The sequence below is a fragment of the Harmonia axyridis genome, chromosome 7 (genome assembly GCF_914767665.1).
Source record: "Harmonia axyridis chromosome 7, icHarAxyr1.1, whole genome shotgun sequence".
Lineage (NCBI taxonomy): Eukaryota > Metazoa > Arthropoda > Insecta > Coleoptera > Coccinellidae > Harmonia > Harmonia axyridis.
This window is the reverse complement of record NC_059507.1, coordinates 27,641,587-27,766,202: the sequence shown is the minus strand read 5'-3', so window position 1 is coordinate 27,766,202 and position 124,616 is coordinate 27,641,587. Positions and strand designations below refer to the sequence as shown.

The following is a 124,616-nucleotide window of genomic DNA, read 5'->3' as shown; positions in this document are numbered from 1 at the left end:
ATACCATAATAAAACAAATTCGGAATTTGTAGTGGAGGGGACACAAATACAAAACATTATAGAGGTCCAGCAATTAGAAATATCAAGGTGATAGAGAGAAAGTCACTTATTATACAAGATTCGGGCATCTCAACTACATTCTACATAACCCGTCAAATCAGATGCTGTATTGAACAAGTGATGAACTGACTCAAACTAGATTCAATGGTCTCAATAGCAAGTTCTTTAATAAACTTGAAGAACTAAATGACATAACTGACCTCTATCACAATGAAGAAAACTATTCAACATCTAGATAATCAAGGTGTATAGATAAGATCGTGAACATCTAATCTATAGATCTTGTCCAATGGCGATAAGGATAACGGATGACGCGTTACCCCTACTCTTTAACCTATGTTACGAGTTACGAGACAGATTGTGTAATCTATAGACCTAGCTAGAAAATATCCTACACATACGCTATTTAACTCTAGATCACGGGACATTCATATAATTTACGATGGATTATATTCGTAGTAATTTTTCGTTGATTTCCAGATATCGTATTAGGATGAGATTTTAAGAATAGTTATTCAAAGTCGAAATGTTGAGGTTATGCAAAGGTTGTCTAAGTTTTCAGCAATTCATTAGGAGCCAGAATAGTTATTGCCTAAGCCTAATAGTATTCTTAAATGAACCTTGGCATCATAGCGAATCGTATAGCTTTTTATCGTCAGTCAATACTTTTTGGGTTCAATAATAGTCTACCAGCTTTCTGATAATGCCACTTGCTACTTTCCCAACGGTGGTATCATTTTGTGGCAGCTTCTCATAAAGCTCCACATAGCAACAATAAACACAGCACTCGGTGGCCTAGAGGTTAAGACTCACTTGTAGACTCACTCACCTAGATGCGACAAGGTGCCGGGTTCGAGTCCCGGCGGCTCCCGATAATAATAAATTCCCCAAACGTCTGTGACACGGCACACACAAATATACCAAAGTCACACCGATGAGTCCGGTGTGTGTGCCAGGGACGAAACGCATAAGTAGGCATATGTGAAATCCTACAATTTCTTGTGCTGATTCGCTTAGAGCCAGGAAATAGTGTGTTAAGCAGTACTCTAGGATTCCCTATTTCAAATAGCATACCCAGTATATTATTTCATCATTAGAAAGCTTTTTTGATGATTATTTCAGCAATATGCCATACTTTGGGAAAAACACAACGGTTCATGAGTTAATGGGATTTTTATCACGTACAGGCTCACGCCTCCGTGAATTGTTTATATCTGTAGATGTTTCTTCACAGACTAAACTATATTATTATTATCATGAAAAAAATAGTGGCGACGAAGACACACATTTTTTTGAATACGTGGTATTATAAGACTGTTTGCGGTTTGGACCACATATGTAAAGAGTGTTCATCAGAAGATCATGAACTTGTAGTATAGGATCCCGATATAAAACGACCTTCACCGAGATGCTTATTCGATAAAACGTATTTTATATTCAATTTAACATGTCAATGAATATATCACATATGGGTTGCCTAACAGATTTTAGTCCAGAGTAGGTTTAATTAATAATTAAAAAAAAATTTTTTTTAAAACATTTCACCGGTTTGATTATTAGATAAATTCTATACCAATCGAAAGTATGAAGCCCATAGAATGTGCAAACGTTAGGTTGCCTATTTTTTTCCGGTCACAACTCTCGGGTAGCCAGGTATAAACAGGTAAATCTATACTAGCATTTTGCAACGGTCTGATTATTGAATCGAAATCAATAAAATTAAAGATTTATTATTATGAACACGGTGGTATAGGGTTGCCTGCGAAAAATCAGTCCCGAATCCCGGTTGTAATTAATCTTATATTTGATAACCTGCGCATTCGCCAATTTGATATATCGTATAATATGAATATATATATAATAAGAATTTAAGCAGATTCAAAGAATACTAGATGCATACATGAATTTCGTCTTGATTTAAAAAGCATTCTACATTATTTCAACTCATATCACAAAAAGTAGGTGTTTTAAAAGGTAGACTAATTTCGAAAGTTAAAATGAAGTTGGTGTCATCTATTTCTCATTCATTTAATTTACATAGGCGTACAACTTTGCTTCCACCGTTTTTTCCGAAATTCGAGGCTTTTTTGCAAAAAGCTGGATATACATTTATGATTCAAAGTATTGTCCATCGCTATTCACTACTTTCTCTCATCTTACGGGCAGCGTTCAAACCCCGTGTTGAAAAAACTGGTCATCTTTTGGTTTTGAAGCGATCAAATTTTTTACTTCATAAGATCGGAAGTGCTGGTCAGCCAGGTCGTGTGCCATTGATCGAACCAAGTAATAGTCCGAGGGAGCGACTTGTGGAGAATACGGGGGGTGGGGAAGGACTTCCCATTCCAACGTTTCCAAGAATGTGTATTGTCATACTGTAAAATCACTTTATCATGTCTCTTATTTAATTGCAGCCGTTTGTCTTTCAATGCTCGGCTCGAACGCATTAATTGCGTTCAATAACGATAACCTGTGAATGTTTCAGTCGGTTTTAACATAATACACTACGCCGAGCTGGTCCTATCAAATACTGAGCATGACCTTGGAACCGTGAATATTCGGTTTGGCCGTTGACGTGGAAGCATGACCGAGATATCCGAGATTTTCTGTGGTTGGGATTATTGTATTAACCCATTTTTCGTCTACAGTCACAATGAGATGAGGAAATCCATTCCGTCTTTGACTTGCAGGCAGATGTTCACAATCAAACAAACGCTGTTCAACATCTCTCGGCTTCAACTCGTACGGCACCCAATTTCCTTGTTTCTGAATCATTCCCATGACTTTCATGCTTATTGCGTCACTCCCAATGATCCTGATAATTCTTGTTGCGTTTGACATAAGTCTTGATCAAGTAATGCCTCCAATTCTGCATTTTCGAGAACCTTTTGTCTTCCACCGCCATGCTGGTCTTTGAAGCCAACCACTCATGTAACACCTTGTATATAATATCAATTTAACGCTTCCTGCAAAATCCTGTTTGATCGTATTCTGGAAGATTAGGAAATTCCAGCAGAATATTGAACAAACCTGATATTTCAGTGACAACAGATCTCATCGAGTTGAAATTTTGCGTGTGAAATAACAATTTCAGAGCAAAATCAATGTTGAACAATATCAAATTGAAGTAGAATGACAACAAATCTGACTAGATTAAAATCTAGTTTTCAGAGAATAATAATCATTCAAATAGTTCCCAAGAATTTCATAGAATTGCAGAATGAGAAGCCCCTCATATGTAGATAAACTAACCGACAACAATGGCATAATAATTCACATCTCATCATACTGCTCCTCACGCCAGTCAGTGTTTTTCTTGAATGTTATGAGTCCATCTGATATCTGTTAACCCGCGCATTCGCCAATTTGTTACATTGTATTATAAAGGGCTATTTAGGTAATTTATTTACATAATTAGAGCAGTTTCAAGAGAGAACTACATGTATGTATGATTTTTTTCTTGATTTGAAAGCATTCTATATTATTTCAACTCATATCAGGAAAATTATACACTTCGCCAATAAATTAACGCACCACTAAAAGTTAGGCAGAAGTTTAAAATACATTTTACTCAAAACTACTTGTTCGATTTGGACATTTTTTTTTGATGACAGGTTATTCTCTCCCGAACGTTATCGTTTAAACCGTATGCGCATTTAAACATCAATTTCACAAATACCGGGTACCTATCGTAAGTAATTGCACAAGTGCATCAAAATTACCGATAATTTTGCATGACAGCGTGTTGTCATAAATACTGCATGAGTTCATTTTCATTTTCTCTAATAACGAAAATGACCGAATGCAGTTTTTCAAAGAAAACTCGCTGGAATGCGAAATTATCCGGTAATTTTGATGCACGGGTGTAATTCGGGGGAATTTTTCCCGAATAAACTGTTACATCACTTGTCAAACTGATTTTTTTTTTATGTGCCAGGCCACCTTTGGCCATCCACACAGTGAACATTTCATAATCTCTAAGACTTTATCAAATTTTTATTATCCACCACCAGACATGCACAACATCCATGACCTAGCCGGGATTCGAACCCGGTACCGTAGAATGGAATTGCCATAGATTCGAACTGTGTAAGATGGATAGCAACCTACAATGCAATTATCGCTGTAATTTTCGATAATTGTTCTCCATATACATAGAATTTTTGACAGGAGGGAAATATTCGCTGTAATTTTCGATAATTGTTCTCCATATACATAGAATTTTTGACCGGAGGGAAATATTCGTAAGTAATTGCACAAGTGCATCAAAATTACCGATAATTTTGCATGACAGCGTGTTGTCATAAAAACTGCATGAGTTCATTTTCATTTTTGGAGAAAGAGCCCGACACCGAAGGTGGAGGGCTCTTTCTCCAAAAATGAAAATGACCGAATGCAGTTTTTCAAGGAAAACACGCTGGAATGCAAAATTATCCGGTAATTTTGATGCACGAGTGTAATTCGGGGGAATATTTCCCGAATAAACTGTTACATCACTTGTCAAACTGATGTAGAATGGAATTGCCATAGATTCGAACTGTGTAAGATGCATAGAAACTATGCATCTATGAACAGAACAATTATCGCAGTGCAGTTTCGCTTCCTACAATGCAATTATCGCTGTAATTTTCGATAATTGTTCTCCAGATACATAGAATTTTTGACAGGAGGGAAATATTCGCTGTAATTTTCGATAATTGTTCTCTATATACATAGAATTTTTGACAGGAGGGAAATATTCGCTGTAATTTTCGATAATTGTTCTCTATATACATAGAATTTTTGACAGGAGGGAAATATTCGCTGTAATTTTCGATAATTGTTCTCTATATACATAGAATTTTTGACAGGAGGGAAATATTCGCTGTAATTTTCTATAATTGTTTTCCATATACATAGAATCTTTGACAAGAGGGAAATATTCGCAATTATAGCCCGTTTCGCCACGCGAAGAATGGGTGCTATGTGCTCAAAACAATAATATTGTTTGAGGATGGTAGGAGTTACCGGAAAATTGGTGAAAGATTTCATGTTAGTCACACAACCTTTTCATTTCTTTGACTAGTCGCACGGAACTTATGGTATGGCCAGCTGGGAACAAGGATTTAAATCCCATAGAGAATCTCTGCGATATTTTTGGAAGAAGATTATAAGAAGAACATAACTTGAATAATTTAAAAGACGTACGGCTAGACTGATTGCAATTTGGGAAAACCTCTGGACCTAAAAGACATAGTCTCTTATTTTAGGTATGGATCGTCGTTGCCAGAAAGTTTTTCGTGATGGAAATACTCGCTACTGACACTATCGTTGGTTTTGTTCCATTCAACTTGTTTCTTTTTTTCGTTGTTAAATTTGGATCTTCATTTTCCATAAAATCATGTTATGCTAAAAAATTGAGTTTCTCGAGTAATGAAAAAGATAATGAAGTCAATCAAAAATGAAAATGTTGAGAAAAGATAAAGCTGAAGTGTAAGTTCAATTGCAACTTGATAATATAACTGTTACATTCTACAGAATATTGAAAAAACCTGATATTTCAGTGACAACAGATCCCACCAATTCTGCTTGTGTATTAACAATTTTAAAGCAAAATCAATGTTGAATAATCAAAAGTTGAAGCAGAATGACAACAAATCTGACTAGATTAAAATCTAGTTTGTTAAAGAATATATAATAATTACTCAAATAGTTCCGAAGAATTTCAGGAGGATTGCAGAATCAGAAGCCCCTCATCTGTAGATAAACTAACCAACAACAATGACATAATTCGCGTCTCATCACTCTGCTCCTAACGCCTGGTCAGTGTTTGTCTTTTTAGTTCATCTTTTCATACATAATTAAAGCATATTCGAAGAATACTAGATGTATACATGAATTTATTCTTGATTTAAAAGCATTCCAAAGCATTCAACTCATATCAGAAAAAGTATATGTTGGAAAAGGTAGACTAATATTTTAAACTTAAATCTACAGTATTATAGAGTCTATTTATGTAATATTCTGAATAAACTCTCTTATTATTATTATTATTTATAATGTTATGCTTTAAAATGGAGTTTCTCGAGTAATAAAAAAGATATTAAAGTGACTCAAAAATGAAAATGTTCACAAAACATACGGCTAAAGTGTAAGTTTAATTCCAACTTGATAATGTAACTGTTACATTCTACAGAGTGTTACAAATTTTATGAAAAAACAGGCGGAATTTATAAAATAAAGATTCTTATGATCATACGGTTTACACACATACGCTCAGAAAAAAATGACCGGCCATTCAAAAAAAAAACGTCCAAATCGGACGAAAATGTATCTTAAATTTTTGCCTAATTCTTAGTGGTGCGTTATTTTATAGGCGAAGTGTATATTGGAAAAGGTATATTGATTTCGAAAGTTTGAATGAAGTTGGTGTTGCGTATTTCTCATACATCTAATTTATTGAGAAGAATGTGTAAATCATTTAGTAATTTTTACAGTTATTTTGAAAATGTTACTGAAAGGAACTTACATTATTCAACACTATGCTTATTTTCGGACCTAACCTTACACCAAACACCATTTGTCTCGGGTCCTGAATCATTTATTTATTTAAAAAAAATTGTTTTTTTTGGAAAAGACAATTTACCTACCCTGCAGATCACTTGAGGACCGGAGAGCCCTTTACTATCTGAACATTCCTTTGAGTTGCCCCTGGCGACAAGAACTTCCTCAAGAGGATCTAGTACCGCTTCAAGTCCCAAGTGGCGTGAATAAAATCGCCTTCAGAGGCGATATCTCCATCTTCCTCCGAAATTCGATGGTTATGACGGAGAACAAGAATCGTTGCGCTGCTTGATCCAACGCCAAGCGACGCCACAAGAGACACAACGGCGCTGTAGTCGTAATGACGATAGAACAGGCCTGTAACTTTTCTTCCCTAAAAGTTGAGTTTATCATATAAATGAGAAATTGAATATTAGGTAAGCGATATCGTCAAGCTGATAGACGTGTTGATGGAAATGGGTATTTCCAATTTTCTTTCATCGTTCATCGGAAAAAATAAGGCATTCATTTTTGAGCCCTCGTTTCCTGAACGTTTCGGCACAATGCCTGTAATTCAGTAATTTTGAATCGAAAATTGAAATTGAATTGAAACGATGAAGTTTTACTTACTGATAACGAAGACGAACCCGTCCTCACATTCGATTCTGTCCGTCCGGCAGTAAAAATTATAATACTAGGAGAGCTTAAAAATTACAATTTTCAAAATAGGATCGGATCTCAAATTGCGCGGTAAAGTTCGTTATTGGGCATTATCTGGCTAGGGGTTCCGTAAATATGACCATTCGAAATTTCGTTTTCCTGTTGTTTTCTGAACGATGTAGATTTGCCCTAGATGAGAATTTGCAATTGGATGTAAAAGAACAATTTCAAGCTTCGTGCAAAATTTCATGTTGGCTGCTTTAACAGAAGCAAAGGAAATACAAGAAGAATAACAAAAAAAATTCCCAATATTTTATTGATCACAAAACGGAGTTAAGATTTTGGGTGATGATATAAAATAACTATTTTCTACGGAATACAAAAATTTAAGCTGTTCACATTATCAGAATCATATAAAACCCACTTGTTAAAAGCGTGTATATTTTGAAAAATAATTTCGAGATTAATGCAAAATATCGTGTTGATAGCGTCATGGGAACCTTAAAAAATTGAATCAGAATACAGAAAAAATTAGGAGGACTTGCGAGTTTTTGAGCGTTCGTTCATTTATGCATCAATTGTCCCCATAACTCTTTAGAGGTATAATTATTTTGACCATGAATTTTAAAATCTAATTATTCATATTTCAGTATATTTTACTGAAATAAAAAGATCCAGTTTGTCTAATATATTTTCATTTTAAAACTTTAGATATGAGAAGATGATTGTAAGGTAGGGGAGATTTGAAAAATGTGAAATGGCTTTGGAAGATTGTGGAATTTGAGATAGAGTCGAGTTGAAATAGTGTTCGATCTCAAAACTTTTTTCTGAGAAAAGTAAATATAATGCAATTGTATAGAAAGCTAAAAACCAATGATTGAATTGTATATTGTGAATAACGAATATAATTGCATCGAGAAAGGAGGAATTCGAAAGATTATGAGGATTTGAGACTGGATAGAGAAAATTTAATACATAACTGAAAGTGAAAGTAGTGAGAACGCTGGAATCAAAAACTCAAATATAAGATAGGTAATTTTAATTTATTAATATATCATTCAATAAACTATTACTATTTTAGTTAAACTAAAAATTAACCAATATAGTTTTTAGGTATAACGTTAGTTAGGTTCTTTATTGCTTGAAAAATGAAATATTTGTTATTTGAAATCAACTGAGATGAGTTTGATTTTTTTGAAGAAAATTCAATTTGAAAATAATTATATTGTCATTTAATCAACTTATAGGAATTGAAAGAAAGAATTCAAAATTGCAATAATATTTTTTCATAACAATATGTTACTATTGTTCAAAAGCGCATTTCACAATTGTTTCATCGAGCCAACATAAAATTATGCTTGCCCACTAATGTATGAAATATCGTTTATGAACGAGAATAATTTTCGAAGCTAATTTCAAAACTGAATAGAAATATGTTAATTGAAAGGAATCGAATTAAGAAATACAATAGATCTACATGTCTTAGTGAACAATAAACCTTGAAATGTATTTATAATATAGTGATAATATTTACATAATATCAATTCATATTTTGAATATCTATAACACTTTCTTGATGTTGATATCGATTTCCCCGATCTGTAAAAACATCGAAAGTATTATTTAGGTGAAATAGTGGGGAGATTCACAGTTGCAGAATCCTTAAAATTTCCAACTGACATCCTGAGTGTATCCTGCAGACCCATCCAGAGTTCCCCTCAGATATCACGTGGTTCATACACCAACTGGAACAATGTGTTTTAAGTGGGACAGAAAAAAAAGGTTACAATGAACCCTATGCGTATGTAGCCTATTATGGCAACACGAGAAAAGTGCCTCGGAATTGAGAAAATGTTCGAGTACTGTGTTGGTTTTTCGAACGGTTTCAGGACTGCCACGATATCAACATGCAAAAAAAATTGAAGTTTCTCGATTTTGGTTAAAAATGTGCGTGCTACATTTATCGTGTACTCGTATTATTTTTGTGATATGGTAGCTGATAAGAGATGACGAACATCCTACTGTAATCTCAGGATCCCTTCAACATGGCAGGGGGGAGGAGGGGGCTAGTTGCCCCACAAAATACATTCTTGGAGAATATAATACGAAGATCTAATTCCCAACGTAAGTTTATTTATTTCAAAAAATTTACTGTGAAATCTAACGTTGGTGGAAAATATTATAATTTCTTTGAAAGAAAATAATAAAAGAAGTTGGTAATTGATTGGAAAATCTAGCCGGGGAATTCCTGAACTATAACTATTGAGGTAAATCGCTAGAACGAAATTTTGTGGTGATCGATATTTTTCCACTTTATTTGGATTACATCAATTATTTACAATGGATATTGTTATTTTCGTTGAATGAAATACACTATGGTTAGTCGATTGATTCACTTCATCATCTATAGAAAAATAAATTATTTATTTATTCGTATTTCTTTTCACTATCATCAGAACAAATAAGGTTATCGAACTAAACAGAATTTATGTTATATCTTACAACCAAACAGGGATCTTGAAATTGGAATTGAAATTAAAAACAAATGAACAACAACCCGGCAATTGAAAAATAATATGAAATAATATTTGTGTTTTTTGAGCGCTCTTTCCACAAGCAGAGCGCTATATTATTTTATCGCGATGTAACTACTTTTCGAATTTTGAACACGGATTGGTCTCAAACGATAAGGTTCAATTAACTGATGATGAGTTCTTGGAAAAATTCAACTATGTACGGCCGTCCGTACGCCAACACGATAACTCTTGAACAAAAACACATAGAAACTTGAAATATTTTGGGGTAGGTTAAGTTCGAAAATGGGCAAATCTGACAAGGTTTTCCATAAATAAGTCCATTCGAATTCGATGGTGCTTCATGAAAATTTTATGTTGGTAGTGTCACCAGGATAAAATAAATTCATGGAAAAAATATCGTAAAAAAACTGAATATTTCACCGAGTTGAGATTTTGCGTAAGTCATCATCGTCATTATAAAGCCTCACACGTCCATTGTGTATATACTTATGAACAATAATAATTCGGAGCTTCATGCAAAATTTCGTGTTGAATACGTTATCAAAATCAAAGAAAATTCAAGCAGAATATAGAAAAATTACCCAATATTTCTGCAACAACATATTTTATTAGGTTCAAATTTTATACATATATGTAAAATAATCACGCGAATGTTCATGCTGAATTTTAGGATGATCCTATCAACAGAACCTCTCATCTAGATAAACTAATTTGCAAGAATGACGTCATAGTAAATCACATCTCATATACAGGGTGGCCTACCGATCAAAAATAGTGTAGGAGATTTTTTCAATAAATGTTTCTCGACCAACATTCACCATAACATAACAGCCTTCAAGGAACTACCACATTTCATTTTCTCCAGAACTAACTCAGAAAAATATTAATATTTCTTTCGAGTCTTATTACCTACTTAGGAACTCTTACTACTGTCAGAGTTGTTTGGAAATGAATCCTTGAAGCACCTGATTGGAATTTTCATAATATGTTCACAGTAGCAGTTGAAGCAGTTATAGTAGTAGATGAATTTCAAAATAACAAACAACACTGACACGTTTTCCGAATATTTGAAGATGTAGGGAATTCTTAATTCTAATTGGATTTAAACTGTTTGTGAAGGAAACATATTTTCGTTCTTCGTTTTGACTTTCAGCCTTATTTATGCATTTCTTTCTAACACATCAATGTCACCACCCCAAGATATCGTCGTGCCAGTACTGTCTTCAAAATGTTATATAACCACTCTTTTATTCATTTGTAGCTTTCCTAAGGAATACTTTGAAATTTCATGATAGTGTAAAATCGGTGATTTTGATTTCCTATTTAATTTCCTATAAGAGATTTCATTTTGATATTCAAAAAAACGAGTTTATTTTAAGAGAAATCAATATGAATCTTTGTTTCATAGTGGAAGGTTGTGTCATTAGCGATGGATAATGATATTAGCCAAATGGTCGCCATAGCTACGCTTGTCCTCTTCAAGAATTTCGTCTTTAAGGCCTTGAATCGATTAAGGAGCAATGGCAAAGACCATATCTTTCACATGGTCCCAAAGAAAAAAGCCTGAAAGTGTAAAACGGTGGCCAATTGTGATCACCTCTTCGAGAAATAACATGACCTGAAAACCTTTTTTGGCAAAATAGCCATTGTTTCGTTGCTTGAGTGGCACGTAGCGCCGTCTTGTTGAAAATAAACGTCGTTAACAGCAATATCGACCATAAAAAATAATCAATAATAGCTCGGTAGCGCGATTCATTCACGGTAACAGTAACAGTACCACCAAAAATGCCCAAAAAATGGCACCAAACACACGATTCCGATTCTTTACTCACATTCTTCATCATTAACATGTTCTAAAAGCTCGAATTTTTCCACCAGTTTTGCTGTTGCCGGCTGAGAAAGTGCTTCCCGACGACCCAAAAGTGATTTAGTTTTGCGAACTGTGACAGCAAAATTTTCATAATTTTTGTAGTGAATTTTAACCATTTGGATGCGTTGTTGAAGCGTTTATCATTCAATTTTTAGTTATGGCGTAGTTTTTACTTGTCAAATGTCAAAATATGGCAGCTTCAAAAGTAACAGCTGCCCATAAAGCGGTATTCAAAATAACACCTCTTATTGAAAAACTCTTTATTTCAATGTTCTTAGATTTTCAAAATTATACGATAAATTCAGATAGAAAACCTGTCAAAGAATATTTGTTTTCATTTGCTGGTTCAGTAGATGGATTACCTATATTTTTCAAAATACAGGGTGTCCAGGAAAATGTGAAAAATCTCTTGGATTAAGATAAAACATAAAAAAATAAGATGACAAATTCCCATCATTCCCCTACGGAGATACGGCCTCCTAAATGACGTCACTGGAAATCCATTTCAGTGGAATAAATTTCAAACTACTTAATATAATTTGAAGAAAATTTGATATGATGAACAGTAGTAAGGACCTCTCAAAATGCTACCCTTAAATTTAAATTAGCTCTTTTAGTTTACCAGGGGCGGATGAGAAGTAGAAAAAACAAATTTGGATAGCTTGAAGATTAGGCTTAAAAAAAGGTACTCTTGTTTATCGTCGATAAAATGAACCGTTTTCGAAAAACAAAATAACAAATGAATTGATTTTTTTATTTCTATTAAAAAAAACCATGAATTCTATTTTTTTTTTTCGGCAACAAAGTGTGATATGAAAATTATTCAAGGAACAAAAAAGTTCTAGTTTATGTTATTGAATCCGACAAAATTACAAAGATTCTTAACTATGCAGTTTTGGCACAGAAAGACACGTTATAGTTTATTAAGGGGCTACTAAGGGAACTTATTTAAATTTAAGAGCAGTATTTTAAGAGGTCCTTACTACAATTTTCTTCAAATTATATTAAGTAGTTTGAAATTTATTCCAGTAAAATGAATTTCCAGTGAAGTCATTTAGGATGCCGTATTTTCTAGGGACGTCCGCTAGAAACAAAAATTATGGGAACTTATTGTCATTTTATTTTTTCATGTTTTATCTTAATTCGAGAGATTTCCCACATTTTCTCGGACACCCTGTATAATATTAGGTATGTGTTTGCACACTCTACACAAGCGCTATATAATCATTAAATGACGAAAATGTTTTTTTCGGCAACTGTCCGGGAAGTGCTCACTTCCCGGACGCTTTTTCTCTGAGAAAGAAGCATTTCCCGGCCTAGTCCGGAAAGTACGTACTTCCCGGACTAGGCCGGAAAAGAATCATAGAATCCATAGCAACCGAGATAACGGCTGACAGATCATATGAAATTAGTTGTCAAAAATTTGCATGTTCTTTGATCGCAATCGCAATAAAATATGGAAAGCAGCAGCGATAGTGTTATTCTACATGGTTGCCGAAAAAATATTGTACGCAACACGCCCGAAAATGGTTTTTTTGGACTCACAGACTTCCAGGACTCGCTTACGCTCGTCCTGGAATTTTGTCTATTCGTCCAAAAAAAACCCTCTTTTCCGGACTTGTTACGTAAATTACTATTTTACTATGATTCAAAAAACTGATCTGATGTGAAATCACATGAATCCGTTCGTATATTCATAGCTCGTCTTTATAGATTTGCAACAGGCATGGTCGGCGTCTTTTGTTCGGAAATTGTTGGTCCTTGAAGGCAAGGCGACAGGAAATTGAAGTAGGGAACTTGAGGGTACTAAAGTGGATTTTTAGAAGGCTGTCGATAATGAAGCATGCACAAGTATTACTCAGAAAGTGAAATAAAATTTCCACTTGAATTGAAAAACAAAAACACCGTAAATTTTATACTCCTCCTCATGGAATATTTTAACCCATTGAAAGAACCTGTGGATAACCATCATTCCGTTAAATTTGAACGTAATTTTTAATGGAATAATAAAAATCACATACGAAAAAATTATTTTCTAGTCTATGCTTTGTATTTGTAGGATTGTTTAACATTCTTCTATGAAAAAAAAACAGCCATTCGAGATAAAAGAACGTTAAATATAAATTTAAAATTATCCATCTCTTATGAATATCAAAATTTATGACGAATACCCCAATAGAAAAAAAAAAAAGATCTTATAAATTTATTTCCCTTAGAAGAAGAGTCTTCAAACAAATGTTGATTAATATCAGACCGTTTACTGTGAATGAGTTTTATAATAGGTTCGTTTGTAATGTTTGTCATTATCAGTAGCATATTGCGATCAAAAAGTTCTATTGAGTTTAAGCCCACCAAAATACGTCTTCAATTACAAGTGTTTTTATTTCAATTTTTTTCTGCGGAATGATTTTTATTTGTCTGTCTAATTTTTAGATTTTGAAATATGTATAAGTACGTATTTACCTACTAGAATTTTTAGTTCTATCACTTATTTATTTATTTAGTTTTGATTAGTCTTTCGGCGCAAAAGGAATCACTTTATTATGTCTAAGCGCCCACGAGATTGCAGAAATATATGCCGTGTGCGACGCGTGCATATCAAGCTCAAGTAATGTCAAGTAGCTTAATATTAAGTCAAGCAATAAATATCTAGAATCAAGTCAAGTTCAAGCATGTAATTTTTCACGAAGTTGATTTTCAAGTCAAGTAGTTGGTTAAAATGTCAAGCTTCTTGGCTTGATGAATCACTATACGTGCATTCATTTGCCAATTCCGCCCTTGGAGATCACATAAAATTAGTCAAAAGCTTCTGACTTCAACTCAGTGCTATCCCATTTTCTTTATGTATTACCAATGATTTCAATTATGAGAGCCAATTAAAATTGTCGGATCCCTTGCTTTCAAATCAGGGGATCAACTAATAAAAAATCAATAATTCACAAAAGATACCTTAGTAAATAGATGATAGAATATTTTACCTCAATTCCGATTCATCATGGTTTTCGAATAATGAAACTATGAATATTTGCTTGATTTTGAATATATGGATTCACATAATCAATTTTCCATTTCAAATAGTTTATCCCTAAGCGTAGGATATCTAACTAACTATTTTTATTTTATTGTTAAATTCTGCACCACCTAAACTAGAATATGTAAATTTTTCTGTTGGGTCAAGTCAGACAAATAGTGGCATTATTGAAACTAGCAAAAGAGGAAAGTAAATATTTAGAAACGATGACTGAAAAGTCTTCGAAGCGTTAGACCATGTGGATCAATGCTGGCAACCTCTATATGAACTGGCAAAGTGCCATAATCTTTAACTTGGAGTGTCAAGGTTTCAGTTAATTAGCATAGATACCACAGATAGGCTAAATATATCGTATGAATGACCCTATACGAGCGATAGAAGCGTAGGTTTTAATTGTTGAGAGGTCTTCGCAACTTGGACTGAAATATCGCCCTTCAGGTAGGGTTAATGGATGGTCTGTTATTTTCAATGAAACTAGAAATTAGAGGTCAAGGTTTCCAATGCTTCGCATGTTGCGGAAGGAATCTAATTCGAAAGACAATTGAATCCAAGTTAGCAGATAATAATAGATGGTTAATATGATAACCAGTTTGCCCAAGATGGAAAACGATAAAAAAAACGGGTTCGGATAGAATATTGGAAATTCGGTGCACACCAGTGGCGTACCCAGACATAAGACAAAAAATTTTCAAATTTTCCTTCTTTTGAAGAAGTTTCCAAAGAAGTTTGCTTACTCATAATAAGATAGTGATAAATAAGGTTGTTAAATATAATGGATATTCCTCCTGGGGGAGATATATCCCTCTTATCCCCCCTTGGATACGCCACTGGTGCACACTTGTAATCATAATAGAAAATTTCAAAATTTCCGATAGTTGCGAGTAAAGCTCAACATTATATCGTATATTTAATTATAATATAAATCGATGGTCTCTAGCGTAAAATTTAGCGTACTAACTTACCTCACGGCTGAAACGGTATAGACCTCTCTTAACTCCAAACTCGTTAACTCGTAATTTTCGATAACTAGAATTATTACGAATATTTACGGTTACATTCCTCTATTTTCACCTCTACGAGTTGAAGATTCCCAAATAGTCTAAGATCCCGATATAAAACGACCTTCACCGAGATGCTTATTTGATAAAACGTATTTTATATTTAATTTAACATGTCAATAAATATATCACATATGGGTTGCCTAACAAATTTTAGTCCAGATTAGGTTTAATTAATAATTGAAAAAAAATTTTTTTTTAACATTTCACCGGTTTGATTATTAGATAAATTCTATACCAATCGAAAGTATGAAGCCCATAGAATGTGCAAACGTTAGGTTGCCTTTTTTTTTCCGGTCACAACTCTCGGGTAGCCAGGTATAAACAGGTTAATCTATACTAGCATTTTGCAACGGTCTGATTATTGAATCAAAATCAATAAAATTAAAGATTATTTTATTATGAATACGGTGGGATAGGGTTGCTTGCGAAAAATCAGTCCCGAATCCCGGTTGTCGAATTTTAAAAAGTTAAATATTGCTGCGAGTGAATGTGTGCGACTGAGAGGTCCCAATCAACCATCTCATGCGATAGAAGAGAACACAGCATAGCAGCTGTTTGAAGTCCGTCCAGTGAAAGAAAGAGAGTGCGCGTGTTATTTGTTCTTGGAAATGAAATAGGCTACCCGATAGTTGTGACCGGAAAAAAATAGGCAACCTAACGTTTGCACATTCTATGGGCTTCATTCTTTCGATTGGTATAGAATTTATCTAATAATCAAACCGGTGAAATGTTTAAAAAAAAAATTTGTTTTAATTATCAATTAAACCTACTCTGGACTTAAATTTGTTAGGCAACCCATATGTGATATATTTATTGACATGTTGAATTAAATATGAAATACGTTTCATCAAATAAGCATCTCGGTGAAGGTCGTTTTATATCGGGATCCTATACTAAAAAACAAATGAGTTATACAGAAAAAAAGAAAATCTCGATTTTTAGTTTTTTCGGAATATCTCGGTAACCATTCGAGATATTTTAGATTTGTCAACACCAATACACTAATCTCTAAATAACGCAACTTTTATGTAATTTAAGCCACCCAGTATTTCTAACGGTTTTCGATATCCCTGTAGTGCCCCTCTAAATAGTTCTAACCCTGTTTAAGTTATCCCAACAAAAGAAAACTCAATATCTTTGGAACGTATGACATTTTTGTACAACCGATAACAGGATGCTTTCGACAAATCTGTCGCTAAAAAACTGCACTGAAAAATATGGGGAGTCCCATTTAAGAAACACCAAATTTTCTCTGAAACGGTTATTAATTTCTATTATCTGTTATCAAGATATCTATGATCTGCTTCCTGATACCTCATTATTTCGGAAAAAAGGGTTCAGGGGGAGCAGTGATATATGCAAGAAATGGTTGATAGGTCAAAATATTCAGATTCCTATGAAATCTCCCCACTAAGAAAAGTCCGAAATGTGTAGGATTAGCGATTAAACTTTGAATTTCGCTCATGGTCCTTTAAGTTTATGAAATTCCTAACGAGTAAAGTTTTGAAAACATGAAACAGTTTTTTCGAGACATTTTTCTCTAAGACGGTAATTAAATTCCTAAATGGAAAGCCAAAGTTTTACAACTTTTAAAATTATACATGACTTGAGAACCAAGATGTTGATAATGACAAAACTCTATGAGGATGAGCTTTAGGAACTTGAATGTTCACTTCACGAGAAAAATTTTAATATGTCTAGAAATTGTTTCTATTCATTCGATAAAGTTGAAAATCAATAATATGAATTTGATGGTTTTATAGAAAAAAATCAAACAATCGACAACTCCAACTTTTTTTCTACTAGCAAAGAAGTCTTCAACAATCTTTTTCATCATAATGTATGAGTCATCAACATCACGTTTGTCCAGGGTCAGTGAAGGAGTTTCCAATAAAACTTTTTTACTTTGTTGGTAAATATTGCTTTATTACGGCCACGTATAATTTCCTGAATTCAGATTAGATTTTTGAAATTATATAATCAATAAATGTGTGATGGAATAAATAATTTAATAAGTTTTTTGCTTCTATGAGGAATACGACAAATAAAACTATGATAGAAAAATTAACTTCATTGTAAAAGTATCAATCGATGATTTATCCCTAATTCACTACTAAAATTGAAGGGAAATTACAATTGAAAAATTCGTTTGTTCATATTGAATTAGTGAATTTTCCGTCAAAGTAAAAGAGAAATAAAGCAAAATATAAATATAAAAAGAACAACAATTTTAATTCAATACCTCAATTTTTGATATATTTTGGAGTTGTTCCTCTTTGTGTTTTTGAATTTTATATTCAGTTTTATTGAAACCACGCATCCAAAACTTTTGGGAAATGTGATCTTCGAACAATAGCTTAGAATCAAATGAAACTTTCACATCTCTCATAACTTTGTACCCACGGAGAAATAAAAGGTAAGCAATCTGAATATCTTTTTAATTGAAATTTGTTCGAAATCGACCACTTGATGCTTTTCACCCGTCACTTCGAGTGAGAATTTTACACTGATTTGATCGCCAAACAATTTTTTCAGCATATTCAAAATATAATTGCAAACCTTTTTGAAAATTGTCGCACACGAGTCACTTAAGATTTTTGGCAGGGTTGTCTCTCCGCTTAAGAGTATGATCGAATTTTTCCATAAAATGAACCAATAATAATTTTACTTTTATTCGAAATCCACACGGTAGTAAAAAATCTGACCCTTTTACGGGTTATGAGTTTATTATCGTTTTTAAGATGACTTTTATTGCACTACGAGCACGTCAATGTCCGAGATTTATTATTTCCCTTAATCTAACCGTTTTGTCGGCGTCGCCCCTTGTTTTGTCACATGTGATTTTTGCATTCGTCATCAGTATACACCTACCCGTTTGATTTCGGTTCGAACTTCGTTATCAAATCTCTGTTTCTCACAATATAAAGGGTGTTTTTTTAGAGTTATAGAACTTTAAATTGCAATAAAACAACGATGGATTATTCGATTGATATGAATTTTACTTATCCGCAATATAATATTGCGGCATTACATTTTAAATATGATTTTTGGCATATGACTGTCACAGCTGGCTCGGATGTATTCCAATCTGGACGTTCAATTTTCGATGACTTTTTCCAACATTTGTGGCCGTATATCGACAATAACACCGCGAATGTTGTCTTCCAAATGGTCAAGGGTTTGTGGCTTATGCGCATAGACCAATGACTTTACATAGCCCCACAGAAAGTAGTCTAGCGGTGTTAAATCACAAGATCTTGGAGGCCAATTCACAGGTCCAAAACGTGAAATTAGGCGGTCACCAAACGTGTCTTTCAATAAATCGATTGTAGCACGAGCTGTGTGACATGTTGCGCCGTCTTGTTGGAACCACAGCTCCTGGACATCATGGTTGTTTAATTCAGGAATGAAAAAGTTAGTAATCATGGCTCTATACCGATCACCATTGACTGTAACGTTCTGGCCATCATCATTTTTGAAGAAGTACGGACCAATGATTTCACCAGCCCATAAAGCGCACCAAACAGTCATTTTTTCTGGATGAAACGATGTTTCGACTTACACTTGAGGATTAGCTTTACTCCAAATGCAGCAGTTTTGTTTGTTGACGTAGCCATTCAACCAGAAGTGCGCTTCATCGCTAATGGACGTAGTGCGCGATACCTATTCCGCATAGAACCATTATTTTCGAAATGAAATTGCAGTATTTGCAAGCGTTGTTCAAGCGTGAGTCTATTCATAATGAATTGCCAAACGAAACTGGCAATAAATCACTTGACAGCGGTTGAATCGGTCGCCATCTTGAACAGTAATGCCAACTTAAAGTTATATACCCCGAAAAAAAAACACCCTATAGATACGAGTAAAGGTTGTCGTCAAAATTTTTTTTTCGGTGACCCTACCCAAGAAAAATTGAAAATTTCTTCAATTTTTCAAAAGATTTTCTGATAATTCACCATACATAATCTGCTTGCGCAGTCCAATTAATATTAGTCCCAATAGCGTCGTTCAAACTCGATTCTCTCTAGATCAAAAACATAAAAATTTCAGGATAAATTTCGAGCCTGAAATGAGCGCAATAGCTACTACCTTCACGCTACTGCCGCAAACACGGCAATTACTTTTGAATTAATTATTTCGAGATTTTTCGTGAATTTGAACGATTTACAAAAGCGGAAATGAACGAAGATTCCTCCACCGCAAAACTCTTTTGAAATCTCCTCATTCTGAGTCTGTGAAAATATGAAATACCTATCAGCACAGAGGTTTAAATAATATTATCCTCCTTTGACGTCGGTACATGAAAGCAAATTACTGGATATTATAAATTCCATCAACATTGGCGGTGTCATCCGTGCACCAACCCCGCACGATTTACCTGACCTGAAATTCCCCCCACCCTATCAAGCGCAGTATGGCAAAACTGGAACATTATCTAAAAATAACAGAGGCGTTCCGTCTTCGCTAAGGCCGAATAGGTCCGACAATATACGATTGAGGTCATTCACAGGTGTGTTTCTCAAAATAGACGTCTGACAGAGTTGAAGCAATTGAAATGCTTGAATGCATTTTTATGGAATATAAGTAATGGATAATGTTTCTCTAATGGAAAAACTAGGACAACTACGATATTTTTTGTTTGTTTCAGTTCAACTTCATTATGAGCATTTATTGTTTTACGTTAGTTTAACAAGTCGAAAATCTGAAAAGTATTTTTGAGGTAGCCTTAACATTTTATGATCTGAATGATTTTTTTTTTAATAAAATTAATAGTATATCATTAGCTTTTCATGATTCAAACTATGAAGATTTTAAAATTCAAGCGAATCTTATTGTTTTTCTATCTAATATTCTAATGTTTAACGGCATGCTTACCGAGACGCATTCGCCATTTTGCATCATCGTCAATTTTTTTAATAGTTTTCATCAGTGTTGAACTTGCTATTTGAGTGAATTCATGATTTTCTCGGAATATAATGAATACATTGAATGTCTCCAAAATAATAAAGTTATAAAATTAACATCATTGTAAAGGTATCAATCGATGATTTATCCCTAATTCACTAAAATTGAAAAATTCATTTGTTCATATTGAATTAGTAAACCTGTCAGTTTGAATTTTTTTCCGTCAAAGTGGAAGAGAAATAAGACAAAATATAAATATAGAAAGAACAACAATTTTCATTTAATATCTCAACTTTTGATATCTTTTGGAGTTGTTTTTCTATGTGTTTTTGAATTTTATAATAAATTTATTAATCATAAATTTCTCACAAACGGCAGTTCCAGAGACTTGCCAATGGATAAGCTCTAGGCAAAGAGATTTTTCTAATATGATTTTTTTCTAATCTAATGGCGCATTCGCCATTTTGCATCATGGTTAATTTGTTATTGTTTTCATTAGTGTTGAACTTGCTATTTAAGTGAATTTACGATTTTCTCGGATATAATGAATACATTGAATGTCTCCAAAATGATACAGTTATAAAATAAGACAATACTTTGTTAACAATTCAAGACGCATCGAAATGTGAACAGGTTCTGGTTCTTGAATTTGTCTATAACATAGATGTACATACACTGTGTCCGTAAACCATAGAAAAAATTCATTTTCAGCTAAACAGACCATTTTAAGAAAAAATCCTGAAACACGTCGATTTTTGATTTTAATTTATCGTATTTTAAAATAATCTAATATACATGACGTCACCGTAATTTTTTTAAATGGAATAACTCCATTTTGTCTAAATTTTCCGATTACTCTATCTGAGATGATTCCAAAAATGTATCACATGTTGATTCCAATTGGTACAGGGTGGACAAAAATACAATAGTTTTGTGTGTGCTCATAAATTAACGCGTAACATTCTTTATTAGTTAAATTAACAATATTATCGAAAATACTTATTGTCTAGCGGCAATAAACAAATAATGACATTTTACAAAAAACTAAACGACTATGTTTTTTTAAATTGATAAGAAATAATTTCTTTCATATTCTGTCTGCTAGACCACAAGTACCAAACTTGTTTGGAAACAGCTCATTTTTATTAATCTAAAAATGTAACAAACTACAGGGTGTTACATTCAGACCAATTGCCGCTAGACAATGAGTATTTTTGATAATATTGTTAATTTAACTAAAGAAGAATGTTACGCGTTACTTTATGAGCATACACAGAAGTATTGTATATTTGTCCACCCTGTACCAATTGGAATCAACATGTGATACATTTTTGGAATCAGCTCAACTAGAGTAATCGGAAAATTGAGACAAAATGTTCCATTAAAAAAAAATGACGGTGACGTCATTATTCGAAAGTAATTCACCCTGTATATTAGATTATTTTAAAATACGGTAAATTAAAATAGAAAATCGAAGTGTTTCAGGATTATTTCTTAAAATGGTATGTTTAGCTAAAATGAATTTATTCCATACTTTATGGACACAGTGTATGTACATCTTAGTTATAGACAAATTCAAGAACCAAAACCTCTTCACATTTCGATGCGTCTTGAATTGTTAACAATGATTGATATACATAATAAGTATTGTATTATTTTATAACTGTATTATTTTAAAGATATTCAATGTATTCATTATATTCCGAGAAAATCATAAATTCACTTGAATAGCAAGCTCAAAACTAATGAAAACGTAGAAAATTTAACGCTGGTACAAAATGGCGAATGCGCCTCATCAAGCATACCGTTAGACATTAGAATAATAGATAGAAGAACAATAAGAATCGCTTGATTTTCGACTTGTTAAACTAACGTTAAAGTAAATCAATAAATGCTGAACTATAATGACTAAATCCACTACTTTACGATTAGAAGCAATATCTATATGTATATAATCAATATATTCGAATGGCTAAGCCATTTCGAAGCTGGAAGCAGGGCTATGAAATTTTATATGTGCTATGATTAAGCTGCCGTATCTTCAGTGAAATTATGTTGTCAATCATTACCAGTGGCGACGCCAGCTTTCAAGAATAGGGGGGCCAGGATTTTTTAAGAAAGGGTCAAGTTTTTTGAGAGAATTGAAAGAATTGAATGATTATATGTACTCATGAATATTTCCTGAAAGAAAATATAGTGCTGGTATCAAAAAAAAATTATTCATTTATTCTTTGAACATATAAAACCAGAAAAAAAAACTTTTTATGAAATACGAAATATATTCGAAAACAAAACACAAAAATTAAACAATATCATATAATATAAATGAAGAAATAAATTCATTCAATAAAACGGATAATGATAAAAAATATAGCTATTCATGAATCATGAAATACAATAACAATATCAGAAGGAAAAAATCATAGTTGTCATCAGAAAAATCAATGATAATGCAAAGAAAATAATAGTTATTATAATTTTTTGCCAATTCAGTCACTACATTATATAAATTAATATTTTTGCTCTTTTCTTTTTGAAACTGGGGCATCAGAGTGCTGAAAAAGTGGAAACTCTGATATGTTTTTTTATAGAATTGGTACATATTTTCCTCAACTTCTTTCACTAGTTTGCATGCCTACACATATTATACGAAAAATTGAGATCAAATACACCAGGAATATTTTAACGTTTTTGCCAGTCTATGAAATTTAAGTCACAAGTTGGTTGTGATAACAAAATGTGACATCCATCTTTCAGATTTCTACGATTTCATTTACGCCATTTTTCAACAGTAATTTCAAGGAAAAATTATTATTTTTTTTTAATTTTTGGAAGCGTGCCTAAAAAACACCTCATTTATTACTTGCAAAATTTATACTCCATCGGAATTGTAATCAGATTTATATTGGGTATTTTTTTCAATATTGTTCTTGTTAATTACCTACGTGGCAATGGCTTCAATGGAACTATCCGTATAATAAGAATACATTGTTATTTTACAACAGTTTAGTTACAATAAGAATTCTCTCGTTTTTCTTTAGAAGGTCAAAAGTTCAGACAATAAACCTAGATACTTAGAACCGCTAATAATGTAATTATCTTTAAGAAAACTACATCGAGCTGAAAACAAATGAAACTTCCACAATGTAGTGTAATAGTACTTATAAGTTTTAGAGCTGATACGAGAAATTTCCTATTTTCTTTATTATCGGGCTTTAGTTTAGAGTTCGTTTGTACTTTGAAATTGATAGAGCCATTTAAATTATTATACGCTGCCTCAGTTTAATTTAAATGGATATAATCCTGAATCCGAGCAACGTGTTTGCTTCAAGCAGCGCCTGTAGAGTTGAATCTAGTAAATTGATATGTTAGACGCTATAGTGACAGACACAGAGGCTGCAGAGGCGGCTCGTCGGTTTTAAATTCTGATGAGGCAACATTTTTTAGTAGTAATCATTTCCAATTGACGTCTGTATTCTTAAAATTTAGATCCGAAAATGGTCTAACATGATAAAGTTCGACTCACTGATCACGAATCTTTGGTTAAAATTAAATAATGTCCGTAAACACGATAATTCTCAAACTTACAATTCGAGAGAAACCGATAAAACTCAAATTTAGAAGGTAGATTAGCATCTCGAATGCTTTCCAAGAAAATCACTAAATTGCGTAACGAGATACTCACCGCACGTTCATGTATCTAACTATTGCACCCTTCGAGACCACGTAATTCGATAAAGGCATATATGAAATGTGATTCCTTATGATGTCAATGTTGTCCGTTAGTTTATCCTGGGGGTTATAGGTATACGATCCTCTTGAAATTTGGCATAAACTTTCAGGGGATATTGTTTTACTAAAATGAACTAAGTTTTAACCTAGTTGTGCCTATTGTTCTCGAAAAATTGAATCTATTGTCAATGAAATATTGAGTACCTATATTCTCATATTCTTCTTAATTCGCTGTGAAGTAATCAACACAAAGTTTGCAATCATATTTCAAATCTAAATGTAACTTTTCATAACGATCGAACATTCACAGTTCGATTTTGTCCAAAATTTAACGCGGAATTTGAGATCCGAATCTACTCCGAAAATTTCAAATTTCTCTCGAACGTCAAGATCAGTGGACCTTCCCAGAGACGAAATGATAAAGAAAAACTAGCATCGAGAAAATTTTTACTAAGTGGAATATGTATTTTTGGGTCGTCGTTCATTCATACGCCAATTGCGCTCTTGTAGACCACTGAACTGTATGTAGGTATATGTGGACTCCAAGAGTGCGATTGACGTATAAATAAACGACCGTTCGAATGCACCTGATGTTAAGTCAGTGTTGATAAAATATTTCGTAAGTGTTTTTATGCCAAATTGATTTGAAAACTCGTATGATTATAGAATCTGAACTAACATAAAGTATCAGCCTTCAGGGTTTGCTCCAAATATAGGTTTTAAATATATCGTAAATATTGATTTAAATTCAATTAGGTTTTCAAATTCTTTACGGCATATTTTTCTATAGGAACCCTTAAATCTGTGTGAAATCCTATGGAAACAACAAAATGTTATTATATTTCACCTTCTCCTCTTTCCTGAAGAAATAATTTTCAAAAAGAACATTACTCTTCCACTTTGTGTTGAAGGTCCTTCCCAAACAATGAATGATAGTCTTTCTTCAACGTTTATTAACTTGAGAGCGTTATTTATGAAACATCAACGATGTCGACATCCATAACCTACGCATTTCTATAACTCATCCAGTGATATTTCTTGCAGACTTGAGTTTTTTTTCCAATATCGCTGACGTCTTGATAACAAAAGTTATACAGCATTTTCCTTTCAGTATGAGATTTTAATTTATATAGAAGATGATATGAAAGAGAGTCAGTGGATTCTTTGTTAAATGGGTGTGACATTAACCCTGGTAATGTTAGCTCTCTGCCGGCCAGCTCCACGGGAACAATTCATTCCACCACGGTCAAACACACTTTCTTCATATTCGATTTTTTGATTTGATTTCTGGATGCGCGAACGTAATGAAATTAGGTTCATCTTCAGCAAGGAGCATTTTTTGTTCACATAGGCTACATCTAGATGTAGCTCTATAAGATAGAATTGGGACTTAGGTCCCAATTCTAAGATGGAATTGAAAAATTTCATGCTGGCCAAAGAGATTTTTGGGATTTTCATATTTCATAGTGGAAGATGAAGACTGAAAAAATTATGAATCTATCGTACACATTGGTTATTTCTGAGGGCCCAGTTCCAAGATCCGAATTGTATGATCTCATATCGGCTGAATAGTTATTCCTGATTTTCATGCTTTTGAATAAGCGACCAAGGATGAAATTGAGTCCATATTATAGAAGATTGAAATAACCATACCTAAGTCATGTAATTATTATTATCTTCATACTCCCCAACACAACTTGGCGTTGATGCAATAAGATGGTCTATTTTTTCTTGAGGGATACTATCCCAAGCTACCTGTACTTCATGTCTCAGAGCCGCCAAAGACCGTGGGGGCTGGAGTAAATTTCTAAGCCTTCTACCCATGATGTCCCAAACATGCTTTATGGGCGAAAAATCGGGGGATTTGGGCGGCCATGGTAAAAGATTCACATGGGTTGCTTCAAACAAGTTTTAACTAACTCTGGCAACATGAGGAAGGGCATCATCTTGCTGAAATATTGAATTCTCGAGCCGGTTATGGTAGGGGAGAATATATGGCTCCAATATTTCTTGAAGGTAACCTCGAATAAAGACTAAAGGTGACCTACTTGCATGTGCAATAGTATCCCATACCATAACGCCTACTGTCCGGTGTACGGTGACGCTCAACATCAAACTGAGGTTCACGTCTTTCCTCCGACGTCGTCTAACCCTTCTTCGGCCATCATGTGCACCCAAGGAGTATCAAGAATCATCAGAAAAGACGACCTTATGCCATTTCACATTCCAATGTTGACGTTCTCTGTACCACTGTAATCATTGCCGGCGATGCTTAACCATCAGAGGTAACACAAGATGGGGTCGATAATGCTGCAGCCCAAAAGACCTTATCCGGCGGTAAACCGTTTGGACAGTTACAGGAAGGCCTTGTTCTCCTAACAACTCATCAGCCAAAGATCGAGTTGTCGCAATTCGGTCTCTAATGGCCATAGGTCTTAGACGTTGATCTTGAACTTCATTTGTGCCCCCGGTGTCTACTCTTCTTCGATTTTGGGCATTATCACACCACGCTTGACAACATCTCATAACAGTTGTGGAATTTCTGTTCGTACGGTTAGCGATTTCTCGAAATGACAACCCCTCCTCCCGTAGACCAATAATTCGACCTACTTCAAATTCACTTAACTGGCGATAAATTCCGCGTACACGTGCTCTAGGCATTTCAACAACAACCAAACATCGACTTTGGATGTTCTTTAACAGCTGGTTTGTTGTAAAATTTAAAAAACTGTCAAAAAACGCCTACAATATTTAAGTAACAAAAATTGTTTACATGAAAAAACCTTCACGATTTTTTGGACAAATTACTTTTGTCATTTACTCCTTGCTATACTATCTATTGTCTACCAAAAAAAAAAAAATTAATTTAAACAGCTCCTTCTAGGTGTTGCAGTTTCTTTGTCAGTTAGTATATTTATTATATTGATGTTGTTTCCTTTCCTTTCCTTTTACTAATCACATTCTCAAAAACATGAAATCTCTATTGGATAAATCGTGACATTTTTAAATATACACTGTATCCGTAAAGTATGGAACAATTCATTTTTAGCTAAGAAGACCATTTTAAGATATAATCCTGAAACACGTCGATATTTTATTTTAATTTACCGTATTTTAAAATAATAATCTAATATACAGGGTGAATTACTTTCGAGTAATGACGTCACCGTCATTTTCTTGAATGGAACACTCCCATTTTGTCTCAATTTTCCGATTACTCTATCTGAGCAGATTCCAAAAATGTATCACATGTTGATTCCAATTGGTATAGGGTGGACAAAAATACAATAGTTTTGTGTGTGCCCATAAATTAACGCGTAACATTCTTTATTAGTTGAATTAAAACTATTATCAAAAATACTTATTGTCTAGCGGAAATAAAGGAATAATGACATTTCACAAAAAACTAGACGACTATGTTTTTTTTTAATTGATAAGAAATAATTTCTTTCATTTTCTGTCTGCTAGACCACAAGTACCAAACATGTTTGGAAACAGCTCATTTTTATTAATCTGAAAATGTAATAAACTACAGGGTGTTAAATTCAAACCAATTGCCGCTAGACAATAAGTATTTTTGATAATATTGTTAATTTAACTAATGAAGAATGTTACGCGTAACTTTATGAGCACACTCAAAAGTATTGTATTTTTGCCCACCCTGTACCAATTGGAATCAACATGTGATATATTTTTGGAATCAGCTCAGCTAGAGTAATCGTTGAATTGAGACAAAATGGGGATGTTCCATTTAAAAAAAAAGACGGTGTCGTCATTACTCGAAAGTAATTCACCCTGTATATTAGATTATTATTTTAAAATACGGTAAATTAAAATAAAAAATCGACGTGTTTCAGGATTATTTTTTAAAATGGTTTGTTTAGCTGAAAATGAATTTGTTCCATACTTTACGGACAAGGTGTATTCCTAGTTCATCTTTATTGTTGTGCTGTATACTTCATGCCATTCATGACCGCAACAGTGGCAGTTTTCACCCTTGACCCTTGTTATATATCAACGTCACGGAATCGGGAGTATTATCCGGATTATTACCTACGAATTGCAGAACGAGAAGGCAAAGAGTCTAGTCGATATTTCACAAGGCATATTGGAATAGGAATAAACGTTAAACAACTTGAAGATAGTGCCTTCACCAGTCTGATTTTCTCCCCCATTCCGATAGGCTACAAAGGTCAAGGGTAACTTTCAACGTTTTGGAATAAGGTGAGGCGATTTAGCGCCAGTAATGGATTACAGATTAACTGAGGTTCATGATACTTGGCACATGATACTCAAATTCTCGCTTTCGTCGGTTTTGTGATCGTGGAAATACTGGGTAAAATTTTCGATATTCTTTTCGAATTTTCCCTGATTCTGATGATGCGATCAACATGGAATTTACACGACGATTGAAATTTTTATTTCACATCTCAGTGCAATATTTATTTCCTTTCATCTTCAAATTATCGTCCTATATCTGTTTTGAACACTTGATATTCAATAGAATGTTGGATTCTTTGAATGAGTTCATTACTGAAAGCCAGCATGGCTTCTGACTCAATCGATCGACCAATAAAGGTGCTTGTGACTTACTTAGTTTCGTTTACGATTGGCTAAATGACGGATCCTATGTTGCAGGCTTCTTTTTGGATCGAATCAAGAGCATTCAACTGCGTTAATTTCTATTTTCTACATTCATGCAAAAAGCAAAACTTTATTGAACTATATTTAGTGAAAAAAGAAGTTCTTTATTGTACTAGTGCAATAAAGTATTCATTGCTGTGCTGTCACCAATTGCTCATTCACTTTCAACATTGAGGGTAAAAATGAAGTTTGAGTTAAATTGTTCGTAACGTATTAGTTCCTGTTTCAATGCAAATCGATATTAATAATAAAGTATTCAAGTTGCGCTTTTCATTTTCCTACACCTAGTGCCGCACCTCAATAAATCATTTTTTGCTTTTTGCATGAACGTAGAAAAAATGTTGTATGCAACTCGTGCAAAAATTGTTTATTGCACTTGTTGCATAAATAACTATTTATTTCGAGTTATATAGCCTTGGATTTAGGGGTGTTTTTCTCTAGTGGATCAAGAATACATATAATAAGTACTTAATAACCACCAACAGGAATCTTCCTGATATCCAGTTGATGGGGGTCTCGCAGGGTTCTGTTTTTGGACCTCTGTTATTAATTCTGTTCGTCAATGATCTTTCTCTTCATGTTATCATGTATTCATTTATATTTGCCTATATTAAGATAGTTTTGTTTGCTGACGATACATCTTTTATTATTTCCGCAATCAGTCTCTTATGGAACTCACCACTTGATGTGGTCCGGTGTTTCATTGATGTTTCTAAATGTCAATAAAATTGATCTTTCGCATCTTGTACAGTCGCAGGCTTTGGGTCTCCAGTTGAAGTGCTCTGATTGTGTTAAGTTTTTTGAACTGCCCGTTGACGGAATTCTGAGTTGAAATAACTCAGTATTTTTGAGGTTGAGTAGTACATTTTCCGCCATTAGACGTCTCCATCAAATTCTAACATACCAAAATATTCTCTGATTTGCGTCCATTATTCCTTGGTCTAGTCTCACCTGGATTTCAACATAGGACTCCAATGGAGTCCTTCTTCATCAGACTGCATAGATTGTTAAGTTTTTCCTGCGTTTTTATACCGAATTGTTCATGGTATATCAACAGGAACTCAAAATTACTTTGAAAATTGATTGATTGATTACCATGATCACAATACAAGGCAAGAATATATGCTCTTTATTCCAAAACATAGAACAACTAAATTTCAGCACAAACCAACGTACTACGATATTAAATTGTTCATTCATCTTCTGGAGAGACTGAGATTTTTGGGGTACAAAAGATTTAAAAAAGAGATTGAGGGGTTGTTACTCATAAATTGTTTTTATAGTGTTGGTGAATACTTGAATTGCTTTTCTGTTTGAGGAATCTGAAACTTTTGTTGTTCTCTGTTTGAATTAGTAATTTGCTTCACTTTTTATTATATTTTCTCGATGCTTTCCATACAGTATATTTGTAATGTTACAATTGCTTATGAGACTCTAAAGATTGACTTCTAAGGGTGGTTTGGCTTATTTGGCAACCTACGTAGGTTTTTACAAATTTAATACAATTAAAATATACTAAGATCGATCCTCTTCACTCTAAACAAATAATATTGAAATAAAAACTTAATAAATCAGTTTTTAATGAATTACTGTGCTATTAGAGGATGGTACCTCTTCTGTGAATTATTTTCTGTCTTCTAAACACCAGATCTTAGCAGGAAGCTATAGTACTCCAATTCCCATTCAGCGAAGTTGATGTAATAACGCCAGGTATTACGAAGGTGTTCTCTCAGTTTCAGGAACGAAAGTGGTTCAACGTACGAACCATTCCAACATATATGTCTCAAGGAATTACTTCTAGATATTTTTCAATCCCAAGAGAGGTTTCTATTGTTCCAATCCCACGGGGGATTGCTTTGGGAGAATGAACAACGATATTAGAATTTACAACTCCTTCTCGTATTTCTTACCAAGAAATTATAAAGAAATTTATCATTACATTTATCATAAAATAAACCTGAGAAGAAGTTTTGTTGAAATTGTTTGACACAAAAATAATTCTACCAAACCTGAAAAACGTTTTTACAAGACGGATGACTCTAAAAAAAAACAACTGTTTCCAATTTAATCAATTCGTCCTGGTGAGATTATTACTTGTTGAATGCAAGTCAACACTTACCGAGAATCCTGACACAATTCTCGCCGATAAATTGAATTCCAAATCTCAAATTAAACTAATAATGGCTGAAATCTAAAACAAGGTACGTATCCTTCCTGAAGTCTCGATAACTATTGAAAATCTTTCAGAAAATTCTCTCTGTTTCTTTCTCCAGATACGCGCATCCGCATCCCGACCAATAGCATACGATGAATTGATAAATTACCGCGTCTTTGACAATTCCAGTAGCGTAACATGATAACAATTGAAGCGTGCAAAATCGTTGCATATTCTTTAAAAAAAGAATACTAATAATTATTATCAATATTATCATCGAATCTGTAGTTTTGAAATTATCAGGAGAACCATTTTTTTGTTAATTTTGTTGACCTACGTCATATTTTAATAATCCGACCTTTCACCCATATATTTCAGCTGACAGCAGTTTTCTTTTGGCCAACGCACAAATTGTAGACTTCCCCATTGTTTACTGCAACGAGTCCTTCTGCAAGATTTCTGGCTACAACAGGGCGGAAGTTATGCAGAAGTCCTGTAGATGCACTTTCATGTACGGGGAACTGACGGATAAAGAAACAATCAACAGGATAGACCAGGTTTTGGAGCACCAACTATACGACCAGTTCGAGATACTTTTATACAAAAAAAATAGTGAGTAATAAAGTTTTGTGTGCATTCAATTTTTTTAATAATCAAATTGAGTTCAAACGGCTGTTATACATTTTGTTGATGAATATGAATGGAGTGGACACATGTGACCACTGAATAAGAGATAATGAACAAAATATAGAAATCCCAATTTGGGATAGTAATAAAAGTAAATTTACTTTACGAACTACCATAACGTATTAATAGGAAACTGCTTATAAAATGGTGGTCGGAATATTCTTCAGTGATTTGAGGAAGTTTGAAACGCCATATATTTTCTGTTTAAGTAACACATATAAGCATGATTCGCGAAATACAAGCTAATATATGCTTCAGTTCATTGAGGAAATTCATATGATTATCTTTTGCGCAACAGAAGTATTGAATTTGAAGGGGGAGATAAGGAACATTCAGGACTACTGAAAAATATTGAGGACACAAATTTTAAGTTATTACAGGTAGTGATTGTGGTATTCGATTCAATTTTAAATGAATATTGATTAATTTTTGGGTGAAATGAATATGATCAAAGGAGCTTTCGATATTTTTATATGAATTCAAAGATCCTTCCACATCGATTTCACCTGAATAGTAGAGGTAAAGGAAAATTCATCTTCATTAAATTTGAAAATATGAAGAAAAATTACTATAATTTTGCATTATGAAGATTTTTATCTTTACGTGACACAATAGTATATCTCTTAATAGTAGTATAAAATATTTTGATTTCTTTTCAGCTATAAAAAGTGGTTTCTACTTCATAATTTTAAAATCAAAATATTCTGAGAACGGTATATTCTATATCGAGAGAACCTTTTTGAATGATGTTTAAGTTCACTTGAAAATCGGATTGCTAAATCAAACCTTAAAAAAGTTATGATAAATACTATGGTATGAACCGAATCGCCTTCTATGAGAGTCAAATATAAAAAAAATCATGAAATGTATCAGCTTCCAAATTATATTCGTATAAAATTTCATCACAAAGTTGCCCGTAGTTTCGACAAAATCGTAAAAAAATGTGCAAAATTTTTTGTTCATCAAATTGAATAAGTATTGCTTCACAAAAATTTTTTATTAGGCAAACCCCAATTATTTTTCAGTTTTCTACCTATCCTAGAGACGGGATCACCTTTTTTTGAAACATCCTGTACAAAATGTACCATCATCAAAGACTTTACTTCTTGTCATTCAGGTGAAAATCCAGGGTTTTTTAATAAGAGGTTTCCTTTTGAAAAGCCAACTATCTGGGAAGCTGTCGTTTTTGAAACTGTCATTTCAGATATTTGATAACTGAAGATTACGTAATTAATGAGAATGGAAAAATACACGCTTCAATAACGCATTGAAATATTCAACATTCACTATTAAAATGGTGAAAATTTTTCATCACAATTCGCGAAATTGAAGCATTTTTGGGTGGACTTTTATTCACAAGACGGCGCTACGTGCCACACAGAAAATAAAACAATTGCAATTTTGCAAGAAAAGTTTCCTGGGCTTGTTATTTTACGATTGATCACAGTTGGTCACCGAGATCTTGTGATTCAACACCTTCAGACTTTTTTTGAAGGCTATGTGAAAGATAATGTTTATTCTAATGTTCCACATCGATTCAAAATCTAAAAAAGGAATTTGTGGAGTTATCGCGGTCATGAAAAATCTCATGAGAAGAATATGGTGCTGCAATCGTAGCCGTGGCAACCATTTGGCTGAAATAATTTTTTAACCTATCTATATTTCAAAGGAACGTGGTAATCTCTGGATTTTGACCTTATCATTAGATTATACCTGACTGTTTAAAATTAACATCACATGGAGGCCTAATTTCATTGGGGTATATACCTCCGAGAACATATAACAGATTAAACTTATTAATGAACTCAACCGAGATATCTGAACCCTGAAAGTTTCTAGCATATTCCGTTCATTGTGTAAACTTGCAGAATTCATTGCGACCACTAATTCATCATCAGTGTGCGAAGGCCACTTACGTATTAAAATTGAAAATTGCTGAAATATCGGTAAAACCACAGCCCGCTGTTCCCTGCTCAAAAAGGAGGAAATTAGTTGTTAAACGATCTGGTTTATTGCCAAAAAGGGAGGGTTTTTCCGCAACTGATTCCGATCCAAATTAAAACTTTCTATTACGATATATCATGGTGAAATATCGGAAGGTGCCTGAGCATGCATCAACATCGACGGCTTAGCCAATTATCTATGGTTCAGGTATTTGAGAAGAGATTACGTGATATATCATTTTCTCTTGAAACTACATCAAAACGATCACGACTAAAACTGAACATCGAGCAAAAGCAAATTTTATCCGTATTTGTCGTATCTTACATTCTTGTTATGTAAATAATGGGTCTTCCAATAAGAGTTTTTATTTTGAATAGGCCGCTATTTGAGCGTACTTTTGAAGCTGTCGTATTTTGCCACCTGACAAGTAAAACTACTTTATTACTGAAAATGGACAAATACATGTAGGCTTGGTTAATCGATCGTCTAGATGTATGATTCGATTACCTGGCCTTTCGTCTTTTTCTCCGTGACTTTGTTGGATTTGTAATAATTAAACTCTTTTGAATTATTTACATCTATTTACAAAGCCACAATTATACAGTACAAACTCAGTATTGAGAAGATCCTAATAACGTCCTAATTACAAGTTTCTCAATACGGTACTGAATTTCGTCTTTAACTCTAGTTTTAATTACTCGAAACGTCTTCGATTATCACGTCTTTGTCGTACTTTAAGTTTTCGGTCGTCTCGTCTTTGATTTGTTCGCGACTCTTCTTAATCTAATCCGCAAACTGTCTTTTCGTCTTACGTCTTAAGTTTCAACCGACAGAACTTACTCTTACTTCGACTTAGACCGAACTTTACTCGTCTTCGTCTTAACTTGAACTGTACCCGTCTTCGGCTTAATTTTTGAACTGTATCTCTCTGCCGATTGGAACTTCCCTGTCTCGAATATCGACCTCCCTTCTTTCGGCTTGACCACACCCTTAGGGAAAGTACCATCACCTAGTCCAATAAGAGCTTTGCCGTACCTCCCACAAAGATCTTCGCGGATTCCTGGGAATCGAATATTCTCGAAGGACTAGAACCTGATACACAGATGTGACACATCTGGTATGACTGTATTGTCTTCGAACTTTCACAACCCCCCAGTAAATCTCTTCAAGATTTACAACTCCATGACATATCTTCGACACCTCGAAGAATAACACATCCTTTTTACATTATATGTACAATAACAATTCGTTCCCTGTAAATTCAGTGAAATTGTCATGCCCTCGACACTTGAAGAAAACTGATAGGTCTCCAAGCATCCGGTTGACCATCTCAATTATTTACAGGGAACAATAACTGGATCCTACATACATGTTTCACCAATGCATTGAAATTTTGAAAATTATTTTGCAATCATAATTCGCAAAACTATAGCATTTCAGGTTGTAGTGAATTACTTTTTCAGCCGGCAATAGAAAAACTTATGCTAAAATTTGAGTTGTTGGGATGTGAAGAATCGAAACCGTGTCCTTCGCTCACGAACAACTAAAAATATTGCTGCTGTAGCCCGTAGTGTTGACGAAAACTCAGGTTTGTCGATTCGTTGTCGATCTTGAGAATCAGACATTCCACAAACGACATTACACCGTAATTTGTACACAGAATTAGATCTCAATTTGTTCGATCAACAGTAAAGTAGTATATTCGCTGATTGAAATGAAATCCTTGAAATGCATCAAAAAATCTTCAGTTACGAGGACCATTTTCACCTCGGAGGCTACGTTAATAAGCACATAGCATTCGGGGCACACAAAATCCAAGAATGATAGATGGAATACCTCTCCATTGTCAGTTGTCACTGTTTGATGTGGTTTTTGGGCTGGTGGTGTGATTGGAACTTACTTCCTATAAAATGAGGCTGGAGCAACTGTTATGTTGAATGGTTTGAAAGATATTGATGTGGACGACGTTTGTTTTCAACAACCCGACACTACGTGCCACACATCCAACGAAACAATCGCAAATTTGCAAGACAAGTTTCAATAGTTCCATGGCTATATCATTTCTCGAAAAGATGATCGAAATTAGCCATCGAGATCTTGTGATTTAAGACCTTTAGACTTATTTCTTAGCGGCCACGTGAAATATAAGATCTATGCCTATGCTCCACAATCGATTCAAGACCTTCAGGATGGAATTCGTCAAGTCATCGAGAACATACCCACAAATTTACGAATTGTTCATTGGAAAATCCAGGGAAAGGATATAGTGCTGCAACCGTAGCCAGAACAGTCATTTGGATGATATCGTTTTCCATCGTTGATGGGATGAACTTCCATCGATTCTTTCAAAAATGTTTTTGAATATCAAAATTTCACATTCCCTGGGAAACCAAGCCTGTTAATGTGTTGGGAGCTTTTCTGTCTCAAGTAAAAAGTGGATTTCGTCGAAACCAAATTCATTTATAGCAGATATAATTGATCAGATTGAGTATATAGACTCTGATCCCTGATGATAAAATCATTTTTGTTTTCGCTCTTTTTCATGTAATTATGGAACCCCCTCAAATCTAAATCTGTATCCAATCTAAATGTAATTATGTAATTGTAATATTTTGGCCCTGAAATACATATTTAATTTCATAAGGCCAAGCCTAGATTTTCTTCGTCTCTTGGCTGTTTTTTGGTATATTTGAACCATCGAAATTATTATCAAATTTTTTTCCTTTTCAGTATTTTTCGTTTTTAGCTGATTATTTGATGGTCAGAGATGAATGAAGGAGATGCTCATTATTATTATTAAAACCATATTATTGGCAAACCATATACCTAAATAAATAACCTTTTAAGAACAAATGGTTGCAAATTGGCGAATGCGCAAGTGAATATTATCAAATGGATTCAAAATATTACACTGATATGACCCAGCGTCAAGAGATTTTGAGAAATTGTTCATTAATATGCTTATTGCGCCTTTGAAGAACATAGAACTATTTTTAGATATTATTATTCACTGAATCGGGGTCGTTGAGGCTCTGTTAGCCTTCCGGGAACTGCGACCAATTGGATCTTTTGTTCTTAATCATATCTATTCATGCAAACCCAGGGATGCCGTCGATACGGTTAACGAAACCAACGACATCCTTAGGAACCTTGGCTATTACTTCGTGAGTATCCAGAATTGACTTTCCTATGTGAGTGGTTCTTAGCTTAGGCTGACGCCTTGGACATTTGCACGCTGTTTCTGGTTCCTTTCCACAGAGCCTCAAGATCTCATCTGCTGACTTACCCATGCGGTACAGAAGGTATTTGGACCGACAGTATCCTGCCAGCAGTCCCACCATTACCTGAAGCTCAGCTCGTGGTAGCTTCAGAAGCTTCCTGGTATTGGTCGGTGAAAGCACCACAAATTTCTTTGCCTGAGCAAGAACTGGAGTGTTTCTCCAGAGGATTTTTCTCCCATTGTTGGAACACTGTCTTATATTAGTCTTTTCCAAGCCCACAGAAGAGCTCAGGACATACAGGTGTAAACCTTAATGCTCTGTCTGCAAGTTGATCAGTTTTTGTGTTTCCTTCAATGCCCCGGTACCCATAGTAGAGTTACTTAATTTCCTTTGGGCAGTTGCTTAATGGCATTACGGTACTCCCATGTCAGTAGAGAGCCCTGGCTCTTACCCTGGCTGTATGATTTCAGGGATCTCAGCGTGGCTTGGCTATCTGTAGTGATGTAAATAGACGCATACGCGCCCCTTTGAGGTTTTCTTTTGAGACACTCTTGGGCGCAATCGTGCATGTATAGACAGCTAGTGTCTTGGTTGCCAAGATAGAGGACTCACTTTCCAAGGAAGTAGAGATCGTCCTTTTAGGCCATATACCCCAATACCTGTGCCTCTTTTTGATTTTGATCCATCGGTATACCATATGGAAAACTATTTGTCCAAGCGAGGCTGCACGGAGTTGTTTTGTTTTTATTTTTAAGGTATACTCAGAAACCAATGCGTTTATTTCAGCTACAAACAAAAAATATTAAAATGAAACGTAAAAAAAGCTTGTACAATTATCTATTGTTTTCATTTGGTATGTTGGTACAATAGTATGATATTTTGACAATAGCTCGGATAAAAAATGACTATCGATTATTGCGACCTATTTTTTGTCAATTTGTTGCGTACGATGATGAAGCGATGATAAATTCTACAGGAGGTGTGACTATTTTCCCAAGTAGGATCAAACAATGTTTAGATCTACTAACACTCCAGCCAAACAATTACCCGGATGACCTTGTGTGAAACGTGATACAGACAATTCCATTTCAATTTCACGTTCAGCTCAATATACGTCATTTGAACTATCCGATTACGACATATGTTCAACGAAAACATACCTAATGCTGACAGAAAATCGATCACCTGTCTGCAAGCTTTGATTCTGTCTCAATTCATTAAACCGGGAAAAGCTCACTTATTGAAAGAAGGCGTGAGCCCAGGGACATAGATATTACTCCTTTGTTTGTCTTTCTTGTGTTGCAGCTGTTTATTCAGCAATCTGATTAGAAATCCGAGAAATTCTGTTTCAGAACGCTGAAGGGTGAATTTTTTCTTGTAATGGTAGGAAAAAAATTGTAAGGGGTGAATCACCGAGATGGCCTATTAGGCGTTCATGGAAAACTAATCATAATTTTGTACTGAAAATTTGCATGTTGGGGTTTGAGACAATCATCTTACTCCCCAAAATATTTCCGGATCTCTAAACTTCCAGTTAAACCGGAAACATATTACTTCCTAATTTCAAATGGCACACCCAGTATATTATTGCATCGTTAGATAGCTTTTTTGATGACAATTTCAGCAATATTTATACGATTCTACATTGGAAAATTGTTGTCATTTTATGAGAAATATTGAGTTATCTCCTAAAATTCTTATTCCAGGTTTTATAATAAAAATTTTTTTGATTTTTCCACAATCTTCACTATGTGCGATAAGACATAGGTGCTTCACGACAATCTAATAGTGATTTAATTTTGCGAACTGGGACTGAAGAATTTTCACCATTTTTGTAGTGAATATTAACAATTTCTATGCGTTGTTGAAACATGTATCGTTTCATTTTTAGTAATTACGTAGTTTTTAATTGTCAGTTGTTAAAAGATGACAGCTTCAAAAGTGACAGAGAACTAAGGAAAATTCAAGTAGCATAACAACCGAGTTAAGATTTTTTTTTGTATAGAGAGTATCCCAAGTTCCAATGCCTATTAGACGTTTTTGGAACCTATACGAACCCTGAAAATTGGTCTTAAAATTTTTATTTTTGTACATAATTAAGTATTTTATTCATAAAAACTTGCTATTTCAACTGTTGGATAAGTCCGAATAGTTAATTATTGAAAAAAAACCTTAAAAAATTGAAATGTTATCATAGTGAGTATTTTGTTCATTAGACATATTCTCAATATCCTAAGAGCATATCTTCTTCATATTTTCGACATAGAAAAATGTGAGATGTGAATTGTTATGCGAATTGTTACTGTGAAATTATCACCATATTTGTAGTGAATTTTTCAATTTCAGTGCATTGTCGAAGCGTGTATATTTTCATTTTTAGTATTGGAGTAGTTTTACTTACCAAGTGTCCAAAAATGACAGCTGCCCCGATAGCGAGCTATTTAAAATGAAACCTTTCATTGGAAGACCTCTTACACAGGGTGTTTCTAAATTAGAAGTGAATTTTGGAGGACGTGTTAGTATGACTCATTTGCTGTCGTTTGAACCATATTTAGTGAAAATCAAGAATCAACAGTTAAAGAGATATTTGGGTTCTTGTAATGTTTAAAAGATTTCTCACCTTACTTCGTCAATTTTTTCTACGTTGATCAAAGATGATAATATTTTCATGGCCAGTGAAAAGTCCGGATCTAACACCGTTAGAATAGACGAAGATGCGAGAAGATTGAGAGTGAATTTCAGGCGGAAAGTAACAACTGAAGAAATGAGATAGAGGGTACATGCTTGTTTAAGGAATGGTGGAGGTCATTTTAAACATAATTTATGAATACATTCTCTATTGAAAATTTGAGTTTAATTGCAATAAAAAAATATTCAATTCGTAACTTTCATTTCTTCGCTTCTTTCCTCTCTCAAATCAAAATCTGCTGAAACAAAACTTGTGTCTGCATTCTAAAGAAAACTTTTTTAAGAAATAAAAAAGGAATTTTGCAAGCTTTTAAAATAATCTTGTCATACATAAATTGTGGAATTCAAAAGTTACAGGCAAATTTATATTAGAAATTTAGTATTCTTTTCTTCATTTTCTTTATTTTTCAAATCACACTAATTGTTATTCAACATCTAATACAGCATATAGTTTTGGTTTTTTCATACATATCATATTCTTTTCTGATGAAAATAATCCAAAATTCAAATCAAACTTGGTCAACGTAGAAAAAATTGATGGAAAATGAAGTAAGGTGAGGAATTTTACAAAAAACACAAGAACTCAAATATCTCGGAAACTGTTGATTTTCGGTTATCAATAAATATGGCTCAATCGACAGCAAATGAGTGATACTAACACCTCCTTCAAGCTGCACGTCTAACCCTGTATACAGGGTGGCCACTTTTTCAATGGGATTGTAATGGTTACTTTTAAACCATATGAGTTAGAAGTTCGGTCAAATAGAGAAAAAGTTGCATGCATAGAAGCATTATCAAGCAGTTCAAACAAATCGAGATTATCAGGGCCGGTTATTGAAATATCATAAGAGAAGTAAATTCCGTCATTTTGATTTTTCTTTTTTCCCACTTTATTTCAAATATTATCAAAAAATGTTACAGGAATTTTTTATTCGACAGTAAATTGTTCTCAATTTGACGTAATCAGATTTCGTATCCAACGTTTCGTGCTTTCTGGGCCACCCTCAACCTCAGTTTTTTCAATACGGACCTGTTTATTTCATGACACTTTCCGAAATAACTTTTAACGCTGAATTCAACGATATATTATACAATGTCATTCAAAGTTGATTTTCAGGTGATTTTGACCCTTATCCAAATTTCTTTGGGTCGGATCTGTATTACATTTAGTTTAATTAACAACTTGCAATACATTTCGATGAGAGAATCAACTTACTCATCTTGAACTAAATGGAACACATCAGAATCAAATTAAGAAATAAGTAATAATTATTTACATATTTCAATTCATAATAATTAAACGAATTATCATTTAATGAAAGAAAAATCGAATGATTATTCGAAAGTAAATGAAAATGAATGAAGTAATTGTTCGAAATGTCCACTATTTTGTAAAATGCACTTAACGGTTCTGGAACCCATACTTCTTATACATTTGTTTATTTCTTCTTCTTGAATACCTTCCAATACATTCTCAATTTTCTCGCGAGAAATCACTATTGTTGGATTTGTCATTTGTTCCGTTGAAACAAATTACAGAATCGAACTTGATTTTGATATCATTATGATATAATGCTTGCAAGGCTTGGTATTCAAATTTAAAATAATTGTATTCGCGTCTCTTGACTATTTTATTAACAGCAGTTTTTGATAAATTGCATTCACTACAGATCCGACCCAAAGAAAATTGGATAAGGGTCAAAATCATCTAGAAATAAACTTTGAATGACATTGTTTGATATATCGTTGAATTCAGCGTTAAAAGTTATTTCGAAAAGTGTCATAAAATATACAGGTCCGTTTTGAAAAAAATGAGGTTGAGGGTGGCCCAGAGAGCACGAAACGTTGGATACGAAATCTGATTACGTTAAATTGAGAACAATTTACTGTCGAATAAAAAATTCCTGTAACATTTTTTGATAATATTTGAAATAAAGTGGGAAAAAAAGAAAAATCAAAATGACGGAATTTACTTCTCTTATGATATCTCAATAACCGGCCCTGATAATCTCGATTTGTTTGAACTGCTTGATAATGCTTCTATGCATGCAACTTTTTCTCTATTTGACCGACCTTCTAACTCATATGGTTTAAAAGTTACCAATACAATCCCATTGAAAAAGTGGCCACCCTGTATAAAAACAATGAGAGTTTTCTGAAGGTATTTCATATATTGTTAGAAATTTTTTACTGACTAAGTGAGTTTTTTCACCATTTTCCCTATCTACCTCAAGTTTCCAACTATCCGAAAATAATACGACATGTGAGATCCTGAAACATGAAAGATAGAAGGCGCCAATACGTCTTAAGCGGCTGCCAGAGAACATAAAGGAAGCGTTCCCAAATTTCTCCAGTAAAAAGGAATGATAGCGCAGGATCCTATTCAGATTTCATTGCCGGATAGATATTTATTGCCGATATTTCAGCCCCCGCATGAAATTTGTGTGGATGAGAGAGAGCAATCGGGTCAGCTCGTGGTTTTTTCATGTATTACAAAGGGTCTTCGGGAATTGTCATGAATTTTCCACATTTTCATCCGACGTATCGTGATAAAACAAGTTAATTTACATTTTGATCCGGTTTCACTTCAATTCTTAATATTTCGTTTCCGCCCAGCTTAATCAACAGACTATCAAGGGCGTAGAAATGGGGGGGTACTGGGGGTGATAACCTCCCCAAGAATTTCAAAATATGAAAATTCTGTAATCTCGCAAAGACGAAGAACGAAAATTTCTCCATTAAACGAACCAATAATAATCATTTTACTTCAATTTGAAATCGACACGTCCGTAAAAAATCGGTGCCCTTTACGATTTTTGAGTTTAATATCGCTTTCAAGATGAGTACTTTTATTACACTACTAGCTCGTCTTTGTCTGAGGTTTATTATTTCCCTTATCTATCCTCTTTCTCGGCATCGCTATTTGTAATTTTTGTATTCGTCATCGGTATACACTTACCTGTTGTTTTCGGTTTTTGCATCATTCTCGTCACAAAATTTCAATACTGTAGTAAAGAAACTAAAGAACTGAACTGAGCAATTCGTGTAGAAAAATTGTCTGGGCTGTGTTGTACAATGTATTGTGTTTCATTCAAATTCAAATTTATTTGTGAAGAAATCCGTTTTGAATTGACAGGTGTTCCTAAATTTTAAGAAAAATAGTCCTATAACATGAGTCCGCAAACCCTTTTTTTCGAGATACAGGTGTTGAAGTTCAAGTTTTTCTTTAATAGCTCTTTCCCTTCACAAGATATTTGACTTGAATTGGCATAGATATATTCCAATTTAAAGTTTTCATCATGTGATATCCTAATTTTGAATGCAAATCTACAGGGTGAATTTTTTCAGGAAGGGTGTCCGCTCCTTTTCTCCAGAATTATTTTTTCGTGAACCACTGGTAGTTTAGAAAAATTTGAAAAGAAACTCTGGTTCAGTACTACACTTTTTGGTTTGTTGAAGTTTTGTCGTATCTGCAATCGATTTCGAGAAAAAAATTCAAACAGCTCTCTAGTAATCCTCAGGAAAATCCAAATTATTTTAAAGATCCAGCTAGTAAGCTGCAATGAATGAATTAATTATAAGTTTTGTTACTTATTTACCCACTATGTAGCGAAGATTAATAAAGATTTGAGAAACTGATATAAGCATCGCTTAAAAGTACGACACACTAGAAACACCCTGTATCTCGAAAACAAAGAGTTTGCGGACTCATATTCATAGGAATTTTTATCCCTAATATTATCCAAGGAATCTCTCATTTTCCTCCGTTACTCTAATTTAGGAACATCCAGTATAAGGTGAGCACAACCGAATTGGTAATAAAAAAATTACATCGAGTAATTTCGTTCAAACTTCGTTATCACCTTTTTTTCTCACATTACAAATATGAGTAAACGTTGTCTTAAAAAAATTTCTTCGATTACCCCCCCAAGAAAAGAAAAAATCTACGCCCTTGCAGACTATTAAGTATGCTCTTCTGCGTTTTCGATGTTCTATTCGAAATGAAGCACAGTTATTAAAGATTAACAAAAGGCGAAGCTCTTTCATTTCCCATTTTTAGTAGCTGCATCTAGACGTAACTGAAGAAGTCGAGACTACAATCAAGTTTATTAGATTCACCATAATTGGACCATTTCAAATGGGGATTGGAAGATAAGATTAGCTTTTTTATGTTGTGTAATTCTGTCTTATGTTCAAGCATTTTGGCATTCTCTATTTTCTTTCACCAATAGTTAGGTGTTATTCAGAAGATTTTAATTTATTTTTCACATTTTTTAGTAATCTCAGAACCCATATTGTAATAAGATCAAATCAACCAGTTATGGCAAATTCAAGAGATACGCATTTGGTTGAAACGTAAAATAATCTTACAGAAAATGAATAAATGAAAATAAAGCGCCTTTATTTATGTTTATACTGTTATATACGTCAGGGTTGTCCATGTCGTATATGTCAATGACATATGTCAAATATAACTATCATCCAAAGCGTCATTTGTTTAGTTGAAGGTTAGCCATTCAACTATACGATCGTTTATTGAGTGAAAAAATATCGTAAATGAAATATTCTTAATGGATAACCCTTTACAATACAATAGAGGCGGAGTCTAGCTTATGCTACTCCACTTAACCTCAGACAGAAAATATAGAGGATAATACATAAAAACAAAAAAGAATATAAATTAACATACTCAAAAAATAAACTCAAATAGGAAACTTGTATTAAAAATACGTATGCCAATCAATCTCACAGCTAGCATCAAACTGAAATCCAATTAAATAAGCTGAATCGAGAGCAGTTATCCAAGGAACTGTATATTCAATTCTTATAGAAAAAAGTAATTTAAAAAATTCTGAATGCTATTGAAAGTTTATGTTTACTTTTGTCACAAAATGCTATAACAGAATGGCAGATAAGTTGTTTTTCACTGATCATAGTTCAATGAAGTTTTATTTTTTGCTTTAATTTGGAAAAAAAATGGGAACCTTTAATTTATTTCTTATAATTGTTTCTTAGTAAAGAATTCTCAGCAGGGAGAAAAGGAATAATAAGTTCTAGAATTTGAACTCAAATTTAATTTCCATCAATCCTGAGATTAATAATCGAAAAACCTCAAACTTTTTGAGATTGCAGAAATCTAAACTTGATTATTTTGTCATTTTCTCCATAGCGATAAGAAAAGTGTATGATTATATATAATTGACTTATTTTACCCCATAACTTTGAACTTGATTTTCAACATGCTGTAGATACAGCAGATACAGTATTCTGGGGTAATAATACTTATGCATATTTTTATATATCTTTTCTTGTTATCTTACTCATTTGTGGTACATTTATACTTAACTTTCTTTTTCGATTCTACTTTTACCCATCTTTTTAATTATGTGTGAATGACAATCGAAAGTATAATAAAAACATATCTGTAATACTAAAGAGTATGTTCTTTTTGAAAACTCGTTCTATTATCTTACTTTGCACTTTACCATTCTATAAAAATTTTCTGTGTTCTGAGTTGTCCCATATCTCCTCTACATAAGTATTTTCAATTTTAAGTGATATTTTAGTCTATCGAGTTTTTTGCTAACAACAAGCATGAAAAACTGACAAATGAAAAAAGTTGCACTAAGTCACATATTAGTAGGTTGAACAAATTATACATTCAAATTCAAAAATTTGTGAATATCTTTTTTGTAACTTGTATATGTGTTTGTCTTCAACGCATCGCGCATGATTTGTATAGAAAACAAAGGTATGTAGCTCTACAGAAAAATTTCTTAGTATGGGAATGACTATCGCCTATATACTGTGATGAATTTAGTCGATGTTCGATGTGCTTAGTTGAAAAATAACACAATGTGTACGACTTGACGTTGTTCGGTGTTTTTAAATGCTTCGTGTATGTTTTTTTGGGGTGTCCGTTCTGTCAAATGTTTCAACGAAAAACATATTATGAAGGGATCACTATGGAATATAAACCATGCTATTAAGCTCTACATTTTATCATAAACACGATAAAATATCTACCTCATACAAAATTTGTACCGACAATGAACAGGACACTCCAAATTGAGCGTTGTAATTGCATGATTAACACTTTTAGATACAACAGGTATTTAAAAACTTTAAACTACTTCTATCTGTGGTATTACCACATAACATTATGATCAAATGATACAATAACCGAAGAAGATCATAGTTATTATGGAGAAATATTTTTGTAACATCAGGAACAAATACTTTTTATTTGAACTTGTGATTTTGCATGAAATGTGTGTTTATGAAAGGTATAATATGATACTAAATGGTTTCAATATAAGAACAGAACCAGAGACAAAATTTTTCAATTGATAGTTGTATGCGAGTTAACTGATTGAAGTTTTATTTTTCAACAGGTATTCCTGAAGGTATGTAATATTAAAGCGCTATTTTAAATGAAAGTGATCTTTCATCTCTCTTCTCTATTTTGGCTTTGTAGAATGGGTCTCTATCTTTCTCTTTCAGTCTTCCATTCTGTCCTTTTGCTTAGTTTAGTGGCATCATAACAGTCAGAATGCACTCGAAATATATATCATTATTGTAATTTGCATATGACAACAACTGAAAGTTTGTGAGTTGAAGCAAAATTTTATCGGAACTTATTTTTAGGAACTGGACACCTGAAAGAGCAAATATATTTAGTTTTGGATATGTTCAAAAACACCAAATTTCATAATAGTTCATTCATGCTAATACATACCGCTTCTGACATTGGTACAGGGTGTTTCACATAAACGGATCACTGGATTTTGTGGCTCTTACCCTTCAAGCAGAATTGAAATGTGATCCATCAATATGATAGTATTTTTCACGGGTTATCCAAATAAGTTATTGGAAAAACTACCGAACCAATGCATGAAAAGTTATTGAGGAAAAATCGTTTTCCCAAAAAATTTTGTTTTGCAAATTTGACCGGTTTCCAAAATAAGAAGGTCTGTAGACAATTTTTCATCAATTGTTTCTATATTGAACTTACGGTTTTCGAGGGAACGGAATTTTTTTTTGCAAAATAGACTTCATAAATTTTTTCATATTTTCTGAATGCTCATTCGAGTCTGAATACGAATATTGAAATAAAGTGGTAGTTTTATATATGCATTTCAAACAATTCCATACAAAATCAACCTGAGGAAATTCTAATTATATTTTCGGAATTTTTATGTTTCCCTATGGTTCTATAAATATTTGATTGTCAAATTTTCATTCTCGATTATAATAGAAGCTTTATATTTCAGCTTTTATTATAATCGAGAATGAAAACTTCAAAATTTGAAAATCAATATTCAATAGGGAATATTTTCCGACTATGAAATCTGAATTTCCTCAGGTTGATTTCGAATGGGATTGCTTGAAATAAATATGAAACTACCACTTTTTTTCCATATTATTTTTCCATAAATATTGGAAAATATTATGAAGTATATTTTGCAAAAAAAAAATTTTCTGTTTTCCACAAAATCGGTTCAGTTCAAATGAAGATATTATTGCTGAGAAATTGTCTCTAGACCTTCTTATTTTGGAAAACAGTTAAATTTGTAAAAAAAAATTTTTGGAAAAACAGTTTCTCCTCAATAACTTTCCATGCCTTCGTTCGATAGTTTTTCCGCTAACATATTTGGATAGCCCGAAAAAAAAAAATATCATTGTGATGGGTCACTATTCCATTTTGCTCAGAGGATAAGCCACAAAATCCAATCACCCGCTTACGTGAAACACCCTGTACATCCATCGAATCAAAATGACAATATTTCTTTTTTACACTTATTCGATTGAAATATTTCTAATCACATATTCTTTTTGCATTATATTTCATTATAGAATTACAGATTCTACAATGCTTTAAAGTAGAAATTTCAGTATCAGAAGTATGAAGATAAAATGAATAAATGAAATAAAAAGTAAAATAATCCCAGAAAAATAAATTTCAAATTGATTTCATTTTTATTTATCATTTAAATGCTTTTGACTAGATTTTTCAAGGTGTTCAGTTTTGTATGTTTCGTGAAAATATGAGTGTTATTTTTAGAATCGAAAAATATTTTTCTCACTCTTTTCCTCTTACTTCATTGACTTCTTTCATTGACAGGCATGGATGCTTGTTTATAATGTCCCTTCTGTAAAAATACTTTATGCTTATGTAGATCAAGAACTTGCTGATAGTTCTTTCTTCTTTTAAGTTTTTGCATTAAAATAAGTAAAAGATGTAAACCTACTACATTCACATGTCAAACATCCATTCCCATTATAACGAAACAATATTTTTTGTAGGAACTAAGGATATTATCGTTTGCTGAAAAATTGTGGAAATTAATTCCTAGAGCCTCATTCAAAATTTCATTGACTTAGAATCTCGAAGAGATTTTGAATTTGATTGGAACCTCAGAGTAATAAATATAGATAGAGGGAGCATATGTCATTTTCTGTAAGAAAATTTTGTCCCTTACATGAACTATAAAATTTGACATGAAGCGCGCGGAAATGCAAACATCAGTGATACGATATTTCACTCAATTCGCGAGTTTCTCCACAAAGAACGCACTTCTTATGTCCCATAGTGAATCAACGTTTCATATTAACTCAAAATATATTGACATAAATACCTAAATATCAGAAATTCAGAAAACAAACTTCAAGCGTGCCAAACGACGTGAAACAACCGATGAAACTAGGAGAGCAAAATTTGCCGAACCTTGGATTTTCGCAGGTAGATAAAGTAAATAATAATTATTCTGCTCATTATAAATTCGACAATTAGGAAAATATCGGATTCTGAATAATCAAATTTGCATATTTAATCGGGAATTGTTCAGTCAAATATAATTCATTCAATATAATATACATTCATAAAGTAAAATTGTGAATTTGAAAATATATCACAATCCGACAACGTAATCTAACCATGTTGGCTACATGTAAAAATTGCGTATACTCCCTCTATCTACGTTTATTACTCTATAATTGAATCTTATATATATATATATATATATATATATATATATTCAGAAAAGAATGGGTTGTTTACTTGTTCATTCGATAAAAAGGATTTATATATTTATTCAAGAATATATGAATCCTTTGTATCGAATGGTACTATTTATTATACAGGGTGGCCATTTGAAAACGAAACAGACGAGATTACAGACGAAATAAAGTTTTTCGATAGAAATGCTCGGACAGGTCGATTTCTGTTTCGAGGGGGACAACTTAAGATGTAGGTGACGGACGCATAGCGCTTCAACCCTTGCTACTACAACCCCCACCCCCAAATTTTGAATAGGGAAGATGGGGTGAGTGATACCTCATTTGAAAGGTATTTTTATACTGATTTCAGCACAGTAATTGTTTTTTCATTTTATGCATTAGTTCTCGAAATATTCTTAACTAAGTATTTGAAATTAAGTGGTGTTTTCATGGCACTTGTAGTGTTTTGTGAAAAATCGACATTTTGAGCTTCAAAACAACCATGACTGTGGCTTCCTTCCTAACTAACTAACGCAAAAATATTTCGAGAACTAATGCATAAAATGAAAAAACAATTACTGTGCTGAAATCAGTATAAAAATACCTTTAAATTGAGGTATCACTCACCCCATCTTCCCTATTCAAAAATTGGGGGTGGGGGTTGTAGCAGCAAGGGTTGAAGCGCTATGCGTCCGTAACCCACATCTTAAGTTGTCCCCCTCGAAACAGAAATCGACCTGTCCGAGCATTTATATCGAAAAACTTTATTTCGTCTGTAATCTCGTCTGTTTCGTTTTCAAATGGCCACCCTGTATACTGAACTCAAGGAAAGATAAATCGACAATTAAATTTATCAATTCAAATATAATTGAATCAGAATCTCAGAAATGATGAATTTTAGGATCAATCATTCCAATACGAGAACGAAAGATTTTAAAGGTTATACTAAAAAATTCTGCGACGAAAGTGAAATTCTGCAATGTTCAATTAAATCGAATCGATATCTACTCCGAGCTCGAATGAAGATATTAAATAGTAACCAATTCCAGTGAAAACCTCCATCCGCTGAATCAAGGAACGTAAAAACAACCGTGAAGCTTTGTTTGAAGCGTAAAAGCCTGGGCATTTCTTTTATTATCATCCGGAAATGTAGGAAGACATTGCCTCTGACGTACAATTGTAGAATACCCCATTCACATAACACACGAAATGAAGTTTCAATGTCTCCCTTGGGCTATATCCTTGTGGAGGTTCAAATCTCACAAGAGGTTGCGAATTTCATTTCAATATTTTTATTGTTTTTCGACCAAAATGTGTAGTATATTATTTCTGAGAAGTAGGGGAATGTGGCCTAAAATAGCATACCTATCATACAATCAGTTGCAAAACGTAGCTAGTCGATATTTGGTAAAATTTGAAGTCTCATAGTTTCTAATTTTCAGCTCAATTTTCAAAATTTTTTTGTTAAATGGTGCCTATTAGTTACTATAAATTATTAATCAAGAGTTTGTTGTTGAATCCTTATTTTAAAACTTCCTGTGGAATAATTTCTTGCTCAATTTTCTTCAAACTATCAGTTTCTATTATGATCCATTTTGTTCTTTAGTTTATGGCTTCAGATGCACTAGTTTTTTTTTAAAAAACAAATGAACTTGTGATCAAAATGAAATTTTTCTCATGATGCTATTCTAAACCTAATCGACAGTATTAACCGACGTATACAGGCATTAAATAAAAAAATATTAATCTGAATTAAACAAAAACGTTTCTTCAGATAATTTACATTACAGTTGAATCGATTTGTTTTGATTTTCTAATTGAATTCGATAGGTTTGCATAAATAAATTTCGAACTGATTGATTATCATTCTAACTGAGCAAAATATTGTTGCCTTCGCATTGGTAGCCTCATCAAATTGAGCTTTTGCACTGCCATTATGGCAAAAACTACATTGTCGAAATTTCTTAATTTCTTTAAATTGGGTGACTGTTAATTAGGGTTTATTCGTCCCTTAAAAATGAACTATTGCACTAAAAGCCATGAACCAGAAAACTGATATGGAGGGCATATATTGAAACATTTTCTGCCTGAAATAAACAGTGCTTGGAATTCAGCTACTGATTTAGAAAAACATTGAGGAAAAAGGCTAGAAGCCAAAGCATCCAGCCCCCAACAAACTTTAGGGAGGCTTACCGAACTTTCTATGGCAAACATATCTACTAAACAGGAAGGGAACTTTTCAATTTCTAAGTAACAACAGAACGCTACTGAAAAGGGTTTCAACATCAGAGGCAACATCAATATTATGACCCTCAATTATCTGCTATACATGTGTGATTTGAAACCATCTGGAATTTATGTTTAAACTGGTGGAAAATTTTGAATATTGTAGTGATATTGTTTGCATTGGATAAGTGTAGTGCAAGGTTGAATTCAAAATGAACCTATCGCTCTTTTGAATTGACATATACCTCGAAATGAAACAAAACCTCAACTATAAAATAATGAGAGAAAACAAAAGAACAGAGTCAATTAAGAGAATCAGAAGTATCCAAAAAAAAAGCAGCATTGAGAAGACAACTCTGGCCATCAACAAAGAAGATGGCTCATTACTTCTTATATACTGGATTACCGGATAGTGTGAGATTCTTCTTAGCGAGGAGTAAGAAAGCCGAGGGAGTTTATACCAAAAATTCTTTCTTATGACCAGAACCTCGAACAATTTTTGAATACACTCAAACGAAAACTGAGTATATACTTCGAAATACTTAGCTTAGAACATACCATAAGAGCTATAAATTTGAACACGATTACATAAATTTTCAAACTTCAGGGAAAAAATGTATAGAACGCTGAATGGAGGACGTTAGCAACATCAGGGAGTTATCCTAGTGCTGAAAATATAGACTAGTTCATTAGGAGAATCAGAAATATTCTAAAAACAAACCCCAACAGCAAGAACATGATGAGAACCATCGATACATATACATGTTTAATCCTAACGTACGTTTGAGGTAAAGTTACATGGAGCAAAACAGATATCGTTAATATGTAACACAAAGGGAAAATTTTGAAACATAAGCATACATACAACATCCAAAAAGCAGCATTGATAGGACAACTCTGACAAGAAACAAAAGAAGAAGAGTTCTGCTGGTCATCAAAGAACTCATCCACGTTGTTATACCAAATAACAACTTAAGTCAAAGAGATGTCTAGAAATTTCAAAACGTATGGACTTGGAGTTTCAACTAAGCGTCAGTGGATAATTATTTCAACAAGGATAATCCCAATTATCTGAAAACCTACCTAACAACTCAGTGAGTTTATATGAAATATATTGCTCTTCTCTTAGGAACAGCAAGGACAGTGATAACATTTCTAGGAGAAGATAGACAGGTTCAAGGATTAGCGCCGGAATGCTGTGGACGAGAAGCAGAGTGACTACGAGAAAGCCGATTGCGAGGGAAGTTGTCTCCTACGCTGACAAGCTAGATTCGGGGAATAATAAACAAGTCTTTCTGCTGTACTTTCACACCCTTCAAAGAACCACTTTTATTTCGTAGAGTTTAGATTTCAAATATCCCCTATTATCCCCAGAGAAAGAAATCAATTGGAACTGATGGTTAATCTGTTGGTCCTTTCCTGCCTATCCATTCTGCAGGATACATTTCTTTGAGGAATTACTCGTCGAGAATAAAGAGGCTGAGTGCAATATTGTTGTAATGACACAACCGATTTACATTTCAAGGATAAATATCGAAAGTTTGTAAAATGCCAAATATGGAGAAATAGAGTTTACAAATTTTCTTCAAATTAAAACTCTCTGAAACATAAAGTTATGTTGGCTCTAACAGAATGAATACTCTGAGAATCAAAATAAATAAAGTTTCAGCTGTTTTAGCAGATTAGACTCCTTCTGATCACCATTACCATTCGAATTTCTGCCCAACATGGACATTGAAATCAAAATTTGATTTATTCAAAAAGGGTGATGGTGGAGGTATTTTAACAATTTAACATTGATACAGACAATTATCGGAAAAGATACAATAGTATCAATCATTTCTTTATAACATACTTACACATATACACAAAAACAAATATTTATTGAATAATATTGATCATGAACATTTCACTAGGAAAAAAAAAGAACATCACGTAAAAACATCTCTGAGTAGTACAAAAATCGGACAACGAAATATATCTTACCTCATTCCAAAAATTTTCAATTTTCTGCCCTCTGAACAAAAAATAAATATAATAAATATAAACTCTTGTTACATGTTGAAAAAAAAATTAAAAAACTACGTGCTTAACTTGAATAGAGATCTAGTTCGATCTCTGATCGACTAACAGACTTTTTTCGATGTTTATGTTGTTGTTCTATCGTATGGATCAATATATAAAATGTCAACTCGATTATGTAAATCCACAAATTATTTAAAAATTTTGTTTGTTGTTAGATTTTTTTTCTCGTAGTTGTATCTAAAATAGGTTAAATGTCAAGTATTGTAGATATCATATACATAATATATAAGAAATACTGTAAATTTAACTGTGCAAAACCCACGCGCAACTTTAGTTTTAGTGGGATTTCAATGTTTATTTACATCTCAACTATTCTTTTGTTATCTATGTAAAACATTTTTTTGGTGAATAAACTTATTATTATTATTATTATTATTATCAAGCGCAATACGGTAATTATTTCAAGTGGAATAACTTTGAAGTGGAATAACTTTAAAGTTTAATTGACAGATCAATCATTGCATTAATGCATATTTGTTCCGAAAAATTGAATTTTGCAAGAAAATAGTCTTATGCTTTTAATTATCCGATGTACATAAATCTTGCATTAATTTTCAAGTAATAATTTTTTTAACACATCAGAAAAAACTTGATAATTTCTAAGTTACCAACGGTTTTGAGATTTCATCAAGATAAAAATGATTTTATGTTAGTAAATCGAATATCATGAAAATATTACTCGTACCTTAGAATGAATCAGCCAATTTAATCAATTTAAAAGAGACGTTACATGGGAATGTAATAATTTAATTATAAAAACTGGTATTGATTTTCATAACCTTCACGTTTATGCTTGATAGAATTCCAATCTGAACCTGCTGATCCTATTATGAAGATTTTTTGGTAGAAATTGATTTTTTACATTCGATATACATCATATTTTTTATTTATTTATTTTTTATCTACTAATATCATGCCTTACAATTCATATTTGTTTGCAATTGTCATGAATTTCATAAAAAAAAATATTTGCTCAAAATCCAAATACAATAAAACGCAAAAAAAAAAAAATTAAAAGACCTATGAATTCAATCGATCAAATTATCAAAGTATTTTTGGTATGATTGTACTTTTTAGAATATGGTTGAAAATATAATAATTTGGATATTTTTTCATTATTGAATCGAAAAGAGATTTGCACAGATAACAAACAATAATGGGTAGGTCCATCATACAAACAATAAAGGGTTTAATAAGAGTGCATGTAATTGTTCACCTAAACAGAATTTATTCGAAAAAATGGTAAAATGGTGGTCTCTGATGTTTCATTGCATTTGCATAATGACATAATTCATTGAATAATACCAATTGTTAATTGGAATGATATATAAATTTGATACAGTGGCTGCTCTTCAGGCACGGCAGGTTAGCATTGACAACGCAAGAAGTAGTAATTGAAAAATAATGTAAACTTTCACTCACATCATCGTACTAAAATTATTTTCTTCCTTTTCTTGATGTTATATTTCTGAAAAACAGAAAAGATACCTAATGTAAAAGCTGTTATAACCTGATAATCAGATAAACCATAATATACTGTTCAGATTATTGATTGGTCGAATTTCATTGTCCCTCTAATCAAGTGCGCTTCTTTCTGCTAGTGTCCACCGACCTTGTATTGACTATTTTACCGTACAAAAAATAGGCGTATAGATGTGCAGTATGAAAACTAAGAATGTAAAATGATTTTTCGAATTATTTAAAGTTATACGTTAATTTTATTTTTGGGATTATTATTATTAGATGTGTTTTCACTATATAAGGTGTATTATAAAACGAAATCTATTATTTCTACATGAAAAACAAGGCTTTATTTGCCATAGTTAGAATAATCTGATTTAGCGATCGATATGTGTCGTTTTGTTAGGTAACTTGATGCCATTTTGAAGGTAATATCATTTTGCCTCTATCATGGAAGCCTTCGTCCCTATTGGCAAAGAATTGAGATTTTCACAAGCCTCCATTGAAGCAAATTTTCACCAGCAAAATTGTTCGTCATAGACAAGAACATATGGTAATCACTTGGTATCAAGTCCGGACTATATGGTGGATCCATAAGAAGCTCCTAACTAAGTTTCCGGAGCTTCTGGCGAGTCACTATCGATGTGTGTGGCCTGGTGTTGTCCTGATGGAACACAATTCCCCTCCTGTTGGCCAAAGCTGCCCGCTTCTTGGTGATTGCTTCCTTTAGACAGTCCAATTAGTGACAGTATAGTTCCGAGTTAACAGTTGTGCTGTAGCGGAGCAGCTCATTAAATTCCCTGCCAATCACAGCAAAACCTTCCTGACCGTCAATTCTGGCTTGGCTACCGTTACCGCCGGCTCACCGCATTTCGACCTTGACCGTTTTCGCTTGACGTTGACGTAAATGATCCACTTTTCATCGCCAATCACCTACCGCTTCAATAATGGATCAATTTTGTCGAGATTCAGCAGCGATTCGCAGATGGAAATTCGGTTCATGAGGTTTATTTGCGTTAATTCTTTTGGTACCCATACATCGAGCTTCTTCTATAGACCAGCCTTTTGTGAATGGCTACAACCGGTTTTTTGTGCAATCTCCAGCTCTTAGGCAATCGAAACAGTGCTGATATGATGGTTGGACTCGAAAATGTGTATGATTTTATCACCATTTTCGACAACTGGCCTTCCAGTGAGTGGTGAATTGTTGTCATCGAAATTACCGGAACGGAATCGACGAACAAAATTGCGCGTGATTGGCTCTTACAGTATCAGGTTCATAGACACTATTTACATTTTCATCCACCTGGCTTGCATTTTCGCCTTTATTCAATAAAAACTGTAAAATACAGCGTATTCTCTCTTTGCTAGATCCATATTTGACGAGCGTTCAAACTAAACTGAGTCAACTAATCACATAACTGTCAAGAAAGTTTTTATAGCACGAAATCTCATAATCCAAACAGTAAAACCCGATCGAATGCAACGTGAGATGGAATTAACTAAAGCCATCTATTGTAAAAATAATGGATTTCGTTTAACTACACCTTATGTTATTAACATTACTCAGAACAGCTAATCCCTAGAAGTTCTTCGCCAAAATACCGTCTTTCTTCTATACTCTTAGAATGGAATCATCAGATCCACCCATACGTCTGACCTAATATATTTTTCAAAGAAAAATGTATTGACAGAAATAGTTGTTCGTTAAGGAAAAAGAAATCAGATCCAGTAATCAAAGAATTTATTTAATACAGAATTTTCACAGTTGAATGACTGAAAAAGAAACAGAGATTAAATTTCTGTCATGAAAAAGTAACCTGCCGGATTTTTTTCCGGAATTAGGTGTGGACACCTGCCTGAACTACTGTCGACCCATGATAAATATTCACGAGCAGCCACTGATTTGAAAATTCAACAGAACATTCATTTCAACGTCACATTGAACATATTTAATGGAAATTCATCACTGAACAAATTGTTATTCGCAGGAATCCATGCGTAATTTGTAACATTTTCCATAATTTGATCAATTTAATTGAGTTCGATTGATGAAACGAGTATAATATAAAAGTTCATGACCATTTGTGAATAAAAATAATTATAACGTTCAAATTTAACGTACGTGAATTGTATCGAAATAATTTTGCATATGATATCATTAATGCTATATTTTATCTGTAGATTTACCTATAAGAAACCTCTGATAAAGAGCACGAAATATTACAATGTCTGACAGGGTTAAAGAAAATGAAACTCCTGTAAGTTACCCTTATTTATGTATTTGTATACTTTGGTCACGCGAAGCGCATTATGATGAAACGAAAGCAACAAAGTAGAATAACGATCAAGGGTGGTAGGAAAGTTTTACCTGGAAATTGTGAATTCAACTTAGTGATTTATATTTGGGTTAGAATGGCTGATATATATTGGAATGGTTGAATAATAAATAAAATAACTGTCTTTTTCCAATAATCGTCTCTACTAAAACATTCAGTCAGAATGAGTCGTAGGTGTTCACCTAGGATTGATACCTCCTGTATCTGTCTAGGAATTGTGTATGACTTCTAGTTACAAACAACTACAACTCTCTAACACTCTACCACGATCGATTAGATTTGAATGCGGTCACAAACATTAATGACTGCTTCTTGGAAAAGGCCATTGTTCGACGAGAAATATGTGTTTTTTTTTCTGAAAAAGAGCATGCAATAAGGCAGTGTAGTACCGTGGGACATTGTTAGTATTAGGCGCAGCTGTCATTATTAATTCAGTATCGAGCACTGAAGTCCTATTACATTTAATAACAAACTGAATACTTTTATTCGATCGAGTACAATAAAGTTTGGCAAGGCATTTTCGATCCAATCTCAAAGGTAATGATCTCTATCAAAAACACCTTCTATCTCCATAGCAGAGTATGGTGACTCTAATGTGGTGCGGTGGGTTTATATACTCAACGGTGCCGATTTAGAGCATAGAGCTATAATAACATGGACTGGCCATCACGTGGCTTCAACTCGCAACGTTCTGCGGACTTTCAAAGAGAAAGAGAGAGAGAGAGAGAGAGAGAGGTGTTGTGAAGGATGGAATAATTAATGGCAAAACATACGAATTGGCTAAGGGAATAACGCGCTTTTATTTTGCACACTATGTGTTCGGCTGTTTCTTCCTTCCTTCCATAGATGAGCTGCAGATCTCACCTGCTGATTTACACATAAACCAACAGTGTCCTGGCAGCAGTCCCACCATTATCCGAAGTTCAGCTCGTGGTAGCTTCAGGAGATTTCTGGTATAGTCGGTGAAGAACAACAAATTTCTTTGGCTGAGCTAGACTCGGAGTATTCCTCCAGAGGGTTTTCCTATTGTCCCTCTCCCATTGTTGAACCACTGTCTTGTATTAGTATTTGCAAAGCTCACAGAAGGGCTCAAGACCAACAGGTCTTTGATGCCCTTTTTGCAAGTTAATCGGCTCTTACATTTTCTTCAATATCACAATGCCCAGATCCTGCAGATATTAGGTTTATGGAAAAAAGCAGGTTTAAAAAAGGAATGAGGAAGATCCTTGAAGAAAATTCGTTTTATACGCTGGCAGAATTTTCAGCTGAAACTTTTGAAATGTTATTACATTCATGTCAAGATGTTTTTATGTGTGAGAACATTATATTTTATTTTTACGCTGATGTGGGTTTGGCATGCTTATATGAAGAACAACACACTTGGTCACATTTCAGCATCATATGCGAAGAAGAAGCACGAGGATGTCAAAACAAGAGGAATGCCATCAATGTAAACTATGAACAATAAAAGTCCTAGCACTGATCCCTGAGGTTCTTATTATTGAGTAAGCAGAAGAATAGGAACTGCTAAAACTATCTCAAAATTCACGTCTACTCAGGAAAGCAGAAATCCAACGAAGCAGTTGGTTGTGGATGCCAGCAAGTTTTCAGAGATGTCTTCGACCTGGAACGATAAAATATTTTCGGAAATTTTAGTATACCACATTCCCGCATCCTTCATCATCATTAGAAAAGGTCCAATTGTTAACACATCGTGGACTGATTGGTCAGGAATTACACCATGTTGTTTGGGAATCACATCATGTTTTAGTAAATATTCAATCGTAATCGTGTTTTGAAAGATTATTGATTAGTTTTGACGCCATTGTAGTTATGCTAGCAGTTAATCAAGGTTGATATCTTTCTGCATGGATGCTGACATTCTCTTACTCAGAGGCATGACAACTGATGAACAGCAATTCAGGAGGAATGGAGAGTTAACCCATTCAAACCTGGTTCAGTTGAGAAGTTGATATTATGATTCTACAATGGACTCATCAGAATTAATGTACTTCATTGTCACAAATACTTGTAGACAGTACAGAAGCTAGGGTATCACTCAAAGATTCTGTGGTGTAGGTTGTTGAGAAATATTGGCCCAGAAGTTCACTCATCTTCTCATTATTCTTGTAGATATTAAAAGTGAGTAAGTTACTTACTTAAAGAAATCTTCCGACATATTCGTATAACAATTTTTTGATGTTCCCAGCCACAATTGCCTAGAAGAAAGAGAAAGTGTTGATCAGGTCTTCGTCCAAGTAAAGTACTAACCATGGAAGTTATTCAGGAGTATAGTGAGGATCTCTCTATTATATTTTGAAGGATACAAAAATTCAATTCTACCATTACTTGAGAATGGCAGCAATTTTTATAATATTTGACTTGTTGATGGTATTTCGCAATTGCAAACTGAAAACAAAACAACTTTCCTTTAGACATTTTAGTCATTCTTGCGATTCGACTGTCAACACGAAATGAACAGAGAAAAATTTTGTTTGCTGAAACCACAACGCTTCGGGCAGTAAAGCCATTGAAAAAACTACACGATACCGGATGGATTTTATGACTTTATCTCCATACCGAAGTCGATGAAGGTGCATGTTTCTAACGTTAACGTTCTGAATTATTATGAGGCGAATTGTGTTCGTTCTAGATCGAACAAATTGAGTTATGGCAGAGTATGGGGTAAAATCGAACTGGCGTTATCCTTTAGACTGCAAATGAGCAAAGAACTCTCCGTAGAAATTCCAATGGAGGAGTTTTTTGAACCCTGAATATAAGATAATGAAACCCAGAGGTTGGTTGCTCATAAAAAATATCACAATATCATCATCATAAACCTTTATACAGAGGAAATCTGGCTGAAATTTGTTTCCACAAGCAAATGAGATGAAAAATATCTTATGATGAATAAAAAGAATACTTGAAAGGCTCCATTGCCTAGAATATTTCTGTAAGCAGCTCAAACAAAAATCATTCCAAACTTTTAATAGAATTGGAACGTTATGCTAATGTAGTTTTTTAACTTATAAGGCATATCAATCGATGAATTTTCATCAGAGGTAACTGCCGTGAGAATAATTTGAAGATTTCACTAAAGAGGTCAAATATTAACTGGTTTTATTGGTTTGTGTAGGGACAGCTGCCAAACAATTTTGTTCTTAATAAATATCTGCGACAACTGCTTTTCCCACTTTAGAGAATGAGGGAAATGGTAAAAAAAACGGAACAAGATATCTTGAAAATTATTATTTATTTTGAAAGCTGAAATCGTCTAGCTTTTCAAATCATGTCTAGAAAATCCTCGGCGAGTGATACATATGTGTAATCTTCTGTGGACATTTTCTATGACTTTCCATGGTATAACGGTGCAAGCATGATATTTAGTTTCCTAGAGTTTAGATGTTTAATGTCTGTCGAGAAGAAGGCTATGAAATGTTTTTCCATAGGGAAATTATTTGATCAGGGAATATGTCCTGCAACTGTTAGAATTCAAGAACAAGTGCAATCTTGTTGAGGTTAGTGACCGTTGCGGGTTCTTTATTTCTGACGAGAACCTCGACCGCAAATGCACGATGCTCGCATGACCACCTCATTGTGGCTACTGAAAACTAGACCTATTTCGACGTCAAACGCCGCAAACTGCGCCGCTTTGCCAGGACTCATTTCCGCAACCTCTGTTTCCTTCTGAAAATTGAAAAAATCAGTTGCGCGCCTACTAGATTTAATAATATTCAACGAATTATAGTACTGGTGGAATTGTTGATATTTGCACTAGTCATGATTATTAATAAACTACATTTTTTTAGCTTCACATAATCTATACCTTCTTCACTAATATTTATTTTTGAAACCTTTAGTTAGATTGGTTGATAGTTCTTCATATTTAAATTTTTTTATATTCTACCCTTTTGACAAAGGTATCACGTTGGTGGATGAACAAGGTGATATGAATAATTTAATGCCCTACGGCTAGAACTGTTTTGAAATTATCATAATCATGAAAATTAATATTTCCCTATATAATCACTAACTATTTAGATTTAAATGGAGTTGTTATTTGGTGCATGCTAGGTAGTAAGCTTTATAGATTTTGCACACCGTTAGATTATACACGCTTGGGACTTCCAGTGTTTATAAAGGTATTCCCAAATTAAATTGGCTTATCCTTTTCCAATATTAGACAATTCATAATTTCAGTTTTCCACAATAATAAATAAAAACTTTCGAGACTGTAGGATTTTGCAATTTGTTACCATACCACAATTGAATGATGTATTGCTGATTCCTGAGTGATTGATTAGCACTATTTGAATATCATTGTAATGACATCTACAAATCAAAATTCTATAAATAAACAGCAATCAGCTGTATTTTCATACAATGATGTTTACTTGCAGTTTCGAATTCATATAATGAAAATTAATTGTTCTCAATTACCTTCGAAATTTCGTTGCAGTTTGACATATTATATATGTATTGATGAGATTTTAGAAACAAAATTTTCAGCGAAACTGTTTTTTATTACGCCAATGAAAATTTCTTAAAAGCTTCTTCTGCTGTGAAAATAATAAAAGGAATCGATTTTATACTGTAAAATATCATAGGATGGATTTTGAAGCGTATATTTTCAACAAAAAATAATTAGTTCCCTCCAATTATTTTTCTGTTCAAAAAACTTCAAGTTATATAGTTTTGAAGTTAGTTGCGCAGAATGTTATAAAAATCTTCATTAATCAATTTTTAGAAACCGGAATTGGCAAAGAGTATTTTGACACTAAACATTCGTTTAGTTTTGTCAAAAAATTTTAACTCTTCTGCTTCTATAAGGAGAATTATTCCTTCTTCGTGTTTTCCGATTCATTACAAAAAGCATATATGTATGTATTTGTATAAGGTGAAATTTGACTTGTTCTTCACCATCAATTATCGACATAGGTAAATTTTATGGATTTCGATTATAATAGTTCAGAAAACATTTTTATTAGGTTGAACTTGGTACTTTCAAATTCTTCCATGGTGAAAATATTGAATTATACACATCTTTTTGGGGTTTACAACTCCTTACAGTGCGAATTGATATATTTTTTCATCAAACTTAATTTTTAAGAAAATAAGTGTTACAGGAAATTGAAAGTTTTTTCTAGCACAGAGAGTGTGAAAATTGGGGTGCTAAGATTTGAATCCTTGAGATACGTTCTCATTGTTTGATAATTCCATTATAGTTAATTCCATAATTTTTCAGTGCTGTACATGGAAGTAATTATGTGATACTTTATTTTCTTATTCAGGAGAAATTTAAAAAACAAAGTTTCTCTAAAATTAAAGGATATAGAGTTGAAACTGAAAAGAATATTGTTTATAGCTCGATGCAGGTGATGAAAATTTACACTTTCACAAATTCCATTCGCAGTTTCTAGGTGGTCTGTAGAATAACTAGAAACTCAATTTGAATTTTCCCTTAGAATGATTAATGGAATGTACCTACTCCTATTTAGTGAGCATTTCAAATGAAAACGAAGTTAGTATAGGTGGTAGGAAGGAATCTCACCCTTAATTTCAATTACTTTGGAATAAATATTCATATAAATTCTGCTTATTTTGTCATACTCAATTGTGTATGTACTTATTCATCTATTAAAATCCAATTTAAAGTTATTGATTATTCATGTAAGAAGGGTGCATTTATTAACATTTCAAATTGATGTGAAAAACGCAGAATATTCAAGGAACTAATAAACAGAAATCAAAGGAATTTAGCCCATCTTGGGCTACAAAGCATTGACAAAATAAAGTCACTCACCCAGTTGCAGGAAAGTTCATTAAAATTTAAAGCCGCATCACGATTTTAATCCTCTATTAAATGGTACAGGGTGCTCCTACTGGAGGATTGAAATTTTAATGAGGGCATTGAAATTTAATGAATGTTCCTGCAACTAGGTGTAAATTATTTTTCAATAATATGGAATCCAAAGAAGATTCAGATTTTACTTACTTAGGATAAATTGAACAACATTATAGAATTCCGTAATAAATGATGAGGATCTAAAAGATATCTAGTAATTTTTACTAAATAAAGAAATATTATTATTATTATTATTTTTATAAGGAAAAATACACCAAATTCCTACAGAAACCTCCGAATGAATATTTTGTATTTTTCAAATATAAAGAGGTAATCCTGACGAAGTCTATAAATTTTTAAATATTTAGTATAACGTTAATCGAATCGCCATGTGAAATGGAATATTTCATGTGGAATTTGGAGAGTATATTATAATACATGATAGATGTATATTTGATGAGAGTGTAGAGACTTAATTATGTAAACCGCATTTCGACTATTTTTCATACAAACAAGTATAGGTTAATTAAAGGATTTGAAATAAATTTATGTTAGGTCTTGAGTAAAGTACCAACTCAAAAACTTGTATTCAAGAATGAGATCTTCTGAAATATTTCTTTTCAATGAATATAGTTCTCGGAGGAAAATACTAGTAGAAAAAAATATTCTAAAACAAAATAAAATAAAATATTTAACCGGACGACAAAATTTTAATTCAAGTACACTGTTATCACTTAATAATATAACAATCTGAAACGATCCTCGTCTGTATCATGCATTTGTAGAAAGAATTAAAACACCTGTAGACAAACTTAATAGCTTATTATGCATAAAAGTAGTAGATTTTATTAGTAGCGGTAAATTACAATATATGCTTGTTATTGTCTGGCTGCTAGAAATAGTATGAAAAATGAGGGATTTTTAACCGATATCCCTAAACACTCTCGGAATCATCTACAGCTATTTGGTTTCTCTTATAGAAACACCGCTATGGCTACTTTTACAAATTTCGCCAATAAAGAACGAGAGGGACTTGGTGGTGTTGTTTCTTCTCACATTCCGGGATATCACAGCCCTAAAACAGCCTATAGAAACAGACGACACAAAAGGAGGTGAGTGTTTCAATATACATATCGAAATCAAAACCTCAATGTTATTCATCATCTTGTCATTTCTGTGCATTTAAATTTTATCGAAAATTTCTTCACATCACACCTCAATTCTTTTAATGAGATTAATCAATGAGCTTATTATTATATTATCTTTATTGCGGAAGAACAAAATCATCTAAGAAAGCAAAAATATTGTATATCATTCTGAATGGGATATTTTTGCTGAAGAAAATAAAATCTCATCAACATTTTTTATCGATCCAAAGAATTAAAATATCATATAAGATAATATTTAGTTGTCATTCTCTTATCAGATTTTCACTCAACTCATTTTGTAAGATAACTGAGATCTTCTTGCAATAAAAATAAACAAACCGCTAAAATAGGGGAATAGAAAAAATCTCAATTAAGTTTGTAGTATATTTTCTCTTGAACCCTTTAGGCGATTTTGGCAATTATTTTTTTGAATTGTAGCTTGATTCTCTGGAACATAACTATTCGAAAACTGTGCTCAGTTACTTTGTGTTTTGTTATATACAGGGATGAACAAAATAAATAAAAAATAAGGTTTCATTCAGAATACGCTGTGGAGTGAAATGTTGATAGACCAAAATGTTCACGAATACTTAATATCTTTTCTGAGCATTTCCTCTTTTTAGTAATTGCGATATTTTCATTTTGAGAGGACTCACAGCACTTTTTATGATTTCAGTACACTGAAAAAAAATTGTTAATCGACAAATTTCTACAAAGATTGGGCAAATTGAAACAATTGTATCAAAGAATGGCAATAATCAACTTGATTTCATCCATACAATTTACTTTTTATAAGTTCTCAGAATACCTCTGAGCTAGAAAAAGTAGGAAATTTTTTTCGTTATAAAAATTTTTTTACATTTGAAAAACACAAGTTTGTATTGTTACTTCAAAACTAATGGCCATAAAATGGTATATTCTCAAACAAGTTGCAGAATGGGCTCCTATTCGCTTCCTATTCCCTGCCAAAATACAAATAATTTATAATTACGCATTAAACTTGTGAATTATGTCTGACGAAATCGATTTAACATCACCAGAATTAAGAGAAATTGTAAATAAAGTTGCAAATCATTCCACTATGTCGTGAGTTAAAATTTGATAGGATCGGAAATCAGTCTAAACAACCAAAAACGAAAAATATAATTGATAACAATGCTGTAATGAGTTTATTACAGCACTGTTTTTAGAACTGTAATGAACTCATGACGATACAGAAATAGAGAAAATAAGTTATAACACCAATGGATTCTATTGAAAAAAGTGCCCGTAGTACGTTTTTGTTTCATGTTAATAGCAGCAATAATAAAGAAGTTATGAGAACTTTTCATTTCACGCCATTTTCCAATTTTCTCTCATATCTTGAAAACAGTTAAATTTATGAGATTGCGGTTTTCACCATGATACTTCTCTTGAAAATCGATCCCGAAAATGTGCCATTCATTTTTTCTAGCTCAAAGCGGTTCGGAGATCCCCTCACTAGACAACGAATACGAATACATAAATATCACGAATCTGAAATTGATGTTGAGGCTCGTTGTTTCGATGAAATATTCATTGGATAGGAGAACAATTTCAATATACAGTAATATATTATTGATACAAATTACAATCCATCTAATAATAAACTTTATATTGATTTAATGGAAGTTCCTTGGTTCAATGAAAACAATTCATCAATATGAAGAACTCTTCATTGAAATCTTTCTGTTCATAAGTTGAAAACTGATATCTGAATTCATCAATACAATCAACTTTTTCATGAAATTTATCTATGTACACATTTGGTTCGGTGCATCTAATGAAATCAACTTGAATAGCTTTGCTATTCAAAAAATTAATTTCTCTAATTCAGTATTGTTATGAGTCCATTACAGTACTAAAAACAATTTGTTTTCATTGTTATATTTTTCGTTTTTGTGGTTGTCTACATTGACGATCCTATCACACAAAACAATTGTCAATATAATATAATTTGGATAAAGTGAAATGATTATTGCAACGTTATTCGCAATTTCTCTCAATTCTGGTGGTTTCGATTTTGTCAGACATAAATCACGAATTTAATATTAAATTATAAATTGTTTTGGAATTCGAAACGTACGATTCAAATTCTGTATTCTGTCAATTTTCGTATCAGTCACACCAACTGCCAAGATACAATAGAAAAGTTACTAGGATGTATAATCTGAATTTTGCATTGAATTTCGACAATATTTAACAAAAATCGACTGAAATAAAGAAAATATCGTATAATACTTGTTCCAGAAGGCAATTCCAACACTCATGCGTACGAAAACGAGCGACGAAGAAGCGAGTTTTTCGCATTCGTGTTGGAATAGGAGCCCATTTTGCAACTTATTTTAGAATATACTATTCTTGTTCAACAACAGTGCTGTAATTTCTTTCAAAATTAAGATACGCAATGAATAAAAAAGTGTTAAGAAAAGATGAGGCTATATATGAGTGACAACGAATCACTCCACAGGATGTTCTGAATTAAACCTTACTTATCATTTTGTTCACCCCTATATATAACAAAAACCAAAGTAACTGAGGTAGTCATTCGAACAATTATCTTCCTGAAAAGTCAAGCTGCAATTCAAAAATAATTTCTAAAATAGGTCAAAGGGTTCAAGAGAAAATGAACTACAAACTTCGTTGAGATTTTGTCCGTTCCCCTAATTTTGACGATGTGTATATTTCTGGAAATGAAAAAAGCTAAATCGAAGAATAGTACTGACGTTTTAATTATGTATGTATTTTTGTTCAAAATCAGGTCATACGAGGCGTGTATTTAAAGTAAGGTCTCCAAGGCCGTTGTATCGCCGCAAGTAGCTCCACCAATCGACACCTGGTGGAACTCATTAGGACGTTCAGTCTTGACGTAGCAGCCATTTGCAATGGAAGTGCCGGTTTTCGATCCCGCCATGTGCGAGTTACGTTCAATCATTAAGTTTTTGTACTAAAAAAAAACTCCACCGATAGAAATTCATCGTTAATTGGATGAAGTGTAGGTGTGAAATGTATGGACGTGAAAACGTTCGAAAATGGTGTAGAGAATTTTCTGCTGGCCGACTAAACGTTCACGACGAGGAGCGCAGCGGCAGGCCGTCACACTCGGACGAAACAGTGCGGAAAGTTGAGGCGCTTGTGCTGAAAAATCGCAGGTTGACTCTCGATGAGTTGGATGAAAAACTCCAAGATTTGTGCAGTAGAGACTCTATTCATTCAATTTTGGTGAATAACACAATAAATTGTGTCAGGTGGGTCCCGAAAATGCTTACCCCGGAGCACAAAGTCAAACGTGTCCAATGTGCCCAAGAATTTGGTTGGGATGTGTTGGACCACCCTCTTTACAGTCCCGACGTCGCCCCTAGAGACTTCCACATGTTTCCTGCTCTTAAAAAACATCTAGGAGGAATGAAATTTGCGAACGAGGAAGAAGTTCATGAAGCGGTCATTTCGTTCTTGCGCGAGGCGGCGGGATCGTGGTTCGAGGAGGGGATACAAAAGTTTGTCGTACGAATGAGGAAGCTCATCGAAGTGAATGGCGATTACGTAGAAAGATAGCTTAGATTTCAAGCTTTACAGCAATGTAGATACAAAACTCAGTAAATGAATGTTATTTAATGTGAAAAAAATAAATGGAGACCTTACTTTAAATACACGCATCGTATAACGAAAAACAAATCAATTTAGGACAACATTTGAACAGTTATGTTCCTGAGGAGTCAAGCTGCAATTCAAAAAATTGCTTAAATCAGTCAAAGGGTTCAATAGTAAATGAAGCAAACATTTTTCGTTGAGATTTTGTTCGTTCCCCTGATCTTGCAAGTGTGAACATTTTGATTTAGTATTATATTACTTTTTTCGGCAACCGTCCGGGAAGTGCTCACTTCCCGGACGCTTTTTCTCTGAGAAAGTGGCATTTCCCGGCCTAGTCTGGAAAGTACGTACTAGGCCGGAAAAGAATCACGTCGTTCGTGTCATTGTGAATATGAAAATCTTGGTAGGTATATTTTCAATAAATGCAGTTGATCATTACCATAGCAACCGAGAAAACGGCTGACAGTTCATATGAAATTAGTTGTCAACAATTTGTATGTTTTTTGATCGCAATCGTAATAAAATATGGAAAGCAGCAGCGATAGTGTTATTCTACACGGTTGCCGAGAAAATATTGTATGCAACACGACCGAAAATGGTTTTTTTGGACTCACAGACTTCCAGGACTCGCTTACGCTCGTCCTGGAATTTTATCTATTCGTCCAAAAAAAAACCTATTTTCCGGACTTGCTACGTAATAGTAATTTACGTAACAAGTCCGGAAAATAGGGTTTTTTTGGACGAATAGACAAAATGACGTATTGCGTACAATATTTTTTCGGCAACCATGTAAAATAACACTATCGCTGCTGCTTTCCATATTTTATTGCGATTGCGATCAAAAACATGAAAATTTTTGACAACTAATTTCATTTGAACTGTCAGCCGTTATCTCGGTTGCTCTCGGTTGTATGTACTTTCCGGACTAGGCCGGGAAATGCTAATTTCTCAGAGAAAAAGCGTCCGGGAAGTGAGCACTTCCCAGACGGTTGCCGAAAAATTACTTTTTTCGGCAACCGTCCGAGAAGTGCTCACTTCCCGGACGATTTTTCTCTGAGAAAGTAGCATTTCCCGGCCTAGTCCGGAAAGTACGTACTTCCCGGACTAGGCCGGAAAAGAATCATAGAATCCATAGCAACAGAGATAACGGCTGACAGTTCATATGAAATTAGTTGTCAAAAATTTGCATGTTTTTGATCGCAATCAAATAAAATATGGAAAGCAGCAGCGATAGTGTTATTTTACATAGTTGCCGAAAAAATATTGTACGCAACACGCCCGAAAATGGTTTTTTTTTGGACTCACAGACTTCCAGGACTCGCTTACGCTCGTCCTGGAATTTTGTCTATTCGTCCAAAAAAACCCTATTTTCCGGACTTGTTACGTAAATTACTATTTTGTTCAAAATCATTTTCATACCTGAAATTTATCATTTTATCGTGGACATCTTGTCTAATTGAATATGAATGAAAATTCTAATTGTCCATGGAATATAATTTCTCATTCATAATGATAAACTCAGCATTAGTCACGAATTCATCTCTGGAATAATCTCATAAAAAATATTGAGATTCATAGCACCAACCAAAATACTTCATAAAAGTTTTTTTCAGGTCTATCGAAGTTTGCCAAATTGGCGAGGTCTGTGACGAGAAGCCGCTCCGTTCTAGTTTCTCAGTTCTCCTCACATCTCCCCAACCTCAAGGATACAACAAAGCAGTCCCATTTGGCGCAAGTCAGTCAAACTAACGACTATATCCTTCCGAAATGAACTAATGGACGGTATTTTTTTCACGCTGCTGGATTAACTTTCCAACGGAACTTCTTCGTGTTTACATTGTAAACAACCAAACAATCATTGGCGATTCTTGGATGAACACTGTGTCGTTTCAATTTACCCTTTTAATGCTTTTTAAAACCTTTTATTTTATGATGCCCTGATTTCCTTACACCACTTGATTTTTTGTTGTCATATTTTTCTTCCTTTTTATCACCTAACATTTTCTTTGGTTCAAATGTATAAATAGATGATGAGTTTGAGCGCAGATATTATGCCTCAATATCGCCAGGAAGCTCCAAAAACACCACCACACATTCTTCTTCATTATTGCGCCTTCAAAGCCATCTGGGATTGGATAATTCTCTGTTTAACGTTTTACACAGCAATAATGGTTCCTTATAACGTAGCTTTTAAGAATAAAACCTCGGAAGATGTGTCTTTGTTGGTGGTGGATTCGATTGTAGACGTGATATTCTTCATAGACATCGTTTTGAATTTTCATACGACCTTCGTAGGACCAGGAGGCGAGGTTGTGTCAGACCCTAAAGTCATCAGAATGAACTACTTGAAGAGTTGGTTTATTATAGACTTGCTGAGCTGTTTACCGTATGATGTTTTCAATGCTTTCGATCATGATGAAGATGTGAGTGAACGAAAAAATTTGTTGTAGTGTTGTGATTGATAGTTTCATATAATATGCTACAGAAACATTCGATTTGAAGAACCCATTGCTGAGGGTGGGTGGAATAGAATAGAGTAGAGGTTACATCATTAGATAGGGTTGTTAACATTATTAATTTAGTTTGGCATGTCTTAGAAGGGTATGCCTTTTTGTTGTTGAGTAGTTTTTAAAAATATATCTACGGTTAGAAATGAATATGGGCCATTCTGAATTCTCTCCTCATAGTTTTAATAAAAATTTATAATTACGCATCAAACTCAAAAAGGTATTCGAAAAAAATTCTAGGTATATTTAAATAGTACCAAGAGACAATGTTTCTGCTAAAAATTCTCTCAGAATGAACTAGAATACAATGAGATATCAAGAATGACTACTTAACAGTATCAATTGTGAAGGCTGTCCAGGGCTGTCGCTAGGGAGTATCCAGAATAGGTTGTTGCCAAGGGCGCCAAAATTCAGGGGCGGCATTTCTAGCTTGACCAACAAAAATCTCATTTGTAGAAATTCGTGAATTATCGAATGAAAATGTAATTCTGTTAGAACCAACAGGAAGGAACACACACAAATTTAACATGAAAAACCATCAAAGATGTCAAGTTATGCATTATACTCATAAATATCTCAGATGGCACGCAATCTCCCTCAAAGTAGTTTTTTACTAATTATTGAGGCTAAAAGCCATGCCATCATCAGGCATGTCGACGTTCCCTATGATAAACTTAGCCGACTTTTATTCCGTTTTTGGGGCGGCGGGAACAATTTTTACTTTCAATTCTACAATCAGATTGCGGATTCCTCAGAAGATTGCAAAATATTGGAAAAACTTTTCTATTTCTATCTTATCATTCTAAAGAAAAGAAGTATTTTCATTTCATACCACAATCAATAAGAACATTTTTTAATCGTTTGATGTATATGCAAAGTGAGTGTTATTATATTCTTACTTTTCAATCTACCTTTGGATTTGAGGACTTCTAATTAAGTATTAAAAGTAAGCTCTATAGTTTTTTATTTTCAAGCATTTTTTCGGCACAGGGTAATACCTACCATATATGCCACGAAGAATAGATGGAATTTATAGATATACAAAAATGTTCCACAAATTTTTTTGTTAATAATAGCGAAAAAGAAATTATGAGAATCATGGAGGGATTTTACGATATGGATTTTCTTACGGCCGGAAATTATTCTGAAGAATTTACATTCAGCGAATTAGGAAAAAGTCACTAACATTAAAAAATATGGGTCTACAGGGATACGATAATAGGTACTCGTAATATAAAAGGAAATAAAAAAATTCTATTTTTTTCTTGAGAGGGGTTTATACCAAGTGGCTTTCTCGTGATCTGCCAAAGTTTGACTACTACCCCCTTAGCGTTTTTGAGATCCCACCACTTTTCAGGATAAGTGATGCAATCTCAAACGTTTCTCCAATTTACCGTTCTTTTCTACCACATGCAATAATTCAAAAAACCTTTTTACGTCATTATTTTCAATTTTCATTTTAAGCCTTTGACAAGCCTTTTTGTATAATATTTTCATGTGAAAAGCCTTAAAAAAAGAAATGTTTCTTCGGAAAGTAATATCATGCATATAAAGGGTGTTTTTTTTAGTGCTATAGAACTTTGAATTGAATAAAGCAACGATGGATTATTCGATTGACATGAATTTTATTTATCCGCAAGATAATCTTGTGGCATTACATTTTGAATATGATTTCTGGCATATGACCGCCACGGCTAGCTCGGATGTAGTCCAATCTGGATGTCCAATTTTCGATGACTTTTTCCAACATTTGTGGCCGTATATCGGCAATAACATGACGAATGTTGTCTTCCAAATGGTCAAGGGTTTGTGGCTTATCCGCATAAATCAATGACTTTACATAGCCCCTCAGAAAGTAGTCTAGCGGTGTTAAATCACAAGATCTTGGAGGCCAATTCACAGGTCCAAAACGTGAAATTAGGCGGTCACCAAACAATAAATCGATTGTGGCACGAGCTGTATGACATGTTGCGTCGTCTTGTTGGAACCACAGCTCCTGGACATCATGGTTATTCAATTCAGGAATGAAAAAGTTAGTAATCATAGCTCTATACCGATCACCATTGACTGTAACGTTCTGGCCATCATCGTTTTTGAAGAAGTACGGACCAATGATTCCACCAGCCCATAATGCGACATACATTTGAGGATTAGCTTCACTCCAAATGCGGCAGTTTTGTTTGTTGACGTAGCCATTCAGCCAGAAGTGCGCTTCATCGCTAATGGATGTAGTGCGCGATACGTATTCCGCACAGAACCATTATTTTCGAAATAAAATTGCACTATTTGCAAGCGTTGTTCAGGCGTGAGTCTATTCATGATGAATTACCAAACCAAACTGAGAATAAATCACTTGAAAGCTGTTAAATCAGTCGCCATCTTGAACAGTAATATCAACTTATATATATATATATAAGTTATATACCCCCAAAAAAAAAACACCCTATATTTATTCCTCAATAAGAAATTCATTTGATTTTTTGGTTTTCCATTAAAAAAATAAATAAAATAAGGTTGAACGCTTTGAAATGAATAATAGTGAAAAACTCATATAAAGCGATAGCTTACTTATTTTACTTATTACTTATTTAGTTTACTTATTTTCGAACTGAAATCTGAAACGGTATAGATCCCTGTTAACAATTCTAAATGAATTTAATTTTTTGTGCCAATAAGAATTTGGTGGTGTTTTGTTAATGAATATTTCACCAATGCTAAAAAAAGTCAAAAAGCCTTCAATCCCTTGCTAGACGACCTGGTTTAACCAATATAAATTTTTTGCATTTTGGATAATTGATTTTCGTTAGGGCGGCAAGTTGGGCATCTTACTAGGGTAGCACTTTGTCTAGCGACGGCTCTGAGACTGCCATGTTTCATGTTTGTAGAGAACTTAATGCACTATTTATTAAAACAACAAACCCTTCTGAAACTTTAGCGTTTTGGATAATCTTTTGAATTAGACAAATTTTGCCACACGTTTTATGATGAAAGGACATCAACCTCATATTTCATGGGGATATATCTTCCTGTATTTCTTGTTATTTTGATTCCTTAAGAAAACATCTTCTAATATTATACTTCCCAGGGAATTGGGAGCCTTTTCAGTGCCCTGAAGGTTGTGCGCCTGCTGCGCCTTGGACGTGTAGTTAGAAAATTGGACCGGTATCTCGAATATGGTGCCGCAATGTTGATCTTGTTGCTATGTTTCTATATGTTGGTGGCGCATTGGCTAGCTTGTGTGTGGTACTCTATAGGAAGATCAGATGCTGACAATGGGGTGCAATACAGTTGGCTGTGGAAATTGGCGAACATAACTCAAAATCCCTATTCTTACGTCTGGCCTAACGATTCGAGTACGCCGGAGCTCATAAATGGACCATCCAGGAAAACGATGTATGTTACTGCCCTTTATTTTACGATGACTTGTATGACCTCGGTTGGATTTGGAAATGTGGCTGCTGAGACTGACAACGAAAGAATTTTTACCATTTGTATGATGATTATAGCTGGTGAGTTTCATTTATAGTATTTCCATGAAATTATCGAGCCATCGATTTTTAGGAAAATTTTTAATTGTAGAATGGCTTAGTCATAATCCTAATTGTTATGTTACAAGTATTAAAGAGTACTTAAATCAAATATTTCATATCTTTTTTTTGAGCTGAATTAAGAGACTTTCAGCCGATTTCTCGAAGGTTAGCTACACCAATGTAAATTATACCAACGTCAAGCATTGTGCAAAGCATGATAGTCGTGATTTTTTCTGTTAAATTCGTGCAGGGACACCTGATAAATTACCACCTTCGACAAATCCGCCAAGAATCTACTTCAGCTTTCAACTTATTTTCTGCTTATGTGATATTTAGTTTTCACATAGTTTAAATCGATAATTATTGATAATTTCTATTAAATTTACGTTCAGTTTTTTGTTAACTTTGGCATGAAATTTAACCGAACAGAGATTTTGGTTTCTATCAGCTTAAGAGGCATTTTTTTCTTAAACTTCCTGTTGATGTTAATTTTCCTGTGAAAATGATGGCGAAAAACCTTTTCCCAATCTTGAAAATGATAAAAGCCGCGACGAAAAAGTTTGAAGTTTCCTAATGGTTGCTTTAAACCTCAGAGTAATAAACATAGAAAGAGGAAGCATAAGTCATTTTCAGTAAGCAAATTTTCTTCCCAACATGAATTATCAAATTTGACATGAAGCGCGCGGAAATGAAAACATATCAGTATTCAGTGATACGATATTTCACTCAATTCGTAAGTTTATCCACGAAGAATCCATTTCTTATGTCCCTTAGTGAATCATAGTTTCATATCAACTCAAAATATATTGAGATGAATACCTAAATATAACAGATTCAGAAAACAAACCTTAAGCGCGCCAAACGATTTGAAACATCGGATGACACTAGGAGAGCAATAGTTGCCAAATCTTGGATTTCAGCAGGTAGATACAGAAAATAATAAGTATTCTGCTTATTATATATAAATTCGACAATTAGAAAAATATCGCATTCCAAATATTCACATTTGCATATTTAATCGGAAATCGCTCAAATGCATACATTTCATTCAATATAATATACATTCATAAGAATATAGTAAAATTGTGGATTGGAAAATATATCACAATCCGACAACGTTATCTAAACATGTTGGAGACATGTAAAAATTGCGTAAAATCCCTCTATCTATTTTTATTAGATAAATCTCTTTGCTTTAACCAAAAGTTTCCCAGCCAAGTTTCTAGGAACTTTTCATCTTGAAATTGAATGTAAAAAAATATGAACTTTCCGATGTATATTATATATAAAGGGCTTGTCAGTAAGAAGTTTCATTTTGATTTTAAAGAACGAGTATTTTCCAAAGTAAATCAATGCATGTTAATTACATTGTAAAGAAGAAAGTATGCTAGCTAAATGGCCGCCACAGGATATGGTTGCAGCACCATATCCTTTTCATGGAATTTTCCATGACCAATTCGTGCCTTTGGTGCTATATGTCTTCGATAACTTCACAAATTCCATTTTTAAGGTCTTGAATCGGAGAATCGGCATAGACCTAACCTTTCACGGGGCCCGAAAGAAAAAAGTCTAAAGGTATTAAATCACACGATCTCGGTGGCAAATTATAACCACCTCTTCGAGTAATAACACGACCAGGAAACTTTTCTAGTAAAATTGAGGTTGTTTCATTGCTTGTGTAGCACGTAGCGCTGTCTTGCAGTTTAAAAGTCTTTATGCAAAATGAAAATGTCGTTTGAGGAATGCCTAATTTCCGAGATAGAGGAGGAATCGACAAACCTGAAACGGGGTATAGCAGCAATATTCTTAGTTGGTCTCAACCAAAGCACACGGTTTCAATTCTTTACATCACTAACTTGTCCCAACAGCCCAAATTTTTTCACCTCTTTTACTATTGCTGGTCGAGAAGGTGCTTCACGACGATCCGAAGGTGCTTTAGTTTTGTATACTATGACTGCAAAATTTTAAGCATTTTGTAGTAAACTTCAATAATTTTATAGCGTTGTTGAAGCGTGTATCTTTCCATTTTTAATAATGACGTAGGTTTTACGTCAAATGTCAAAAGATGACAGCTCATTTGTGATGAGAAGGTCCTTGGATGAATGGTCTGGAGGCATAACGATTGCCGGGAAAAAAATCACCAACTTAAGATTTGCTGACGATACCACCCTCATAGCGGCGACGGAAGAAGAGATGGTGGAACTTCTCAGACGGGTGGAATGTGAGAGCAACAATGTCGGTTTGAAAATAAATAAAATAAAGACTAAAATAATGATAGTCGATAGATTCGGCACGTTACGGTTGACGGGCCTTCTGAGCCAATATGACCTGGTAGACAGTTTCAATTACTTGGGTTCTTCCATAACTAGTGATGGAAACTGCGAAGCGGAAGTACGAAGGCGCATAATCATGGCAAAGAGCGCCATGACCCGGTTAACTAAAGTATGGAGAGACCGCTCGATTTCTAAGAGTGTAAAGGTGAGACTTGTTAGAGCTCTTGTCTTCTCTGTCTTCCTGTATGGTGCTGAAACCTGGACTCTGCGGTCGTCTGAACGTCAGAAAATTGACGCGTTTGAATTGTGGTGTTGGAGGCGAATGCTGCGAATACCTTGGACAGCTCATCGCACTAACGTTTCTATTTTAAGTGAGTTGAAGATAAGAACCAGACTATCGTCCATCTGCTTGCAGCGCGTTCTTCAGTTTTTCGGTCATATAGCCCGCCGAGATGGAGATAACCTGGAGAAACTAATTGTGTCGGGAAATGTTCCGGGTAAGAGAGCGAGAGGTAGATCACCGACTAGATGGACCGACCAAGTTCAACAAAGTACGACCCGCCCATTCTTTCAGGCTCTTCGAGATGCAGAGGATAGAGCGAGGTGGAAACAACTGACCGAGCGTATTGGAGGGAATCACGATCATCAGCAATGATGGAACGACTAGAGAGAGAGCCTAGAAAGTGAGCTATTCGAAATGAAACTTCTTATTGGAAACCTTTATATACCAACTCTTCATTATTTCTATACCATATATATTATATAATATTATTAAGGTATACCTATGTATATGCTTATTACGACACGAAATCAATTTCACTTCGATTTAGCAATTTCCTTCATAGAGTAATCTACAGGCGGAACTCAATTTTGCCATAAAGTTGACTGTTTCGGTCTGCAGTATCGATTTTGAACACGCAGCGAATAGGTAACTAATTGCTCGCCTAAACTGAGATTCATATGCTGCTTAACATTTAGGACCCATTTGTTATGCTGCGTTCACTCGTTTCTACCCTTCTCGATGAAGTATGCGAAACCAAAGAATTAACATACTGCATAAAACCCTGATGACAGGAATTACACTGTCAGGGTAATAAAAGTGGATTTATAAAAACCACGCTTGTTATTAACGTGGATGTGTTTATTTATCGACTTGGTTAGTGCTCATAAATTTGATGATATACAGGGTGTAACATGAATGATTGACCATAGCCTATAGTGAATGCAGGTCATCCAGGCCTTTCAGAAAAGTAGCTTGTGTATCCTAAGACTGTTAGAGTATTAGAGAAATGCCGTTATTGCCATGAAAAAAAAAATATTCAGTCTAACGAATTCACTTTGACAGATGGTTACGTCATTTTGTTCTAAATTCAATTTCTAGTTTCGCAAGAATTCACTGTTTGATTATCTGCATACTTTCAATCAATATTTAACGTAGCGTGTTACAACACTCAGTAGGTACTGAGGCTTTTAAAATGAAGAAATATTGAACAGAAAGCAATAAAATTCAAAATCTCAGCTGACAACATCGTATATTATCAAGAAAGAAATAAAAACAGGACTGTATTTCAAAAATATATCAACTTAAACGTGAACACTTTCGTTTCCTACTTTCTTGAAAGAAGTGTGCCATTCAAAGTAAAATTTGAATTCATTACATTGAAAATGTTTTTTCAGGCAATAGCCATATTCCTCTAATATGTACATGTAAAAGATATAGATATAGAATATTAAAATTACATGAAACGGTATGAAGGGTTGTATGAATTGAACAAATCCACATAATTTGAACAAAATTGGACTGCTGATTTTAAAATTATGGGTACCAGAAAATTAGACCAATTTTCAATGATCACCCTGTATCTCCGAAACTTACAGTTGTTGGGTAAACAACAATCTTTTTTTATGATAGGCCTGGGTGACCTGTTGTAAAGTTTTGAGAAAAAAGTCCAAATTTAATTTCTTGATTTTTAGTATTTGTGATTCATCTCAATTGATTTCGTACACCAAATTTCATTTGAGTACCTAGATTTTATATTTTTCAAGGCCAGCTATGGATGAACTGATTCAGTGTATAAATACAGGGTGTTCCTAAATTGGAGGAACAAATAAAGATGACTCCTATAAACATGGGACTGGTATTTTGTTGGAGATTTTAAATTTTATTTTGTTTTTAATTTTTCTTCTGACTTCACCTTCCCTTTAGAAGATATTCAATTCGAATTTGGCATAGATATTCCAATTTGGAGATTTCAGCATGTGATTTGTTAATTTTGAACGCAAATCTACAGGGCAATTTTTTTCTGGAACAGTGTCCACTCCTTTTTTCCAAATTTTTTTAGTGGACCACTGGTAGGCTAGAAAAATGTTGAAAAAAATTTGGTCTAGTACTACACTCTTTGGTTTTTGTAGATTTGTAGTTGGTGTCGAGAAAACATTTCTAACAAATCTCTAGCAATCCTCAGGATAATCCGAATTATTTTAAAGATCCAATTAGTAAGCTGTGATGAATGAATGAATTATAATTATGGGTACTAATTAACCCAATCTGTAGCGAAGATTAATAAAGAGTCGATTAACTGGTATAATCATCACTAAAAAGTAGGACTACAAGGAACACCCAGTATCTCGAAAACAAAGCGTTTGCGAGCCTATGTTTGTCTTCGAAATTATCCACTGAATCTCTCATTTTCCTTAAGATCTCCGATTTAGGAACACTGTATAATAAATCTTAGGTATTTCAATATCCTTTCTCAAACCATGTTCTGAAATGCAAAAATTGAATAGAAAAAATTCGTCCTCTAAAAGTTTCGTCGAGAATTATTAGAGCTATTTGAATGAAATATGTTACCTATAGAAAATGGCTTATTTAACTCAGCCTTGAATATAAATTGTGGAAATTGTATCAAAAACGACTAGAAATATGGCTGAATATGATATCGGGATAAGCATCGAATTGAATAGATTTAGTCTTTTTTGGCTTTTCATACATCTTCGGTTGAAATGACTATTTCAAAAATGATATTTTGGTTTAGGATAATTCAAGGGAAAACGTTAGCCTCATTGACTTTTTTGTGAAAACATTTTCAGGAATGAGCAAAAATTGGTATTATTTGAACTACGCAATAAATTCGATAAGTAAAATGATATTTTTCTACAAGCGTGCGCTTTCAACCTTTTTCCTGCACGCATTTTGAGTCGGAAAAAGTTACTTTTCCACACAATGTGGGAAAGAAATAGCAGAGGATTTTTCCGCACGCAAGTATTAAAGAATGATAGTGCATAGGGCATAAGAATTGATATTCTTTCACGAAATGGTGAATGATAGGTTTCTGTACGAGTATTATACATTATTTTCTCTAATTCACTGAATTTTATTGAAATTAATAAAACTTCTCCTGAATTTAGATTACTACTTTTCGTATTACAAAATGTTGGTGGGCCAAACTGTTTTCTTCATCACAAATTTGACAGATAGAAATGAAATCTGTGTGAATAGATGAGATATTCCTGCTCAATTCTGTTCTACAAGGTACTTACGGCAGAATAAACGGATTTGCCACATAATGACAGAATTAGAGAAATCAAATTCTGTCATGTTCCTATGCATCGAACGCCCAATTAACGCCAATGATGAGATAATTATGCTAACGACATACAGAAATACGCCTGTCATCAATGTGTAAATGAATAATTAATCAATTCTTTTCAGTTTCAATTCATTTCATATGCTTGTGGAGAAAATATTGTTGTAACTCGCTTGCTACACTTACTAAGAAAATTTTAAGTTTCATTTAATCAGTTTCATTACTTTCATTCAGAAAAGTACACATCTCATTTCGAATATAACCTTTTGAATCACAATTTTATGAACCAAGTTAAGAGAATCTGAACTGAACTAAATCAGCAGCACTGACAAGTTAAGTTTACCAATGTGGGATATATTTTTTCAATGCTAATATGAAAGATAATCTTTCCTTATATTTGTAATTGTCGGCTATATGTGTATTTTTGAGATAAATATAAATTTATTTTCCAGAAAATTATAAAATTGATATTCGTTCATTATTCATTTTTATTGACTATTCCTTTTGGTTTTATTACTTTTACCAATTGGCATTAGATATTGAGTTATGAGATGAACAACTACTATCTTCCATTAAAAATAGCTTGTGAAACGAATAATTACCAAATGAATGACTTGAAATTCTGTTGAACATAATGAAAATGAAAAAATTGACTAAATAAATGTTACTCTATAGTTATTGTTGAATATTATAGATTATAATCTAACATATGTATTTGAGAGAAAAAAGTTCTTATAATATTGTTTTCATTTCATCAAGACTTCCAACAAATTCAAAATATATAAATTATCTACTCTTATGTTTCAAATAAAAAAAAACTTGGAAATATAGAATTAAAGAAAGCTTTATTTCATTTTGAAATTAAAATTTTTTTATTCATTCACTTACATAGTAAGATAATTTGAAATACTCCTTGTAAAGAAGTATATTAGTTCAATTTATGTAAGTATATAAATAACAGAACTATATTTGTAAAAATCTGTTTTTTTACCCTCATAAAATTTGCTGACAATGTTGGCTTCATAATATAATGCTGTCAATATTTCTTGAAATGTATTTAATCATGTTCTCTCTTCAATCTATATATTTTTTTCGAATAGTACTTTCCAATTATATTATCAAGTGAGAATGTGATAAAATTATGGTTCTTTCCTGCAGCCTTGCTCTACGCCACCATATTTGGCCATGTCACAACAATCATCCAGCAGATGACATCTGCTACAGCAAAATACCACGATATGCTGAACAATGTCAGGGAGTTCATGAAATTACACGAAGTTCCGAAGGCCTTATCGGAAAGAGTAATGGACTATGTGGTTTCAACGTGGGCTATGACGAAAGGCCTAGATCAGGATAAGGTACAGAAATAGAATTTTATAACTTATTTTTCGTGTCTGAGGGTGTTTTCTCGTTGAACTTGTTTACAAATGAATAACTTGAAATACTCTAGGCCCAAGAGATGAACAATAAAACGTCTGTTTTCCTTACGATGTGGGTTGTTTGTCTTCTAGAGTCATTTTATGAAATCAATAGCTTTATTCTTTTATTACTCTTTATAGGCGTACAACTTTGCTTCCGCCGTTTTTTTCCGATATTCGAGGCTTTATTGTAAAAAACTGGTTATACATTCATGATTCAAAGTATTGTCCATCACTGGCCACTGCTTTCTTCCATCTTTCGGGCAGCGTACAAATCCTGCGTTGAAAAAACTGGTCATCCATTGAAGCGATCCACGAATCGATCCAATTTTTTACTTCTTCATAAGGCCTTCATAAGTGCTGGTCAGTCAAGCCGTGTGCCATTGATCGAAACAAGTGATGGTCCGAGGGAGCAGAGTCTGGAGAATACGGCGGGTGTGGTAGGACTGTCCATTTCAACGTGTCCAAGTATGTCTTGACCATTTTATGATGTCTCTCGTTGTCTTGCGGTTGTTTGTCTTTCAGTACTCGGCTCAAACGCATCAATTACGTTCGATAACGATTGCCTGTGATTTCTTCAGTCGATTTTAACAACTCATAATACACTACGCCAAGCTGGTCACACCTAATATTGAGCATTACCTTGGAACCGTGAATATTCAGTTTGGCCGTTGACGTGGAAGCATGGCCGGAATGTTCCCATGATTTTATGCGCTTGGAATTATCGTAATGAACCCATTTTTCGTCTTCAGTTACAATGCGATGCAGAAATCCCTTCCGTATTTGCCTTGCAAGCAGATGTTCACAAGCAAACAAACACTGTTCAACATCTCTACGGCATCCAATTTCCTTGTTTCTGAATCATTCTCATGACTTTCAGGCGTTTTAAAATGGCTTGTTGCGTCACTCTAAATGATCCTGTCAATTCTTGTTGCGTTTGACATGAGTCTTGATCAAGTAATGCCTCCAATTCTGCATCTTCGAATACCTTTTCTCTTCCACCGCCATACTGGTCTTAAGGATCGCCTCTGATTGTTTCAATAGGCTTTAAAAACTCATAATACACTACGCAGAGCTGGTCCTACCAAATACTAAGCATGACCTTGGAACCGTAAATATTAAGTTTGGTCGTCGACGAGAAAGCATGGCCGGGATATCCCCATGGTTTTCTGCACTTGGGATTATCGTAATGATTAATGAACCCATTTTTCTTCTCCAGTCAGAATGCGGTGCATAAATCTCTTCCGTCTTTGCCTTGCAAGCAGCTGTTCACAAGCAAACAAACGCCGTTCAACATCTCTGGCTTCAAGTCGAACGGCACCCAATTTCCTTGTTTCTGAATCATTCCCATGACTTTCAGGTATTTAGAAATGGCTTGTAGCGTCACTCCCAATGATCCTACAAATCTTCATTGCGTTTAATACGACTCTTGATCAAATGGTGCTTCCAATTCTGCATCTTCGAAAACCTTCTCTCTTCCACCGTCATGCCAGTATTCGACGTCGAAATCACCAATCTTGAATCGTTGAAACTACTCTCGGCACGTTCTTTCACTAATAGCGGCCCCACCATAGGTATTTGAGAGCTTTCGATGAGCCTCAGCCGCAGATTATTCATATTAAAGCAGAAAATTAAAACCTCCCGCAAATAATGAGTGTTTGGCTCGTAATCGACAATAAGTTTATGATTCAGACACAAATCGACTAATATTTCAATGGCGTTATGTTAACAAATACCTAAGTTTATTGTATGACATCTACGATCTATTAATTTCGACCAGCACTTACCGCTACAACTATCTATTGCAAAATGGAGGAAGCAAAGTTGTACACCTAATATATCATGCTTTATACATTCTCCAATAGAAATTCATTATAAATGAATTTTATAGAAAAAAACAGAATTGTCTTTGTTTTATTCCAAAAAATTAGGTGTTAAGAACTTTCTGCAATGAAGAACTTTTTAAAATGAATGATAGTGAAAACCTCATATAAATCGATGGTCTCTAGCCTAAGCAAACTAATTTTTGAACTGATCTTGAAACGGTATAAACCTCTTAAAAGCTTCGACTTCATCCAAATTCATATCTGCTTGTATCATGCCTATATCTCTGTTTATTTGAGCAGTATTCGAATGGTTTCAAGGCACTATTGTAAAAATGTGAGAGAGATATTTTGTCCGAACAATACACGTATAGAATTTTTATGAATAACTACTGATATGAAAGATTATGGTGTACAAATCGAAATATATGAGGTAGCCAGGCATCGAGCTGTATTTTTGTAGAATAATTTTCAGAAATATTTTTTTTTTTTTAAAAAGTAAAACTGCATGATAATAATGATATGGTAGCAAAATATTGTCAACAAAAGGTCTGACAATATATTAAAATTATTTCATTATTTCAAATCGACAAAATAAACTAAATCACATATCATGTTCAAACTTCGTTTTAATATAAATCACATTTGTGCTAAGAATCAAAAAATTTTATCGACAATACTTTTGAGCGTGCTTTTTGAATGATCAGTTTTCATTACTCACTTCATGGAATTTATGGAAGGCAAGAAATCCTTTATATCCACATCTAACTCATGAGATCGTAAAAATCTACATCCAATGAATATAAGTTTCAAATTTTCAATTCATGCGTGGTTGGGGTTTATTTTTGAAACCCCTGATATCCACATCGAACTTGTGAGATCGTAAAAATCTACATCCGATGAATAAAAGGTCCAATTCATGAGTGATTTCGGTTTATTTTTGAAAGAGGAAAAATATTCCATTCAATTCAGCAATCTCCCATTGAACTTTTATCCTCAGGTGCTGAACTTCTGCCCAAAGGACATGAAAGCTGACATTTGCGTTCATTTGAACAGAAAAGTTTTCAATGAACATCCAGCTTTTCGACTCGCATCAGACGGTTGTCTCAGAGCTCTGGCGATGCATTTCACTATGTCACATTCTGCTCCGGGTGATCTCCTCTACCACACAGGGGAATCGATTGATTCTCTCTGTTTTATCGTCACAGGATCCTTGGAAGTTATACAAGACGATGAAGTTGTTGCGATATTAGGTGAGGCACATTTATCAAACACTCTGAAGTTCGTAAGAAGAAGATAACTACTTAAACATATTATTTTCCTTTCAGGTAAAGGTGATGTGTTTGGTGACTCTTTCTGGAAAGATAACGCTGTCGGGCAATCGGCCGCAAACGTTCGTGCTTTAACCTATTGTGATTTACACACTATTAAAAGAGATAAACTCTTAGAAGTTTTAGATTTTTATCAAGCTTTCGCTAATAGTTTCGCAAGGAATTTAATACTCACCTATAATTTAAGACATCGCCTTATATTTAGGAAAGTAGCTGATGTGAAAAGAGAAAAAGAATTAGCTGAACGAAGAAAAAATGAACCTCAGCTAGACCAAAGTCAAGATCACCTAGTCAGGAAGATTTTTTCCAAATTTAGACGGGATAGGTCTCAGCATCAGTCAAATTCACAACAGTCTTCAGATGTTGAGAAAGGAGATGAAACCGATAAAATGAATACGAAACCAATACCTACCACCAAACTCTCTGCAGTTGCAGAGAAGAATGGTAACGGTGGAGCTGTCAAAACAACAGTTGCTAGGCCTGTAACAGGAAGACCAGCCAGTAAATGGGGAAGACTTTTAGGTTCAGCTAGTTTAGATTCTGGTTGCGAAGGAAGTAACCTACCACCACAGGGTTTCACAAGAAGTCTCAGTGCTAAAGATTCTAAAGAACGCCCCAGTTCGTCATCTTCGGGAAGTTCCGGAAGTCAATCAGCTGCTGGTAGCGGCAACAAAGTGTTTCCAAAACTGCAAAAAGTTGCTTCTACCTCCAGTCCCGGTATCACTCGACAAGATACGATAGACGAAATGGTAGAACTGGATCCACCAAAGAACCTTTCCCTCCGAAAAATGTTGAGCTACGATTGTGGCCTAAGAGATCCCTCCACAGCATCCATGTATCAAACACCACTTCCTGATCCCATTGCTCCTCCTGAATATAAGGAATTGATGACTAATCTTATGGACTTCAAAGTAGATGTTAAGTTAGAAATTCAAAAACTCAACCAGAAAATGGGAAAATTGGAGGACATGCTGAGTGAAATTATAAGGAGGCTGACACCCCCAGAAAGCAGTTCTAGTTCTCAGTCTCCTCAAGGTGATTCGGAGCCGAAAAAGTCTTCCACAATAATAATCGAACGACCTACAGATTTTTGTACGAAAACCACAGAAGGAAGTGGTTTAGGACCAGTAATACTTAGGAAGAGAAGATCGAAAAGTAGAACTAAAGGAGCTGCCCCTCAGGTTCCAACGCCTCTAGGAAGTAAAGTGACTTCACCAGAAAGCCAAGCTTCTAGTCCAACAGAATCAGGGAACATGATGGAAGAAGCTACTCCGTCCTCGAAAAAATCTATTGAATACCTTTAGCGTTTACAAGCACTGGAGTATATTGATGAAAATTGTGCTTATGAAGTTTTTTGCGTAGATGAAGAGAGTTAACGTAAGTTGTAATCTTCTTGCAATTGCCCTAGATGAATCACATCCACTCTAAAATAACTCCGTAACAACGAGAAATTAAAAAATATTCCTCTCAAGAAATAATATTATCACTTAACACAATAGAAAATAATCTAATACCCAACGATAATATACATTGAAAATAATTTGAAAATTTAAATTTTGAAATAATAATCATCTCATATCTTCGTTATCCTACAATATAATGAAAAATTGTATTAATACATTTAAGTATCGTTATTTCATATATTGTTCCATTCAAAATTTAATTGATATTGCAAACGAAAATATCTTGAGAAGAATATTCACATTACTCTTGGCAATTTTTATGTCAATTTCTAGTTGATGCTGAGCCTGCAAAAATGTCGATAACAGTTAGAAAAACTGCATTTGCATTTGCTGTAAAAATTCTCCTTCGACAATTTGAAGGTGAAGATTTTTCTTCATTGTAGCATTCAAGAAAGCTCAAATGAAATTGCTGAAGCAAATGCATTTCATATAATGGTATTTGACGTTTTTAGATTATAGGATTTTAGGGAACACAGTTAGTGAAATTTTCAAATGAGAAACCGTATTTTTTTTCACAAAATCAAAAATCTATCTTTAGAAAATCCATCGCTTTCCCACAAATATTTCTCCTCATCCTTGAGAAAATTTCTCCGAACTGAGTAAAAGGTTGTGCAAATTTATTGTAATGTTTTATATTCATGCAAAGTTGTACATATAAAATGAAAATGTAAAAATCTGTATAAATTCGAGTCGAAATGAAAGCTTCAATTGGTCCGAAAAATTGAAATTCTCATGGCTCTACTGAAATTCATTTTGTTTTCAAAACCCTCTTCAGTCAATTCGGGAAATTATAATAAACAGAAATGTGATTTAGAATTTCAATTTTTCTGATCTGAAATTAGTACTGAAATTTCGCTATGCATTTTTTTTTGAAAAGTTGACCACTTCTGCCTTTGCTCTTTCTTCGGAGCTTCAAAGAATCTAAACACGCTATGCTAAACACGGAAAACACCAATTCAATTAGGTTTTTATAACCTCTAAAGCAATGTTTGTTTTCGACACTTTATCATGGTGTTTTAAAAGCGAAACTCAAATGAAAAAGAGGTTTATATTTGAAAAAAAATAAATTGTTGATGCTAATTAGTTTTGCTTAGTGAGAATTTTATATGAAATGCAGATTTCAAATATAATAGTTTTATATTTCCGAAGATTCTATTCTGTGAATACTTTCTCTTCTTGTACATGGAAAATTTCTGATGATTTCAAATTTAAACATATCATTTAATGAAAAAATATTGGATATTGTTATTGCAAAACATTCAGAGTCTAAAGAAAACTTTGCTCCAATGCACTAAAGGTGCTCACAATCATTTAACCTATTCACATCACATCTTAACTATCTATCTTTCAACTTATAGAACATATATTTGGTGCAATAAATATCAGTGAGTTGAAGTATTAAGAATAAGTGAACTTATACGTTAACGATGAAATGTAATGTTTACTGGTTGGTACATAAAAGTTGTAATCGAACAATTTTAGATTTGTTTCACGAATTTAGTTACCGAAAAGGTTTTCAACGTTAATTTATAGAAAGCTCTCACAGGAAGATTATAAGATACTGTCATTCTTCAGATTCTCACATCTACATACCTTTTTTAAGATATTTGCAGGGAAAAGTAGCGTCAGATCAAATTTTTGAATTATGATGCAATGAAGATAAAAAAACATTTTCAAAAAAAATGTGATCAAAAGCTCAAAATTACACCTCAAAAACACCTATTCAATCATGGTTAGAGTTGATTTCTCAATTTTTTTGGGGTATATTATTCCAAAGCATCTACGGTGTTATAGGGTTTCCATAAATAGTAATTTCTTATGGTTCCCCAATTGGAGAAAATGATTCTAAAAATAGAAGGGGCAAAACAGATGAGCGTCAGATAAATTATTAGATATTAATAATGTGCTTATTATGTGATAGTGCTTTATTATGCTGGCAGACAACTGCTGGATTTGGGCAAGTGACAGATTTAAAAGAAAATCATTTTTCTATTTCTGTAAAATTTTCGGATAACGAAAGTTAAAAAAAACATATTGTAAATTTTATCAAATTTTTTCAATTCCGATCATTTCTTGATCGACCATTTTTGTTAAAAATATGATGGTACAGCATACCTGAATAGGTTTACGATTCAACATTTTAATCGTTTTCGTTAATTGAATTGATGGAACATATCTAAAGTTGTGCGTTGGGGTTTCGAAAAATCCACAGTTTTTTAGAAGCCTTTCCCTGTTTGTATTCAGACAACTAGAAATATTTCTGAATCTACTGGGGGTAGGTATTGGTAATGCAACGAAAAATCCACGTAGAAATCGAAAATATATTCTAGAATGTCTAAATATACAGGGTAGGTACTTTATTTGAAATAAGCGAGTTGATATCGATTCGATTTACAATATAAGCGGAAGTCAGAAGAACACTTTTATAGAAATAAAAGGTTATTTGACTTATACCTACATTATTATTATATAGATCCAATTCATAAGATTCGTTTGAATCGTACTGAAAATAGGAGATACATATATCTTTTTGGATCTTCATAGGAATTTTGGCGATAAAGCTTTGTAATGATTTTCGAAATGAAAAATAATATTCAACACAGACCACTAAAATTACATGAATGAAGTTATGATAGACAAAAATCGTAAGCATTGACCTTTTTGAGATTATGGAGATCTAACTTTTAATGTTTTAATTCGAACATTCGCAATTTGGTGTGTTTCCTATTTTCCTCGGTTTACGTGCGCTTATTTTTGAGGTACCTATCTGTGAGAGAACTCAATTTCCGCACAACCATAAACACATTTTCAACGTTAACGTGTTAATGTTTATATCAATTTCTGCAACTCCCTTTTACTGAACTGAAAATATATTCATCAATTTCGTTCAATTCAATTTGCTATGAACAATCTCATCTCTCGTATCTTTCCGGAAAATGTTACTGAAACAATTGAACTTGCTCATTGCAGGGGTACCAAAATATATGCAAAAATATATTAAATGATATGTCCCTAATAAAAGTCAACTTAAGTAAACGACCTATACAGGTTGACAGCAATAATGAAATGAATAAACTAACTCACTTGTAACTGAATATGGTTGACTGTATTTGTTATATTGATTATTGTTGGTTATTTTTGTGTAGATAAATTTCTGAGTGAACTTGTTTTCAATTGAAGTTAATTTAATAAACAAAGCTTTAAATCAACTAAAGTATCAATTCCCTTTCACAGAGTCCAGCAGAAAGAGTTCTCCGATTCAGGAAGCCAATAAAAACTAAAATAAAAATATTAAAAAAACTCTATGCTATAGCTTATGTTGAAATGTTGTTTTAGCTAAGGTATCACATTAACCGTAAAATTAGATGAAGTAACACTTTAACAGCAATCAAGGGTAGATAAAATGTTTTAATTTAATTAATTCCTTCTCATACATCATCCTTGATTTTCGGGGCAAAAATAAACTATCTGCTCTCAACGCTGCATCTTCTACATCTGAGGGCGAAAACTTTTATATTTGTTGACAGAGTAATTGATAACTCTAGTATCACAGTTGCGTTTTTTGTACCAAAAATGGCAAATATCTTTGAAATTTTATATTTCACCTGAATTCGAAGTATTGCACTAAATCAGTGGTGGCTCGTCATATTAAACAACCGAAGCTGTGCCTCGCATGTAAAAATTGTGTAAATATGTGTAAAGAAGATGATATTTAGATCTTATCGATTTTAAGGGTCGCTGGTCACGTGGGTCGTTGCGGCCCGGTCGCAGGTACTTTTTTGCCGGTCGCGGGAGCAGATGTGAAAATCTTTACTCTTCTCGTTGTCGGTGCGAGTGTTGCACATATGTTGTAGTTGTAGACTGGACTGAACTCATTGGACTGTCAGCAAATCCTTTCTACAGATCCCTTAGGGGTGTGGCTCTGATCATTCCAAGTTTTTAGCATTTTGGTTCGAAATTTAACTCAACTTGATTATTTTAGAGGGAATCGATAGATATCCTACAAAATTAATGAAATTTAAAATTTTTGGACACATCAATTATTTAAATATAATAGAACGATTTTAGCTAATTTCCAGTCACCGAAATATATTATTGAAATATCGATGACCATCAAAGTTCAATATAAAACGTAAAAAATAAGGAATAGAATATGTTTGATCATTGATTTGTATTATATTTAAGTGAATAAAAAATTAACACAGCAATGTGTTTATCGTTTTGGCCTCCTCATTTATTACTTAGTTTTTGTTCTTGATATAATTTTTAAAGTCTCGCAGTATTTTTTATGGTTTTTGTAGGGCTATTGACCTTCATAAAAAAGGTTAACGCTTCAAGAAATAATACCTCATGTATCTAAGCACCGAGGTGGAGCCGTTATTTATGCCTTCTTCGAGCCTCATCTGTTTTAATTAAGTTCCATCAGACGCCACTGCAATAAATAACTATATCAGTTAATAACCGTAAAAAATATAATACCATTACAAATCGATGGGGTTTTAAAAACTTAGTATTCGATTTCATTGTTCACTGAGTGAGCCTATCTCGTATCTCGATAATTTTCCATCGCGCTGCAGATAATTTCAGCCAAAATCACAACAACTTCCTGAGTTATCCTCTTCCTAAGAAAGAGCTTCCAAAGTTTTGGGACAATGTTGATTCACTTTTTTATTAGGGAATCCCAAAGAAATAATCACATGGTTAAATCCATGCGAAGAATGTTGTTAAGTTTTTGACACAAAGCGCTAAGCGTTTCACAGTCTTTTACTTACAGGGTGGTTCAAATTCGATCTCTTATGATGCAGTTGGACAAAAATGGGTAAAACAGTTTTTCGGGCTCTATTTTAAGACAGCAAAACCGAAACCGAATGTTGATATTTATTAGGGAAAATTAAACGATAGTGGAATTTTTCATTTGCATCAAATTATCATAACTTTCACATTTTTGATACTATGACTATGAAACAAAAATTATAGAAATGAAATTTTCCATGGAATCGGATGGTTTATGCTGAAAGTATCCGTTTCTCTTAAGTTTTCGAGTTTTAATACAAATTCGAAATAATAGATTACCACCAGAAGAATGAGAAGAGAACTGACGAGAAGTCAGGAGCTTTTGAGAGATTCTATATTACAGAAATATGCAATGATCAATACACGTGGTGCCCTCTATTGGTGAGAAGCAGAACTCTACAAGTAACTTTGCTGGGGTCTTTCATGTAATGGGTTGAACCATTTCAACCATCATAGATGGATAAACGTATCATGTTTTAAGCTGAATAAAGAGTATCATTATTTAATGGCAACCTCAAGTCTTAATTTTCCAATGAAAAGCTGCTTTTCACCAGAAAAAGAGGTGATAATGTTTATTTTTGAAGGATGTTACAGTTTTTCTTTCAAAACGAGGAAAACTGGCTTTCGACCCTTTGCGTTGGAACAAGGTAGGTACAAGTCTTGTGTTTTCCTGATTTTTCTTTAGAGGCAAGATGTATCTGAAAAAGAAATTTTTATTAATTCCAATTGTGTGATGAAAAAGGGGAATTCATATTTCTCGGTTCAGATAAGGCTTATTTCAATTGATGTTTCACACAAAATTTCATTGAAGACCAAATTAATGTTTTTAGAGAAATAATAATTAAATTGAAACCCCTTCCACTATCCACATACTTTCAGGACATGAGCATTATATATATTTTTCTTATCTTCACAAGGTATTAAAATTAGGAGAAATTCCAGCGAAGCTGGGTCTTGAACTCCTAGGTCCTAGATTGAAGATGATAGTATTTTAGTGGATCATACTCCCAGTACTCGAATCGTGTAGTCAATTATTTCTTCACAGATATGAGTACGATTCTGTTAAAAATTACGTAAAACCCTGGTGCAACACAGGCAACACAGCTATTATCTACCCTAGATATGGATATGCCAAGAATTTAAGGTTTTCGCATACTCAATGTTTGTCATTTATCTGGGAAAGCTGAGTTTTGTATGGCATAAATTGACTAGCAATTAGGGCTGGGAATCAAGAATGAATGATTTGAATGTTCGAATAATCATTGAATAATTATTCGAATAATTGCATTTTGCATTATTCGAATAATCATGAATATTCACTGAATAGTTGAATAATCAATGACTACTTTTCTATTCATGAATAATCAGTGAATAGTCGAGTATTCACTGAATAGTTGAATAATCAATGACTACTTTTCTATTCATGAATAATCAGTGAATAGTCGAGTATTCACTGAATAGTTGAATAATCAATGACTACTTTTCTATTCATGAATAATCAGTGAATAGTTGAGTATTCACTGATTATTCAGTGAATTGTTTTCTATTCAGTGAGTAGTTGGATATTTATGAAGTTACGAATGAAAGTTTGAATGATCACTTGACTCACTATTCAGGAATGATTAAAACAAGGTTTTGTGATTCACTTCGGACAAATCGTTTTATTATTATTAAAATTACTGGAAATTACATAATATTGAAATTGATAGATACAATTGAATTAAAATTATAAATAAACTCCTGTCAGTGTTCGGAATCCAAACAAACAAATTGTCATTCAAATTAGTACGTTGTCGTTAAGGAAATTGGCTTATTTTGATAAATAATATTATTTGAGGAACGATTTTACTATAAATTTATAGACAGAAGGAACGAGATTAATGCCGTAAGTTCGAACTTGAGGTTCAACTAATAAACACGGCTTTTTACAAAATCTGGGGAATGATACAGGATTCAAAATTACTGTTATTAACCTCTTTCCTTCTGTCTATCAATTAATACTGAAATCGTTCCTCAAATACTCTTATTTATGAAAATAAGCCAATTCCTTCAACAAGACCGTACTAATTTGAATGACAATTTATTTGTTTGGATTCCGAACACTGACAGGAGAATTAAAAATGGCGGTGTGTGACGTCACACTGATAGAGCGTATATGGCGAGAGGCAAAACACCAAAACGATTATACCACGTCGCAAAGAGTATATTCACCCATCCAAAGCTCGGATTTCATTGGTTCATTAAAACATGAGTTTAATCACTGAATATTGACTGAATATTCATTGAATAATCACTGAATAATCATTGAATAATCACTGAATAATCATTGAATAATCACTGAATAATCATTGAATAATCACTGAATAATCATTGAATAATCACTGAATAATCATTGAATAATCACTGAATAATCATTGAATAATCACTGAATAATCATTGAATAATCACTGAATAATCATTGAATAATCAACGATTAGTTGAATATTCATGACTACTCATCTGAGCATCAATATTTGTTTGAATGAATTATTCGAATAATCGAATAAATTTATGGATGAATATTCGAATAAAAAAAGGCGAAAAAGTCCCAGCCCTAGAGTACCAATATCTGATTTCATTGAAATCCATGGAATATTGTTGAAGTAAAGAATGGCATGAAATTCATATTACGAGTGTAAATTTCCAAACCTAAGACTAAAAACTTTTTTCATCACAAAGGGATTACAAGATGTTCCACTACCTTCGGTAGACCAGCAACTAAATGATTTCAGAGGAATTATAATTCAATTATTAAGATGAACCTTTATTGATAAAACCAAGTTTGTATTTTATTCATCAAATGGATAACTAACTACTTGGTGTTCATAAAGCAGGCTCGATTTGAAAGGATAATATTTATTCTGATTAAATCAGCCTATTGCAGAGCATAATTCTCTCATCTTTCGCAGACTCCTCAACTCTTTTGCCTAATAAGGGATGTGTTGCTGGAAGCTCGATATCTTCTGATTCCCCCTTTTCGTTATATTTCCTCAAATCTCTCATAGCATCGAAGTGATTTGATCGCGAGTTCAACGTAGGAGTTTCGGTATTCGACAACGTATATATTAGGGATCTCTCCCTATCCGGTTTTTCTTTGAATTATTGGCATTACTTCATGGTGACTTTCAATTCGAACATGATACTTTTAGGAATAAATACATTATGTTGTTTGGGCAGGGTTCAATCAAAATCTTTTCAGAATCTCAACAGTACTGATGAGGCGCATTTGATATTCATGACAAAATAACTTTAAGGGTTTTCCAAAAAGAAGTTTCATTTTGATGTTAATAAAAAACGAGATTATGTTGAGATGAATTAATGGTTTTTTATTTCATTTTGAAAAGGAAGATAATGATGGAAAACGTTATAAGTCAAATGACCGCCACAGTTATGGCTGTAGCACCAAAACCATTTCATGAGATAAATGACACAAGTAATTTTCTTTGTGAAAATGAGTGCTTACGCCTTTTTCGCCATACCTGGATTGAAAAGATGTAAAATAAATGAGAAATATAATAATAGTATTGGAGAACAATTCGACTATCAAGCAGGCCGCAAGCGTGACCATCCCCACTTCGCCATTTAAACTAACATATGTTAGTTGTTAATTCGATAAAGTATCACACAGGTTTTGATTGTTGCACTGTTCCACTGGACCATAATTATTCTTCGGAATAGGAAGTACTTAAAGGAACACCTTGGCAACTTGGTTTCTTCGTGAAATAAATCTTTAGATTTATAAATAATAATAGTGAATTTATAGTCCAACTAAAGAACCGAATTATCGAAAAGGTTGAAGAAATCAACAATTCACCCTATACATTGGAGAATGCCTTCAATGCCCTCACAAAAAGAGGTTATTTCCAGGAGCTCCTTCAATTGAAATTATATTTTGGTTTAGTTGAGAATTAAACGTTTCTAACTTTCTTTTTTCAGCTGATTTTCGAAATTCCTCGACCGACAGTTGTCCGAATCCTCATATTTTATCGATTGATGCAAACTTGTCAATGAAATTTGCGAGTTGGATTAAAGCATTTTTTTGAATCGGGGGTTATTAGCTCAAGAAAGTCGAATATTGAATTGGAGATTTTGTCACTTACATTTGTTTGAATACTTCGAATCTGGGAACTATATGGTACAAGCTAAACGCTACTTGTAGAATCAGATGATAGTCCATTGGATGAAGAAGAAGCGGAAATTGATTGGGATGGATTTAGCCTTCATATAAATGATTTTGTATTGGTTAAATTCATGACAAAGAAAACGGTGAAACACTTTGTGGGTCGTATAGTTGAAAGAAATAAAGAAGGCGAATATCAAATTAATTTTCTGAAACTAACACCGGGACATATTTTTTTTTTTCTCAGAACATATAGATGAAAGTTGAGTTAGCTTTGAAGATATTGCAACTAGGCTTCCACCTCCGATTAAGAAAACAGGCACTGCTAGATCAAGTGCTTTTTTTAAGTTTCGTATCGATTTCATGAATTATAATTCAGAATAAATGCCACAATTATTTTGGATGCATAGTACAGAATGAATGCATTTTTTGGGGACTTATAGAAGCAGTTTATTTCACTTGTCCACTTCTATCCAGTAATATAAGTTGCTATGTCCGCATGTGCCCCTGAAGAAGCACATGTGGACAAATAGCAGCAGTTATTATTTTCGCTTGTAGCTGGAAAAAATTTTAATATTTAAATTTCAGTATGAATGGCATAACTCACCTTCTTAGTTAAAAGAATAATTGAATGGAATCAATTTTCCAAAGATAAAATACCAATAATATGAAAAATGTCCACATGTGCCTCCCACTCCCTAAATCACAGAAAATCTACTCTTATTTCTCTCCAGCACTCTTGAGCACGAATTTAAATGAACGAACGTCATATAGTTCAATTCTGTGCATGAATGATGAGAGCTCAAAAGCTCCTTATGTCAAATCAGTCCTTCAAATTATTTTTTCCTACAACTGCTATGAAAAGTAGCGTATTCATCATAGCTTACTCAATTTCAAAACTATATGTATTGCTCATACTGTGGGAAATATTATTTCTCACGGCTATTTGCCCACACCTCGCTTGGTAGACCAATGAAATTGGGCTTTTGAGTCGTTGCTATAGAAACGCAATCAATTAGCACATACTGTCAACGAAGGCCATTTTGATTTTAATCAAGTCCATTTCATGAATTATTGAAATTTGTGCAGTTGTAGTAAAAGTATAGTGTGCAACATGTGGAGAATAGTATATTGTGCAACAAGTGGGGAAAGTCCAATTTTTCTCGCGAGTGTGACACGAGCCTAAAAGGCGAGTCCCGCAATAACACGAGTGAGAAAAGTGATGAGTGAGAAAAGGACTTTTCCTACAACTGCTATGAAAAGTATCGTATTCTTCATAGCTTACTCAATTTCAAAACTATATATTGCTCATACTGTGGGAAATATTATTTCTCACGGCACTTTGCCCACACCTCACTTGGTAGACCAATGAAATTGGGCTTTTGAGTCGTTGCTATAGAAACGCAATAAATTAGCAAATACTGTCAACGAAGGCCATTTGGATTTGAATCAAGTCCATTACTTGAATTATTGAAATTTATGCAGTTGTAGGAAAAGTATAGTGTGCAACATGTGGAGAAGACGTTTTCTCGCTCGTGTGTTTGCTTCCACACTCGCGAGAAAAGTTGGACTTTCCCCACTTGTTCCACAATATACTATATTTCCTGTATGATTACAAAGATCTATCAATAATAAACCAAAAATTGAAGTAAGTCAATAACAAAGTATCCTCTCCTAAATGTTTTTAGCCCTTTAATCGAGTCCTAGCAATATACATTCCGTTCGTTGTTGACCAAACTACCTACATAGTTGCCAAATAGGAATTTCGATATGATCCCTTCGATAATAATTTATATCGTTATGGTATCTGCTAACCAGGATCGATACGCTATTACACAGTTAATTATTCAACAGTGATAACAATACCGCCACATTTGGGAACCCGAGAAATTGCGATGCGATTGATCGAGTGCTGAACAAGCAAGGATAACAAGTCAGATCGTTAGGGATTGAGTGAACTCAAAGATGAAGTAGTTACCTTCGGGATTTTGACCGGAAATTAAATGTGCTTACGTGTAAATTCATATCAGCATTGAGTATTTTGGTTAATTATTTTGAATGATAAAGCTGTGCACTCATTCAAGGAAAACAACATTTATTATTATTTCCCTCAATATTTCCTTCTACGTTTGGAATATGTGAAATTGAAATAATGGTTGTTTTTTTCAAGGTATATATAACTTTAAATTGTCATTACTGTTCAAGATGGTGACCGATTTAACAGCTGTCAAGTGATTTATTCTCAGTTTGGTTTGGCAATTTATCATGAATAGACTCACGCCTGAACAACGCTTGCAAATAGTGCAATTTTATTTCGAAAATAATGGTTCTGTGCGGAATACGTATCGCGCACTACGTCCATTTTATTTTGTTTAGCGATGAAGCGCACTTCTGGTTAAATGGCTACGTCAACAAACAAAACTGCCGCATTCGGAGTGAAGCTAATCCTCAAGTGTATGTCGAAACTCCTTTACATCCAGAAAAACTGACTGTTTGGTGCGCTTTATGGGCTGGTGGATTCATTGGTCCGTACTTCTTCAAAAACGATGATGACCAGAACGTTACAGTCAATGGTGATCGGTATAGAGCCATGATTACTAACTTTTTCATTCCCGAATTGAACAACCATGATGTCCAGGAGCTGTGGTTCCAACAAGACGGCGCAACATGTCACAATCGATTTATTGAATGACACGTTTGGTGACCGCCTAATTTCACGTTTTGGACCTGTGAATTGGCCTCCAAGATCTTGTGATTCAACACCGCTAGACTACTTTCTGTGCGGCTATGTAAAGTCATTGGTCTATGCGGATAAGCCAAAAACCCTTGACCATTTCGAAGACACCATTCGCCGTGTTATTGCCGATATACGGCCACAAGTGTTGGAAAAAGTTATCGAAGATTGGACGTCCAGATTGAGCTACATCTGAGCCAGCCGTGGCGGTCATATGCCAGAAATCATATTTAAAATGTAATGCCACAAGATTATCTTGCGGATAAATATAATTCATGTCAATCGATTAATCCATCGTTGTTTTATTGCAATTTAATGTTCTATAGCTCTAAAAAAAACACCCTTTATTGCCCGGCCACTCGGGAATCAGAGGGAATGAGGAGGCCAACACTCCAACACACTTGCCAGAAAAGGAGCACGAACTCCTTTCATCGGCCCGGAACTTTTCTGTGGTGTACACAAATGCACCTACAAGAAAGAGTTTCAGGAATAGGAGGTAACCGAAAGAGAAAAACTCTGGCGGAATCTTCCTGGTCTGGATCACTCCAAAAAGTTTCTTCGAAACTTTGACTCTACAAGATCCAAGAAGTATCTGGATCTTAGTAAGAATATGCTACACCTCCTCACTGGATTTCTCACAGGGTATAGCCGCATTAGGAAACACCTCATGAGAAAGGATCTAACAGAAAATGACGAGTGCATATTCTGTGGGGAGGAGGAAGAAACTCCGGATCACCTAGTGGCGGAATGCCTCGCCATCGCTAGCCAACGCAAAACCTGCCTTAGACACGAAACTTATAGAAGTGAGGAATTAGCCTCCTTGAAGCCATCCAAGATATTGGAGTTCATCACAACTCTGGAACTGGAAGGCGAGCTGTAGATCACGTTATGGAGAGAATAGCTCTGATAAGGGGCACAATAGACCATTAGGTCGCAGTGAAACGTAACCTTCCTAATTAAATCTAAATCTAATCTAGGTATATACCTAGATTAGATTACTAGCAAGTAATATATATTACTTGCTAGTAACGACTTTTCAAATGCTCGGTTCCATTGCTCTGTTACTGTCCAGAATCATTCTGCGCAGTCTATACAGTGGGAAGTAATTTTGCACGTCTCATAACCGTTCTTTATAATAATACATGGTTTTTGCACATAATATGCAGAATATTTTGTTTTGAATGTAAGATGTAAGTGAATGATGATATCTATATCAGCAGTCATAGAAAAAATTCATTTTTGCTTTACTGTTGCCTTCTATTCAATAGAATATCTCAAATCATCAACTCGTTAAACTTTTTTGTCTAGACACCTAACCCTTTATGTATGAAATGAAGATGCGACCAAAGAGGCGTGTAGATCAAACAAGTTTTTTATTCGAAATATCTAGGACATACTCACTTTTCTGGAACATTCAGAAAAGCAATAATGATTTCTTTGATTCGGCTCATCCTTAATCAAGTAGAGTTGAATAATCTTATTTTTTGAAACTGTATGCTTGGAAAGTAACAGCCGACCTCCGTACAAAACATGAAATGCAAAGCATTTCGAATCTATTCATTTTAGGCCCAACATGTCTGAAAAGAATGAAGACTACTCTCTAGGCAACAAAAATAAATGGCATGCCATTTGAATGAATGGACTCATTGATATTTTTTAAAGGTCATTTTTTAAAAATTGGAGTGCCTTTCGGACCACCTGTAGAGGGATCCGTAAATTTGCAAAAGTACCAAAGATAATTAATGACAAGCGGAGTATTTTGAAAAAACCATTTCGAGTTGAGTTGAAGCCGAGAGATGTTGAACAGCGTGTGTTTGCTTGTGAACAGCTGCTTGCAAGGCAAAGACAGAAGCGATTTCTGCATCGCATTGTGACTGGAGACGAAAAATGATTTCATCACGATAATCCCAAGCGCATAAAATCAAAGGGATATCCAGGACTTGCTTCCTCGTGGACAACCAAACCGAATATTCACGGTTCAAAGGTCATGCTCAGTATTTGGTGGGAACAGCTCGGCGTAGTGTATTATGAGTTGTTAAAACCGACTTAAACAATCACAGGAGATCGTTATCGAACGCAATTAATGCGTTTGAGCCGAGCATTGAAGGACAAACGGCGAAACACAACGAGAGACATGTTTGCAGCATGACAATGCTCGACCCGATATTGCGAAAGTGGTCAAGACATACTTGAAACCGTTGAAATGGGAAGTCCTAACCCACCCGCCGTATTTTCCAGACATTTCTCAATCGGACTTTCACTTATTTCGATCAATGGCACACGACCTGGCTGACCAGTTCTTCCGATCTTATGAAGAAGTAAAAAATTGGATCGATTCGTGGATTACTTCGAAGAATGACCAGTTTTTTCAACGCAGGATCCGTACGCTGCCTGAAAGATGGGAAAAAGTGGAGGCTAGCGATGGACAATACTTTGAATCATAAATGTATAACCATTTTTGAACAATAAGGCCTTTAATTTCTGAAAAAAAGGCGGAAGCAAAATTGCACGCCCATGTAGGTATATATTCTCAAAAGTTTAAGGCGGAACAACAAAAACTGATGATTCGAGAAATACTGAACTACAGTTAATTCTTTTCATCAATTTGTATGGCTCATAAAGGAAGTCTGAGCTTCGCGTCATCGAAACAATTTGTTACGGAGCTTGTGATAACTCGCCTCTTTCATCAAACGCCGGTCTTATCTAATGAGGTTAAATAAAACCTTACGATGGCAGCCCGAAGCAATATCTTAGTAGCAAATGAGTTTCGCGTTTTGGATACCTTTCGTAACTTTCCGTTTATGTACTTGGTATAGTGGATTTATACTCACCATCTATCTCGTGTACACCAAGTGACATGGAAAATGCAATATCAGGAAGGTTCAGTTTTTTTTTGGAAAGATGCAGATAAGGGAGACTAAAATATATTGATATATCTATTCTTCTTTATCGAACTTCAGTGCTCTTGATATAAATTCAGCATCAATTTCTGGAACTGAAAACGAAAATTATGTTGAGAAAAATTAATTCAACTCTGAATGTATAAATCTATTAAAGAATTTTCATGTATCAATGTTGTCACATTGACCTCAGGAGTCTTTTTAAAAAATAATATTTAATACTTATTTGAAAAATTATAGGTGAATTTGCTCTACTCTCGGAGAGCCTGAGCGCAGTATTGAATGCACCAAACCAATCCCACAGAGATTTTAAATACAAAACAACTTAAATTTTCTTACCGTATGTCTTCTCAGAGTGTTCTCCAGCATTTTTAGGGTTACTTTCTCTGTTTTTCGTTTTTTGATTTGTTTGGAAAAAGGCATAATTCAAGAAATTTTTCACATTTGAGCATTTGTTGTAGAGTTTTACTCATTCATTCGTTTGATAAAATTCCTGGAATAAGAAAATTTGAATTGTTTATTCAATATTGAAATGAATAAATTCTCACGAATTTTTCACTAGGAAATATTTCAAATATTTTTTTTTTGAGTAGGTAACTTGAAAAAAAAGATGGGAATAGTTTTTTTTTCTCATAATATTGGCAACTGTTGGAATTAATTATGTTTCTTTCTTTCTGTTTTTAAAAAATCATTTGAAAATCCATGTCACCTGAAAAAAAGCTAGAATTCATTCTCTTGATGATGAATTTTTTCCATTGATTTATGAAACGGCGCATTGTCTTGATGAAATGGCACCTTTTTTTTATTCAAATGGTGCCGTTTTTCAACGATTTCATCTTTTAAACGATCCAATAACTCTATATAATAATCGCTGTTGATGGTCTGGCCCTTCTGGAGGAAATCAATTAATATTATACCTTGCGCATCCCAGAATATTGATGCCATAACCTTGCCAGCTGATTGTTGTGTTTCCTCGCTTTGAATTCTGTTCATCGTGTGCAGTCCACTCAGCTGACTGTCTATTGGACTCCGAAGTGAAATGATGGAACAATGTTTCATCCATTGTCACATATTGACGCAAAAATTCAGGTTTATTTCACTTAAACAGCGTCAAGCACTGCTCAGATGTTGCTTTTGATCGATTATGAGCTCGCACGGCCCCCATTTTGCACACAGCTTCCTCATGAACAAATGAGAATGTTATAATGTACAGTGCATCCCATTTTGGGTTAGACAGCCAGGTTTCTCGCTTGTTATTTGAGATAGAGCCTTGTGGTTTTCACGTTCCTGTCCTACTTTTTCGTGAAACTCAAGTTGGTCCAATCAGATTTTGCATAACTGTTTCTGTTCAAGAGATACAGGGCGATTTTGGAAATTGATACTTTTCGGACCCCTCCTTTATCTCCGAAGTTATTAGAAATAATGGTGAGGTGAAAACTACGTCTGAATCAGAATTCTGCGTAGAATCCTGTGGCGTACTCAATTTTTTTTCGGGGTATGGTTTTGAAGATTCAACACGGACCTATGTTTTTTTTAATGGAACACCCTGTATATCATTACTTTGTTGAATTCGTAATTCTTTTTCCTTCAAAATGATGTATGATACTATGTAGGTAGGATGTTCAGAAATGTTAAAAAAAACACTGAATTCAAAAACACGAATTCAACGGAGTAATGCTATACAGGGTGTTCCATTAAAAAAAATATAGGTTTGTGTTGAATCTTCAAAACCATACCCCGAAAGAAAAAAATTGAGTTCGCCACTGGATTCTACGCAAAATTCTGATTCAGATGTAGTTTTTACCTCAGCATTATTTCTAATAACTTCGGAGAATTTTAATTTGGAGAAAACCAAAATCATCAAATTTCAGATAAGGGACGGTCTTGATTTCACTGTGGACCTTTCAGACTTCAGCCTCAGGTCATCAGAGTGTGCCAGTTTTCTGGGAGTACGTGTGGACAGTGGGTTGAGATGGTCCTTCCACATTGATCACGTATGTAACAAAATAAGTAAATCCTACTTTGCTATTTCCCGCCTCAAGAGTTCACTATCATTAGATTCTCTCGTTGGGGTGTATTTTAGTAGTGTATATAGTCACCTTTGCTATAACGTGATTCTGTGGGGTTCATCCCCATATGCTGGGCGTGTATTTGTTGCACAGAAGAGAGTACTTCGTCTCATTTTCAACCTGAGTCCTCGAGACTCATGTCGCCCTATATTCAAGGAAAATAAAATATTATCATTTCCTTCTATATACATGTTCAATTGTCTAATTTATGTTCACCAAAATTTAAAAAAACTTAAAACATGTACAGATTTTCATAGCTACAATACTAGGCATGAGGATATTTTATGTATTCCCAAGCATAACACTAAAAAATATGAGTCGTCACCTACTTTCACAGGAATTAAATTGTATAATCACTTGCCTAAACATTATAAGAGACTTGGTGAAAAACAATTTAAGAAAGAAGTAAAATCAATGTTGATTGACAATTGCTTTTATAATATTCAAGAGTTCTTTACTAATTCTATCACTTAAGACTTTTTTAATACTAACTTTTGCCAACATTGTTCTCTTTATATTTTCAATATTTTGTTATTTTCTTTTTTTCTTGTTGACTATTCCTATACATTGTATGATGTCTTAAAGGAGGAATAAATTATTATTATTATTATTATTATCTCTTGAACGGAAACAGTTATGCAAAATCTGATAAGACCAACTTGAGTTTCACGAAAAAGTAGGACAGGAACGTGAAAACCGCAAGGCTCTGTCTTAAATAACAAGCGAGAAACCTGGCAGTCTCACCCAAAATGGGATGCACTGTACACGTTCAGATGATATCAATCATCAATGATGGTTGATTTTTCTGGTCTAGACCCCGGAAACTCTTCATCAAGCCAAGATTTTGCCTTAACTGTATTTTTTCCCTTCAAGAGGCAATATTTCATCAGCACACGAAATTAATTTTTTCCATCTTTTTTAAAAAAACAAAAGTACTCACAATGCAATATCTCACAAACTAATGGTCGGACTGCTGTCAAATTTTGATAGATATCGTTTGAAGGTTGGTACTAAGTAAAAATCATATAGATTTAATACTAGCACCGCCATCTGTGCATCAGACCGGGGACTTTTCAATTGGCCTAATATTTTGTGTTAAAAAATTCATAAACAATTTGCAATAATTTGCAGAGTGTTAATTAATCCTTCGGTTAATTAGTTATGAATTGAATTCTACAGTTACATGTCACTTTTTCGTATCACCTAATGAGTAAATAGAGATTAGAGACTATCGGCTTTTGAACAATTTTGGAGCTAATAACACAATCAAAATCAAACAGATCATTGTGAATAATATCTAATATTTTATACTTTGAAAAATTCAAACTCATTCTTATAGTTGCAATTTGGTTACATTATTTCAATTCAGATATAATCATGATTAGTGAATGTTGATATAATTTCTGAAATTTCCAGTTTCGGAAGTAGGTAACTACCAGTGGCGACACCAGCTTTCAAAAACAGGAGTGGCCAAGAGGGGGCCGGATTTTTTTTGGGGGGGGCAAAGTAAAGCGAAATTATAGTTCTGCTAATCTTTTATCCTTAGTATGTAAAGTTTTAGGGGGGGGGAAGCAGAATTTTAGGGGGGCCGAGCTCCCCCACTAGCGTCGCCACTGGTAACTACCGAAGATATAATTTTTATTTTTCTTTGTCAACCATGAAAATAGACTACTTTATATTCCATCTAAGGTCAAGATAATATTTTACATGAATGTAACAGTTCAGATAACACAAATCATTGATAAAATCGGTTTAAAATCGAGAGACGTGAACACGAAAGAATAGTGAAATGAAATGGCGTCATCCAATTTTAAATCTGGTAGTCGCAGAGGGATGAATGAGAATTGAAGACTCTTTTTAATACCTCTCCCACATCGTTTGACCCCTATTAGGCTCAGCGGGGGTTACTTATTATGAATACGCCCAGGCATAATACTCATCTCCATACATCAATTAGCAATTCTAGTCTAATTCAGTGCTAACACACTGAGCCGTTTGTGTTGCTCTATCTTCCTGCGGTCCATTGCAAGCGCCACTATATCCACTTTGTATCGAACATGAAAGCTTTCCTTTAGCCGACTGACTCGCTGCCTGAACCCTGAATTTGCGTGCATTCGTGCCAGGGATGTACAAAATGGAAGATATATCGATTGAGAGTGAGAATTCAGCGTTGACTTTCAATTATTATTATCTGATACATGCTAGGTATTTACATGTTAGGAGAGTTTTCATACAATGAAGCCTACAATGTATGAATAAGAAATAAATCTTCACAAATAAATTGCAATTTGAATGAAACACAATAAATAGTTCAACACATCCCAGACAATTTTTTTATGCGAATTAATCAATTCAGTTAATAATAATTCTATCCATGATTCAATTTTTTTATTATTGATTTTGATGATGACAAGTATAATGATTTTTTCTGGAAAATTGAATATATAGGTAGGTACCTACATTTCGTGATTTATGAACATTTTTTTTATTATCTCTTTTAGGAATTAATATATACCTATCAATTAATTAATTAATTTTTAATTAATATGTACCAATTAATTATTAATTGATATATATACCTACATTTCGTGATTCATGAACATTTTTATTATTATCTGTTTTAGGAATTAATATATTTTTTTGTTTATGAAATTTCCTTATTGTGTGTGATTTCAGATACATATTTCGTATTTCATAAAATGTTTTCTTCCTTTTATACGTTCAATAATTTCTTCTTTACCAGCATTGCCCCTCCTGAGATTTTGATTGCCTCATTTTTCAGCACCCTCAATATTACTTTCTCAATCCAAAAGGCAAGGAAAAAAAAAAGTAATAGATTCAAAACAATTTCCCGGTTTTCAATGGAATTACTATACATATATAATCCATAATAGGCAGAGGTTTTTCTTGACCTGAGAACTTTTTTAGGCGCGTTGAAAAATCATGGGCGAAGAAAAATCATGGAACGAACGCACTCGAATTAATATTGTTTTTATGAGTTATGTTTTCTCTGTGTTATTTTGAATCATATTTTAGTATCAAGTTTTAAACTTTATTGTTTGCGTCATTCAGTATATATTTCAAGATTTATTGTTATTCATTTATTATTTTTATAAACATAATTTATGGAGCGTATATGCAAAATTTTTTATTTCGTGATTACTCGTTGAATTTTCTTCATTTATTAGCAAATATAATAATTATTTCATTCCATTCTCCATATTTTTTATATTTTATTTTTTGTAAATATTGTTTCATTGAATGTGATTTGTTTCGAAAAGAGTTACCGTTTTTTTTTACATCACCTTATGTTGTTGGCGTTATAAAAACTATTGAAGTGGAAAACTTCATAATTTTTATTTTGTATAGCCCTCCCCTTATGAATATAAATACAGAAAAAGAAAGCAACGGAATACTGATGTAATCATAGACGCCTTATCGTTTTCAAGAATTTTCATGTTGACCCCCTGAGAAAAATTACTGCGGGCGCCCATGCTAGAACATGCACCAAGTCAGTACTCAGTGCTTTTCTCGAATTTTAATGCAGTCTGAAATATACAGGGTGTTTCCTAAACATGCGGCAAAAATTCAGGGGGTTGTTCCTTGGACTATTTTAAGCATGTTTTGTCCTTGGATGATTTTTGAAAAACCTCTTTGTTTCGAAGATACAGGGCGAACAACATTTTCATATTTTTAAAATTAATAATAGTTTAAATAAAAATGCGTACCGCACTGTGTTTACTAAGTAGGTACAATTTATTTTTAAATTTGTTTAACAACATTCCAATTACTAAAAACGGCTTAAACCCCTTAGATTATTTCCTATGGGGCCATCTAAAATCATTAGTTTATACCACTCCAGTAGAAAATGTGGAAGACTTGCGAAATCGGATCATTGCTGGGTGTAACTTAATAAGAAATGATCCTGGTGTTTTTGAAAGGGTTCGGCAGTCAATGAGGAGAAGATTGGATGCTTGTATGCTGGCTAGAGGTGGTCATTTTCAACAGTTTTTGTAGGTTGAGTTGAATTTTTATGTAATTTTTCATAATAAATGTTTTTATCTGAAATTTTGTTTCCCCTATATCTTCGAAACAAATAGGTTTTTCAAAAATCATCAAAGGACAAAATATTCTCAGAATAGTCCAAGGAACAACCCCCTGAATTTTTGCCGCATGTTTAGGAAACACCCTGTATATAGGCAAAATCATTTTATATATTATATTATATATAATATATTGAAAGAAAAGTATGCCAACCATACGAAGTTTTTATTTGACGACGTGGACGCCAAAATTAGGTGACAGTGGCGTTGCCCTATTTAGATTTGTTGTAATATTGGTTGCATATATCAGAAACTAATGAATGCCCAAAAGTGAAATAGAGACTCGATAACAGATGGCGCTGAGCTATTATAAATATAAAAATTATGGGAAACAGGATTTCTCAGTGGCGTAGTTGAAAACATGTCGCACAACTTTGTCGCCGATTTTTAAAAATATCATCTAAGCATTCTAAGTAAGTATTAGTTAACTAATACCTGAAGAAATGATTAAGATATAAAAAGATAATTTTCTAAGATAAAATATACGAAATATTTTTATTTATTGAATGAAATATTTTTATGATTGGATCCTTGATATTACTAGGAAATAACCTTCAGTTAATTGAAAATTATTTTGCATCAGTTCATTTTTCCGTTGACTGAGGTTAACCTGTGTTTAACAAGTTTTACGTATATCTTACGAAATTCAATATGAATATAATCTACTCTTGAATACTTTCGGATTAAAATATTTTCCATTAACTGTTTCTTATGATACCATGCTTATAATATTCTTGCAACCAATTATATCAGGTGATTATAAAGTTTTTCGTATTCATAACGCGCTCACAATACTTTACAAACGTTTCGACAATAATGTTTTCATTTTCAGAAAGAAAATTGTTCTTTTTAAAATTCTTCTCTTCAGATTAGGACTCAGTATACCTGATATGTTTTGTTACTTCATTTGCCATTTCATCGTTATTTCTTTGTACCTTGTACCTGCATGGGTTAAATTTATAATAAAAGATGAATCCATAGTGCAACGAACCAATATTTGCATTTCATTAAAAAAACGTAATACCAAATATAATGTTATCTTTATATTATTCATTCCACCTAGACATAAATTATTACGGATGAAATTTTGTTTACGACCGGCCTGACGACCTACCATAAACTAGGGGACCGATCTTTATTTGTTTTTCATTTTGATTAACTAGGGGGACTTCTCTTCGATGATCTACCTTAGGAAAGGAGGAAAGGTCAAACAGTGTGGGACCTACCTCACTAAACCTGACCTGCTCTTAGGTTCCGGGCATCTTTTTGCCTATTAACATTTTGATTCTTTTTGTTTGTATTCTTTAACGATTTCTGTAATAAAGGGTGTTTTTTTTCGAGGTATATAACTTTAAGTTGGTATTACTGTTCGAGATGGTGACCGATTCGTCAGCTGTCAAATGATTTATTATCAGTTTGGTTTGGCAATTTATCATGAATAGACTCACGCCTGTAGAACGCTTGCAAATAGTGCAATTTCATTTCGAAAATAATGTGCCGTTGTTCTCAATTTTCATAAGCGAATTTTGTTTAGCGATGAAGCGCACTTCTGGTTAAATGGCTAAGTCAACAAACAAAACTACCGCATTTGGAGTGAAGCTAATCCTCAAGTGTATGTCAAAACACCGTCACATCCAGAAAAACTGACTGGTGCGCTTTATGGGCTGGTGGAATCATTGGTCCGTACTTCTTCAAAAACGATGATGGCCAGAACGTTACAGTCAATGGTGATCGGTATAGAGCCATGATTACTAACTTTTTCATTCCTGAATTGAACAACCATGATGTCCAGGAGCTGTCGTTCCAACAAGACGGCGCAACATGTCACACAGCTCGTGCCACAATCGATTAATTGAAAGACACGTTTGGTGACCGCCTAATTTCACATTTTGGACCTGTGAATTGGCCTCCAAGATGTTGTGATTTAACACCGCTAGACTACTTTCTGTGGGGCTATGTAAAGTCATTGGTCTGTGCGGATAAGCCACAAACCCTTGACCATTTGGAAGACAACATTCGCCGTGTCATTGCCGATATACGGCGACAAATGTTGGAAAAAGTCATCGAAAATTGGACGTCCAGATTGGACTACATCCGAGCCAGCCGTGGCGGTCATATGTCAGAAATCATATTTAAAATGGAATGCCACAAGATTATCTTGCGAATAAATAAAATTCATGTCAATCGAATAATCCATCGTTGTTTTATTGTAATTTAAAGTTCTATAGCTCTAAAAAAACACCCTTTATATATACCTGTGTTATTCATCGAAAAGCTTTTGTTTATATTTATAATTAAGTTTTACCCAATTTCTGATGCAATGTAGTTGCTCTGGGTCTTTTGTTATAGGTTGGATTCCTTATCCCCTCTTTGACAGGGTTGTAGTCGCTAGTATTTTTATCTTGTCATTTTGATGTTGACTAGCTTTTTCAAAAACCCATTCGGCCTTTCTCTTCAGTTCAGTGACAGTTTATCATTATAGGTCTCCATGTATTTGTTTGTTCCTCTAACCGAGACACATTCATAGCAGCTCTTAAGAGGGTTTTATACCACGTGGCTTTCTCGTGATCTGCCAAAGTTCAACTACTCTTCTGTACTTAGCATTTTTGAGATCTCAACATTTTTCATAATGAGTGGAGTAATCTCAAACGTTCCTCTGATTTACCGCCCTTTCCAACCATATGCAAGAATTCAAAATACGTTTTTACGTCTTACGTCTGTATTTTCAATTTTAAAAGAAATCGCTTTTGACAAGACTTTTTCTATAATATTTTGATGTGAAAATTCATAAAAAAAAATGTTTGTTCTAAAAGTTATATCATGCATATATTTATTTTTCAATAAAAAATTCATGTATCTAATTCAATTTTTTTTTCATTTCAAAAAAATAATAATAACTTTCCGCAATGACCAACACTTAAAAATGAATAATAGTGAAAACCTCATATGAATCGATGGTCTCTAGCGTGAAAAAGCGTATTGATTTTTGATCCGTCTAGGCTGCCGATTAATATGTTAGTTCTTCTATTTTCCTTCACCATTCTCAGTTTTTTTCAATTGCCTCTTTCTTCTAATAAGTGGATAAAATCAGCTCATTGCTGAATTTTTTTATCCACTGCTAATTTTATAGAGTTGTTACAAGTAAAATAGTAAATAGTACACAATTACTTCTGCAGTTTTCTTTTTTTTTGGGTAGTGTACGGTTCCCATCATTCTATTATAGCTCTATTATTTAGCACTGCTATTCTTTTTCTGGACATCTGCTGTAACATTAAATTTGTTATTTTGTCTTTACCTGAAGCCATTTATATTTCTTGATGACTTCGTTCATCTCTGTTGGTGTTAGATTTTGAATGATATCGCAATCCGGTGGTTCCAATATTTGATTCCTCATTTTTTTTCTACTAACTGGTTCTCCATAGTTGTGGCTTTTCTTTCTATTGTATCAGCTGAAGCTCCAGCTTTTTTAAGTTTTGAATATGCCATTCAACTTACTCTGTGTAGTAGTAGAAATACAGTTTTCTCACACTGTAAGTATCTTCACCTCTTTCGTGCTGAATGGTCTATGGTAATCAGCTCTCTAAGTCTCTGGAGTCTCTGGATCCATTTGTCCGTTCTTAGTTTTCTTAGCGAAGTTTTTAGCAGATTACTGTGTTTATTTGGCTTTTTCTTGTCTTCTGCTCATTTTTTTTTGTCGCTATGAGGTTTAAATACCAAAACTGAGATTTTATTGATTGATTCTTTTTTTTTTTTGGTGCTATATCATTTCCTCTGTATTTGTAGATGTTTGCTGGAGATTTTCTCAAGCAATAATGTTAGGCTCATTGATGACTTCGCGGTCATATTTGAAATTACCCGCCTGATCGCAAATTTGATCACTACCGAACAAAAGATTTAGAAACTTTAAATTTTCAGGACAGGTTTGGATCTCGAATTCCTCGGTTAAGTTAATACGACAAGGAGTTCCTCAAATATGACCGTAAATTCTTCTCGTTGATTCAAAATTATTGTATGTATGTTTAATTGAGATGTAAAATTACAATTTCAAGTTTCGTGTAAAAGTTCATGTAGATCTCGTAAACAGAACTATAAAGAATTAACTAATTCTTCCGTGACAACAAAAGCGACCGAGTTGAGATTTTGTGTGTTCATATTGAGAACCAGAGAAAATTCAAGAAGAATATTAAAAAAAAAATAATCAATCTTTCCGAAAATATTTTAAATTAGTATTTCAAGCTTCCTGCATAATTCGTTTTGATAGAATCATTGTTAATTCAAGGAAAATAATACTCCAATATGCTTAACACAAACAAGTGTAACTAGCGCCCTCTATTAGAAATGCTAATTAAGAGTCCAAATTGACAATCCACATGCCAAAATATGTTCCAATTTGCAAATAGAAATTATAATGCAATATTTTAAAGAAGCATATTGGTCATGAATCATTTTGTTCTAATGGATTCTACAATTCAGAGATAGGAAATTTTTAATGAATCACCTTGTATATTATGATCTAAGATGAAATTTTTCGATGGAGTATGATGTTCCATGTTCATAATCAATATATAAAAAAATATTGAGTGTTATTATATTCTTTATCATTTCATACTCGTATTTACTCGTTTGGACATCCCTAACTCATTTCAACAGAATTTGTTTTAACAGGTTATATGCAGTAGAGCAGTTGAATATTCAGCTGGAGCAATATAAGGAAAGTCGACTTGGTCGGCTGAAAGCTAAATTGAATGGGGTTCCAGAATTTATTTGAGATGTTTTAAATGTTAATTTCGCACCCATGTAAAACTTCGGAAGCCGATGTTTCAGCACTTAGGGAAATAGGTTGCCCATTCCGAGACACAGGTTTCTGTCTTGATAGCCAAACCTTATAGAGTCTATTTCCAATAAGGCCGTATCGACTTGATTGGAAACGAGCGAAAATTTTCACCTTTATCAATGGATGATGCTCCATTTGGTTGTTGAGATAGATACTCAACAAGATGAAACACAGTTTTCTAGTATAATATAGTCCAATATTTTGATTTTGAAAATAAATTATATTTTAGGAGAAATTAATGCATGTTTATTTCATTGTGAAGGGGATTGTATGTCATTAACGATGGAAAATTCAATCTACTATGAATTATGATGTATTTTTTTTTCTCTGTCAACTGCAATAAAGACAAGACTTTTGCCTATACGCGTAGGATTTCTCCTCGCCGTCGGCTTCTCACTCCTCGCTAAGAGGAAAATTCACTCAATCCCAGATATTTAAATTATCAGAAGGGTAGAGCTCGGTCGTGTCCGGTCCTTGTGGTTCCCCTGGTTCTCGTCGAACTTCTGGTCCTCTTACACGCGATCCTTCGACCTGTCCTTCGCTTCCTAGGAATTTTCTCACCGTCCTTGCAGTACCTAAAAGAACAGCTTTTTGCATTATATTACATATATAATCACTAATTCCTAGTTGCTTAATATTTCTCTTGAGATTTTTGGGTACTATTCCTGTTGTTGAGATGGTAATTGGAATAGTTCTCGTTGATATCATTCCCCACTGGCGCTTTATCTGAAATTCGAGGTCCCTATATTTTGAAATTTTTTCGACCTCTTTTTGACGCATGTTGTTGTTATTAGGTATTGCTACGTCGATGAGTATTGCTGAATTTTGATGTTTATCAACTAGCAATATATCAAGCCTGTTGTGAGGTACTGTTTTATCAGTCAAAACTGTACGATCCCAGTACAGTTTATAGTGTTCGTTTTCCAGGATGATTTCCGGTCGGTACTTGTAGTATGGCACTTTTTCAGAATTAATTAGTGTTGATTTAGTTGCTATTTCTTGGTGTAGTATCTTTCCTACTGCATCGTGTCTCTCCTTACATTCATTTCCTGCAAACATTTGACATCCTCCCGTGATATGTTGGATAGTCTCATTCGTTGGGCACCCATAACGGCATCGATAGTCAGTAATAGTTCGATCCTTTATGATATGCTTGCAGTAATTTCTTGTTGAGATCACTTGATCTTGGATGGCTAAAAGAAATTCTTCCGTTTCTGGATACATCGCACCTGATGTGAGCCAATAGTTCGACGCTTCAATGTCGACATGATCCTGGTTCACCTCGTTGAAATGTCGTCCATGTAGGGGTTTTTCTCTCCATCTTTGCAGTTTTTCTTGGATTGTCTGGTGGTTGTATGACAATTGCTCCTTGTGCAGTTGTGAAGGTGTTGATTCGTCTGCTTCACACAGTACTTTGTAGATCTCTGACATGCGTGATTTGTCTTTGAAGTATGTTCGTAGGCATTCAATTTGCCCATGGGCAAGTTCCATGATGTCTAGCAGACCTCTGCCTCCTTTATTCCTCGGCAGTGTCCTCCTCTCAATGCTACTTTTCGGATGGTGCTTGTGTGCTTTCGTCATCAAGGTTCTCATTTTGCGTTGCAGGTTTTCTATATCTGCAACGCAAAATATTATTATTATTATATCGGCTGACGGCTATACGGTCTAGGGATTCTCGGCTTGGCTTGATTTTCAAGCTACTTGGCTCGTTTTGATTTCAAGTCAAGTTTTCAATCTCAAGTCAAGTCAAGTATTTATTTATGAAGTACTTGAATCATATCAAGCTCCTTGATTTTTGGCAGTTTCACTGTGTAGTGTCACATCAATAAAAAAAATGATAAAATGAGGAGGAACCTTGCGAAGAACACTTTCATTTATTAAACTCGTTGTATAAAAGATCCGAAAATATTAACTTTTTTATATTAGAAACATTAATGGAATCACTATAAATCAGAACAAAATGAAAAATAATAAAAAATAAAGTTTCTTAGTATTGAGAAACCTCCAGGCTTTGTTTGACTCCATAATTTTCCATCCAGGATCTGAGACACATGAGGCATCTTATAGATTTTTCGCCTAACCTATTGCGGGTTTTTGTAACTGTAAGAGCAACTCTGGAAAATTGTCTTTCATACAGGAGCTGAAGATGCTGGCGTTCATAAAAAATCCTTGGCCATATTGGCCAAGTTTGGAAAGATCTTTCTGAAACTACCAAAATCTACCACTATCTTTCATAGAAATGTAAGAAAACTACTAATATAGTCACACTGGCGAATCCTTCAGTCTCTCGGCGCTCGAGGAATCCCCTTATTTAGTCTGAGCGCGCACGAGACTGCAGAAATATATGCCGTGCGACGCGTGCATATCATGCTCAAGTAATATCAAGTAGCTTGATATCAAGTCAAGCAATAAATATCTTAAATCAAGTATGTAAGTATGTAATTTTTAACGAGCTTGATTTTCAAGTCAAGTAGTTGGTTAAAATGTCAAGCTACTTGGTTTAATGAATCTCTAATACGGTTGCCACGGCTACGGTTGCAGCAATATTTGTGAAAGAGAGGTTTTTATGTGCATATTGTTTACGTATAACGTTCAAGGAAAAAAGAACTCTCATTCAAAAAAAGGAAAAGTCCAAATCGGATAAGTAGTTTTGACGAAAATATATCTTAAACTTTTTCCTAATTTTTAGTGGTCCGTTTATCCATTGGTGAGGTGTAGTTGGGACAAAACTGATGATCTATAAAGTTCGATTCATATTATCCGACACGTATCGTTTCAGACACCAAGCCAATCGATTGTCGGAAATTACGTGTTCCAGAAGTAAGCGCAACTGTCTGCTAATTCACATTATCCGTTCAGGCACGTTCCGATACGTTCATACAGACTCCGCCCATACGACATCAGACAAAATATTCTCTCGAGGAATACTGAACGCAACGGATAGCGAATGACACGATCGGTGGCGGACAATGTGAATTACATACTTCATATGAAACGCATCAAATGATATTTGTCGTAAACGATTCGCTTGGTGTCTGAAGCGATACGTGTCGGATAATATGAATCGACCTAAATCAACAGTTTCCACAAAAATCGGTTTGTGAGTAGGCACTCCAGAGAATGAAGTTATTGTGGTAGAAAATAAACTTTGTCTAAAGTTTGCAGCAATTTTTATTCTGCTTGGTTTCATGAATAAGTGGACAGAATAATAATTCTAAATGCAATGACCAATATTTTCGGAGCTTGTTCAGATGTATAGAGAGGAACATAAACCGTTCATTACGTACTTCAGTAACAATTCATTAATTTGATTGTTAATTTCATGAACAGCGTCGAGTGCTCATGAAACAAATTATCGTGGACGCCTAGCGTCCATGCCATAGAGGAATGAAATTGAAATTTAGGTGATCCCCAAACACAGAGGCCGTAATTTCGCCCGAATTTATAATATTATCGATTATAGGTTATTATAACGATGGCTGCCATAGTTGGAATTGAAGAGTTGAGGTCTAACAGGTTTTGGTTGTTTGAAAATGTTGGTTTTTCCCTTTTTTTTCATTATGGGGACACCATAAAAACTAATATACCCCAATTCGTATCGGTGTTCGGTTAAATATGTTTCATTGATGGCATGGAGGAATAATTACACTCACGAATTCCATTGAATGTTTGTTTGCTTTTTCAGTGATGATCATTATCGAGAAAAAAATGACACATGCATTGCATTGACGGGCAATCTGAGGCTTTTGTTCGCTAGTTCATATTGAAATTAAGGTCGAATTTGTAGTTTTCAAATTATCAATAAAACAAAGACTTAACAGGGAACATGGGCGCCCGCAGAGGGGTCCAGGGGGGGCCATGCCCCCCCTGAGATATTGATTGCCTCATTTTGCAGCACAACACCCTCAATATTACTTTCTCAATCCAAAGGGCATAGAAAAAAGGAAAGTAATGGATTGTCAACAATTTTCCGGTTCTCAATGACAATCATGGACGCCTTATCGTTTTTCAATAATTTTCATTTTGCCCCCCCTGAGAAAAATTTCTGCGGGCGCCCATGACGGGGAACCAACCAACCCTGAAATTTTAAAGTTCGAAGTCCATTTCGTTCGAGAGTTACTGTAATTATGAAGGGCAGAATCGAATAAGAGGACTGATTTTTCATCTGTGAGTAGGTAAACCTTATCGTTCGTTACCACTCCCAGCTAAAAATTCGAAAATTACAGAAATTATGACGAAATTATAGAGCGATCTTTTCATTATATAGGGTGTTTTTTTTCGAGGTATATAACTTTAAGTTGGCATTACTGTTCAAGATGGCAACCGATTTAACAGCTGTCGAGTGATTTATTCTCAGTTTGGTTTGGCAATTCATCATGAATAGACTCACGCCTGAAAAACGCTTGCAAATAGTGCAATTTCATTTCGAAAGTAATGGTTCCGTGCGGAATACGTATCGCGCACTACGTCCATTTTATTTTGTTTAGCAATGAATCGCACTTCTGGTTGAATGGATACGTCAACAACCAAAACTGTCGCATTTGGAGTGGAGTTAATCCTCAAGTGTATGTCGAAACACCGTTACATCCAGAAAAACTGACTGTTTGGTGCGCTTTATGGACTGGTGGAATCATTGGTCTGTACTTCTTCAAAAACGATGATGGCCAGAACGTTACAGTCAATGGTAATCGGTATAGGGCCATAATTACTAACTTTTCATCCCTGAATTGAACAACCTTGATGTCCAGGAGCGGTGGTTCCAACAAGACGGCGCAACATGTCACACAGCTCGTGCCACAATCGATTTATTGAAAGACACGTTTGGTGACCGCTTAATTTCAAGTTTTGGACCTGTGAATTGGCCTCCAAGATCTTGTGATTTAACACCGCTAGACTACTTTCTGTGGGGCTTTGTAAAGTCATTGGTCTATGCGGATAAGCCACAAACTCTTGACCATTTGGAAGACAACATTAGCCGTGTTATTGCCGATATACGGCCACAAATGTTGGAAAGAGTCATCGAAAATTGGACGTCCAGATTGGACTACATCCGAGCCAGTCGTGGAGGTCATATGCCAGAAATCATATTTAAAATGTAATGCCACTAGATTATCTTGCGGATAAATAAAATTCATGTCAATCGAATAATCCATCGTTGTTTTATTGCAGTTTAAATTTTTATAGCTCTAAAAAAAACACCCTTCACAACCAATCAAAACATGCACGTGCAATGAAATGAGAAAAATTAACCTAGAGGAAAACCCAGAATTTGATTTATCTCGTTTCAAATAAAGAATATTCAGTAGTTATATCCCGAGTGCTTGCCAAATACTCGAATATTTCATAATTTGGCAAGCACGAGGGGTTTATGAAGGACTATTTTCCAAAAAAAATTTCACTCAATTTCAATTTTAGGGCAGAAATAAAACGAAACGAAAAATTATTAATTTTGGATGAATAGGCTGTTACACCAATAAGTGTCGATGGTTGTGATAAGGATCAAGGGAACTTTTTTGAGAATGCTCGTTGGATAAAATTGGTTTGCGCTTATCGAAAAGGTATGCCTTGAAATATAATGTGATGGAGATTTTCGATTAAATACTAAATCTAGTTTGAATTAATAAAATCTTTTTAAAAATCATCCTGAATGTCTTCGATGGTTTAAAATGTTACGAAAATATTCACCTAAAGCACACGTGCAAATGCCCGGATATTTTCACGCTGCATTGATATTTAGTAGTTTTATCCCAAATTCTTGCCAAATATTCGATAATTTGGCAAGCAGGAGGGGTATATGAAGTACTATTTCTCGAAAATAATTCCAATCAATTTTAATTGTTCAAATACTATCTCTAATTTGAATAAATAAATTTTTTTTCGCAATGATCAAGAATGTTTCCGATAGTCTAAAGCGTCACAAAATATTCATCTTACGCAAATGTGCAAATACTCGGATATATTCACCCAGCATTAATATTCAAAATTTTGTTTTGTTGTTGAGTAAATTGTATTATATGCGTTAATTGGATTGGTTGAATTTTTTTCAGGGGAATTTTTTATTATAATCAATTAAAGTCAATAAAAATGAGGGTTTTTGTGTATCGATAATATTGTAAAAATAAAAATTGTTGAAGGATTTATTATAATTGACCATTTTTATTAGTCAACTACATTGGGTGCCTTCATTTGATATAATATAGCATATCGTTGAACACATATGTATGATATACTATATGTATTCCGGATAATATGCATTCAAATGAATTTTGAATTTGGAAAATATGCTCATGTGAAAGAATTTTTTCATATTTATGTAAGTAGCTCAAAGTTATAAATTTTCCTACCTGATCATGGTGTCGAACCCGCGATAACCTGTTCACGAACAAATGTTCTCATCGTTAATCCACTGCCTCTCTACATATGAATATATAAAATGATCTCTTTATAAAGTAATATAACATATTGATTCAGAAGATTATTTTCTTTTGGTTATTTGTTTTCTTTGAATTATGGGTACAATATTCATTGTTTATTTCAATGTCTAATTTTACAATAACAGACGTCACAGACGACAATAATCTTGATGATTCTTAAAATATAAATGAGTAGAAATATACCAAATTGATAAAATTATGAAGGAGTAGAACAATACTATTCATATTCAATGAGGAAAAATATGTCATTAAGTACATGCAAGATTCAGACCGATGGGTAAATCAAATAGAATTAATGAATATTAAATTTTTTATTTCCAGAATCAATGAAAATTAATTCTTCTCCAGCCCATTTTTTCCTATCATATTTTTGCTTTTTAAACGCTCGTTTTCAAAACCGATAGTAAAATGCGTCTAATTTTCGCATTTTGAGCCGGGAGTGGTCTCAAACGATAAGTTTCGACTAACTCCTCAAATTCGATTCAAATGTCGAACATAAAATGGTACGTTATATTCCTGACTCTGAAAAATGCAGTTGTTAGTTGCGTTAGATTCGATGAAATTAATGAATAAATGATTCTCAAGTAATGCTAAAAAGGCAACGTCCGGTTTGCACCCGATCAAATTTTATTTTGAAATTGGATCCAGAAATTCCTCAAATTAATAAACATAGATAGAGGCAGCAAACGTCATTTTCAGTAAGCGAATTTTTTCCCCAACATGAACTATCAAATTCGACAATAGAGGCGCTTAAATGAAAACATTTGAGTGATATAATATTTCACTCAATTTGCGGGTTTATCCAAAAAGAAACGTCTTCTTATGTCCCATAGTGAATCAACGTTTCATATTGACTGAGAATAATATATAGAGAGAAAATTCAGAAATTCAGAAAAACAATCTTCTCAAGTTCGCCGCGAAACAACTGATGACACTAGGAGCGCAATAACTACCCAACCTTGGATTTCAGAAGGTAGATACAGAAAATTATACATATTCTGCTTAATATAAATTTGACAATTAAAGAAATGATCGAATTTCAAATGTTCAATTTTCATATTTAATCGGGAATCACCAAATAAATATATTTCATTCAATATAACATCCGTTCAAAATGATATAGCAAAATTATGGATTGAAAATACAAAAAAATCCGACGTCATCTAACCATGTTGGGGACATGAAAAAATTGCCTATGCTCCCTCTAACTATATTTATTAATGCATGAGAAATTCCAAAACGTCAAAAAGAAGTTGTCTAACAGAAGGTTCTGGAAAGCCATCCTACTACATTACGATCATCATAAAATTGCGAAAAGTTTGTTCACAAGTTTTACAATCAGGGATGTTATTTATTCAATTCAAAAATATTCAGTTTTTTATTTAAAATAAAATTTTCTAATAATTACATAACCATAATTATTTGATTTAAAAATTTAACAGTTTTTATTCGAGCTAAAACAATTAATTATGATATAATTATTTGATAAATGGAAAATCAAAATTATACATTCCACAGACCAATAATTTTTTTTCTCTAATTCTGTGGTTATTCCGTTCATTCTTCCACATCTTGTAGAACAAAATCGTGCGAGAATATCAGAAACGCACAGTTTTCATAGTTATATTTCATTATTATATGTTGGTATTCCGAACTTTCCGACACGGCTTTATCTGTCAATTCATCAATTTGCCTTAAAGAAATCAGTTCTGCCAACCAACATTTTTCAATGCAAAAATCACTAAATGATATTTATGGAAATATTTCATTAATTTCAATTAAAATGTAATGAATTAGAGAAAATAATGTATAATACTCGTACAGAAGGCTCATTCTACCACTCGTTCATTCCAAAACTCGCCACTTCGTGGCTCGTTTTTGAATTTTGAACTCGTGGAAGAATATCAATGCCTTCTGCACTTGTTTTATAAATAACTATTCTCTCACATGGATCCCTTGAATTTCGTAGTCGACCTTTGGGATCACTCTGGTTATCATCGTTCTAGGGGGAGTTTTCTTCTGTGAAATTATTAGATTAAAATTCTACAAATTTTATATGATAGATAAGTTAATAAGAAATATGGGTTATTTTTCTATTTCATGGTAGAAGAACCAATAAAATATTTACATCTTATTTTCACTAATACTTCATTGTAATGTTCATTGAAAAAATTCAGCATGATCGTCAAAGAGAAAGAAGAAATTTGTTCATCTAATCTGTGGTCCATATACTTCTAATTATAAAATATATTTCATTTTTCGGTGAAAAATTTAATCTCGACATGAGATCTATGAAATTGAAAAGGGTAGATAAGTCTCGGTAAAAATACTGATTGACTAAAATCCGACCCGGATATTCGAAAAAACAACGTTTTGAGTGGCCTCCTCGGTGGCAGCCTGGGTAGATGCCTGGGTGGACGCCTGATTGGCAGTCAGGCTGCGTGCCTGGCTTCCAGATACTGGAGAGAATGCCTCTTGAGTGGCGGGCATTTGAATAGGGTCGAATTAAATCATAAATCAAAGGGCTCCTAAACACAAGCTTATAGCGCCTATATTATCATCCGCCACTGGGTGCAATCGGAATGAAATATAAACAACACAGATTGAGACTAAAAATTGATTAGTTAATAAATGTTTATTTTTTGAACGGTACAATAGGCCATAAATGTGTTAATAGCCTTAAAATTCGTGAACAATTGTGCCGCTAATTTTTTTATTATTATTATTTATTATTATTATTGTTACAATAAGAGTAGAGGTACAAATACCTATAAACTCAAACTTAAAAAAAAAAAAAAAAAAAAAAAAAAAAAAAAAATAACATTCGGAAACTAAATATAACTCAAAACAAAAATTATGGTTTACAATGACAAAAAAATTAGGACGTATTATTCTCGAGGTTGGGTAATCCATCGGTCATATCCATTCTTGAAGGCGTTGGTGGAGGTTGCATCTACAAGATCACTCGGTAGACTGTTCCATAAGTGGAACACCCTATTTGTGAGGAACTGCTGTCTCTGAGGCGTGCGGAACTGTTCTCTCCTAAGCTTAAGTGAATGGCCCCTAAGGTGATTGTAGTTTCTGGAAAACAAGCGACGGATATCGTCGCCAAAATGATTGCGAAGGGCTTTGAAGGTAAAAATGATATCGCCTCTTGTTCTCCTGTCTTCAAAGTTTGGCAAACTGAAGAGTTGCAGTCTTTCCTCATAAGAGGGTCTAATTTTTTGATTGAATCTCATCTTTATGCATGAATGAATCATTAACATCAAGACAGTGAATTTCCATAAAATAGAAAAATCATCTTTACTATACTTCTATAAAACTCATTCTCTTCCAAAACATCCACCGAAGAAACGCCGTCTAGAAGGTGCCTTGTCATGATTGTTTTGGCTACCTTTCATTCTTCAACAAGTCCATGAGATACGCTTGTGGCCCGGTTATTCTTCGGGCATCCTTTGTTGTCAATATAACAGCTGTTGCTCTGGTTGAAATATGGACCATGTATTATTCACAGCTAGAGGTTAACACGTTCCTCCTAAAAATGATATTCTTCTAGAATTTACCAGGAGGGACACGTATTCGGAATATAATATTGAACAATATTCAATTGGGAGGACGGATCGAATTCTGATATATTTTGTGACTTACAGATATGGGAAAAAAGAATTTTGATTACTTCAGGTATTGTTCTCACTAACAAACCTATGGATATTATTATAATGAATTATTTTTGAAACGATAACTTCCACTTATTATTATTATAATAAAAATGAACCTATTTAAGTTTGAAATATACATCAAATATAAATCTAGAAGTATAAAATGTATGCATTGTTTACATTTTCATATAAATGAATTATTGTCAATTTCATTCATTTCTAAATTATTTTGAGAGTTGATTTAATCCAGAATGAATGTACGTAATAAACCTTAGAATAAAATGTATGTTCCGTATTCTAACTTATGTAGGCATGAGGTTCTGAAAATTGGAAACTTCATACTTCGACGTTGGTTTTCATCATTTTGTCGCAAATTGGGCGCTCGCTAATGAAATGTAGTTAAAAGAATATTTCTCTTTTAAACTATTTAATCAGAAAGAAATTTGTCAAACTCATCAATTGGCGCGCAACGTGGGGCACCAATTGATATGATTTCAATAAATATAAAACATATCCTTTTTTTAATGATTCAATTATGTATTTGTTTTTAAAATTTGGCTGGATTCTAGTCACGGAATGAAAATGTTGAGATACAAGTTTACGAAGTAAATATGTTATAAAGGTTTAATGAGTCCACAGATGAAGGATATTCAATATAAATATCAAAAAATTGACAAATTTGTGTCTATTCCTTCAAAAAAATATATCTTTATGATATATGTGGTTGATTCCAATTCTAAAAATGACAAAATACATAACCAAGCAAAAAAAAATTCAAAATAACTAAAACAGTACAAATCGAGTAAACGGTTGACAAATTGAATAACTAAATTGACATAAGACAGACGTACATTTCGGAATTTTTGTATTTACTAGTACAATTTTTCCATCAGTGCCTTATAGTTCAACAAGGTTAATAAATTTACGATATATTTTTGTGAAGGAATAGATACAAAGTTGTCAAAATTTAGATATTTATAATAAAGATGTGTTAATCATTGAAAAAGTCGTAATTAAATTACACCAGCTCTTTAAGGACTTACTGAGACCTTAGTAGAAAGAAAAATTATTGAACATTTGATCCAGAAGGCACTATATGTTTCATTTTAATTTTTTAATGTTAATTGCTTTGCTCTCTTCAGTATGTTTTCCTCTAACGAAAATTAATATTGAAAAACATTACTGGTAGTTTGCTGTAGCAAAGTAAGTATCGAAGAGATTTTACACCAAGGCGAAAATATGAAGACGAAGAAGTTGGATTTTAATATATTCCACATCTCGGGATATAATCATTTTAGAGCAGTTGTATTTATTACACTTGTACACTATTTTTTGATTTAGATTCCACCTCCACCTGACCACTAAAAAGGGGTCATTTTGACCACCTCAGCCATACTATATCTTTGTAAATAGATGAACTTTTGAAGTTATAGGTATTATGGACAATATTTGAATTTTTCACAGGTTCATTTAAGAATGTGTACAACTCATTGCCCTTTGATTCCCTTTGAATGAAAACCCGATGCATGAATTTTGAATGCTTAAAATCAAGAAATCAATTTTAAAGAAATAATTTCTCAAAGTATTCAAGATATACCTAATTACTTAAGACTTGTTTCAGATGAATAGTTCTCGAGATTTTTGAAAAATATAGGAATATTACATAATATTCTTATGTTTTTTATATAATATCAAAGATTTTTTTCAATCTAGATAAAATTCACATTGTTATGGCTTATAATCGTTATGCCTTCTGGTCTCATCACAATTTCTCTCATCTTTGGTTTCCGACGTATCAAACACACTCAAGAAGGACAGATGTGCATCGGTATACGAAATGAGCTGTTCACGATCTGGTTGGCCACGAGCCAACCATCAAATAGGCGTCATGTTTGCTCTAACGCTTAAATTGAAGAAGCCGTGAAGTACCAGGAGAAGCGCTATTTTGAATCCTTCCACTGTTAACGTGATAAATACCAAGACCATCTACCTACCTGATAAATTTTTTTCGATTTATAATTTTAATGGATAATTATTTTAATTGACGAGATGACCTGAAAATGATTGAGAAGTTGAAATCGATAGATATGAAGTCAGTGGCGACTCCAGCTTTCGAAAACAGTGGTGGCCAAGAGGGGGCCGGATTTTTTTTGGGGGGGGGGGGCAAAGTAAAACTAAATTATAGTTCTGCCAATCTTTCAGCCTCAGTATGCCAGCTGGATTTTAAGTATCGCCACTGTATGGAGTGTACAGGGTGTTTAAAATTCAATGCTTATTGAGAGCATCTCGAGAACTTTAAGACTTAGAGAAAAAACTTCAAGGTCCCCAGATCTCTTTGTTTGAAATAAATATTTTTCTCTATTTCAGTATCGTAATAAGTTCATTACAGTTCTAAAAACAGTGCTGTAATGAATTCATCACAGCATCGTTTTCAGATATATTTTTCTTTTTGTGCTTGTCTATATTGACTTCCAATCCTATCAATCGCTCCTTCGTTACTCGTTTTCGAATTTCGCATTCGTGTTGAAATATGAGCCCATTCTCAACTTGTTTCACAATATACTCTTTATTTTTATTGAAATAGTTATTTGCAACATAATTAATTAATGCTTTTGCTTTTAATCCCTTGCTGAGTACGGCCATGCCCTGTGCACCTAGACGTAAACTACATACTCGATTTTTTCAATCTTTTTCAGTTATTCATTTTCTCATCAACTTCTGTTCAATATAAAACTTCACTAAAATCTAATCACTAATCTAAATTGTCAAATCATGTCAATAATGGGTACGGGTTTTCACTTTACAGTGAAAAAATATTAAATATTGCATTTATTCAGTATTATTGTAGTATTAACTATATATTTTCAATTTCATGATTTTCAAGTTCGTAATAAATTAACTTTTTTTATGTTCCCCACAAATGCTTTAAAAGGCATAGTACAAATGCTTTGAAGGCATAGAACTGAGGAATTTTGTCCTATATACATTCCAAGATGTAAACTTCAGGTTGTTAGATGAATTTAAAAGTTCAAATATTTAAAATAAAACAATAGAATATAATTTCTGAAAATAAGACTTTTTTGTAGGCCTTTGTGATGAAATTATTCTATTGATTGAGTCATACTACCAACTGAATCATATTTACTATTTACATATCCAGAAAATTTATTTTCCCATAATAAAAAGTAAATGATGAAGAAAATTTTCCTTTAGATTGATAAATAATAATCGGATGATAAACTTATATTTGGATATGCAAAAAATCTACTGAAGGAATAAAGCAACAACTGCTGAATGATGGATATACTGAAAAGTGATTCAGTCTGGTGGAATCTGAACATCAAAACATTTTTTAGACGATTTGGGACAGTTATTTAGCAATAGGGACATTTCAGGCCGAATGATATGATGGAATGCCAACAAAAAGGCTCTAAAAGAAATATTTCGCTATATATTTTTGAGATAACAGTTCTGTTTTGAAAGAAAAATGTTTGAGAAACAGCGGGAAACCGATAAGCGAGACAAACGCACTCTGGATATTCGTGTTCGATGAGAGAGATGGAGAGATAAT

The 124,616-nt window shown here is 33.7% G+C and overlaps 1 protein-coding gene across 4 annotated transcripts; it reads left to right on the top strand.

Annotated features, from left to right (window-relative positions):
* Nucleotides 1-8,835: 8,835 nt before the first annotated feature.
* LOC123684731 (potassium voltage-gated channel protein eag) lies at nucleotides 8,836-87,240 on the top strand. 4 transcript variants are annotated; one of them, XM_045624123.1, is made up of 10 exons: nucleotides 8,836-9,363; nucleotides 31,553-31,786; nucleotides 46,110-46,121; nucleotides 63,651-63,782; nucleotides 69,041-69,162; nucleotides 69,455-69,850; nucleotides 73,020-73,443; nucleotides 80,483-80,682; nucleotides 83,566-83,818; nucleotides 83,894-87,240. In XM_045624123.1, exons 1-10 carry the CDS (start codon nucleotides 9,285-9,287, stop codon nucleotides 85,198-85,200), a joined length of 3,159 nt encoding a protein of 1,052 aa, XP_045480079.1. In that variant the 5' UTR covers nucleotides 8,836-9,284; the 3' UTR covers nucleotides 85,201-87,240. The 4 variants fall into 4 exon arrangements, with proteins under 4 accessions (XP_045480079.1, XP_045480081.1, XP_045480082.1 ...); XM_045624125.1 differs by lacking the exon at nucleotides 46,110-46,121 and adding an exon at nucleotides 45,458-45,466; XM_045624126.1 differs by lacking the exon at nucleotides 46,110-46,121.
* Nucleotides 87,241-124,616: the final 37,376 nt, after the last annotated feature.

What these genes read in the sequence shown, in the direction of transcription:
- LOC123684731 (XM_045624123.1), top strand. Translation starts at nt 9,285, where the DNA reads ATGGCAGGGGGGAGGAGGGGGCTAGTTGCCCCACAAAATACATTCTTG. An exon ending in AACAGACGACACAAAAGGAG is followed by an intron (nt 63,783 to 69,040) that starts GTGAGTGTTTCA and finishes AGTTTTTTTCAG; the next exon opens with GTCTATCGAAGTTTGCCAAA. An exon ending in TGAAGTTGTTGCGATATTAG is followed by an intron (nt 83,819 to 83,893) that starts GTGAGGCACATT and finishes TTTTCCTTTCAG; the next exon opens with GTAAAGGTGATGTGTTTGGT.